This window comes from Salarias fasciatus, chromosome 19 (assembly GCF_902148845.1).
Source record: "Salarias fasciatus chromosome 19, fSalaFa1.1, whole genome shotgun sequence".
NCBI classification, from domain to species: domain Eukaryota; kingdom Metazoa; phylum Chordata; class Actinopteri; order Blenniiformes; family Blenniidae; genus Salarias; species Salarias fasciatus.
In genome coordinates, this window is record NC_043763.1 from 6,904,941 (window position 1) to 7,049,119 (window position 144,179).

At 43.0% G+C, this 144,179-nt stretch overlaps 4 protein-coding genes and 9 non-coding genes across 15 annotated transcripts in view; 2 read left to right on the forward strand and 11 right to left on the reverse strand.

Annotated features, from left to right (window-relative positions):
- Positions 1-15,620: 15,620 nt before the first annotated feature.
- On the reverse strand, positions 15,621-21,321 carry kbtbd11 (kelch repeat and BTB (POZ) domain containing 11). Of its 2 annotated transcripts, XM_030117017.1 has the most exons (3): positions 20,948-21,321; positions 18,463-20,421; positions 15,621-15,669 (listed from the first exon to the last, which is right to left on the reverse strand). In XM_030117017.1, exon 2 carries the CDS (start codon positions 20,343-20,345, stop codon positions 18,477-18,479), a length of 1,869 nt encoding a protein of 622 aa, XP_029972877.1. In that variant the 5' UTR covers positions 20,346-20,421; positions 20,948-21,321; the 3' UTR covers positions 15,621-15,669; positions 18,463-18,476. The 2 variants fall into 2 exon arrangements, with proteins under 2 accessions (XP_029972877.1, XP_029972876.1); XM_030117016.1 differs by lacking the exon at positions 15,621-15,669 and having other exon boundaries at positions 16,940-20,421; positions 20,948-21,320.
- Positions 21,322-23,355: 2,034 nt separating this feature from the next.
- On the reverse strand, positions 23,356-82,144 carry arhgef10 (Rho guanine nucleotide exchange factor (GEF) 10). 2 transcript variants are annotated; one of them, XM_030116989.1, is made up of 30 exons: positions 82,004-82,144; positions 73,887-73,996; positions 65,539-65,937; positions 64,251-64,598; positions 63,474-63,510; positions 62,177-62,265; positions 61,776-61,832; positions 61,271-61,458; positions 59,811-59,927; positions 59,092-59,203; positions 58,878-58,987; positions 58,704-58,781; positions 58,444-58,623; positions 55,884-56,000; positions 55,691-55,783; positions 55,073-55,243; positions 53,910-54,055; positions 53,222-53,406; positions 48,938-49,053; positions 46,659-46,786; positions 45,521-45,621; positions 45,266-45,387; positions 41,440-41,526; positions 40,566-40,792; positions 40,329-40,486; positions 35,368-35,510; positions 33,328-33,502; positions 26,512-26,634; positions 25,177-25,683; positions 23,356-24,204 (listed from the first exon to the last, which is right to left on the reverse strand). In XM_030116989.1, exons 2-29 carry the CDS (start codon positions 73,921-73,923, stop codon positions 25,184-25,186), a joined length of 4,344 nt encoding a protein of 1,447 aa, XP_029972849.1. In that variant the 5' UTR covers positions 73,924-73,996; positions 82,004-82,144; the 3' UTR covers positions 23,356-24,204; positions 25,177-25,183. The 2 variants fall into 2 exon arrangements, with proteins under 2 accessions (XP_029972849.1, XP_029972850.1); XM_030116990.1 differs by lacking the exon at positions 59,811-59,927.
- On the reverse strand, positions 25,080-25,153 carry trnai-aau (transfer RNA isoleucine (anticodon AAU)). The gene has a single exon. It is a non-coding gene; the product is annotated as a tRNA-Ile (tRNA).
- Positions 38,231-38,304, reverse strand: trnai-aau (transfer RNA isoleucine (anticodon AAU)). Its single transcript has one exon. It is a non-coding gene; the product is annotated as a tRNA-Ile (tRNA).
- Positions 41,777-41,850, reverse strand: trnai-aau (transfer RNA isoleucine (anticodon AAU)). Its single transcript has one exon. It is a non-coding gene; the product is annotated as a tRNA-Ile (tRNA).
- trnai-aau (transfer RNA isoleucine (anticodon AAU)) lies at positions 42,891-42,964 on the reverse strand. The gene has a single exon. It is a non-coding gene; the product is annotated as a tRNA-Ile (tRNA).
- On the reverse strand, positions 44,524-44,597 carry trnai-aau (transfer RNA isoleucine (anticodon AAU)). Its single transcript has one exon. It is a non-coding gene; the product is annotated as a tRNA-Ile (tRNA).
- Positions 63,091-63,164, forward strand: trnai-aau (transfer RNA isoleucine (anticodon AAU)). The gene has a single exon. It is a non-coding gene; the product is annotated as a tRNA-Ile (tRNA).
- trnas-gcu (transfer RNA serine (anticodon GCU)) lies at positions 69,855-69,936 on the reverse strand. The gene has a single exon. It is a non-coding gene; the product is annotated as a tRNA-Ser (tRNA).
- On the forward strand, positions 70,792-70,864 carry trnaf-gaa (transfer RNA phenylalanine (anticodon GAA)). The gene has a single exon. It is a non-coding gene; the product is annotated as a tRNA-Phe (tRNA).
- trnai-aau (transfer RNA isoleucine (anticodon AAU)) lies at positions 73,732-73,805 on the reverse strand. The gene has a single exon. It is a non-coding gene; the product is annotated as a tRNA-Ile (tRNA).
- A 1,735-nt stretch (positions 82,145-83,879) lies between the features above and the next one.
- cln8 (CLN8 transmembrane ER and ERGIC protein) lies at positions 83,880-87,740 on the reverse strand. The gene is made up of 3 exons (XM_030117660.1): positions 87,622-87,740; positions 86,207-86,827; positions 83,880-85,954 (listed from the first exon to the last, which is right to left on the reverse strand). The coding sequence occupies exons 2-3, from the start codon at positions 86,744-86,746 to the stop codon at positions 85,628-85,630; spliced, it is 867 nt and encodes a 288-aa protein (XP_029973520.1). The 5' UTR covers positions 86,747-86,827; positions 87,622-87,740; the 3' UTR covers positions 83,880-85,627.
- An 8,002-nt stretch (positions 87,741-95,742) lies between these two features.
- The window catches only part of dlgap2a (discs, large (Drosophila) homolog-associated protein 2a), a 184,742-nt gene continuing 136,305 nt past the window's right edge, over positions 95,743-144,179 (reverse strand). The window contains exons 6-16 of the mRNA XM_030116185.1: positions 140,546-140,760; positions 131,432-131,500; positions 129,540-129,699; positions 128,000-128,216; positions 120,339-120,398; positions 110,674-111,053; positions 101,712-101,800; positions 101,187-101,626; positions 101,017-101,108; positions 96,540-96,692; positions 95,743-96,389 (exon numbers count right to left, since the gene is read on the reverse strand). Coding sequence (XP_029972045.1) covers positions 96,183-96,389; positions 96,540-96,692; positions 101,017-101,108; positions 101,187-101,626; positions 101,712-101,800; positions 110,674-111,053; positions 120,339-120,398; positions 128,000-128,216; positions 129,540-129,699; positions 131,432-131,500; positions 140,546-140,760 — 2,082 coding nt within the window. The 3' untranslated portion in view covers positions 95,743-96,182. The remainder of the gene's footprint in view (positions 96,390-96,539; positions 96,693-101,016; positions 101,109-101,186; positions 101,627-101,711; positions 101,801-110,673; positions 111,054-120,338; positions 120,399-127,999; positions 128,217-129,539; positions 129,700-131,431; positions 131,501-140,545; positions 140,761-144,179) is intronic.

A 144,179-nucleotide genomic window follows, 5' to 3' on the forward strand; every position in this document is an offset into this window, starting at 1 on the left:
AGTGGACCAGACAGTACTTACAGGCCATTTATTTCCTCCTGCTGCTCACTTTGCTGCTTACTTTCATGTATATTACAGATAATTTTAACTTTTTTAAACATTTTTTTAAAGAAATTATACGCTTTTAATGTAAATGCTTAAAATCAGGAGTTTTGCGACACACATTTTTAAAGTGCTGACTCATCTAGTTTTTTTTTTTTTTACGACAAAAAAAAAAAATGTCATGCCCTTTAAAATGAAAAGGACTTCGTGAGCACCCATGAATCTTAGGCACCCCCTGGGTGGAACCTCCTCCTCTGTGAAGGGAAAGTTTTTCCAGTGTTCTTTGTCTCATGCCAGAAAAGAAGAGCTCTCCGTACTCCAAATGAGACGTATTTACGAGCCTCACAGATCATCCCTGTAGAAAATACTGTTTCAGATGTGTTCTTGCTCTCTAAAGGAACATTATTTAAATCACTTCAACAGTCGCCGTGTTGGTTGTTTTCAGTACGTTTGCGATTCCCTTCCGCACAGATCGTTCGGACGATCGCAGTCTTCCAGCCGTCCCCCGGCGGAGGCGTACAGGACTAGGAGGGAACGAAACACGGTATGAAACATCCACTTTCCTGTGAATGTCGAGCGTAAATGAGCCCTCACCGGCGGTTTGAGAGCAGGATCCGGTGGAGGTACGCTCATGTCTGCTCTCGGTGAAAAGGTGTCCTTTTGTAGAATATCGTACCCTTTACAGCCACATTAAGGGACCGCTGACAACCGCGACGCGGGGTCACTGCTAACCCCCCGCTCGTCTTCCTTTCATATTTATGTTGAGGCTGGGAGCTGAACCAGCAGGACTGAGTTACACGGAGCAGGTGGGCTCATCCTCCTTGACAAGCAGCCATTATCAACACAGGTCTTGGAGTGAGAGAGGGAAAACCACCAGGGAAGGGTGTAAAACCTCTTTCAAAGACCTTCAAAAATCCCACTTTCTACCCTCTCTCTCTCTCTCTCAATCCCTCCCTGTCATCATTTTATTCGCCCTCTCTCTGCTCCCTTCAGAGGGGGAAAGGGGGAGGAATGGTCTACTTGACCTTAATCTGCCCAGTAGTGAGCTTCAGAGAGATGACATGCAACCTCAGAGGTAAAGGGCAATTGTTTTTTCCTTTTTTTTTTTTTTTTGCCTCTTCTGAAAGCCAATTTACAGACCCGGGGGGCTTTTTCTCTAAAGCTGGGAACTATTCTTGTGTGTTTGATTTACTCATCCGAATGGAGCTAAAACAAAAAAATTAAATAAATAAAAAAAAACCCACCTGAACCTCTGGTTTAGCACCACTCACACCTGCTGGAACAGAGACCAGTGCACGGGGTGCTATTTGCATTTCAGTGACTGCTCTCCTGCATAACCTATAATGGAAAATGTTTTCTGCTTTCCGCAATGGCTATTACAACGAGCGCGCCGTAACATTCATCTGGTGGAAGCTCAACAACAATCGAGCATAAAGCGCTAATAAGTATATAAATCCACTTTGGTGATACTCCGCCTGGAGGAAAAAGAACGAAAGTGCCATCAGCAGCGGCGGACGTCGTCTGCAGTCTCCACAAGTCTGCATTTAAAACCCTGAAACTCAAAGACGCTTGGAAAGAGCAGAAACCAGATTTTTCAAGTGATTTTTGACGGGGAGATTTTCATGTTCCGTCGTTAAAAAAATATTGGATGTTCCTAAAAATGTAGTCTAAAAATGGAAAGAAGTTCGGAAAAAGGTTCAAAATACGTTTTGTTCTTTCTTCCTTTCCGGCAAGCAGGCTTTTTCAGCTTCTTCTTTTCTGAAACACAAATATTAATTTGGTTAAATGTAAACAGTACGTCCAAATTGATTGGGTTTCCTAACGAGCTTGACTCCACATTTTCAGACGGCCCTGCTCCAAATGTATTAGAAATGAAAACACTCGTTTTGCAGTGACATTCCGCCAAATCTCTCTCCAGCAGCAAAAAAAATATCCAAGACACACTTGCGAGGCACTGTTTTATGACAATAATTTTCTCCTTCACATTCAAGTGGCATGACTGATTAGTCTGTTGATAATTTCACATTCAGACAGTTAGCGCCTGGCGGGGGACTGATAGCGAAAAAAACACATCCCAAACACGATCCGTGATTGCTGGATTGATAGGTGCTCCAATCAGAACCAGCTCATTAGCTCCAACGTGAGTCAAATGAGGCCGACTACCTTCTCTAAAGTGATCCACCGTATGAGACGATGCCAGGCTACCAGTGTCATGTATAGAAATCCCCCTCCCCGCCGCAAACAAAAACGCCGACTAAAAGCGGAGCAAATCGTCATGTCAGCAGACAAAACTGTGCTTCTGGTTTTTTGCAGAAAGTCACGAAAGCTCTGACGGATTTGCTGGTGCAGAATAGCCGAGAAGCGATGCATATTTAACAATGTATCAAGGCGGAGAAATTAGCCACGAGACAAGTCTTTTGCTGAGCCAGTCTGAGTCATGAATTAATAATCGGGTGTGGAGTTATTAAGTTATTTGTTAACAGTAAATATTCTGTATGTGTCCCTGAGAGCATGACTTTTTAATAATTTCAAATTTTTAAACTTTAATGTTTGGCTCTATTCTGGAAACAGTGGTGCTTAGAAGTAATTGATTCTTCCGGCATCGGAGTAATTATGATGGCTGTGTTGAAGTGAGGCCTGATCCAAGTTGGCCTCGGGTGATCAGAGAGAGAGAGAGAGAGAGAGAGAGGGAGAGAGAGAGAGAACAGAGAGATGTAGAGACGAGGAGGAGACTCAGGTCTGGATAGATCTCCTGACAGACAGCCCGACTGAACACTACACAGCAGTGGGAATAGCCTCCAACCCCGAGCTATCCATCTTCTGATCCTCATCTTTTTTTTTTTTTTTCTTTTTTAAGGTCTATTCATTCCAGCGTGTCACGTCTGCTGCTCTTGTTTATCTAGATGATTTGGGACTGATAAACTCCCCTTGCGTTTCTATCCATTCGCCGCCGCTGCTGCTCACATCGCTCTCGGTGACACTCTTGTCATCGCTGGCCCTGAAAGTGTCTTGTCGCTTGCAGGTCACTATGCCAACAGCAGCAGACAGGGCGGATCTCAGCAGGGTGGTATTTAATCCATCAGGGCTCGGTGTTAATTACTCACACGTCCGCGGGGCTCTGAAGTGCGGCTGGGCTGACATGCCCTGGCAGCCGTCTTTAGAGGGAGTGAACCCGCAACCAGCGTCGTGGTCCCATTAAATTTGGTCCGAATTATCATGTGAGAGAGTCCCGGGATACCGGCTGCCACCGGCAGAGCGCACGGACACAATAAATTAGACATAAGAGAACTACAGAGGCCTAGATGGGTCAATGCAACTGCAAAAGCCACAGTGGTTGTGTTGCGGCTTTTGCAGTTGCATTGACCCTTCTGGGGAACCGTAGAAAACAGACCGCTGGTATTTACAACTCACCCCTGAGGGCTGGGTGAAGCTTATCATATTTACAATACCAACCAATACAGTACACGGATAAGACAGTTTCAATAAATTATGCATGCTGTGCATTCATGCTCTGCAAATTCAGCATGACCGAATGTAAAGTATGAAAGAAAAGCGTAATAAGTTCCATTTTAGTTCCTAAAAAAAATGGCAATTAATCCATGTTTGGAAGATCGGATTGTTTCATAGCTGGTGGCCACAGATGGAAAAACCAGAAGCACAAAAACTGAGGAAAAATCCAGAAACAGAATAAAGATAAATCAATCAAACTGATCTGAGGTTGTGAAGATCAAGACATCTGATTTACTCATTAAAAGAAGTGAAATTAAACTTTCAATAAGAAATATTTTCATGCAATTATATAATTTATGTATTTTTAGTTTTCTGTTTAGTCCTGTTTCAATTCTATTTCATTTGTTACATTTTATTGTGTTTCTAATTGATGCAAATTGTTTTGAACAATTTGCATAGAGAGATAAACTCCACCTGTATGTATCCTTCCTTGTGATATTTACCTTTGTCTTGTTTATACAGCTGGAGGAATAAAATGTGTCTTTCCTGTGGTCTAATAAGTCGTGGGCAGCAACTGTTTTGAGCGACAGATCGTGGAGTGTTTTGGTTTGTTTTGACTGTAAGCTAACAGCTGTGCCTCCGGTGCGATCGCTCTGATAAACCTCCTGGAACATCGGTGTCATTTCTGGACCTGTGTCCAATCAGAAAGTGAAGACTCCTGTTATGATTTATAGCCATTTTCCATCTCAACCAACATTAGTAACACCGATCGTCGCCATTTTGCTAACAACCGGAAGCAGTTTATCTGCCGTTTCCTGTCTTTTTACCAAAATAAAGCACAAAAAAGTGTTATGTGCATTTCGGTATGGGTTGATTTGTGCTCAAATGACCTTTTTTTGTAAATTGTTTGGAAACAGTTACCCGAGTGTGTGACAGACTTTATTGAATTGTTCAAACTTGTGAAGAAGAGTTGAAAGAACGTTATTCTGTTGTCAAAAGTCTTATCTCCTACTCTGCTGTATTTGTATATGATAAATTCTTTTAGTTTCAATTTTTGATTAATTTTTTGTTTCTCTTCAAGGTACAATTCAAACATTCAAGTGACACTCCTGCAGCTGACGCATCTCATATTCTGATAGACAAACTTGTCCTGAAAAAATAAACAAAGTCTAATACATGATTTTGCATCACGGAGTTCAGGTCTTTCATGTATTTATGTACAAAAAGTCCAGGTGTTGCAAAAACAGGAAAACATGGCTTAGACCTCAGAGGGAATATAGTGATTTAAAGTGATAAATAAAACACATATTGACAGTAAATGACATGCAATTAACTTTAAGCTAATGTTGTACATTGTTCGACTGCTTTGTAGCAGTAAATATTTATTTTTTTATTTATTTCCGGATCCCTGTTTCTTCCTGGGATCCATTCTTCATGATTTACATTCATGTTGGCAGTTTACAGCCAGCGTTCACATCTGGGGCATAAAAAGGTTTCGGGCACCAGAGGAGATTATATACAACAACTCTTGCAACAGGTTAACTAAATCAATACCATTTCTGTATTAATTTTGTGCAATGTCATTATTGATTGTTGCTTTCTTTAGGTAACTTTTAAAGACAGGATAGTTGGTTATCAGCATCGGTTCTCGAGGCAACAAATTCAGTAACAGAAAAAGCAGCATTTGAGGCTTGAGTATTAAAAATGAAAGAACGTCACTTTTCTGCACTTTCAAAAGACATTACAATAGCAAGTTTGTAGGCAATTTATATTTGTTGCTGGGTGTTAGATGATTTTACTGAATAAAAGTTATAAAAATGTCTCACACACAGGCAAGCTTTACTATAGTGTTGAAATTTCATTCTGTCCAAATCGGAGGTGTAAAACTCATTTTACTTCAGGGGCCACATACAGAGCAGTTTGACCAGTAAATAATTACATTATAATACAACCCTAAATCTCTGTCTTTGTTGCAGTGCAACACAATATTAATATACCATTGAGAAGTTCACAAATCATTTAACAACAGGACAAACCAAATTTGAATAAAATATTTTGTTTCAGTTCCACTGGGCAACGTACAGGTTACAGTGGATTTTCATGACACTATAATATACTGCAGTGTCATCTTACTGCCTATCTGGGCTCTCCAGGGGGCCGGTTCTGGTCCACAGGCCATACGTTTGACATCCCTGCTCTACATGTTATAATCATATTAACCACATCAACTGACAAAAGCACTGAGTTGCAAACTGTTGTGTTTTATTTTAACACCTTTTTATCTTGAATTTTTAAACTGTCAGTTCTAATTTCAATCACTTCTATACAGAAAAGCTAACCAACACATGCTCGTAGTCGCAAGGCCGGAGCAGAGCAGGATAAAACAAATGCAGAAAAGCCCCCGCAGGTACAGGTGCGTGGTCAAATCCCACCGAAGGGGTTTCCCAGAGGTCGGCGCCGCGCCCCGCTGCACGGGGAGCACCGGAAGAAAAATGCCAATTGTCTGTGAGGTTGAATTTCTACAGCCAATACACAATCACTCACACACACACATAAAAACACACACACACAGGTCCTGTCTGGAGTGGCGTGGCGGGCCCTGGTCACAGCTGCTCTCCCCCGCCTCGGGAGGAATTGCTTCCATTTGGCCTGTCACTTTGGCCAGGGCCACTGTGGCTTTTCTCATTTGTCAGCGAGCGGGGGCGATCCTCTGGCTCTCATGGCTAATCTGCAGCCGCAGGCCAGTGGAGGCACACACACACACACACACACACTCACACACACAGCTCTCTCCTATATAGCCTTTGGTTCACAAGGGTCTTTTTTACTCTTTCCATTCAGCAGGGGAGGAAATAAGAGCAACAAGGAAGAGACCGAAAGAGAGAGAGAGAGATGTCAACAGTACCAAGGTCAAGGATACAACGTCTTGTTTGTTGATGTAGAGGTTTTTATTTACTGGATGATGATGAGATTATTCTCTCAGAGGTACTGTCTGAGCCTTCTTTCTTTCTTTTTTTTTTTGCCACTGGCTTGAAGAAGTACAAACGGCGCACAAAGGTAATTGGACATGGTTTTAGTAATTATCCTCCCATGGAAGCTAAAAGCGTTGCTTTATCTGTGACACCGCAGAGTTGCTCGTTCTCTTACATGCATGAGCGCCCTGTTAGCATTTGATTAGGGAGAGAAATGATTCAGTAAGTCTCGCAAGAGGAGCGTCGAGGTCCAGATGAACATGAAATTGCCTCTATTCATATATAGATGTGCGGAGAACTCCTGGAGATCAACTCCATCTTGCCGGATTTTTTTTTTATGTTTTTTTTTTATTATTATTACGGCGTATAGCGGGGATAATTACACTACAACAGGCCCGGCGTTACCGACCGGTAACATGTCAGTGCACTGAGGGAACGGAGCGGTCCAATTAAAGAGCTGTCACACGCGGCTTTGAGGGAAACGCAGCCAACGTGCTGTGCCAAAACCGATCCTATCATTAGAGGCTGCCGTCGCTTTGAGGTGCGGGCGCTTTCAAGTCTTTCTTTCAGCGAGCTTCCGCCGCAGTCAACAGGTGATGGCTACACTTGATTATTAGTCTGCCTTAAATGCACTGGTATCAATATGCAGCTACCTGTGAGATCCATGTTAGAATGAAAATGTATTCCGATGATCAAAGGCCGCTAAGAGCCCGGTTTGTCTCTCGAGATGAAAACACAAGAAAGTCAAGACTCTCTTCAATCTTTTAATATCGAGGGACAAACAGAACAACTCCGCGGGCCGCCACCGTGAGCTGGAGGTTCAATCTTGAAAGAAAAGCTTTATTGGAGAGATGCAATCGAGAGAAGTGTGTTTGACTCCATCTTCTGTCTGTTAAAAAAAAAAAAAAAAGGGAAAGAAAAGAGCTGCTGGGGCCAAAAAAAACGATGCAAACCTGCAGAAAGCTCCTTTATTTCTGTCATCAGATACGATGTGATTTGCATTTGAGTCCTTATCTGTGAACAGACTCTTGGTCTTTGTCCATAAACTGGTCTAAACACACAAATGAACAGGAGCAGCTTGTGTTGCTGGATTGGAGTCGTTATGATGAAAGTTGACGCTCCACAAGAACACTTTTCCTCTGGAGATTCCTTGAGCATGTGGAAACCACGGGTGTCATGCGTCGATAACCGTTACAGTCCAGACTGTTGGAATAATCCTGGGTCGACAAAGTGGCAGTGAGGACTCACCCTGAACTCAATAATGGTGTTTGTGGTAAAACCAGGAAGCGACTAGTAAACGTAGTGGCAGGAAGTGGTTGTCCTGCACCGACCCTTTGTTCAGCCCCTGAGTTCATCCTGTCTGAAACAAGCCGGTTTAGCTCCTTTATATTTGACTCATTCCTGACAGCTCACTATCTTTAGACTTGTTTGCTCCCGAGGAAGGGTGGTAGTCTGGTATGAATGTTAGTTCACATTTTGAACATGTAGATCTCTACACTCCATGGATCTCAATATTTGTTTGAATTCAAGGCATCCTAATGTTTTTGTTCTCATCGGCCAAAATGCAGAAGAAAAAGACCAAGAAGCTCTTTTCTTCCTGCTGCCGTTACACCTTTAAATGGATGTGTGTGAGTCTGACAGGGGTCAGTAACCTTTTAACAGCTGTCAGCTTGTTAGTACCTTGTTAATGAGTGTGCTACAATCACCAGCAGGACAGAACTAAATGATATTATAGTAAAACCCACAAAAAAACAAAAAAAACAAAAAAAACAAAAAAAAAAAAACTATAATACATTTATCTCAATTAATTACTGGAAGAAAATACTAATATTTAATCTGAAACGCACCTGAAAAAGTTCCGGAGCTCTCTGAATTTACAACACACAGCAAATTTTCCAGTGTTGAATTAACTCTGAAAGTGTTAAAGAGTGGTCTCATATATACACTTTTGTAGTGTTAAAATCTCAACACTGTGCAGTGTTAATTTTCTAATGCTGACACTCTGTAGAGTTATATTAATATTCCTCTCTGTTGACCAGTGTTCCTATTTAACTCTGTACAGTGTTAATTCTTAGAATGAACACTTTAAAGTGTATATTTTAACACTTACATTTAACACTACAACAGTGTATATATAAGACCACTCTTAACACTTTCAGAGTTAATTCAACACTGGAACATTTGCTGTGTTTAATCAAGCGGCTGCTTCACATCTAACACAGGGAAGGATTTGCTACGATGACACTGTGTCTTGTTTTTCTTTATACTATGTGAATCGCTCGCTGCAAACCATTTGCCCTCCGTGGGAACATAAAGCATCTGAACAGCATGATGGGAACCAGAGGCAACATAAAGCTCCGTTTGAAATATGTGGCAAGAATTTATACATCATTCACAACTATCACAGGCGTGACACGAACTATAGTATTTTAACTTGTAGCATCAGTTCTGAAAATATGTTTAAGGCCCTGTTTACACAGTAATGTTTACACGTGAAAATGGGAAACTTTTGTTACGTTTTAGGTGTGTGTTTACATGGCAACGGTGATCAGAGTCACTGAATATGAAACTTTTTGAAAACATTCTAAGTCCATCTTAATAGAAACTGGGAAAACGTGGTTAATACAGTAGCTGTACTACACCTGCATGAGAAAATGTAAAATTCCAACAATGACACTCATGACATAGAGTTTAAAGTCATTATGAAACCAATCCAACTTATTCAACGTGTTTGTGTGTCCATAGCTGTATGTTTGGAGCTCTGTGCTTTCTTCTCTGTTTTTGGTGTATTTCTGCGGCTGAGCTACAGCGCCACTGCAGACCTGCTAAAAATACTGAACCTCTTTCAGTGTTTTCCACGGTTCTGCGTCGGGAGACACACTTATTGATGAAGTTTGGTGTTTACGGGAAATCTTGCGGTGAACAGAAACTCCTTGTGGACGGGGCCTGAAAGTCACCAATTTTACCTCAAGCACATGTTTTTCGGCCTGTAAGAGGAAACCGGAGAGCCTAAAGAAAACCGCACCGAGCTTGTGGTTTATTTTGATTTGAAATGTCAACTATCCAACTTCATTCATAAATCTGAATGTATTCATGAATATAAAGAAACATGGCAGAAAAAGTAATAAAGCCATTTATTTGAGAAATATTACCTTCGTTTTTTTTTGTTTATTCTGTGAAATATCACGCTCGGGGTATATTTGCCCTTTGTGTGGCTCTATTATTCGGTGTACGTATGAAATGTGCCGACATGTCTGCTAAAATACTGTTCTGGTAGCAAACGTCTCCCTGCACCGTCAGCCTGGACCTGCTGGGCGTCCTGCAGCTTTGGCAAGACGGAAGAAACTGAGAAGCGGAGAGGTGATGGCGACATGCCTCAAAAAAGTTGGGACAGGGTCGTGTTTGCCATCATGTCAGGAAAGTGAAGTAAAGCCATGACAACAAATGTAAAGGTGATTACAAATGCAGAAGCAAAAATAAAGGAGCAAATAAATCTGGAAATGAGCAAAAAGTCGATATACTTTAAAATAGGTTTATATCGTGAGCTAAAAAAAAAAATGGAATATGTGAAGAAACAAGCTGCACAAAACAGGTGAATAATTTAAAAGCAGCAACAAACACAAAAGGTCTTCAACCTGGTTTATAAAGGGGATGAGAGCCGAAGCCGTCCCGCAAGTTCACTGGGAGCTTGTTCCAAATAAAACCGAATGCAGCTTCTGCATGTTTAGTCCCGACTCAGGGGACAGAAATCAGATTTAATCCGGTTGACCTGAGAGCTCTGGACGGTTCACGAAGCAGCAGAAGATCAGAAATCTATTACGGGCCTAAAGCGTTTAGGGCTTTGTAAACCTGCAGTCAGATCTCTGGCCGCCGCTGTGAAGACCGATGTGGTCCAGTTTAGAGAAGTTTGAGCAGATTCAAGCACGAGTCTTAATGTCCGATAGGTAAAGACGATAAACTAGAACTAAAGAGTACAGATACACACATTTTTAATGTTAGTAGAAATGCTGAAATCGACTGGTGAAATGTGTAGAGGATCAGCTCTTTGCCTGTGAGCCACATCAGATCCAACAAGTCCTCCTCGCTGGAAACAATAACAGAATAAAGAATAAAGCTCATCTCTAACAAGCACCACACGAGCACTCTGTGTTTCTCCTCTTGTGTCTGCTTTCTGTCTCACTCAGTGGAGCGGTGGGCGGAGCTTCCGTATACATGATGAACAACAAAGAAAGAAAAATAACGGTTTGCGTTGAGGAGCCATTTGAAAGATTCTGAATGTTCTTGAATGCTGGGAAATCTGAGCAGCTTGACTTGTTAACGCGTCGAATGGTCCATATCAGGAGATGTGCTAAATAACTAACACAGCCGGTTCTTAGAATACAGAAGACTCCCGGGTCATGACTGCAGGTCTGTGAGCAGATGCTGAGTTCTGCCTATTTCAACGGTGTCAAGAGTCGATGCACTGGAGGTGAAGTGGGTCCTCATCCAAGATGGCCGACATTACACTTCAATGAAGTCAGAGTGCAGCATTATACTTACGTCAGCTGTAAGTACAAACTTTATAAACCGACTTAGATGCTTTATATCCTTCACCCTGTCCATTGGAAGTAAAGAATACTGCAGCAGTCTGTTCATTTTAACACAGTTGTTCAGATGCTTGTTTATCTTTGAGATTTAAAAAATAAAGTATTGTATCTACAAGTACTGATTCAAAACCTGCTCCATTTTCTGTACACATTGATCAAAAGTCCATCCTTTAATTTGCAAAATCAATGCCAAATATATCGTTGAAAACATGGTTTGAGTGATGGCCATAACTTCGGAGGTATTTCTGACAACCTTAATGTATTCCTGAGTTTAATTATTTCTTAATATTGACATTTCTAATTAAGCGGCATAATTGGAAAGCCGGCGCTCGGTGGCAATCATTCCAGCGGCCACTGAAAAATTCATGGAAAAATTATTAATGAATACTCCCGCTTTTAATTGCGGCGTACCGGTATTCATAATTGCTGCAGCGTCCTCCTTGAAATGACATGATGACAAATACAAGTGTCATGTCAGCGCTTTCCTGCTTCATCTCAATCAAAGCTAATCCGCTCCCACCTCGCTATGAACACTGAAACAAATTAAAGTCCCATTTCATTTTCCACCTTCATTAATGCATCTGGTTTCCAAGGTTACAATCATTTAGCAACTGTGGCGCAAAAAACAAATTCAAAGAAGCGTGCGCTTTGATATTTGGAGGAGGAAGGAGAGGAAGAAGAAGACAGGGGGGAAGCAGCTTAAAAAAAAAAAACAAATCAGAGTTTTAATCCTCCGGCTCCAAAGTGTTCTGCACATGTTTATCACAAAACAAAGCCTTTCTTTTTCTTTTTTTTTTCATCTGAGAAAACATTTTAATATTGGACTTGAGGAGCTTATGCACACAGAATTACGCTGCTGGTTTTTGACTTTGCTCATCCTGTGTTTAAACCTCCGCCGCTGCTGCTGCTGCTGCCGCTGCTGCTGCTGGTGTTTCCTTCCTGCAGTGTGATGATGTGACAGCGCCAGACACAATGACCCAATTTGGCTGAGTGGCTGCAGGAGGGGGCGCCACCATCAATACTGTACACCAAAAAGACACTCTTAGGTAACAATCCAATTTCCTGCAATGTGTGTGGAAAAAGGAGAAGAAGAAGAAGAAGTCATTTTCAGACTGTTTATATACTGAGTTCCCCCCCCCCCCTTCTCTCTGTTTGCTGCCACGCAAAATAAATGCAGGAGGCTGGAGGGTGGGGGTGGGGGTGGAGGGGGGGGGCAATGATGACTTCTCAGATGAGCCTCTTTCGCATGCAAATCATATCTGAATTTCTCATTAGCATAAATGCATGAGCAACTTTAAATGCTTTTAATTTTCAATCTCGCCCAGCACAGGAGTAATTTGTCACTGTCAAGATGGGAGACTAAAAGAGGAGGGGGGGTAGGGGGAGGAGGTGGGGGGGGGGGGGGGGGGGGGCAGAGGGAGCCAAGGACTCTACGCTAAACTGGAATCACTGAAAAATTTCTGATTTACTAATTGACTGATGTGCAGTTCAGTGGAGTTGCCTTGAAGGTGTAAATAATTCTGTGTATATATTCGAATGGATGTGGGGTGGATACGGAAAAGCGCATTACACCACGATTTCCAAACCCCCCCCCCCACCCCCCCGGACACGTACTTTTTCTCTGCTGATTCAAATTCCCAGCCCCTTTCACATTTCCTCCCTGCTTAGGGAAAAAAAAAAAAAAAAAAAAGAAGTGTGCAAGTTTGCCATTTTATCACATAATCAAAGATAATCAGCTGGAAATTAAAAACAAAATGTCACATTTCTTACATCTCGTCGCCGCTCAGAGCCATTCATCAGCGCGCCACAAAAACACTCCCGCAGCTTATCGTATAAGCAGTTGTAAGTCATTTTGAATTTCTTCTTTTTTTTCCCCCTTTATCTGCCTTCCTTCAAGATGTGAGATCAATTGACGCTGCACTCTGAAGTCTAAACCACTAATGCCTCGCTTTTCCAACAAAGCAGTTCACATTCAGACAGACCTTGTTAGCTAAATTTAGCTGTAGGTGAAAACAGGGGAGGAGGAGGGGGGAGTTTAACAATCTCCCCCCATTGAAATGACTAAAACCAATTATGCAAACATAATTAGTATTCTATAGGAGAAGTGAAGGCATCTGCAGTGAGGGGCGAGCCGCTCACCTCCACGTGACGGGAGCTGCCTCGCCGGACGTGAGCTGACCCCACGGGATCAGGGCCGAAGGCCTGCAGAGGATCTGCACACCAGCTCCTCATCCTCAACCAACTGCACGCTTCCTGTCATTGAGAGGGGGGGAAAAAAAAGCAGGAAACTGATGATTTAAATAAAGAATCTTTGGATGTTTCACCATCAAAAGGGTCTGTGGCCACAGTTCAGACGCTCAATTAATCAATCTAATCTACAGTAATGACTAAAAGGTTGGATCAAGAAGTTCACCGGAAGTTAGAAGCAAATGAAAAACGACCAGCAGAAGCTAGAAAAGGTTTACTCACCTTCTAAAACATCTACGAATCCACAAGAGTACTACTGAATGTTGTCACGTGCTTAGATACTGGGCACCTCTTAAAGCTCATACTAGAATCATCACACCAATATTTCATTTGCTAAACTTTATCACAACCATGATTTTGTTTGTTTTGGCCAGAATCCCATCAGCCACAATTAAAATATCATTTCATCTGACCCCTCCTGCACATATACAATAAAATGTCAATAAAATGTCTTATGCTTGAGGCACGTTGACCAAAAAGAAGATGAAAAATAAAAACATTTTGATTCTCATAATAATTATTTTCCTTCATCCGTAATGCTCTTCATTAAATCTAAATGTGAATACACACCTCAGGTTATGCTGCAGGGCAGTTCTGTATAGAACGCATAGCGTTTTGTTTACTTGATGACGACACACTGATGTAAAGTGTAAATACAGAAAGGTAAACTGCCTGAAAGGCTTGAATAAAACAACGTAACCATAACAAAGTAGAATTCACTAATAAGACTATTACATTTAATTGTATACTGACATTTTATCATAACCCATATGTTGACAAAGCTGAGTAAAAGATTTAGAAAAATAGTATTAACTTACAATATCACTAGCTCAATGGCAAGTCTGTGTGTGTGTGTGTGTGTGTGTGTGTGTGTTCTAAAATTACAGCTAGCTGTAATGATATTATAGAAGTCTAAAGAAAACTCACACAGGCGACAAAACGACTGCATATGAAATACAAGGAACAGTTGAAATATAAACACACAGAAGAAAAGATGAATAATGTCATCGCCGAGCACCAGGTTGTTTGCAACTATCATTTGTCAGTGACTGAGGCAAACAAACCAGCTCACTACAATAAATAAATTAAACGAGAGGAACCAGGAGCATCGTGAACATAACACCATGGAGAATGAAGGTGAGGAGCTGTCAGTCAAGATGACAGGATCATGTTCATCCTGACATTCATGATAAAAGCAGTCCTGAAATAACTTTATATGCTGTGTGTCTTTTTTTTTAAAGAATATCACATTGTGTGTCTATGTTTTTTTTTTAATCTAACTGCCACTTTAACCTTGACACGAGGGTTCAGGCAGTGCAGAGCAGCAGGGATGGAAGCCTTCAGAGGGAGAGCTGTCAGGCCTGTAGCACATGCTCACACTGCCATCAAGTGGTCACACAGTGAAATGAACACTCAGTCACCAAGTTTATTAGAAAAACTTGAGTTTTCTTACCAAAATTCAGTAAAAGTGAATCATCTGACACCCTTTCACTAATTACACAATGTTACCTGTTATCTGGACTATCAAACAATGAAGTAAATAAAAAATTCGAAAACAAATCTTGATATGAATGAAGAATGTTCTGGTAGAAAAATGTTTATTCTACTCAAAACGGTAAAATAATAATTTAAACTATGACGCAGGAGCTTCTTGTTTAAATTGTATTAAAGTTCTATTTAAATTATGAATTTTAAAAAGAGACATGTTGTTTGACCAGCAAACAGCTTCAGCAAGTTAGTGTTTTTTGTTTGTTTTTTTGAAAAAGCACTTGACATAACTATTTTAGTAAAGTTTCGAAGCAAAAATAAATAAATAAAATTAATCATTTAAATCCAGAGCGTCATTTTTTTTTTATATTACCTGTCTGTTACTGGCTGGCCGCTCTTGATGACGTCAGTAAAACAGAGGTTCATGGGAAATTACATTGAAAACGTAATATCCACACGTAACCACACGGGGGAACTATTTATCAACAAACATGAATGAAATATAATTTTTTTCCAAGAATATATTTTCACATCTTTTCTTCTGTTTATTTTCTAACTTTAATTTCGATCATAAACCAAAGTCCATCATTTTCACGATTTTAACCAATTAAATACCAGTTGTTGTTTTACACTGTTGTTTGTTTAATAAAGAATATCACCTGTAGTTCAGATAAAGCCGTCATTGGACTTTGTTTATCATATCACAATTTAAGGTTTCTTTTACCTTTCAGTAGCTTTTCACCTTATCTTGCTCCAGGATATAAAGCAAAAACATGAGTTTAATGTCTCGATGGACTGTGGGAGGAAACACACACACACACACACACACACACACACACACACACACACACACACACACACACACACACACACACACACACACAAACTCAAACTCAGCCAGTAGATGATCCCATAGCGATAAGAAAAGTATGAGTGTCAAAGAATACCCAAGAAAAAATAGAAGTACTGTTCTGACAAACTATAAAGCATCAGTTACTATTCAATCACGTTTAATTTGGATTTTATATACATATCTAAAGTATTTATGTGACGTAAACACATGTCTTTCTTTGATTTAAACCAAAAGGCTGCACATTAGAGCAGTGGTTAGTACTTTCACCTTGCAACCAGAAGGTTAGGGTTCAGGGAGGTACCACCCTTCTCCGTGAAGTTTGCATGTTCACGCCGTGTGCGCGTTGATTTCCAAACACATGCATGTGAGGATAGTTGCTCTGTAGTAACTGATTTCAAAAGCAGATAATATAAATACTCATAAGAGTATTATTGATTATTTTGACACACATTTTCTATACTGTAATGACAAAAGAATATATACAGGACGTCATATTAAACCTGAATTAAAAGGTTTCACTTAACCAAAAACATTGCTCCAATTAATAATAATCTGATATTATTGGCATAGATTTTCTTTGAGAAATAATAAGAAGGGCAGTAGATACAGTAAATTATTCATCAGGTAACTGCACTGTATTGTATTGTTAATAATGAATCACAGAATAGTGCAACTAAACAATGGAGTGTCACTGATCTAGATTTTTTTTTAATTATGTAACATTACTAAAATGTAATTTACTCCAAGTAATTAACTTGATTAATTTTAAAGTCGTTGTTACAAAGTGTCTGTGTGGGAATAGGCTGCTTAATAAATCAGAAACATCACTTTTACTTTTTGGGGCACAAAATTAATATTTAAACATTTTGTTCTGCATTCTTTAAAAAAAAAATATTCAATAGAGGGAGTCCTTGCTGTATTTACATTGAATGTATATCTTTTTTATTTATTTATACTTTATTGATTGAAGACAGTGTAAATTATGTTCGGGTGACTGCTATTTACTTTAAATATTTGGTTACAAAATAACTCCAACTTTCAGTAGTTTTTTAGAGAAAAGAACTTTTACCTCAGAATTTGCAGTACTTTTCCTTGTGACTGATCACAATTCAATCAGTCAATGCTAGCAGTTTTTGCGAGAGTATTTTCTTCTTCCAAGAATCTGGAAATTCGAGCGTCTGTGAACACGGAGCATTGGAAATCCATCTATCACTCCAGTAGAGGGCGCCATTGTTTTATCTACAACCCCTCCCAGCACTGAGCATCAGCTGGAGTCAGAGAGAGGACACCACATCACTTCCAGACACAAATGATTTTATTTCAAGCACTTAGTTTTGTCTGATGTACATTATTAGTTAGTCCACTCCGAACGCCACGGACAGGAAGCCAACGACCGCCTCGCGCTGCATTTACTGTCACCGTCCACCACAACAGCAGATCCCCAACCACCGAACAAGCCACACAAAGATACCACATCCCAGCTGTCTGCGTCACGTCCACTGCCCACACACACACGCACACACACACACACACACACACACATACACGCTTCTTACAAACATTATCAAAGCATCCGTAGAAAACTCTGTGTCTCTGCAGCAGGTGGAACCACTGAAGAAGGAAATTTAAAGTTAAGAACGTGGCTTATTGAGAGTTACTGGAGCAAGACTGAACTTGTGAGGGCGAAGGAGCATCTCTGACCTGAAATACCTATGTAGTGAAATAACCTGGAGTGTTTGTGTGTGTGTGTGTTTATCTTACTTTACAGTTGCATCTTGACTCGGAATTCCAAACTTAAAACACAGCAGAATAGACGCTTCCACTAAAACTGTCATTTCATTCATAAAAGGCGGAACTTCAGAAAACCGGACTAAAGGCTGCTGTTTTATCTAACTTAAGCTCCACAACACTCAGAATTTCAAGGTCGGAGGCAACTGGAAAGCAACATTACAATTCTGATCTGACCTATCCCTTGAGTTTCAAACATCTGACTGCTCTTAAGAGAAAAACAGTGATTGCTTCAGGAAAAAAAAATGCCATTTCTTCTCGAAGACATATTCATTCTGATAAGTTTAGCCTGACTAAAGTTATCTTTGGCAAATGTTCTCATCACCGTTAGAACCTGTGAGTATAAGGAAAATAGTTCTGAATCTAAAAATATACATATTATATATGCTGTTTAATCGTCTGATTTGTGATGTATATACTGTAAAGCTTTAGCTCGACTGAAACAATCCAGTAGACGACAAGCTCTCAGCTCCGGGGTCAGCTGAAGCTGTTCACAGCAGCCTGTTATGACTGACGATGGCGTCGCGAGCTGATAGCAGTTTGGGAAACATTCGACTCCTTCCTGTCCGATTCCCATCGACGCAGCGAATACACTCTGACCTATATGCATAGAACCTGCGTCACGTCGCTCGTAAAGCACACACCGACCGCTTCCACACAATCTTCTATAAAACACTCGTTTCTGTTACCAATCAGCTTGTTAATATATGATCTAAACACTGTCAATCCCACTTATAAAAGTGCACCAAAACAAAGCACAGAACACGCAAAAAAAGAGTCACTTTCATCGTGTCATGATCTACAGTCTGATACAAAAGAAGTTTTTCCTCTTAAGGCTGAACCTTGCAGATGCGTTAACTCGCCATGCAAACACACACACATTGCATCGGAAGCAGGCAAAGAGACACTGAGATAAAAAGCTGACACTGAAAAGTCTGGATAAGTCCCTCTGCTCAGGCAGTTTCGTTTTTTTTTTCTATGTCATGTTTATTGTGTTACTCTGATTCTCTCCCACTCATACACACACACTCTCACGCACACACACACACACTACGTCAGTTTATCAGGCTTCTCGGGCAGGGTGAGAACGAAAGGAAACAGGACGCCTTTGGCCTCCAGGGGGGCCTTCAGCGGCTCCTCCACGAAGTAGGCGTTCTCCTCCTCCACTACGAACTGCAGAGTCTGGCTCCTGTTGACGCAGTAGATGCAGTTCCCGATGACGGCGCACCTGAAGGGCAGGTGGCTGCCGAGCCGCTGGGACGCGCAGTCGTGCCACATCTTCACGATGGTGTTGTACTTGAAGACGTTGATGCCCTGCTCGCGGTTGACGTCGAAGCGGTAGATGAAGCTCTTGAGCGCCACCATGTCGCTGGACTTCTTCCGGCTGTTGTTGTAGGGGCACTCCTGCCACTCGTCCCGCTTGGGGTCGTACTTGAGGAGGCGGTAGAAGAGCGAGCCGCCGGAGACGTACAGCTCGCCGCTGCAGGTGGTCGCCTCGTGGGCCACGGCGAAGGCCCCCTTGGGTAACGGGGCCACCGTCGTCCAGCGGTCCATCCGGGGGTCGTACTTCTCCACCGTGAACAGACACTCGCCGCCGATGGCGTACAGGAAGCCGTCCATAGACACGAGCTTCAGCTGGGCACGGGCCTGGTTCAGCGGCCGGATTTCAGCCCAGCGGTTGGTGACGGGGTTGTAGTAGAAGACCTTTTCTGACACTTTGCCTTTGTCTCCGTAGCCCTTTATCCCCCCCGCCACAAACAGGTAGTTGTACATGGTGCAGATGCCGCAGCCTTTCGTGTTTATGTCGTCGGGCATCGCAGTCAACGGCCGCCAGTCATTCGCCGCTTCATTAAAATAGTAAATCATATGGTTCTCCTCTAAAGACCCCACTGACAGCGGACTCTGCGGCCGGCTGCCGCAGCGACTCGGCGGACGGCTCCCGACCCGATCGAATACGTCGTTGATCTCCGCCACCATGAGCGTCTTCCTCCCCTCCATTCTCTTCTTCAGGATCAGGTCCCGCTCGGAGCCGGTCAAACGGCCGTACACGGCCGGGTCCTTGAGGACCTGGAGGAAGTTGTCGCTCATGAAGCCGTAGGCCGTCTCCTTGAGTTCGCTCAACCTCTGCTTCTTGGCAATGGTCAGAATCTCGTAGCAGTTCTCGGCGGTGACTTGCGCGGACATGGAGTCCATGGCCGCCTGGACGGCACACGGGATCTGGAGGATTTTGGCGCCCGTGATGACATCCACGACATTGTCCTTGCTGACATTCATCTTGGAAGTGTAAACGTAGTCTATCAACGTGGATAAAGTCTTGTAGCTCATGCCTTTCACTTTTAGGATACTGCGAGACAGCCGTGCCTTGAAGTAGTCGCTCTTCTCGGCCAGGACGGACTTGTGAGCGTTGATGGTCTGCCCGCCAACTTCGATGACTAAATCTGGCTCTTTCTGAGGTTGTGTGTTTTGGGCTTCCTCGCCGCTGACGGACCGGTCGCTGTCCTCTCTGGCCTGGCTTGGAAAGCAGGTGGAGGAATCCGCACCGGAGGACACCTTGGCCTTGGCGCCGTTGTGCATTCGACCGCCCGCACAGTTTTGCTGCATGTTGTGGTTGGACAGAGAGACGTCCGGGCTGCCGCTCGATCGGCCGAACCGATCATCTCCCGAGATGTAGGAGCTGTTGCCCTGCTGACCGTGGTCGATGTGGTTGTTCTCCATCAGCCTCCCATCTAGCAGGTACTCCTTCTGGAACGCTGCGGGGGCGCTGAAGTCTTGGTCATCCTGCAGGAACCCCTGGACGAAGCCCGGGCATATATTCCTGTTTTTATCTGCGAGCGTGACGAGATCCGGTTTCCCGGCGTGGAGGATGGCGTCAGCCTCCACAGTGACGGCTCCTCCTCCCAGCCGGTGGCTCTCGTTCATCTCACTGTTGATCACTGGAGACCGTCCTCTCTGATCATGCTGAGCAGGAAGGGGAAAAAAAAGCTTCTGGATTCACCTGTGAGAGGAGAAAACAGGAAAAGAAGGGATTTAAAGCTGAATATTGACCCTGCAGCTGCTTTTTCAATCTCTGAGAGGCGCCCTTTCTCTTTTCTTGAAAACTCTGAGATGTGAAGGGAAAACACTCAGAGCTGCCAGCGGCTGTTAAACCCTTCCAAATGTGTCATTCTTTCATGAACACGGATTACAGTTGTCTTAATCTGTAGCAGTGATGAATAACAGGACGTGGCTGTAAAAACTGCCTGACCCACTGGAATAATCACCCAGCCTGTCCTTTATATGTGGTAATCTGGAGACATTCAGAGCGCATGCGCAAATAGTGTTGCTTTGATGGAGGAATTAATCTGTAATACAGAAGGGAAAAGGGCGTTCAGAATCACCCCAGAAACTCCCAGCAGCGCAGAAACGACCCATTCATTCAGAATCAAACGGATCTTAACATAGAAACGCAAACTGAGGACGTGTGTGTGTGTGTGTGTGTCTGTGTGTGTGTATGTGTGTGTGTACAGTAGAATGTGACCTACCTGCGTCTCCTCGCAGTGATCAAACGGCTCAGCAGCGGTTCCTCCTGCCAGTCCCGCTTCCACAAAGCTGCGTTACATAAGGAAGAGGCGCAGTCCGGATTACGCGTCGCTCCAGCGGCGCTCCTCCTGGAGGACTTCACTTTATTCCTGATGGGCTTTCCCATCCGAGCCGAGCCGAGCCGAGCCGAGACACACTCGGGAGGTCTCCGTTCATTCGCTCATGCTCTGAAATCTGCCGGAGGAGGAGGAGGAGGAGGAAGAGGAGGAGGAAGATCGAGCAGTCATTCCAGGTCGCACCTCCTTCGGGTCCCGGTCAGCTCTGGAGGAGCAGCAGTGATCGTGGCTTGCTGGAACCGTGGTTTTTCTCGATTTTCGTTTTTTTTTCTACACTTGACTGGAGTGAGGTGGTTATTATGGAGATAAACCACGCCCCCTTTCAGTCGGCATTAACCCTACACTCATCCATCCGCCGTGCGCTCAGATGCCACATTCCTTTACGCACCATCCCAGCCGCGGGTACCAGGGAGGCTGGAGGATCAGGGGATTAAAAAAACACTGGTTATCCCACCCTGCATCCCTGCTGACACACATCTGCATCAATCCCCAAGAAAAAAACAACAAAATCATACATAAAACATGACCCCCGTATGCGTTAAAGCGATATACGTTTCACTTTCTGATGCTCTGCAACAGTAAATTAATAGGAGACACTCGGAAACACTCCTTGGAGGTTTTAGATTGAGGTAATATAATTGAAAAATCAATAAATGCTCCATTACAGCACAACACCTGCTTGTGCCTGCAGGCAGTTTATCGCAGTGTCTTCAGTTCTGGCTGCTCTCCATAAGAACACAGCAGTTTATATTTAGCAGAGTTTAACAGGAAGAAATGTGTAAAACACTCTGGAAACATGGATTTGTCTCTGGTATTCATCTTCTATTAGTAAGAGATGAAGCATAAAGCAGAATTCAGAATGATGTGGATGTTTTAAAACATTCAGCTTATATAAGAAAAAGCTTCATATCTTAACATAAAACAAAAAATCCAGCCTTTTGTCCTTTATTGTTTTTAATTTGCTAAAAATATATATTAAGAACAGGCTCTCCAATACTGTTACTGAGATGGTTTTGCACTAAAGCTCATTCTAATCCATTATTTGTGATTTTTCGTCATTTTTTCTCAAAACACGTAAATGCCAGGGTAAAGCTTCTCTCTGACCTCTGACCCCAGATTTTTCGTGCCCTTCTGAAACTCTCTGCTGCCCCCTTGACGAATCGCACCTGATACTTTGAAAACCAGCTTTCAACCATTTTTTGTGATGTGCTGCATTTCCAGCCAATATTTAGTGTTGCGATAAAGATTTGCACCACAAGGTGGTGCATTGAGTCATTTATTTATTTAAGTAGTTTTACGACTTTTGCATTCCAGAATTTACAAACCTTAGTCTGAAAATGGCCACTGATGCATAAATATTCGTCAATGTTAGTGGATTGTCATTGCTAAGACATCAAGATAGAGAAACTTCCTATCAGACTGAAAAAGAACAAGACTATTTTATGCTAGTGACTCAACACTGCCACCAAATGGCCTGAATTCAGAGAAAAAAGGTTAACGTATAATATTTTATAACACAAGTTAGCATGAAAACAAGTAGCTCAGTTCAGAAAGCATGTGTGACAGACACACTCCTCATAAGAGAAGTTTTTTTTTTTATAATATCAAGCGTCCGCACACAGCCTCTCCTCCACGGGGATGGTTTGTAGCAACAACTGGAAATAAAAATAGGAGAGTGTCAAATATTCTGACAACAGAGACTCTCCAAGGACCCGGTGATCCCCTCTATGGTGACCTCGAGGTCAGAGGGAAAACAAAACACTTCCAGTAACAGAGCTGTCAAACACAGCTGATAACTGGGCTAGTTGGCTGACACAGTGAGAATAAAATATCTTTTGCTCATGGATAATAAATAAAAGCCGGTTTTCAGATAATGGTTAAATATTATCCAGGGGTTAAAGTCGACATTTCACTGAAAAGAAAGCAGTGATCAGATAATATTTGGGATCAGGTGTTGTGGACTGCAGCGTGGGAGCGGCTCCAACCTGAAATCCTCCTGCCTATTTTAGCTAGGAGCTGATAATACGGGAAGAAGCGTGGTTGTGCAACAGCAGTGGGAGTGGGCGTCGCGAGAAACAGAGAGCGAGTCTTGACCCTCTGTGTGCAGCAGCAGCAGAAGGGAAGGAGAAATCCCGGAAGAGCGGTATCGGGCTCAGTTCCTGCGGCCCCCCTCGGGCGCATTGCTAGTCCCGGCATGTACTGATGGCTGCACACAATCACAGAGGAGAACAAGGCTACGGCCGCCCGGTCTGCCATGACAGGAATCTTCAACCACACGTCATCTCCTTTGTTTTATTGGGTTTGTCTGGACATGAAACAGAAGCTTCCACAAGACGAAAAAGAGCCAGAATAAGTTAAAGTATGTGCTGAAATAAAGCCTGCATGCTTCCAAGAAGGTACAGAAGACTGCTTGATAAAACAACGTTTATGTATCTGTTAATATACATAAGTACATCGAAAGGGTGACAAAAGTATAAATCTGATTTTTTTCTTTTTTATATAAAATATCCTTAAGTGAGAAACAAATATGAATTAGGGCAAAAAAAAAAAGAAAAAAAAAATCCCTCTCCGAGCTCACAAATCTGTGTTCCCTTTACAAATAGAAACCTGGCCAGCCAGAGATTCCCACCAAACCTTCTCCAACAGTTTCAGTCATCATAACTTTTAAAAACTTTTTTTTTTTAAAAAACATCCCTTTTCTAAGTTAACAGTACTGGATAAGCTGGTTCAATAGTAAACTGACTCCATATAGACACTCTCTCTCTCTCTCTCTCTCTTTCCTCACACACATAATCCCGAGTTGTCCAGTTTACAACTCCGGCCTGGACAGAACAGTTCAGGTCCGTCCAGAAGCTTTACGAGACACTTTTATGTAACCGTGCGAAGCGGTCAAGATTTCCTGTCAACACTGATTTAAATACTGCAGTCACACCGCGAGGCACAAACACTGGAGATATATGAAATGTGTTAGACGTGTTACAGGAGACAGAGGAGAGGCCTTTCAGCTCTGCGGCTCCTTCTTCTTCTCATCACAGCCTCCTGGGAAAACTGCAAAATGCTTGACACACTTAAGACGTCGGGCTGTTCGAGCCCGAACGTTCGGCCGAGTGGAAACAGATCTCTGTGCAGCACTTCGGTTTCATCTGTAAAAGAAAAAAGAAAAAGAAGAATGACAATCGCTTGGAGCATTGATTTTCTGTCTATGACATTGACAAGAGGCCGATAACTTCATCATTTACAAGGGTGAACGTTTAAAGTGACATTTTATTCAACTTTGCTGTGAATGGAAGAAGTCGGTAAATTTGTGAAAACTGCAACAAACTTCTTCTCCAATGTTTTTAATGGTCGTTTCTTCTAAACGTGGTAACATTTAAAAAGTAAAATACTCAGTTTTTACATTGGTTAGATACCAAATAAATGATCAATCAAACAGATTTCATGACTTCTGCTGCTTAGTAAATATAAAATGTTGAAAGTGTTTTACTTTCTCAATAATTCAGAAACAACAGTTTCTCTCTTCTGCCTCTGATTGATTGATTAGGCTGAAGGATTACTAAAATCTGTAATAAAAATATGATCATATAAGCGATTAGAATGCCGCTGCTAACAGGCATGTTTATCGAAGCCTTGCTAACGTTTCTCAAACGAAAACGCAAAAAACTTTCATTGCGTTTTGGGCGTTTACACGACAACGGTGGTCAGAGCCACTGAAAATGCAACTCTCTGAAAAACTTTCAAAAATGTGAGTGGCTTCAATTCAACAACGAACAACAGCACCAACTAGTGGCCCAACAAATAGTTGCATTTTTACTGGAGATGCCTCGTAAACCTGACCAAGCGGTATTATCTGAATATGTATGACATATTGAAAGGAACTTCTAAGTTTTTCAAAGTGTGGTTTTAAAATGAGCTAAAAGTGTGTTTTACCGCGAAACCAGGAGAGTATTAATGTATTATTCTATCAGCTGTCAACGAAATGACACACAACAATCTCAATTACACACGTAACTGAAAACCATGGCCCGTACGGGGATCGAACCCGCGACCTTGGCGTTATTAGCACCACGCTCTAACCAACTGAGCTAACCGGCCCACATGTGTCACTTTAACCTCACCATGTGGTCACATGTTGAGTAGCGGGATCTGCCAGATCATGATGGTGGACGTGGCGTCCTCGTGCCGAGACGGTTTGGTCTTCCTGTTCACCCTGCGGTGGCCCGAGCCTCCGGACACCACCAGCAGAGAACCGACGTCCACCTTGCTGGAGCGCCGGCCCCTCTTGTGATGGGCGGGGTCGTGGAGCACATCGTACAGGGCGCCGTCCTCGGGGCCGTGCTCCAGGGAGCCCTGGGAGGGGGCCAGCGAGCCGCAGGACGAGGTCGACACGGAGTCCTGCAGCGCCATGCTGGTGCAGCCGGACTCCCCCAGCCACACGCCCCGGCCCCGGGGGGGGGAGGAGCCCGGGTCCGAGGGGGGCCGGCCGCTCTCCGCCTCCGGCGAGTCGGCGGGCTGGAGCGGAGCGCCGGAGGACGGGGGGCCGGAGGGCCGGTTACACACCGCTGCAGCCATGGTCAGGAACTTGACCGGTCCGATGTGGGCGTGGAGAGACACCATGCCTCGACCTGCGGACGGGACGGAAACACTCCTTACACCGCAGCAGATCACCGGCGTGTGTGTAAATAACAACATGACGTCCAGCATGAGTTTTCATGATATACATTATACTTTTTAGAGGAAATCAAATTGAAAATTGTGCTTAAAACTCATATTTCTTGAACCAAAACACATTTTTAAAACTAAATGTAAATATGTACATTCAGTAAAGACACTTTTAAAGAAGAAATATGTGGAGGTTTTCACTGTAGAATCTAAGCGGGCTTCATTCTATGAATGTTAATTCTGATTAATTCTCACATAATACTATTTTAATTCTAAAATTTAATTAATTTACTTGTTTCGATCTGGTCAGATGGGAAAACAGCTTTACTTAAATAACGTAGGAATACATTTCATCCCTTCTAAGTGAGCATAAGAGAGGAAATATGCATCAGATCCTGCTGATAAGACGCTCATATCCAGCAATTTATATTAAAATATGAAGATTTCAGCAGCTAAATTCAGATGTCTTGATGTTTTAACCAAATCTTTAAAAAAAATCCAGATTTTTACATAAAAACATAAAGGATATAAAAATGGAGACAGACTGCAACAAAATATGCATCAATAAATAAAAACACATTCTATAGCTTATAAGTTTTAGTCACATGGATGAAAATCTTAAAGTGGAAAAATCTCAAACAAGACATTATAGTTAGAGGACGGGCTTGTCCTCTACTGACAATGTTGATAACGCTGTGTTTTATTCTGTTAGAGAGTCTCTGGCTTTTGAGACGTGGATCCATTAGTAACTGGTCATCCTCCCTCCTGCTGCAGTGCTGACTGAGCGCTACCTGTCACTTTGGGGATGCCCTGCAGCCGGGGCACCGACAGCGCCACCGTCACCCCCAGGTTGGTGCCGACCAGCAGCAGGCCGTGGCAGACCAGCAGACTGCTCACTGACACTCTCTGGTTTCCTGCAGAGAAAAATCAGGAACGACACCGGTTCAGCTTTGCGTGAAATAAAGCCCTTGTTTTTTTTGTTTTTTTTTTTAACCTTCTTCTAGTGAATCCATTTATTGTTATGTCCATAAACACACACACACTCACACACACACACACACAGCCTGGCAAACAGCCTCCCACACCGGCTCCCTGCTGGAAAATTAGAAAAGTTCACAGTTAATGGATCACTTCACAACGCTTGAATACAGTGTGCTGAGAGAGAGCGAGAGAGAGAGAGAGAGAGAGAGAGAGGTGTGTCCTTTCAGTGTGTGGCAGCGTTTCTGCGGCTATGATGCTCATTTGTCTCCAGGGCAACGTAAAACGGAGCCTGCATGAAAGCAGCTCTTTTCAAGCGTCTGAACGGGGGGAAAAATGCGCCATTAAACCGTCCGCTTGGAGTCAAACAAACAAACACAAAAAGGCGTTACGCAATAGAATGAGTGGAGCGTAATGCCGCGATTAAAACGGGGAGCGCTGCCTCCATTCACGATGCAACAACGGGACAATCTGACCTGACCTTTTTCCCTTTTCCTCCGTGCTCAGGAGGAACGGCGGCGCCGTAAACGCCGGGATTGTTATGTTAACGGCACCTTTCGCACAGCAGGGCAGTAAAGTCAGGATCGCTGACTCTGTTAAGTGACTTATTGTGTGGAATTTGGCAAACAGGTGATCAGCAGCAAGAAACGTTGTCGAGTCAGACTTTAAGATTTTTATGATGGGGATAAGAATGTGGGATATTTTTTTTGTTCTTTTTGGAAATTTCGCAAAAACAGCCTAAGCAGTCCTGCTATGTGGGAGGCGAGACTGTCATGAGTCATTACTGCTGTAACAGCTTGACTTGAATTTCCTGCCTCAAAGTAATCCTCGTGAGCTTTGGGAAAAATGACTGCCAGTCCATCGGGCCGACGCCCCCTCCTCCCCGGGCAGGTACGGCGTGAGCCGGGGGCCCGCCGCCTTGCCCACATGTGCTTCTAATGAGGGCCCCGAGTGCGAGGGAACGCACGGACCGCCGGTCGGGGGCCTTGCCCAACTTCCTCCTTTCATAATATTTGGAGTTCCCCACCCAGAGGGTGAACTAAAATAAACCCCGAGCGAACGTCAACACGGCCTGCCTCCCGCCCCGACCCTGCAGCAGAGCGCCACTTTGATCCGCACTTTAGCCCTGACAACCAGCGGCAGGAGGGAGGAGAAAATCCTCCACGTTACTAAAATACACTATATGAGGCATTCGGTGCGTCTGGAAATAACTGCCATCAGCGCGTCGTGAGTGATTGAGGTGTCAGTCGGTGTGGCTGCAGGCTGCGCCCTCTTCCTGCGCTACTCCGAAGCTAATGGAGCGGCTCCAGGTCAGGAATCCACATCAGCGCCTGATAATTAGCACTTAATGCTGAAGAAATGCAGCTGAGGCTCATGGAGTTATCGGCAATATCGCATTTTGTAACATGTCCAGATGTGCTGCACTTTGCAATGAAATAGTTGAGTTTAGGCCTGAAGGTGTGACCTGATGGGCGAGTTTTGTGATGATAATATCAGTCTTTCCTAGGTGAGTCCCAAAGTGAACAATATAAACTGAAACATCTATTTAAGGAGCAAATCTTGAGTGATGCAACTAAGCTTTCTACATGTGGATTTGGGGGATTTTCTTCAATTCTTCTTTGTAAATCCTCTCAGCGTCGGTCAGATGTGATGGTGGCAGCTTGTTTCACGTCTCCTCAGATATATAAAAAGGTTCAAGTCAGGACTCCAGCTGGTCGAATGCAGGGAGCTGAACTTCTGGTCCAGTTTGAGGTCCTGACCCCACAGCAACACATTTTTCATTCAGGATCTCTCTGTGCTACTATTCAGATTCACAAATCACATCTCATGATCAGACTTTGTTTTTTTTTTTTTTCCTTTTCTTTTTAAAGGACATCCTGTGATTTCACCACGTGTATTCTAACTTCATCAAATGAACTTATGTGATTTTGAAAGGATGAGATTATCGGCAAAATGTCATTATGATAATAGGTGCTATTCCACTATGTATCATTTATTACCTTTTTGGCTTTATTACATTGAAAAAGGCCAAAATTCTAACATTACTGGTTGCTACAATAAATGATTGCAATATAATGGAATAAAGAAAAGTAAAGGAAGTAAAGGAAGAACTTTTTCAGTATTTATTTCAGACAGCAGCAGCAGTGATCGCCACTTAGCACAGAGTATAACCATCAATATCTTCTAATTTCAACATATTTCAACCATCTTTGGAAAGAACACTGAGCAGAAGCATCTTCGCACCACAGCTACAGTATATATATAGTGTGCAGCTACGTTGTCTCTACGAACAGCATGTTTGTTCATCGGGTCTTGTGTTATCCATGTTGGGAGGTGTGCGGTGCGATAACGGTGGTGCACAAACAAAGAAAGGCTGAAGGTGTTATTTACCGCCCCCCCCCTTGATGTTTGTCTCCCATCAGCTCATGCATGGCTGACTATTTAGGTCAGAGAGCAGCAGACAAAGCGGAGCGGCTCCCGTCCTCCGAGGCCTGATCGCGCTGCAGGCTGCGGAGGACCGTCTCCTCCGGTGCTGCAAGACTTGTGACGCAAAACAAGTGAGATTTCACTTCGCCACATGGAAAACATCACACAGAAAATGTACTGATGGGTCTGAACTGTTTGGAAACGACTGGCATTATGCCGCATTAGCGGGCGGCGTGTCGACTGCCTTTGAAAGAAACTCCTGTCTGCGGAGAGGAGACTTAGCAGAAACGCTCCAACATGCATGAACATGAGACGGCGAGCTCCACCTGGAGCCCCTCCTTTAGAGAGAAACACTGCACCACCGTCAGACAGTCACACTCCAGCCAACGCCTATTGTTCCCTGGATCAATCCTACCATTTATTACATTCTCTACAGACCGGTTGCTTCGCTTGTGATCCGAACGTCTCGGTAAAAAACAGTGATGGACGGCCGGTCTGGACACAGAAGGCCCACCTTGCGTTCTGCCCGGGTCCCTCCTGTCTGAACAGTTGGCCTGGCACTTCCAATTACACGGGAGTTTGTGCAGAAGCAGCACATTTTTCTGGGGTTGGCCGTGGCGGAGCCGCAGCGGGCAGAGATAAACGCCGCTGTGGAAAACGTCCAGAACAGACCTGGGCATTGTGCGGGTGGTCGGAGAGAAATGATGAATCAAACGAAAGCGTGCGACACACAACAGCACGACTGTACATCGACGCTGCTTTTGGTTTGGACTAAAGAACGACTTTTGATTTCCATGCAGAGCGAAACAATTTTCCGGGATGAAAGCGTTTTCTGTATGGTGGTCCGTCCCAGAAACAACTTCCTCCGGTGTCGCATGGCTTCTATTAGCGAGTCCGGCCGGCGGGGTCTCGCAACGAGCGGCTTTTATCGTTCACATCTGTCAGACGGAGAGTGCTTCCACGTGTGACTGGAGATCGCAGAGAGGTCCCCTCGCTCTGTCGGCCACAGGCAGACGGTCATCGCTCACATTTTTGTGCGCAATTAGGGATTTCCTCGAGGAAACCGGGGGCTTATAATTCACTCTTACTACTGTTCATAAATGTTTTCTCTGCGACGCGGCAGAAATGCAAGTGAGCGAGGAGCCTGTAGTCATGGAGATGAAAAAAAAAAAAAAAACAACTGCAAATCTTGAGTCCGATAGGAGGACACGTGCAGCTCGGAGAATTCACAACCAGTGTGAGTGGATACGGAAAGTGTCACTCAAATGTTGAACACTCTGCTCTTTGATTTGAGTGGGTTTTAATGGGAAATGGATAAATATGCTCAAACAAGGAATCGGTGTGGGTTTGTTCAATTCTGGCATCAATAAAATCACTTATAATGATAATTCAAATGACATATGTGCATTTAACTAACAAGATAACAGAATGATCAGAAGAATTTTTGAAAAGAAAGCTGCTAGGACAACGACAACTACTGTATTAATAATCAAACATCATTTCACGGTGTCTTGAAAGACGAAAAAAAAACTAGAAGAACTAGAACTACAAAGAATCTAATTTATATCACACTCACATTTTTATGCAGGAGTCTACAAAGCAAATATAATATGCAACGATTTAAACCCATTGAAGTGGAATAGCAGTACAGTTCATTTAAAAACGTGTGTTTTTGATTGAGATTTGAAAGAAGTGTCTGAAGTTAGTGTCGCGTTGCTCACTGTACAACTCTCACACATGTTTTCTGTCATATTTTGGCTCAAGACACATTTTCTGAATACTATTAGAAGCCTGACAAAAACATCGATCAGATTTAGTCTGGTGGGAGAACAGCCAGCGGGGCCGAAGATAATAAGCGGAGAGTTTCTCGTAAACTTCGATATACATAGAGATTCAGCCTCAAGCTGTCATGATCGCAACAAAAAAACTCTACAAAATCTTATTAAGGCAGCTAAAAGAAAAACATATATAACATCCGGTTTCTAAAACCTGGCAACAATCAGGATGCTTTGATCTAAAACTGCTCACAATGACTTTATGGGGAGGTGCATGCCAAACCACATAACTCAGCACGGAGGACAAAGAACCTGGACTTCATGCCAGCAAGACGGATCTGCAGTGAACGGCTCCGACGGCCATTCACAGCAGAACACAGCAGATTACAGGATGGGACACTGCAGGTCACACAGAGACTCGTTCAGCTTGATCTGAACATCTTCAGCAATCCTGTTCAGCTCCAACATGTCACCAACTGAACATAAAATGATTTATTGTAATGATGCTTAATAGACATAGACTACATTTACAAATGCTGCAAACTTGATGTAAGAGTTTTGCACAATGAGCACAAAACGTAAACTTTCCTTTTTGGGCATCCGTTTACATGACAGTGATGCTCAGAGTCACTGAAAACACAAGTTTTTGAAAATGCTGGAATACTGCGACTGCTTATGCGCGCCACAGTTGTAGAATCAGGTGTGACAACGGCGGCCTTGAAAGTGTCCATATTCTCCTGGACTTGCTAGTTAAATAGTTGGGAGTAACTATCTAACTTTGTCGTCTGTTTATGTGAATGTCCGTGTGCTTTCCATTTTTAATATGTGTGACATATTGTTCTCTGTTGTGTGTGTGGTTTCACTGCAAAAAAACAAAACAAACAACATCACCCACTACTGGCCTTACATGGAAACTACATCGTTACTGGCGTTTCCTCATAACTGGACATCATTTTCAAAACGTAGCCATGTAAACAGAAACTTTTCTGACATGAAAACATAAAAACGCTTCACTTGAAACGCTGTCACATAAACGGGGTCTCAGGTTGATAGTATACATGTCTACATTGTCCACTGAGGGATTTTTCCGTTACTTTTAAGTACTTCAGATTATTTAAATCCATAAAAATAACTCATCATCACTATCATGTCTATGAGGATCATTTAAGCATAAATCTGTGGCACAAAGCATTAGTTGAATCTGACACGGCACACTTTTATACGCCAAAGAAAGGGGACAGAAACAGGAAAACACTGCTTTCTGAGGTTTAGTTGAAAGGTGAAGGTGAGACTAAAGTGCCTGTGAAACATTGACGGGGTAAATGATTCTGTACATTTGAGAAAGAGGAGTCAGAGAAGACGCGAGAGATGTACCTTATGGTTTGTATGCAAATTGTTGGATGCAGAATCATTCACTGCTGTTTTACAGTAGGAAAGAACAACAACGTTTGATGTGAAAACACTGTGTTTTTGGGTTTGATATATACATTTGTTAATTTAGAGATAAATTAACATTTAGCTCAAAGACACCTGATAAAAACATGATTTTTGGTGCGTTTCACGAGGTCTGTCAGTTCTGTTCTGTTCTCCTCTTCAAAGCCCCAAACAAATATTTGCTCCCCGACAAAGAGACCCGTCTGTGAGTCACAGCTCGTTTGTCTTTTGTGTGTATGTGTGTGTGTGTCAGTGCAGATATCACAGCAGCTTAATGACAGGTTTATATCTGCAGGGACTTACACAATCAGGGACTAAAGGTGGGGTGATGTAAGAGAGGAAAATCCTCAGCAGACATTCGCATACATCAGGTTTAACGGGCCGGCTGATAAGGATAAGTACAGCCTGTTACTGCACATCACGGGACACAAATACCCTCCGACACACGTACAACATGTCCAATATGTGATCTGAATGTCTGTGGATGATGAGTTAACTGAAACGACAAGGAGTTTCTCACCAAACTGGAGTGGTTTTGCCACATTTTTCTGATCTTTATCACCTCTGACAGGTCTCGTTTCTGCGGCTCAGTTTCGTTTCAATGCAGAGTTATATTTTTGGATCAGTTCATAAAAGGGCGATCCATTATTTAGTTTTACAATTTATCAAGAGCTTTCTGTGTTTGACAGATCAGTTGGAGGGCGACACGATGAAAAGACACGGGATGAGGGGTTCCTGGTTCATTGTTTACGCTGAGGAGCTTTAGAAAAGAAGACGTGAGCGTGACAGCGTGCCATAACAAAAGCTGTGTGGATGAACACCTACACAGATGTCAGCTAATAACTAACAGGCTCGGAGACACGCAGCACTTTGGAAATGTGAAGGCGGCGCGAGGCGACGGGTGATGCTAGTAAAATCAGCTAACGAGCAGATTAAAAGCAAAAAGACAAACGCAGTCCAACAAAAAACCAGCAGTGGCATCTGTAAGCTCACCAGGTAAGATACTGTGGACCGGCGTGGCGATGTTGATGTCCTGCAGGTGCTCCAGGGTCTCGGTGTGGAAGAGGCGCAGCGAGGATCCGGAGCTGAAGGCGATCCAGATGCCCACGCCGGCCACCACCATGTGGGAGACCACCATGCCCTCCTCCTGGTGGGCCTCCAGCTGCCTCTGCATGGACGACACTTCATCAGCGTCTGCACTCTGATCGACAACGAAATCTCACATCTGATCACCGCAGAAGCATGACAGACTTCAGCACTGGTTGAAGACACTGTTAAACTTCGTCAGATTGACTACAGGTTTGCAGAAAGAGCAGTGAGGCCACAGAAATCTGCCCCAGTCTGTTTAGACTGCAGCAGCTCAGTAAACCGGGAGTGTTTGTTATGTCTGAGTCCTGATTATTCACCAGATTGAGAGAGAGAACTCACATGGGACCGCACTGGATATGCCACATTATTAGGTTTTTATCCATCTGCATTACGGAGGTTTATTAAGACAGATTTAGTTTATAAATCTCTAATTAAATATATTTTGTATGCAAACTTTTAAACTTTAGAGCTGTCGTTCTTTCACCTCGATGAGAAGAACGATTTCAAAACCTCTTAAGATGTGATATTGAATTTTCTGTGCACAGACGAGCTGCGATTGCGTAATTTCACCGAGCGTTGCCCAGCATGTAGGTGGAGTTATATTTGGCGAGGGAGAGTCCATTCAAGTGTTTCTAAACACAGCTCAGATAGAGAGTAGCGATAGGAGAACAAGAGATGTTCTGCATCCTGGAACACGGCAGTTTAAACTTCTGTCTTCCGCTCGCTTCGTCAAGACATCCCTGTGAGTGTGTGTGTGTGTGTGTGTGTGTGTGTGTGTGTGTGTGTGTGTGTGTGTGTCGGCCTCGCTTTCTAACTGACAGTCTCCGCTAACTGTGAGCCCTGGGCGAGGAAAGGAGAGCGAGACAGGCAGGTGGTCCGACATAATGAGCTTAATGAGCCTAAACAGATTATGAGTGAGTGCATGTCACAGGAACGTTTCTATTCCTGGACTCATGGCAGGTGCTTTCATTCCGCTAAACCGACACACACACACACACACACACACACACACACACAGACACACACACAGAATACCATCTATACTCCAGAATATGAAAAGCAGAGGAACTTTGGAAGGGACTTGAGGCACTTTAAGCTGCTGGCAGCTCCTTTTATGTCACACTAATTTTATTTCAGGGGCCACATTCGGCCTAATTCAATCTGTAGCGTTCCAGACGGGTAAAATAATACCTTACCTTTACAATAACACTGAAACTCGAAACTCTGTATGTTACTTTTAGGGCAAAGAAGTACATTATGAAAATGTCTTTTTACAAACTGTTTAAGGTAGAAACTTCTGGAAAAAAAACAAAAACTAAGTGCAACTTTATCATTGGAGCATATTTAACTGCTTGCTGATGCAAATACAGTAAACTGTCCAATATCTTCATGCATTTGCCCCTTTAATCTAATCTGCTGAAATGTCTGAAATCCGAACTGCCACGGCGTCTCCCTGCAGATAGATGTTGGCAGACGTCTCCGGGCGCGTCGTCACAAATTCACCCTCGCAGTAAAGCTACCACGCCAGAAATAAGGCTGCATTTCACTGCCGCATCACTGATCGCTGAGTGAATAACTCTGTAAGTAACTCAGAAACAGCAGCAGTTCGTATTAGAGATCACACATGTCCTCTCCTCACTTCGCTCTTTCACCCTGAGATAACGCGTCCCTCCCTGTCATTTGTCATCTTTGAAGATGTAACCTTTGTTTACTGAGCTGTGAATACTCAAGATGCCTCCTCCTTACTCACACATAATCAGAGGTTGGCTGGAAATTTAAACACGCAAAGCTGCTCTTCTTTACCCTTTTACAAGTAAAACGACTGATGCTGATGCTGAGCTGTCATTTTAGGATGGTATTGTTTTACTGCTCCGACCCAGGTGCGATTAAACTGCATTCCGTTTGTCGTGTGAAGCTTGCTGAGGCCTCCGTCACACCACGTACCTCCACACGGTGTGTGTGTGTGCTGATGATGAAGACCTGTCCCCCGGATGAAGCCCACAGGTGCTCCTCCACCGCCAGCATGGCTTTGACGGGGAGGACTCCCAGCTTCAGCAACTGGGGCTTGTCGCAGCTCCACAAACCGTCTGAAACAATAAAAGCAACACGGACGGATCAGCACAGTCAAGCACGACTGGAAATTTCAACCATGCACCAACAAAATGCCCTACAGTGGACCATAATCTGAACAAAGACTCCAATAAAAACACATATGATGAAAGACAATAAAGCACAGTAAAGCTGTCCACAGCTTCATAGCATCATATTACTTTTATTGCAGCATAAACTCGTTGCATTGTTTTATTTACCGGGTAGAAAAATTGTTTATCCCCCGCAGTAATGGGCAGTCCGTCATCATAAACGTCGCCTGTGAAGGTCATCTGCATTTATAACTCCGCTAATGCGGGAAGAGTGGCCATTGATGCTTTCCGCATCCTTCGCTATGAATATAGATGGGCTGAGGAGTATTAGTCAGAGCCGAGCTGCAGCCCACACACACCTCCTACACACTCCGTTCTACATGTGCCCGGGCACCTACAGAGAGCTCCTGCAATCACACACACACACACACACACACACACACACACACACACCCCCTGCAGTATCTTTAGAAAGCTCACACTCCTGCAGCCGGTGCAGCTCTGTGGTGAAAATGCAATTTTTGTGCTCGTAAAAGGAGGAAAAGTGTGGGTTTGTCATGCAGATACAGCCCAGAATGGATTCTGTGCGACAAAGAGGAGCGTGCACAATGAAATGACATGAAGAGCTGGAGTGTAAACGGAGACCAGAAAAAGAACAAGCGTATTCTTTTCATATTGATTTTATAAAGCACTGCACGGCCTGCCACCGAAATACCAGACAAAATACTCCAAGTTTATAAACCGGCTCACAAATACAAGGGCTGAGATGGAATGACGGTTTTATAACGTTCCTTTTCCAGTATGGAGTGAATTGTAGTATTTTTACAGATACTATCAACTTTATCAGTGTCTATAAATATGTCTTTTGAGTGAAATCTATGAGATCATAAGAAGCACGAAAACAGGGATGAGAAATATATTAAATCAAATATAACTGACAGGAAAAAAATAAAAAGTGAGAAAGGTAACATCAATGTATCTATTTACTGACAGCTGGAATTTTGGTGGTCAAATGGTTTGATTTTATTGTAGCTGGGTCTATTAGTGTCTTACTGCTATGTACTTATTACATTTTAAGACTAAATTCAAATCTCTCTGCACATATGCCAACTTCAAGAACTTATACAATTTTACAATTATGTTACGGTTTTACATATTTATACATTTCTGCTTGAGGATTTTCTTTTTTTGTAAGCATTTAATGCATTTTATTGTTTGATTAAAGACAGATTTATACATCATGTTGATGCGGGAGGTTAATATATGTAGGAAAAGCAAACTTCAAACGTTTCAATATGAATAAAAGCTACATCTGTTCACCTCTCCTCTTCTAATCCAGGCCGGGAAGTGAACGAGGAATCACCAATAAGGTTTGTTTAATGGAAAACACAACGGCGGCTTTGAGGGGCGAGATGTTTCTTTCAGAGGTACAGTAATGACCGAGGAAGTGAAGGTAATCTCACATTAAAGGAGCCAGGTGGAATTAGCATTCCTGCAGCAGCCTGTGTGTATTATTGCAGCGATCAGACTGTGAAGGTGAGTGTTCAAAAAAAAAAAAGGAAATGGAAAAAGGAAAAGAGCAGAAGAAGAAAAAGAAGAAAGACACGGGTGCCAACTTGCAGGCTTATGTAAGTCCTCTCTGCCCACATTTCTCACTCTGTAAACTGTTGCAGTCCAGCATGTCAGTGCCAGCTGCAGAAAGTGTGTGTGTGTGTGTTTATGTGTGTGTGTATGAGTAGTGAAGGCTGATTAAACCGACCAATCACGGGTCTGCTTTTGATAAGGTCGCAGCAAACAGCGGATGATGAGTCGGGACGGCTGAATGGATGAGAGCAGGGTTCACGCTCCCGCCGTGCGACTCTGACGTCTGACCTTTGCCGAATCATTGCCTTCGCCTTCCTCCATCTCACACACTCAGTCAAACGGGAAATAGCGAGCGTGGCAGAACTGGGCTCCAACTTCACCAACAACTGAGCCGTGGATTAATACAGCTTCAGAGAGTCTGCACTGAAGGCTCTTAAAGGGACATTATGTAGTGTTCTGATTCAGAACTTCACAGAACAAGCTGATATTAAAGGACGGTTCTGTCATATCGGTAATGCAAATACAAATAATCTGATTTTATGTCCAGTTTTAGTCACCCAGGAGGATGGAAAAACAAAAATAAATAAAAAAAGTGTTCAAACAAAAACGGATTTGTTAAATCAATTGACATTTTTGGAAAAAGCAAGCATTTTTGGTAATTTCTTGACACGTTTTTGGCTATGAAGACAGAGAAAAAGACACTGTATATATTAATATTGAAGTTAGCGAACTAACCAGCTCGCCCCACTCATCCTCATCTTGTAAATTCTGCATCAATTCGTCACCAAACAACAAGAGCAGGAGTGCATATTTGAAATCTCTCATTTTTTTTTAAATAACTCTCTTCAATGCGGAAGTTCTTCAATTTAAGGAGAAAATTAAACAGAAAATTGTATTCCTCCAAAAAGTGACGACTCCCCAGAGCAGTTTCTGTTCAACATGTTTTCCTGAATGTAAGGACGCATATGCTCCCTGCTTTCTGGAGGCTCCGCTGTGAAAGAGACTTTGCAACTTAATACAAACTATTTTTACAACGTGAAACCTACAAGGGTGACATGACCAGACACTCAGCTCAAAAGCTGTGGCCCGTACGGGGATCGAACCCGCGACCTTGGCGTTATTAGCACCACGCTCTAACCAACTGAGCTAACCGGCCTGACATGTGAAACTTCCACACATGCACACAACCCAGGTTAACGCATGTGTGCTTTATCACAGGTGTGCTGTACCGTATTTTCACTGAATTATGATACAATAGCAGCAAGTGAAGTTCATATCAGAACTGAGTCACACAGCATGTTTCCACTGGATCTCAGCTTCATTTGGACCTGCGTACAATAAAATAACAAAAAAAGCATTTTGCAAAACAGTCTTTTTAAACAGGACAGAGCACAGTTTTGTCTAAAGTGTGTATATCTGTCATCTGATGCCATCGTTGAATCAACTATATTGCAATTAACCAACACACAAAAAAAATCCCCAAATAATCATCAAACGGGGTCACAGAGAAAGAAGTTCCATGTTATACTTGTTTTTATTAAAAGACTCTGTACTTCACTGACTTTGCAAACTGAAAACAAACACAATAATTCTCGGAAATTGACCAAAAAACGAAAACAAATTGAAACGATTCGTGATAAATGAGAGTGAGTCGCTGCTGTCGCCTAAAACACAACAGTGACGAGACTTAAATTTTACATTCTACATCTTCAAAGTGTCTGTTCAGCTGTTGGTGTCATGTCAGACTCTCTTTTGATCATTCAACAGCCAAACATCAAAGTCTCGAAGCTGAGCGCTGCTCCCCGGCTGGCTGTTCCCTGGATAGAGAAGCACGGCTCTACTTTAAATGCTAATAGAGTACAGATAGAGCCAGTCACTGAGACGAGCGGCGCTACCAAACAAGCCGAGGGAACAGCGGCCCCGCCGATGTGCGCGGGATGATTCATCTATTCAGGGATGAGCACTTTCGCTGCAGTGACGCTGTCGGAGGAGTCGTTGACGGGCAGAAATCGCGCGAATCAAACCCGAGAGGCGACGCTCTCCCTTCTGGGACGACGTTTAACAGGCGAATGGTGACGAATGACAACAAACTGCTGGTACATCCAGTCACACCGAGAGCAACGGAAATGCTGCAACACGTGCAAACCCCCCCCCCCCCCCCCCCCCCCCCCCCCCCCCCCCCCAGATGAATGGCTCTCAGGATTCCTGAGCGATTACATACATTTTGCATGTTTCAAACTGTAGCATGACAGGGGGAGGAGTGGGTCGGCTTTTCCACCCTCAGGCTAGCATCCAGATTCTTTCTGTGTCGCCCAGGCAAACACAAACCCAACAGAACTGAAATGTAATTATGGCAAGAGAAAAAACAGAAAGAGTATCTGTGTCTGAGGATATATGACGTGCATGAGTAGTGCTGGCATTACAGCATCGTGATGCCCACACGTACATGTGTCAGACGGGGGAAAATTATAAGGAGTTTGTCCAGAAAGCGCACTTCCCCTCGCCCACAATGAGGGAGAGAAAAACAGGCAGAATGAGGACGAGACTCGTGTGTTTGCACAGCTCTGAAAGCCAATGAGAGACGGGACAAAACCCAGAATGTGACAAACTGTGGGAGCTCGGAGCGAGGCGTCCCTGCTGCTCGTCAGGGAGGAGGAGGAGGAGGAGGAGGACAGTAAATAGGGCAGCGCCAACAGATCGGCTTCTCCCGGACAACCGAGCAAACGGAAACAGGACCTCGACCTCTTGACCCCACGTTTACCTTCATTCAACTCAGAATCAAACCAAACTCCTCAATTTTGGGGTTTGGTTTTCCCTCCAACGTTTGGAAACACAGTCATTGGATCTCCGGCTGTTAAATCCAGCGACCACTTCACAGAGGCGGCTCCGGCTCTTATTCATAAACTCACCGCTGACTTGTTATGGTTTCAGTCACAGGATCCGGGGCCAGTGTAAGCTGAATATTCAAGTCGACGCAGTCAGGCAGCAAGTTTTAAAACCAAGTCCTCATTACCTGAATGAATGCATTTCTGTTTGACACAAGAACAGCGATTCAACCTCATAATTGCCCTAATTACAGCCGTTTAAGAGTACCAACAAACATAACGCAGGGAGTATTCTAAAAATACATCATTAGAGACACACTGGAAACTGAAAAGGCTTTGTAACACACACACACACCTTGTGATCTGGAGTAGACGGCCACAGAGCCGCTGACCAGGCCGGCGTACAGACAGTGCTTCCTGTAGACCAGGCTGGTGACGGTGGACTTCTCCGGAGTGAAGAAATGCTGCATGCGGACTTTCTTCGACCGCTGGCTGCTCCTATACACAATGATGCTGCGAAGGGAATCAGAAGAGAAGAAATAAATGATCTTATCCGCATTTAACTATGAACTCCGGCGTCATTTCAGTGTACCTGCCCTCCTCCATGCCCAGACAGACACTGGGGGTGTCGGCGGCCTTCGTAAGGGGAGTGTGGTTGTTCTCTGGGCCGTTCTCTCCGTTCTCCTGGAGCTGCTCGGCCGGGACGTAAGTCATGCACAGGATCCGGGACTCCACGTTGAAGCACTCGGTCACCTTGGGGCTGGAGCTCTGCATGGCCACGATCGCTATCTGCCCCATTTGGTTGGTGCAACTCGCAACCTGAACGAAGACAAAGGACCGGTAGAGTGGCAAGAAAAACTTAATTATCTGAGAAAATAATCGGGTCCAACGGCTTTCAGCGAGTCTCTGATCCGGGGGAGCCAGACAAATTAAAGAAAACAATCAGAGTCAATTACAGCTGAAGCTCTCCAGATGGTTTTCATGTGGAAACACCCTCCGCTTATTGATCTAAGCATGTGTACATTAAAGTCATGTCAGTAGAGATCCATTTAAAACAAATGTTATGAGTTCAAAGTTAGAAGTCTGACTCAGTCAGCTTTGTTAGAAACAACAAACCCCCCCAAAACCTCTTTGAGCAACAGTTTGTATATTACAAAATAAGCACTGAGAGTAGTGTTTATGTCTTCAATTGACCTGAAGCTTCAAAACCCAACATTAGCAGTGATTACGTTCGCTCTGAGGGAAAATGTTTATTTTCAGAAAATAAATTAAGTACTGAAACGATAACTTTCAAACCTAGATTACAAAAACAGTAAGAAATGTATCATCTGCTCCGAAAACACATTATGAAGATGACTAAAGCGGCTAAACTGAAATAGTTTCTACTACTGGAAAACAACACTTAACTTCAATGTGCTTTTCATGGAAAAGCAGAAAAAAAAACAACAAAAAAAAAAACAACTCACCCAGACACAGCCGTGGCCCACAACGGGAGTGTCTGCTGTGCTCTCGGTGTTGATGTGGGGCTCTGGATTATGAACGGCACACTCAACCTGCCACACCAGAGAAAAGATACATAAAGAAGTCACGTGAGTTAACATGAGAGGTGTTTGGACTGTATTACCTGCTGAGATTACTCAGTCGCCCATCAAAAAGCCTCAAACAGAAGTACAAAGACTTCCTGCTGGACATGTTTAGCTAACTAACAATGAAACAGTTCACAGAATTCTACACGAATTTGTGTCGAAAAGCCCCAGAACTCAGATTAGACAAGACGACGAAACTACTTAATCTTAAAATCCATGGCCCGTACGGGGATCGAACCCGCGACCTTGGCGTTATTAGCACCACGCTCTAACCAACTGAGCTAACCGGCCACAGAAACATAACAACCGGCTGTTTCTTTTTTAGTTGAGCAACTGCTACTAGAAAAGTATCTGTTTTCAAGTTTTAACAGGTACTGGAAAAGCCAAAAAAGGGGGCAGGTCGAGTCAAGTAGGTGATATGGAAAAAAGCCCCACGAGTTTCAAATATGGTTTTTGCCAAAGCCGTTTATCGATTGTCAAGGAGGCCGATAACAGATATTTACAGTCAATATTCATTTTGCAGTAGAAGTGAAAATATTGGTGTCAACATTTTTAAAAGTACAAAGCCTCTCGAGCTACTTCCTGTTTGTGTTCTGTAGGCTCACAGCAGAGCTTTCAGAGTTTTTGATTGTTCTTTTTCTGAGTTGAAAATATATACCTATTAGTATTAAAATAATCAGTGTTTGTGTTTTGCATTTCGCAGTTCAACAGCTTCACGATTGTTGTGCTGTTAGCATGTCAATGGGTTTTCCCATCCAAGTTAGCAATAAGCTAGTGGGACTTTTCTTTCATAATACGTGTTGTGATATACTGTGTTTTAAGAGGTCATGTCAGTGTGGAAACCACAATTCGACCTTTCCATGATTAATCTACCAGTAGCAAGACATATCTCTTCTCTCCAGAGCTTGTTTCCCTGACAAAGCTTCTTCTTTCTTCTACTTTATGCACTGGGCCAGCACTGGGCGCACAGCTTTACTGCTGACTGGCTGTGAGCCCTGCCGGCTATGAGTGTAACCAATCAGATGGTGCTGTGGGCGGGACAGTGCTGGAGGCAGAGTAGCGACTCCATTCAGAGACATGCTGCTGCATCTGAGTCAAAAATTTCATATTGATCTCTTATCGGGGGTCAGATTTAAAAAAAAGACAGATGCAAATATGCATCAAAATGCCCTCCGGGGCTCGGTCACTAGTTAAGGGATTTCATAGCAGAGCAGTTCGATTTGATGTTCTAGGCTAGTGCTTATGGCCCAACAGTGGAAAGTGTCATGTGACCTCATTTGCGAATAACCTAAAGCCTCCCGCCCAATGAAAATCACTGATCTAAAACACTGTGGCCCGTACGGGGATCGAACCCGCGACCTTGGCGTTATTAGCACCACGCTCTAACCAACTGAGCTAACCGGCCATAAACTTAATAGAAAATCGTCATTGAGAGGTGTGGCTTCATTGAGTACAATAAACCATGAAGTTCGTATCTTACCAGTGTGAAACGTGAACTTTTTGTGATGCTATAAACATGTGAAGCGTTCGCCAGGCTTGCACACACCGTGTGGGCACCGCTCTCCCGGCTGGCGTCCCGGTGTTGTGCTGACTACACAGGCCGGTCGGTCTCAGTTTGTGAGGCTCTGCACCGTCTGCCGGTGTTTCGGACTGACTGGTTTCTTGTAACTTGTGACTGACAGATGATAAAAACCAGACAGAAACTTTGTAGGTGTTCTGGCGAACGTCGGCTATCTACAGTTACAGTAAATTTCAAAGTTTAGTGCCTTTTATGAGCCTTATTTTAACATCTGCTGTTAGCAGCATGTGTTTACAGAAATCCGTCACCAGTTAACATGGGAACCAGCTAATCCAAAACACAGGCCCTCGCTCTGCCAGTTGCCGGTCCGCTTGTAGTTTACCACAGAGCTCTTTTAACAACTCAGTGTTGAGGGATTTGCGCCCATCTCGCATCTCCACCTCCACTCAGGTGTTTATATGACACATTTACAATCTGCTTCACCTGACAATCAGAATATAAGGTGGATTTTTTTGGCCACTATGTACTTTGGGTATTTCGTACTAACTCATAAACTCAACAAAAAGTATCATCTTACATAGTTTACATTCGCTCCTAAAACCTGCAGCAGATCTACTTGCAGGTAGAACTCGACACAACACCGGAGGTTGTCGCGTGTGAGAAAACATCTTGAGCGTGCTATAAATAAAGCGAGTAAAAAAACTTCAGGAATCTGAGTGTCTTCAAACTATGGTGAGTAAACTGCCCTGGTGTATCCAGACGTTAAAAGTAAATGTCCGTGAATGGAACCTCCAGCCACAATGAGTTGTCGTCAACCCATGATCCTGCCTTCAAACTGTATGGATTAGTGAAATACACATTTCTGACTGATACCTCAGTAACCCACTGGTTGTTTTTTCGAGCGACAAGGTCAATGACCTTAAGAAGAGTGTGTGGCAGGCTGTCAATGGCCTCATGGTGCTTATGGAATAAACTAATGCCGAATTAAGTAATTTTGAATTACAGTGATTAGCTTTGTGTTTACATGACCAAAGGTTTAAATCCTCTTTTACGCTGAGAGTTTAGAAGCATTCTGATTAGACAGGGGGCGGACGTGGCGTTGCTGGATGACCGGAAACTCTGGCAACGTCATTTGTTCTGCGACTTCCTGCGGGTCGCTCCGTCTCGGTCCTGGCTGGGTTGTGTCGTCGCCCAGCAGACAAATAAAAACGTCTGCACCTGGTTGTTGCTCTACGGGGCTGATTTCTGTATATCCATCTCTTAACATGATTGTTCTTGATCTGAATTTGTTTTGGAAATGGCGGAGTTGACCTTACAAGCAAAGCGTTCAACGGACATATCACAACATTGTGCCCGGGCCCTGGAGCTTCTAATGTTTGAATGAAGTCCTGCTCAGAGGTGTAAAGAACCACCTGGTAATTGAGAGACAATCTTCTAAAACACCATGGCCCGTACGGGGATCGAACCCGCGACCTTGGCGTTATTAGCACCACGCTCTAACCAACTGAGCTAACCGGCCATAAGTTCAACAAAATAGAGTCATTGAGAGGTGTGTCTTCATTGAGTACAATAAACCATGATGTTAGTATCTTACCAGTATGAAACGTGAACTTTTTGCGATACTTTTAACACATTTCAATAGTTTCTTCACTTTCTTGATCTGATAATATTCCACACATGTCAAGAAGGACACAAAACCAGCATCTGTTCAATGCTGTAAGTCAAAGCTCTCAATTCTCTCGTTTTACCCTCCAGCCATTCAATACTGGTTGTCTATCTGGACTAAAACAATTAAATATTGATGATGGGCTGTATTGAAATAAACCACCCATGTGCATATTTTCCACATATTTTCTGTTAGATGGAAGGAAACGCTGTCGCTATAAGAGTGACAGATGAGCGTGAAACTCATAAAACACAACAGGTGCATAACATGATCTGCTGTACTGAAATCTGTGAGCTCCTAGAGATTGCTGATACATTCATGTGGATCAAACCAGTGACATATTGAATCAGCCTTCACCAACTGAGACAACCAGCAGGAGAGAGAAAGCAATTTTTTGCTCCAGTTGCTCAGTCGATGCAAATTACAATAAACCCAAACATCTCTCCGAACCCAATTTGGCCCGAATGACAATCTGACCTTGGTGGTGCAAACCAACCGAGCTGATAATACAACAGCCTCACCTTGAACTCTTGCAGTTTTGACATGACGACGGGCATCTGTCGAAGCAGGAGAGGGTGTTTCTGTTTTTTGATCTGATTACCGTCGTCTTCTGCGAAGAACCAGCCCTGCAGGTTGTCCTCCTCTGAAACAAAACACAGATCCGACGTTAGCAGGAAGCTGGGAAACACTGGATGCAGTTCGATAGAAATGGATTTGATAATTGGAAATAAAAAGTAACACAACAAGATGGAGGATAAATAAGAAAAACCCAGTACCTAGAGCCAGCTTAGCCATCTGCAAGTTAGTGATCCATGACTGCTTGATGGCCGGGCTGAGCGTGTTGAACACTGCGCTGAAGTACGTGGGTTTACCCGTCCTGCCAGCAAACATAATGAAGCAATTACACAATTTCTTACTTTATGATCATCATAAATACAGAATCTATGCAACTAAAAACACATTTCACTCAGTCGAAAGAGAAAGAAGGCTGTGTCCAGCTGTAGCAAACCAGACCTATAAAATTACGATTTGCTTTTTTTTCTCTCAGCGGCCATGTCAATGGATACTCTTGGATTCAAACCAGTCTAGTAATTAGCATCCTTTACACCCAATAACATCAACAGAGAAAGCCCAGTTCTGGGCTGAATGGGAAATAAATCTGCCGAGTCAAAGCTGACTGAGGAAACAGACAGTGACAGGAAAGCGATTGGTCGTCAATGTCAATTAACACTTCCATAAGCAGCGAGCGCAGACAGGATGTGTGTGTGTGTGTGTGAGTGTCTGCAGGCCTCCTCTCACAGGCCGACGGTGAGAAGTGTTGTGTTTTGCAATTGAGGGATCATGGGGGAGAAATGCGCGAGGCACAGCTGTGTTTCCAAACATATACGTGGATTATCTCCCCGGCTAAATGCAGCAGGGAAGGAACGGACGGTGGGACGAGGAAGTGAAGGAAGGAGGGGGACAGATGGGCACGGATCATGTGGAAAAGTCAAAAGAAGGCGCACCCTTGAGAGACCATGTGCAGTCTATAAGAGAGCGTGTGACGCGAGCGCTCGCGGTCTGACTGTAAACAACACCCACATTTATATTCTTGTGATTAATGCCTCAGATTAGAGCTTCTACAGCCACTGAATATCTAAATGGGATGTAATACTCTTTCGTAAAGGGGGGGATCAGCAGGAGAAAGCAGGGTAAAAGGGGATCACGATGAACGTAGGATCAACATGACACTATAGGGGGTACAGACTGAAACAGCTGATTGGAAAACTAAAGCCTTGTTTACATGTTTTCATAGTAAAAAGGTGCATTTTGTGGTGTTTTCGTGTGTACGGCGATCACTGTGCACATCATTCTCATGTGAACACAGCATAAGCTGAAGAGGTATGTTTAAAATGTGTTGGAAAAATGACAGACTTGTCCTGTTTGCCAGGCAGCTGCAGCTGGATCCTACAGCGGTCAGCTGCCCTGATCTCCTCCTCCTTCTTCAGGATGAGCCTCTGGAGTCCTGATACCCAGTCCTGGGCCACTGTGGGATTTACATTCTGTACTCAGAAAAAAAGAGAGGGAGAGAGAGGAGGCCAGAGAGAGAACTGTCAGTATCATTTCAGATGTGAAATCTGCTGTTGAGGAAATTTTTGGCAGCGCGTGATTCACACATATCACTGGCGGCCTCTTTCTATCCCTTCCATTTGCCTCTGCATCAGTCACCATCCCTCCCTCTCTCATCCACACATGTCCCTGTGAGAGCGTCTCTGTTCCTCTGCCTCCGACAGACCGGCCAGCGCAGCACAAACACAGCCTCACACACTCACGCTGTGTTCTGCTGCGAGATGGACCTCCATCCCAACAGCACAGACGGGCTTGTGTGTGAGTGTGTGTGTGTGTGTGTGTGTGTGTGTGTGTGTGTGTGGCTGCATGATGTGACGAGCTCCTCAGAGGCTCCTCAAGACAAATTGCCAACGTGGGTGAATTCCTCTGCTTCACATTATCCGCCTACAAAACAGCCCTGCGCTCATCAACATGTGGCATGAATGTCATTTTAAAGTCTTCAGTTACACTGAAGAAATATTTGACCATCATCTCTGGCTGTGACTCGCTGTGTGTCTTGTGAGGCCAAGACTATTTCAGTCAGATTGACTAAAACCAGTGGGATCACATTACAGTTTAACTACCAGCTCAGGCTGCTGATTGATTGAGTGTTATATCTGAAGTCAGATCAGTAAAGTATGAATTTGGCCACATGATAAAGAAGAATGCTTAATTTTTGCTTTGTTTCGTGTGCTTGAATAGAGAACATGATTGAAATAATTGGAAGCATACAGAAAATAAATCTCCAGTACATCCTTCTATATAAATAAATACCAATTCTTTTTGTTTCTTGTTTTTTTTTTTTGGTCTTTTTTGTGATGATGTCTACCCACAAGTCCCTGTTCTAAATATATGAGGTGTATATTTGATGCGAAAAGTGAAATTTCTGTGGTTGTGAAAACAAATAGAGCACAGGCTCTGCATCGCTGAGACATTCTGGTCCCGTGGGGCTGAAGTCCTGCATGTTTTCAACGTCCCCCTGCTCTGCAGAAAACCTGATAACGAGCCGATCGTTACTATCTGCTGGCTTGAAGTGAGGGCATATTGAAACCGTGCAGGAATGCGGCGATCGAAGACCAGGATTCCTCACCACTTTAAAGGTATGTAGGTTTTTTTAATTTCAGCACTTTCATTCAAAATGTTGTCAGCTGTTCAATCACTGTTGAAATGGAACTTGAATAATTGTTAAATAGTCTGTTAAAATTAAAGCTAGGGTCGGCAATCTTGGAAAACTAGCATGTGGCACGAATGTGGCATCTCCCAAGGCTCCGCCGAGCTCTCACCCCACTGGAGGAGCTCCCGTTGCGAGCGAACGCACTGGACGCGGAAGCGCCGGGCGCGCGCGCGGAAGCGCCACACGCACAGAAGCGCCACGCGCTTCCCACGCGCACAGAAGCGCCACGCGCACAGAGTTTGTGATCGCCTCCAATGTTATTAACCTTTCTGACTGCCCGCACACAACGTGCACAGGAGCGCAGCGCGCCCGCTCCGCTTCGTTCTATTTTTCACGCGAGCCGCGAGCGCCGAGAGCTCCTTGGCAACGCGCGTGCGCACTGAACCAGGGCCAGTGCACGCCATTGAAATGTACGCGCAGGGGGCTGGTACAACGGCGAAGGGATTTGATTGGTTTCTTAAGAGCGGTCCGCGCCATTCGATTGGTCGGAGTTTTTACACTCCTGTGGCCGCTACAGTGGTCAGATTTTTTTCTGCACCTTTTTCCGTACACATAATGTATTGACTTCTCCCAGGGGGCAAGGAGCATTTCACTCAGTATGACAAAAAGTGCTTTTGGACAACATCGTCTACCCTAGCTTTAAGCTCAGTCATTATCCCTAGAGCTACAGCAACTGATTGTTTTGCATCCTGCTTTTTATTGAACTTTAATGTGAAAACTCTAAATGACAGACATTGAGTACCACAATTGTCCAACTCAACTCAGCTCAGTTTGCATGGGACTTGGACAATTTAGCTTGGTCGTTACCATGTTTTGAACAAGAAACAGAAAATTTGGCAGAAAAAAAACTGGGGATAAAAATCAGTGCAATTATTGAAATTATACAGTAATTACATTAAGATTCAGAACATGTAGAGCTGTCGTGCAGTACCTGATAGTTCCCTTTGAGGCTGCCGATCATGCTGGAGATCTGGTTGACCAGGCCCAGGTCGTGGATGAGGTTCTGCAGGTCCTGGTACAGCTGACCTGGGCCCATGTACAGTTTGCCTACACAGAGACAAGAGCATGTTAAAACTACAAAGGTCCGACAGGGTCATTTTGAAAAGTGTGAAGCCACTATTTCTTAACACTGGCAGTGACTATGATGACAAACTTTAGTATGTGAGACAGCAGAAATGCAAAAGCAGAAAGAAACAGAGTAAAAAGATTTAGGAAGTCACAAACTCAGCCAGTAATGAAAGAGGTCAGTGTGATGAGACGAGAGTTAAAAAAAAACAGAGCAAAGATCAATACAGGGCAATCGCTTGGTTTCCCACGGGGAGCGGTGACAGGTCTGCAAACTTGGCACAGACTCTCAATCTCAATATTAACTTTCTGAGGCCACACACCGGCTCTAGCTGTTTGTTTTTGCATGTCAGGTTACATTTTTGCTCTCGTGAACGTACTCAATGTATCGCTGCAGAGCGCTGACATGGAGGTGTTTGTCTCTCCATGAAAGAAAAGTAGTTTTGAACTGCAGGGAAACAACGGTTTGCTTTGTGCGCACACAAAATACGTTACACGGTGAAGGTCTGACGGACCGTGACGCTCTTTTTGTTTCATATGGACGTAAAGTCAAGCAGAGCAGCACACAGTGAGGACGCCTGTCATTCTGCCAAAGCTGCCAACTGAAAAAAAATGATTGAGGTCATCCTCCCAAATGGCCCAATTAACAAGAACAGGACGCGTTCGAATTGAAGATCTGGCACCGGCCGTCCCAGCGCATGAATCATCTTCATTACTGAAGACAACAGAAGAGCGTGTTGCGCCGGCAAACGGAGAGTTAAACTGCATCACAGCCTTTGGCATCCGACTGCCTTCAGCTCCATTTGCTGCTGCCATTCTTCTCGCTCCTCGCCCCTTCCCTCCTCCTCCTCCTCCTCCTCCTCCTCCTCTTCGTCTTTTTCTACAATAGCCACTAAAGTCTGACTGGGTGCTGCGGCTCCATGGTAACCCGGTCCGGTCCGGTCCGCCGCTGAAGGCCTCGCTGACTGGGCAGCAGAGGAAAACCTCAGCCCTGTTTTGTGCTCGTACGTCGCCGAATGTGGCGTTTGTAGGTGGTCTCGGGGAGAACCGCTCTGTCGACAAGAAGCTACTCCCCGACTGAGAAAGTCTTTGTCATCTTCACACATGCATGAGCACAAGTTCAGCGCCTCCCGCAGCGAACACGGCTATTGGCTTTCGCTGACGTCTTCATGCTGAGTGACCTCCGGCTGTATTTTATTATGGATCAGATTCAAGTAACCTCGCCCTTTGATTGGCTATTATTAACATCAAATACAAATATACCTGCTGCGTTTCTCACTGTTTCTTTTAAAGTTCAAACTCTCTCATGGCTGGTTCTGTCTCTCCGGAGGCCGGCGCACAGGGGGATAAAAGCAGGCCATGAATGACTCCTCTTGCTGGTTGTAGTAACATATCAGTGTCAATACAGCTTTAGGGGTGGTTTTTAAAAAAGTGGGGCAGACCTCTCCAGAGAGCATGAGAGTGGGCACAGCAGCAGGACAAAAAATCTGGGTTTCTCTTTCACTTTCCCACTTAGAGGAGCCTCGTTAACAAAAAGACGCTCTGAAAATCTTACGTCACAGAAACAGGGTCAAATATTTCCATACAAACTTATAACTACATCGTTTTCTGTAATTTATCTGTTCTCATCAATACAAAAAAACAACAAACAAGTAAATGAACGAATGACCATTCCCACACTGTGGAACTCGTTTCAAGCCGATTCCCAACAAATTGAAAGGCTCTTTGTGAGCGCGCCAAATGCCAAGAGCTTTTTAGCAAAACGGGCCTGGGAGCATCTTCAGAGGCTGACCAGTCATCCCGACGATTACACACTGCTGAAAGACACACAATGTATCTACAAATTACATGCTGGCTGTGAAAGCCACAGAAAAATTGACAAAACGACCGGCGTGCTGAGAGAAGGGACGAACGCAGCGGACATGTGGAGAGGTGACGTCTCAGGCTGGAAAGGCTTTTCAAGCATCCAGATCGCCAAGCTGGTTCTGGCTGAACGCCAAAGACTCTCGGAAACAATTGTTTACACTTATTAAATAAACACACACACACACACACACACACACACAAACACATGCACACACACACACACGCACACACAGAGTATTTTAACGTTAAAGTTAAACTTAAAGTTGGTTCATCAGTTAAAGAGAAGTGAAAGAAGGTCTTGTTGACGCTGCAGTAACTTGTTCCCATCAAAGAAACGAACTGTTCGTTTTGCGGCTGTGTGCAACACTTATGATCCCGACTCAACTCCTTGGCATCTAATAATAACCTCGAAACAGAGCGTCTGTTTAAAAGTGAGACCCATGTGGCTTTCCTCAGGCCTGTAAGCCGAGCGCAAACTGTATACACTTGTATCGTCGCAACAGGTTGAAAGGATGATGTGAGCGGTCAGCCGCCGCCCGGGGGAAACCCGACAGTCAGACCAGATGTTGCTCAGGTCTGCCTGTGCCATCTGTTAACTCCACTAAGGAAGAGAGGGGAGGGGCCGCCGGGCCACCGGGCCACCGGGCCGCTGTGCGACGGTGCCAAAGTGCGGAAAAAAATTCAGAGAGGTCGAGACAAGAAAAGGTTTGACAATTAAAATGAGCCCCGCAGGATTCATTAGGCTTCACACACGACCCCGCGACACCTGCCAGGCCAAGAGGTCGGCGACCTTTACCATCAGAAAGGCTATATTCGTCCGCCTCTCACCGGAGAGAGTTTCCCTGGAGCAGCAAAATATTTTTAGCCTTTAAAACTAATACAACACAACCTGAATACCGTCCACACTGTTTTACCAAAACTGTGGTTCGTGCAATATTTGAAATATTTGTCTGACTGTGCAACGAAATTCAAAATAGCGGTTTACTTCCTCATAAAGTGATGAAAGCTGCAAGTTGCAGTGTAAGAGCAATGTGTAATTTGGTGACCTCTGTCTGAATACGTCCATCCTTTGATATATAGACCAGAGATATAAAACAGTATGGAAGCACTCACCAGCTCAGCAGTGCTGCACACTGACATGAACTGAGCACCATCTTACACACAGGAATAAAAACTGCAGCGCTGCGGCCACAAAATCATACACTCTCTTCTTCTTAGTCTGATATGGGTCTTTCAAAGTGGATGAACAGCTGTGTGTTAGTGGGAAAACTCAATGGAAAAACTGAAATCATTGCATTCGGCAGCCAGCAGGCCAGAGGGCTGAAAAAAACACACACAATGAATGGTTGGCTTGTCTGAGCAAGATTAAAACAATTTAGTCATTTATTATTTATCTTCTTCAAAGAAAAAAATGATTATTTCTCAGTAATGTGCTTGAGGATGGAAGGTTGAGAAGGATCATGTTGGATATTTGTTCTGATTAAAAGGGGAAAGTTTGGATTTCTCTATAAAACGTCTGGTTTTTAACTTTGGAAGTGTTCATGGGGTCACAGTGAAGCTTTCATACCTTCACTCGAAATCAAGCTAAATATAATTATCACGATACAGCAGAGAAATCAATCAGTTAACACGTTCACCAGTTAGCCAATGCCCACTCTGTTTTTTAATACCACTTTCCCACCACAAGATGGTGCGGTGAGTCACTTTATCTGTATTCCTGAGTTCGGCTCCCAAAAGATAAGACACAGCAGATTCTAAGTAGAAACAAAACCAACGTGGGCTGAAAGTCTGAATCATGCTCACTACTGCCACCCTGTGCACCAAAGTGGCATCACACCACGCATACATTCCTTAACATTAAATCAATTGGAAAATACTTTTTGAAGCATCAAACAACTTCTCATATTGTATATATAGTATATTTATTGTATCTTTTTTAAGAACTGAGTACCTTTTTGTTGAGGAAAATCTTTTGCATGAATATTCACATGCTTTTGTTATGATACAAGGTCATTACATTTCAGTTTCTTCTGTTCCTCTGTCTTAATTCATTCTGATTGTTAAGTCCTAAATATGCAAAAGCATTATGTCATTATTATATATATCAGAAAAGAGGACAATATAACCACATACATATTAACTCAAAAGAAAACACAGTGATCAAACTCAGCATTGTCACCATGTTTGATAAGGTTTCAAGCTTCAATCAACTCAGTCTGATTAGAGACAAAATGCAGGTGCATCACAGATTTAAGAGAAATGAATGCGGCGGAGTGTCTCGTACTTGGTTTAGCGTTGATCACCACCTTCTCCCCTGAGTGTGGGGCGGGGTAGCGGCTGCTGTCCGCCATGTCCTCGCTGGATCCGAACTCCAGCACCTCCACGAAGCTCAAAGGCACGCTCCACTTCAGGAGGAACTTCTGGTCAGGTGGAGCGTTTCCGCTCCCACTCCCACTGCCGTCCTGACAGCTGCACAAGACACAAGAAGAGACGGAGAATATGTGACAATGTCTGCTTGATGCCGCTGGGCAATCAGGTTGACCTGTTTCATTTGCATTTCTCTTGGAGATTCCATTTTTGTACGGCAGCATGTTGAGGCCATCGCAGTACTATTACAATACAGAAGCTGAAAAGCTGAGATTCTCCTCACGTAGCGCGTCCGTACGGCAGCTCGACCGGCTGTGGTCACAGGTCATCCCAAGGGCACCACTTAGTGACAGTGTTTGCCGTCGTTCTCATGCAACGCTCGAGAGTTTCACTTCACTTTTGCTGACTTTCAGACCGAGTTTTCCTCACAGGCGGCAAAGTGATGCAAGCGAGACCTCCAGACAAAACGCACACGCAAAACAATTACTTTCTAAAATTGTACGAAAACTGGATGGAAGATTACAGGGTGTTTGTTCCGGGTGACAGGAGGAGGTGGAAATTAAAGAGAGCGAGGAAGAGCAGGTCTGGGATGTGGTGGTTCCTACCGGATGTTGGGCGTGGCGCACATGAGCACATCGTTGAGGAGGAAGAGGCGCCGCTCCTTGGTCTTGATGATTTCCCCGCGCTCGTTGTAGACCGTCTCCACCATGTCGTCGGAGCGGAGCAGGTAGCGGCTGCCGTTACTCAGGAGCTACGACATGAATGAGGGTAGTTTTGATCACTTCTCGCCTCCGAACCCCTGTGTCCTCTCTCTTTTTGGATCAGATGATAAAACACAAAACTACTAACAGAGCAATCAAAGTGAAAAAGGAACAAATTCATCTGCTCCATGTAGGCCATGTTGTAAACACTCATCAGCAGAGGCCAGAGTGGGTGGCTGCAGATAGACAAATAATTATACCTTGGGGGGGGGGGGGGGGGGGGGGGGGGGGGGGGGGGGGGGGTGCAGAGCTGGTGTTGTGTGCACATGTTGTGCCTTTCCACGCGCTAAAAATATGGCATTGAGTCAGGAGAGGACTTGGTAGAAATTGTGAAGCCCGAGTGCCTGATGGCCGCCCACGCCGGGACAAAAGAAACGCCGCAGCATATGCTGAGAACAACAGCCAAAAAAATTATACAGGGACTGAGAGATGACTAAAACCATCAACCTCACACCACGTTCTGAACCAGCATGGAGGAATGGTTCTCTCTTCGATAGTGGACGAAGTCTGAAGTTTAACACCGCAGAGTAGAAGTGTTACACAACATAAGATGAAGATAATTTACACGGAAAGATAAATTAAATATAAGTTTGGAGGTTATTTGTTGTGTTGATACTTCTTAACAATACAGCTTACACCACTGGAAAGCATAATTTGTAAGAAATATACAATCAGTTTGTTTTAATGTATTTTATAATGTGAAGATTCTTAATCACCGTGGTTTGATGTGTTTCCTTTATTTCCTACTTTATTTTCAAACTTTACTGCAGTGGTTTCAAACCTGGGGTCTGGGATCCCCATGAGGGACGGCCCAGAAATTACAGGGAGCGTTCGAAGCTTTGCTTGTTCTGAGGATGTCAAAATTAGATTTGCTCATGTCAAAGAAAGCCTGCGTTTGGCTTCACTACTGTTATGCTTTGGTAAATTACAGATCAGAGTCAGGAAAAAAAAAAAAAAAAAAGAGGGGGAACGCTCAGTGTTCGGGCACACAGGGGAAATAATCAGACCTTATTGAGGTAGCGCTCGTTCATGGCCTTCGCTATGTGACGGATCTCACAGCGCTGGTCGGCCTCCCTCTTCTTTTCATTGAGCTTCTCAGCCAGCGTCTCCAGTTCGGTCAGAGCCATCTGCAGCGGCAGACGGTCTGCATGACCCACCGGTGTGTTCTTCAGCATGTCCTGATGAGAAAGACGGGTCAATCATTTGTGCTCAAGAGGTTGAAAAACAAAAAGCAGCAGCTCCATATGGTATGCATGCAGAAATCATTCTGTTGTAACTTCAAACATTTCAAACACTGAAGTATTGTATAATTCCTGCCTATATCATGGATAATCTTGTTATTCTCACTGGACTGAATTACATTTTTCTTGTGTCAAGGAACTCAACACAAAGTCTCCAATTTTGGTAAAGATTGGCAGAGAAAAACTAAATATTTGAGAACAAAAAAGCAGGATTAAAAGCAGTGAGGAAACAATTTCCTCTCAGAGAATCTCCCTTCGCCTCCACTTGAGGTTAGCAGTTTTAATAAACAAAGGGCTGAGTTCACTGTGGGAGGCACGCCCTCTGCTGGTGGGAAAACAAACAGCACCGGCTTCCCTGTGCTGCAGGTTTAAATATTTCTTTACCTGAAGGAGCAGAATGAACTGTGGGAATCTCTGGATAGGTTTCATCATCAGGCCGTAGAGAGTCATCCGGTCGCTGCTGGTTTCCTGACGGTGCTGTGGACGACGAGATTGTAGAGTCACATTGTAATATCAGTACAGATTGCAGCTGTAAGAGGTTAAAATTAAATCAAAGACGCAGCTTTTTCTCTCTAACCTTGAGGAAATCCAGGAAGCCCGGTTTGGAGGCGCACGTCTTCCTCACTACGGCCATCGCCGTGCTGAAGTTGTTCACATACTCACTGTAGGCGTCCAGCACCATGGACTTGGAAAACTGCAGAGAAACACAGATTTATTTTGTTAATCTGCATGAGTGTCTGTTTCTGAAGCATTTAAAATGTTTGTAATTCAGTTTGGACAATAAAACTTTTACTTGTGAAGCTTTGGTTTTGAGTACAGATAAAGCGGTAAATCTATTTTAAGTCACCTATTTTAATAAAGTGGATGAGCAACTTAAATATGGTTTGTAACACAGAAAAGTAATTTCCACCTTCTATGATAACGTTTTTATGGTCTTTGTTATGGAGACCTAAAATAAATCAAATAAATCGGTAAGTGAATGTTATTCAGCAACACAGACCTGGGAAAGTGTTCAGTTATTTCAATTTGGGTTCTAATGTTTTCACATGTTGGCAAGCTTGTATTTGCAAATAGTTTCAGTCTAAATCTGACATTATACTACGGTATGTAAAGGCAGCTTGTTAATCAATTTCATGTAATTTAGTAAAAGTAATGTATCAATTCCTAAACAAATTTCTACAGCATAATGATTTCTGTAGTTACTTATTTATAAGATATGTTTGTATAGATCTGATTTTATTACGGTTGTGTTTTTCTTCATTGTAAATACCAATTACTTTTCAAATATAACAAACGAAAACAATTCTTTTCGTACATTTGCAGGTAATCTGAATTCCAGTTTTCCACTATTATAGTGAAGTCAGTTTCCAGATGGTCTATAAATGACAAAAAGGCTCAGAGGAAGCAGTCTGAAGTCCCATCAGTTCAAATCAAGCTGAAGCAAGTGTTACTGTTTCTTGAAATTGGCACCTAATCAGTGTTTGCTGGGTCTGTGTGGAAATCAGCAGTAGTTTGTGGCTCCATCATATCAGCAGGTAATTGCAGAAGACTCCCTCTGGGAGTACGTTTTCTCTAAAAGACTGACATTATGAGCTGCTGGAGGTACTAATGGCAGATATATTTTCCTTGGAAACTCCGTGGCATCATTTGGATTCAACACTTTCCATATTCTTGCTTTCTCTCGCTTGACGACTGGTTGAAAGCCCTGACCCACATAGCCGTAGATGCTGTTTAAATGATTCACAGCTGTGTGACAGCTTCATGGCTGTGAAGAGTCTGTTTCAGCTCCTCGTCTATTGAAAGAGCTGGGAGGAACGCAAAACTACTGGATATAGTGCATATTAAACAATACTCAATGTGTAGAATATTATGTTTGTATTTATTTCCACAGCAAGCAGTGTTAAGGTTTGTGAATGTGCTCATTTGTACCAGAGTTGTTAAAGATGAAATCATGACGTTTCCAGAACAAAACACTTCTCTCCTCATGTGATCAGCAGCATTAATGTCCAGCGGATGAGTTTGTGTATGTTGTGTACATTTGTGTACGCAGAGAGAATACATACAGTCACACCGACTGTGAACTGAGAAACAGTAATTTACTCAATGAGCATGCTTTTGGAATCTGAGAGGGTAGAGTTCCCTCAGAAACCTGAGGGAACCTGAACCTCGCAGACAGAATCAATTCAATGTGAGCTGAGTGTGCGAACCACAACATGAACACACAGAAATCCATGCTAACCTTTTAAATGTCAAGAAACTCACAGAAATAACGGTGCACAACTGCAGTGAAGACAGACGATAATAGAAACACTCGTCTGTATTTTGGGGCCAGGCTCAGTTTATTGTTGCCGACTATGAAAAGACAATAAAGTCTTATTCACTGCTGACTTTCTTCGTCTTCTCAGTTATTGAACATTGTTGCGTGGTCTCTCTGGTTATATGAAAAGTTGTTTATGAGGGTGTGCAGGGTGGAGTGAATGTAGCTCAGTCGGAAGAGTGGGTCGCTTTTCAAGCTGAAGGATGGAGGTTCTGTCAATCCACACTGACTGATAAAGTCATATCCACTGGAAAAGTGCAACACAAGTAGCTTCATCAGTTTTATATTCCACAAGGAACCTTTTTTTTCAGAACAAACTTTTACAGTGGATTTTTACAGTTCTACGAATCATATTGCCAGACAATATAGTGTCATGATACAAAGATATAAAGAGGGGATGTGAAATGTTTGCATTCATCACAACTTGTAAGATCTGTAACTTAAACTTAAAAAAAAAGGTACAAAGCAAATCTGTTTAGGCACCATAAAGCGCTCAAATCTATCTCACTTGAAAGCCAAAAACAACAACAAAACAAATCAGATTTGCAGTTGTCTGTGAGGATGATTTATCAAAAACAGAAGGTCCAATAAAACCATCCATAAAGAACTTGACTGGGTTGTTTGATTAATTGTTGCTAAGAAAAAAACCAAAACCAAAGGAGTGAGCACAAATAAGGGAACAGACTGCAGGAGTCTGTGTTTGTATGAGATTGGTTGTCTCTCATGTAAAGTGAGGAAGAAGTGAAGTTTTCTTTGATGCCTTCATGAATAAAATTCATCTCAAACGAATGAACTGCGGTGAAGACCATGTTTTACATACCGATGCCACAAAGACATCCCCAATCATCTCCAAGCCGTCCCACTCAGCCACTCGGCTCGCCAGCGCGATCTGGAAGAGGAAGTGACACTGCAGGATCTCTCGCACTCGATAGAAGGTCATCTTCAGCTTCCTGTCGCTGAGCAGTCGAGGCTCGATCTGGGACAGCGGCTTCTCATATTGCTGAGAAAGAAGACAATACCACTTCAGACAAACAACACGTAGATCTAAATGTAGTCGTGGCTGCAGCTGCTCTGGCATACCTCTAATATCCTCTTGAGTGCGTCGAGATAGTTCTTTTCACTTTCCAGAATAGAGTCCAGGATGCATCTTCTCACAAGCTGCGGAGGGAGACACAAACAAACCACATGTCTCCAGGGATTCTGCATTTTTACGTCTGTGGAATCAGCTACAGTGGACACATGTTAAACATCTACCTGCTGCTGCGAGAGACCTTCAGGTGCTGGACTTAATACCGGCTCAACATTGAAACAGTCCACCTCGATAAAGAGCTCAGACTCGTCCTCGAAACAGGCCGACTTCCGCTCTAGAGGAGCAAACAGACACAGAGAGGAGAAACACAGCAGCTTACTGACACAAACTCCAAGAGTTGTGTTAAAGTGTGTTTATTATCGTGGTCGTGCTGTTTACCCTGACAGAAGGACTTGGTCTTGATGAAAGAGCGGCCCTTCTTGACTGCAGCTTTGGTCTTCTCAAGTCCATCTTTGGTCCCTTCTTTAGCTGCCTTCACCAGCTTTTGCATCTTCGGTGAGAACAAACAAATACACAATTTGCCACATATTAATGGCAACACGGCGTAATTATTTATTTCATCATAGTTAATGGCTTTGAACCAGGATGAAATTTAGTTTTCTCGATCTAAACCTACAGCTAACAGACTGGTGTTAGAGTAAAGGTGAAATATATTATGAAATGGAAGACAACAGGAGAACAGAGCGATGGCAGTAACTGGGACATCAGCGATACTCATCAAAGTTAGCTTGTTTTTAGTCGCTGTTTAACACTCGTATAAAAAAAAAAAAAAAAAAAAAAAAACCCACTGCTGGTGTCTCAGTTAGCAGAGTGTTAAACAGAAGCTACTTAAAGAGACACCCTGGATTTAAAATCTTCCAAACCGCTGATGGATGAACATGTAACAAAGGCAGGTGAATGCAGCAGACAGCCAGGTCAATGAATACATGTTTTCCTCGCAAACCCATCACCAGAACCACCACCAGAGGTCATTCACATCAGAGCGGGATGCAGGTACCAAGTCAGCAGCAAGATGCCCAGAGTGGAGTTAGGGTGAAGGACTGGGACTACTTCATCTAGCACAGACGAACGAGGCGAGCCTCAGGTACGCAGTTTACCTTCTGCTCGTGTTTCTGTTTAATCTGCTGCAGCTCTACCGTTCCCACTGTATTTGCCATAAGATCTTTCATCTTTTTCTCATAGTGTTCTTTCAAGCGTGTCAGATCTTGAGAGAGCTAAACAAAAGCAAAGCAAGCGTTACTGGTTATGGTTTTGAAATGGGCTTGCACTTCCAAGACTGGACCAAAACTGTTCTAATTTTCTATTTATTCTGGTAAAGTCTTATTGAACAAGCCAAAATATGCATGCGTGTATGTAATAAGATTTGGATTTAGATATTTTTTTAAGCGCAAAATAACATGTATGGGTGTGTTATTAGATCGTTGTACATGTGTATAAGAACCTGCCAACGTGTCTCTCCTCTCGCCTTGAACATGCATCTCAGTCGACACCTTTTTTTTTTTGTTGCAGCTGTTCGACTCTCTTGTCATTTTATAATTTTATTTTACCTCCATGTAAACTTGCAGAGTCACTAGTTTTCATGAGATCGGATCTGGCGAGTACTGTCAGTTTACAAGCTTCAGTTCAAACAACTTTACTGGAGCAGAAAATAAAGCTGAGTCTGCAAGTCCGGAGTGAGGGAGAACTAAACCCAGGATTTCAGATAAACCAGATAAAACGTCTGAGACGTCTGTCTGAGGGGGGAGATAAAGACAGAGGCCTTGTCAGGTACTTGTAGGCACGCATAATGACAAGCAATAACACACCAGGGCTTTAACACACCCTTATACTGTATTGTGAAAGTCGTGCACAGAAATGTCTAATTACATACCCACAAAGTTTGTTATGCAAATACAAATCTGCTCAGACTCAACTCTGCGTCCGCACACCCACACAAATCAGTTTCTTTATTGGCTGCATAATATACTAATAATAAAATTTCTTTTGTTGATAGTGACTCTGAAAAATAACCAATTTATAGCTACAAAACAGCAGAAAACAGTTTATCCTATAATGCTGACTTCTTTGACAAATGAAGTCCAATAATAGTTGAAGCAAATTACTGAAACACTTTAATTTCACCTTATTTATTCATGTTTTTCCTATGTTGTATTTTGATGAATGTAAAAATATGAAACAAAAGGAACACAGTAAAATACTGCCATTCATTTAAAAAGCCTATTTTTTGGTGGACAAATGAAGCCCTTTATTTTCCTGACTGAAAGCGAACTGAAATTCTCAAAACCATAAGCCAAAACATTACAGAGTTCAGCAAGCTGACCATGAGGAGGACGGTCCCTTTAGGGTCCGCTGGAACAAATGAATCACATCAAACACACAAATGCACATCTCTGACTGACTCGACTGACAAATAAATAAAACCACAGGTTGAGAAGAGGAACAAAAATCTTCCAGTGCTACAGAGAAAAATGTGCAAGTACAGCAAAACATCCCAACACACGTCTTGTTACTGGCAGAAACTCAGAGAGATAAAACGTGAGGGTATGGTTATACATACATGGGTCTTCTTCTGAGGCGGTTTTCCTCTCATGAAAGCGTGCGGCAGGCCATTCTCGGGGCGACCTTCGCCGTCGCTGGCCTCGTCGTAGCTCTCAAACTCACTGGAGCTCCAGCCATTGTCGAGGGAGCTGTTGCAGCCTCCCTCCTCGCCCAGCTCCACGTCATCATAGATCATCTCATCCGGATCTGTGACATTAAAATATCATCAGAGATTACAGATTGTATTTTGGCCTCACAGACCAGAACAAATCACATGTGCATGGATGTTCCAGTCGTGAACGTGACAAATATACTTCAGAAAATGATCACTGTATCAAACTGTGAGCCAAAAGAGCTGAAGTGAAAATACTCAAACACAAATTTCGTTCCATAAAAGTTTGCTTTCATCAAAAACAATGAGTGGGCCAGAAGTGGAAGTGATGAGGGCTGACAGAGCGCAAACATGAAGGTTGAAACCAGAACTGTGCAATTTAACAAAAAAAGAGAAAAGAAAGTTCACGAACCTGTGTTGGAGTCGGAGTTTTCTCTGGGTACGTCATCGTAAATCACTTCATCTGGATCTGCAGCGCAGGAGAAACATTCAGAGCGACTCCTCTCATCATCAAACTGCACACAACAATCAGGATGTAGTGTGTGTGTGTTTCTGTAAGTGTGTGTGTGTGTGTGTGTGTGTGTGTGTGTGGGGGGGGGGGGTGTTGGTAAAAAGAAAGGCACACAAGGGTCTGCTTCCTCAAAAGAACAGGGAAGGAAGTGTCTGGGAATGCAGTGGTGTCAAAAGAAAACGAAAAGAGATAATAGTACTGTGTGTGTGGACACAAGTACCGAACCAACAGCAACACAGCGGTATCTGGTGGGAGGGGGTGGGTGAGGGTGGGGGTTACTCATTAAAATCATCAATTCTTACTCTCCATCCATGCGGTGTTGGCTGGGTCAGACGCCCACTTGGCCAAAGCGTCATCTTCTCTGATAGGTGGGAATTCTTCACTGAAAACACTTCAGACACAAAATCAGAGAATCAGCTGAACCTCATTTGTTTGCGTATCATTTCCATTGTCTTCGGCTACTTTTCAACAACAAAACAATTTCCTCGTACATCAGAAGCAGACTGAGACTGCTGCTTAAGTACCTTCACACAAACAGGCAATCTGCTTTCCTGCGAGGGGAAACCATGTAAATACAGAGAGTAATCAATAAAAAGCTTAACAATAACCACATTCCGTGCCACATAAACAAAGTTGTTTATATTTCTCAAACAAGAGACGATTGCAATGATGAAGCACCGAAAAATGAAAAGGTATAGAGGCTCTAACGAAAACTTTTATGATTTTTAGTATAAAAAGAACAATAAAACATCCAGACAGGGATAAAATAGGGTTTTAATGAATAAGAAAATTAATTAAATTATAAATTTTATTACTAATTACATGTTATTACTCAAGGTTGATATAAATTTGAATCCATGCAGGACAGTGGGGAAACAACAATCAAAGAAAATATTTGTGCCTCTGTAGGATCGGCTGGCTGTATATTGTATTCGTATGATCGGTTCATAGATCATTTATTTTGCAGATGTGACACTCACTGCTTTTACATGGGACTTTCTATTCCTCTCCAAATCCGAATAAAGCTGAATTCCACTCTAAAATGACCATTTAAACACCTGAAATCTCTGTTTGGAAAGAAGTTTGAATCTGAATAAACTGGCCAATTTATTCTCCTTCCGGAGCGGAATTACTTGTATATTAGGCGTGACTTTACCCCAGTCATTGTGCGCATGCTCGTCCGTTGCGAAGACGCAGCTAGGGAGCTAGCATGTCAGGCCGGTTAGCTCAGTTGGTTAGAGCGTGGTGCTAATAACGCCAAGGTCGCGGGTTCGATCCCCGTACGGGCCACAGGTTTTAGATCAGTGATTCTCAAAGGGTGGATGACTTTCGGAAATGTCAGCTGTTTACATTGTGTCACATGACACTTTCTGCTGGCAGGTAAGAAGCAGTGGAGTAACAATGTCCAGCACCAGCAAATCAAACCCCACTGCCGTGAATTTCCTGAACTGACATTATGCAAAGTCTACGCTCTCCGTCGTCACAGTTACTAGTCTGACAAGCTTCTTGAGGTCGATGGTGGGGAGCTAAACTTTTTTGGGATTTAAACAGGAATAAAAAGTCCCATGTAAACGTACTGAGTGTATTTACGTGACTCACCTATCAACGCAAGAGTTGGCACTCCCAACCACGGTCACTGAAAGAGAAAATAAAAGGTACGGCTTAAACATAATAAACCTACACCACTGTGCTTCATCTCGCCTCTGGGCAGGCTTTTAAAGTGCAAAGTACAAAAGCTGTATTTGCCAGAGTGAAGTTGTGAGAGGACAAACTGCATGCAATGTCAGGTTTTTGCCACTAGATGTCACTAACACTCCCATAAAATAAATATGATGAGAAGAACAATGATTTCACAGTACAAGGGCCTCTATAGACTATGTACAAAGCACTCATTCAAAAGTCTTGCAGTTTTGTTTAGCTGCGTGTCGTAGTTATACAAAAATCCCCATCAGAATGCCCTCTGAATGTGCAAATAAAACTTCACAACTTTCTAAATTTGGCTTCCTTTTATCTAAAACGGCTGAGCATTTCAACATGGTGTGACCTGGGTGAGATAATTGCAGTGTAATCAGGCAGCTGAGGCTGCCAGGCCACAGACTTTCAGCTGGCCGCTGCAGGATTTCAGGGAAACCGGAAAATCCTCACAGCCAACACAGATCTTTGGGGAGGGCTAAATTTAGTCCCTACTTCCTCGTGGCAAGGCTTTAGGAAAAACAAGGGAAAGAAGAAAAGACAGTGGAGAGAAACCACTGAGGCAGTGTTTGTGCGCCACAGGTTTGTGTCTGCAGGTGTGAGTTCAGGGGAAAAAAAGAAAGAATTTAATTTCAACTGGGACCTAAAAAAACAAAAGTAATCTCCAAATGTCTTGATTTTTACCATCTTCATCAACAGAGAGATGCCGGATGATGACGGGTGTTGTGTAAGTCGGTGTGATGAGCGGTACACCCGACGGGGTGGCGTAGCCGCACGGCACCGGGACAGAATACCCCGACGTGATGCCGTGAGAACTGCCGTGGCCGTCCTGGCCTTCTGCCTTTCTCTCTTTGGGCTCCACCGGTGAGGAGGCCGAGGAGGAGGTGAGACCGTGCTGCTGCTGCTGCTGCTCAGGCTGGAGAGGGGAGATGTCAATTACAGAGTATGGGTTGACTTTGCCCTGGGAGGAGGTCCTGGAGACAGCCTGTGGAGGGTCCGGCTCACTGAGAGGTGCAGTCTGGCCTTCAGCGGCTGATGATGGGAAAGAAAAAAAAATGTTTGCAAAGATCACTGATGAACTTTAAAAGTCTTACTACTAATGATAGAATAACTGCATTCATTTAGAATTTAAGTTTAAGAAACCAGTAAAAAAATCTGTAAAAGAAGCAGTTTTTTTGGCAGTTGTGAACTTTGATTAAGGGAGTTATGAACTTGCACAGTCGCTCAAATTGAAAGTATCTAAGCAGAGTTAAGCTTCACACTGCCTGACAATCATGATGTTACAATGAATCTTCACAGTAAACCACAAATTACTCTACAATGTATAACAAATCTAATGCTGGCATAGTGTTACAATTTATATGAACCTAAGACGGGCCTGTTATCCACCACAAACTGTTATGCACTGATATTCCGATACAGTGCATCTCAAAATGTTTCCTTTTGTGCAGCTTTCAGGAAAGATACAGATACTCCTTTAGATACAGCACATTGCCTAATCTGCAACAAAAATAACTGTTGGATGGCATGTGATTTGATCACGCATCCCTCATGAGGACAAAAGCTGAAAAGTGGTGCTGTGCGGATGTCTCCTCAGTGCGTTACTACTGACTGTGTGTGAGTGTGTGAGTGAGGGTAAACAGAGCTAAACGCTGCCTAATGCTGCTGTCAGGACTCTCAGTGATAAAAGCCAGACGATCTCCAGGCAGTTGCACATCCAAGGTGTCACGAGAGGCAGACTGCCCCACTTTACAACCTCACTTCAACCCGAGTGGCAGCAGTTTGATGAGAGACAGATATAATGAGCACGCATGGGACATACCGGGTAAACGTAAAGAATCTGTGATCACTGTTTAAAAAAAAATACTTTTCAGCAAAGCTAATTTGAATGGGACGACATCCTGAGATGCTGGAATGGGTTCAAATGCTGTCACTCGCCTGGAGCTACCATAAACAGCTACGAAATACAAACCTGGTGTTCCAGGACTTTCTGTGTCATCGTCAAGAGGAGGAGGTGGAGGAGGCAAAGGTGAGGGTAAATCTGTCTCCCTGTCATCAGCGCCCTCGGGAACAGATGTCTCCTTGGCCTCTGCTGCTGCTCCATCTGCCGTGGAGGGAATGCTCATGCTGACTGCTGCGTCCACCGATGATGGAGCCGCGCTGGAAGTGGAGGCAGGGGCCCGGGGGTCCGAGGTGGGGACACGGCTCTCTGTGTGACCGGCCACAGCGCCGTCCTGGCTTTGATCCTCCATCGGGGCAGCTGGAGGAGAAGGCGGTGCAGGCGGTGGGATGGCGGCCGGAAGGATGTCGTCAGCGCTGTCGTCGAAGTCGAAGGCTTCTCCCTCGTCTTCTTCTGCGCCGTCGGCCAACACTGGAAACAGTTTGAGGAAAGTCTGAATTACACACATGATCCAGAGTATAGCAGTTGATAATGTCAGCTGGAAAAAAACAATTTTTTAATGGAGATGACATCAAGACTGTTTTTTTGTTTTTTTTTTTTGCCAGTTCAGCTTATTTGTTTTTTTATGTTGCATTTGTTACATTAAATCACAAAAAAGTCCTTCAAGGGGCATCTTTAATCCTTTAATTTACCAAATAATTCACATGAGATCTCTTTTTAGGAGTCTTAATCCGGACAGTAGCAAAAGCAGAGAACAGTACTATTAAAGTAAGAGACGAGCAAGATTAACCTAACTGTAAAGCACTTCATACTAAATGTGATCTTTTGAAACATATAAAATAGATTTTATGGGTGTTTTAAACTCACTTAAAGAAGCAGATGTTGTAAGATGACTTTATAGAGGACTAAAAAGAACAGACTGTCTTTTTTTCCTTCAGCGATCACTCTGCAAAACATTTCATTTTAGCATGTTCTTGTGAAAAAGTCCGTTTTTATAGTTTCTCATCTATCAAAAAAATATCATTTTTCACTTTTTGTACTAATTCACTTGTCTAATTCTAAAAGGATCTACTTATAGTATGCTTTCTATAGTAGTATGTGTTTTTGATGGTTCATTAGTTTCTTTTTTCCAGATTTGGCTGGAGATCAATTTGTCAGAGACAAATTAAAGCTTCTCCATGGCATTTCCTGACTGAAGATTATTTGGGAAATTGCTTAAAAAATTTATTGCCACGTGCTTGAAAGGTTCAACCCTCCTGTTATCCTTGGGGTCAATTTGACTCCATTCAATGTTTATCATTCAAAAAATAATAGTTGACTTTTTCTTTGCTTTATATTTCATGACTTTTCCTAATTGAATAAGTAAAATAGATAAATTAAGTGTAAAATTTTTATGATATTTTTACTATTTTACAAACCCTAACCCTAACCCCAGTACACATGCACCAACCCTAACCCTAACCCTAACTAGGGGTTTTTGTTAACCGTAACCCTCACTGCAAGCCATTCAAAGACGACAGATTTAATTATCATAGACCAACAGAATGCATCAGAAGAAAGGATGTAGGCCAAAAATAGTTTTGTCAGAGAATAAAGTGAATGAAATGGCAAACATGTCAATTTATTATAGCGTTCCCTCGCTTTAGTATAGCGAGGTAACGATTTATTTATCCCGTTCCCTCGCTTTATTATAGCGAGTTGCCTAGTTTGGCAACCTTGGTAAGTCACATGTGATTGGCTCAGGACCAGGAAGCAGCCCCTCAAGGCTCAGAGATGGCCTCCTCTGTGGGGTCATCAGTCACCCAAGGTAACTGGGCAGCCCTCCACTGAGCCTGACCCCACTGTGAGCGGAGCGCAGCGGCTGCATGAAGGCTACCCAGACCTGCTAACGGCTAACAAAGAGGAGGCCTCAGATCAAGGCCCTGACCAGACTACAGAGGCTAGCACCCAGCATCTTGCCTCATAACCTGGGAAGAACAGGCCCTGTATTCCCTGAGACCCAAATCAGGGAAGCCATCTACACCTCTCCCTTCAGCTCTCCCTCCAGCAAGCAAGACCACAAAGAAGTCTTTCTGGAGCACTGGAGTACAGGTAATGGTCTTAGGGTTATTTAGCTAATCTGTAAATTAACATCAGCCCTGCCTCACCTAAACAAATGTTAGTATGCTAATCTTTGCGTTACTAATTTAACTCATGATCCTACACAAATCATATCCCAGACAACATCACACAATTTTGAGAGCAAATTCACCCCAGGAGGTAATTCCACAGGAAGTGGAGTGTAAATCAACTGATCAAGTTCCATTCTGCCTAAAAACTGACGGATAGTATTACAGTATGGTTCTTATCACAGCCATATGACTAGAGCTGCAACTTTATGACATGATTGTTGTTGTTGACTAATCTGTTGACTATCAATTATTTTTTCGATTAGTCGTTTAATCATTTTCTTCTTTCTTTTCAAACATTTCTGTGGTTTGTGATGACACAACATCTCTGGCGTGTCAACATTTAAAGGGATACTTCAGCATTTTGGCAAATTGGCCCATTTAGTGCAATTCCTTAGTCATTTCGAACAGCATACTTACTTTTTTGTGAGGGAGAGCTTTTGTTTATCCAGAGGTGAGTCGGGGAAGGTTTTCGGGATGGACACAATGGAAGTGAATGGTATTTTTGGTTCCCCTCGTCAAATTCATCAAATACAAAATCCAACAACCCCAAAAACACTTTGGTGGACACGTTATAATCCACATATTCACTACGCTGTGAAATAATAATGCAAAATTACGAGATTGAGTTGTTTATGCGAAGATTGCTAAGACGGAACTACTTACTAAACATGGCGTCTGGGCGTAGTGATTTCAAAAGAAAAAGCAGTTCCCAGTATTTGCTTCAGTGTCGTAACGCTACAATATTATTTGTTGGTGTTCCACAGCGCAGTGAATGTGCGGATTATAACGTGTCCACCAAAGTGTTTTGGGGTTGTTGGATTGTGTATTTGATGAGTTTGGCGAGGGGGAACAAAAATACCATTCACTTCCATTGTGTCCGTCCCAAAAACCTTCCCCGACTCACCTCTGGATAAACAACAGCTTGCCCTCACAAAAAAGTAAGTATGCTGTTCGAAATGACTAAGGAATTGCACTAAATGGGCCAATTTGCCAAAATGTTGAAGTATACCTTTTAGCTTTTCATGCGTGGCTGCAGAGCTACCATGGAATGAGAGCTTCAGAGTTTTTTTCGCTAGTTTATTTACAGTGAAATCTTCCCAATCTTTGGAAACTCATACCCCTTTCCCACTGCAACTAGCGGGTCGAACTGTGTTTTCGACCTGCTAATAATCGGCTTTTGACTCCTTTCCCACTGCCTGCAGACCCGGGTCTAACCGCCTGCTGGCGCACCGAGTCGCTGCGTTTTCCCGTGCTGATGGTGTCCCACGTTGATGACATCATCAGCACAACGGAGCAAAGCGAAAGTAAACAATGGACTAGAGCTCAGTCCCCGTTAACTGTCGACAAATCTCCTCTTCCCCACGGATCAAGAGAAGTTCCTTGATCTTGCTATCTCGATATCTCACGCTGTGTCTAAAAACAACAAGTGTGCTAACGTAGCCATGCTACGTCGACGTCATCACGTAAACAGGAAGTGCATCGTCAATAAGCCTGAACACGGTCCGATCTGGGTCAGACTTTACACACTGCATCAAAGTCTGGATCTGATCACAGTCATATGATGATTACCTCCATCAGCCATAGCGCCACCTGCTGGTGACAGGAAGTGGTGTGTACATGCTCCGATTTGGCTGAAACTTTACACACTGCATCATAGTCAGCGTCTGATCACAATGTGATGATGATAACTACCACCAGTATTCATCACAGTCATGGCAAAAATGTCCATCAGTGATAGCGCCACCCCCTGGAAACAGGAAGTGTGGTCTACGTGCTCATATTGGCTTTAAACTTCACACATCTGATCACACTCTGGCCCCGATGACATCCATGACATCCGAGTCCTGCAAGGAGCAAGGACCTGTTCAAGGTTGCTTGCATGTTTTTAATCCATTAGAGTTGATTCCCAGCACATACGAAGAAATAACTACCGCTGGCACTGCACTGGTTTCCTGTCTGTATCTGAATTGATCCTAAAATTGTATTACTTGATTTGAACGAAATAGTGAAGCTCCTCCTTATTATCAAGAACCTTCAACTCAGCCTGAGTCTGTCTGCTGTCTGGTGAATAAGGGATCAGGGGCGTTTACTGTTCATGCTCTTCTTCCGGGGATCTCATTACATGAGAATGTCAATCCGGTAAAGTCAGTTTGGTCTTTGCGCCGTCTGTAACCGTGGTTTTCAAAACTGCTGCGTAAAGCCGTTTTCATAAAGAACCGACGAGGATGGGATTCGAACCCACGCGTGCAGAGCACAATGGATTAGCAGTCCATCGCCTTAACCACTCGGCCACCTCGTCACATGCACCCTCCCCCACTGCACACTGAAGACGTACGCTCAGCTGAAAGGAGCGCTCTGGGTGGTACTTTCAGTCCCTGGGTTGTTAAAACACAGAACCAAACACAGACTTATGATGAAAGGAGATGTTTCCTACATGTGTAGAGATTTTTTTTCTTCCACATCTGACAGCACAACTGCACATCAGCTGGTTGGTTTTAATTCAGAAACAACTGAAAGTAACGACTTCAAGATACAGCCAGGCGTTCAAGGCGTCACATCCACATCTGAGTGCTCACTCGGCAGCAGACAGGAAGGGAGCAACAAATATCTTTACAGTTTCCACTCTGTAATTAGGCCAGCAGGAAAGAGCTGCTACTCCCTTCAGCATGGAGTACAGATGGAGTTCATGCTGATTGAGTCAGTTAATCTGGACGAGACAGAGGAATGCACTAGCTTAGCTCTGACATTTTTACGTCATGGTTTGACCATAAAATGTGTAACAGGGTTTTGGTTTTATTCATGGGTGCAATTAAAGAAAAGATGACTAAACTAGAGAGACAATTCAAACAGACAGAGGCAAAATTCTATGCTGTCGGAAAAAACTCTGTAATGGTATTTCAACCTGAAGTGAACCCATAAGGAACTCCACAACTCCTGAGAACGATATTCTATCTTTGTCACTGTGCTGCACAGAAATACCACAGATTCTTTGTCAGTGCTTTCACCAGTAGCCACAGCTTGACTGTATTAGCATTCAGTCTTATCTTAACTTCTCTCATATCCTGACTGTATTCCCAAAGAAAACAGAAAATTCCAGGATCGCATGACTTCATTTCCACAATTACTCCAGGGGGTTGCCCCCAGCTACCCACCTGCCGAAATAGCTCAGTTGGGAGAGCGTTAGACTGAAGATCTAAAGGTCCCTGGTTCGATCCCGGGTTTCGGCATTTTGACCCCTCTCTAATCCCCCCGGAGAGTTTTTACCCTTCCCCTGACACATAGTTAATCAATAGCCAGGTAAACACAGAGATTCCACAACAGCACAGTAACAAAGACGGCTCTCTCTACCATCCATTTATACAGAGTCCAGTAAAAGTGACATGAGGCACTCCAGTCTGTGAGTATGTTATACAACTTCCCACAGAGAGGGAGGGATATAGACAGGACGCACAAGTCATTATTGTGGACTCCCACTGTGCTCGTCCACTCGTACCAGACACCAGTTGACCTCAGTTTTGCTTCTGTTGCGAGGTTCTGATGTCAACACAGATACAAAGCAGGAGTAGATCGACATCGACCCCCGGCAACCACTCACCCAGCCCCCGATTCATCATGCATACCACCCAAACAAGCAGCAGAGAAATTAAAGGCACAAATATTTAAATTCAATGCTTTTTTCAAACCCTACACACGCCTTACCAACATCTATGAAACACTGTTTTCTATGGTCTCTTACTCCAGTCTCATTCATTTACTTCCCAAGTATTACGTTCTAAATACAGGTCTTTCTTTAACCATTCAAGGCTTGCTGGTATCCCCGCTCTTCACTTGTATTTTACATCAAATCAAGTACATTTACTGTTGCAACACGTTGTTGTGCTAGACCTCCAGGCCATTGTGGCCCAGTAATAGAGACTATGTAAATCTTAACCCCTAGGAAACCCCCTATAGCAGCACACAATGCCTTTGAAGTCTTTCACAGCAGTGTACACGGCTCTAAATCACCGAGAAAACCCCCTTAAGCTCAACAGGTAGTCATTCGACTGAGTCTGTGAGTGACAGAACAGCGTAAAACTAATCCTCCAGGTCAGCGATGTGACTCCGTGTCCATCTGCTGAAGGTGCATGAACAAAGAGGTGCAAAGAAACAAACCTGGAAACAGCTGAGCTCTCACTGTAATAATTAAAGGCCTCAGTGGTCATGCATATTTAACCTGCTAACAGTATACAGGACTGTGGAACAACAGGTATTTTCATATGCTAATAATCAACTCTGGTCCTCTCTTTATGATGCCTCTAGGAAACACTTGACTGCACCAGAATGCAGAACACTTGATTTGATTGGTTTCTGTCAACTGTGAGTTACCACTGACCATTCAATAGTGCATCTGCAGCTGTGGCAAGAGGAGGTCATTGATAGCTGGCAGTGTGAGTTTGCATGACTGCAGCCTAATTACAGATTGTGCTGGATGTTTGCAGTGGTAACCCACACACGTGTAACAGTGGAAACACACTGAATCACTTGCCTTCACGTGCAGTAATGTTAACACGAATAATTTCTGATGAGATCTTCTTGTCTTTGTAATCTACTTTAGCACACTGAACTAAAACTGTAATTCAGACATATCTTCACTCGAAAGAATTTCTCTCAGCGTTCAGTGTTTGGTGAGAAACCAAAGAGAATTTCAGTTGACTGTGGCCACGGTGCACATGTGCACATGTGCAGTCGCAGCTTTCAGTTTGCGGAATGGCATGCTAACGGCATCATTTTCAGTGTTTGTTTGTTTCAGTGACACAACATTCCACGATGGCGGCCCGTGCCAAGCGTTCCACTCGTATTGAGGTGATTTATTTCATGGGAGCCTTCAAAGAAATGGATATCATAAAAAGGGCGGATGGATAACACTGCAGACCGTTTTAAATTTGCTCAAGAAAAAACGCCGGCACTAGGGTCTGTTTACTTCTGGTAGACGTAAGTACGTCACATCCACCCCTTGTCCAATCAGAACACTTCGCAAACTCCAGCATGAACTCAGACTGAATCCTTCATGTTTTTCGAATGTAAACACAAAGCTAATAAATGTTATTACTTGCAGAATGAAGTAATTACAGAATTACTTCATTTGGAACAAGCTAACTCCGAATTAAAAACGCCATGTGACCGTGACCAATGTGGACCAAGCAGAAATATACAGTATGCAAATATGTCCCTCACAGACTGGCTGAAGTGTCCTTTGTCAATTCATCATGACAATATGGATTCTGTTCTGAGGACGTATCTCCACTCTGCTATATAATGGTCTGCTGAAATGAGTCACCGGGTTACAATCCGCTCCTGAATTGCCCTGGCAACAAAGCAAGTGACTGGCCAGCTGGACACGGAGCATTTCTTTGGCCTGTATCTATCCCCGGAGGCTGTGTGTTTGTGTGTGTGTGTATGTGTATGTGTGTGTGGTGCAGCAGCATTCAGTGTAATACTGAGGCACATTGTCTGGCATTCACAGTAGCACAGCACATTTTCCCCTCCTTACTCCCGCGCTCCTCTGCCCACACTCTCAGCAGCGACAGAGGAGAGGAATCTGTTGTTTGTTCAGACTGTCCCAGTCATCCAACCACCAGCTGACCTACAGAAGCAAGCAGGTGAACTTGCTGGCCTGACACTGTAGTTTCTAGAAATCCAAAACCCAAGCACAGAGAGGGCAATATTGTTCTTGTCGGGCGAAAACACAACTTTTTCTGAGAACGCTAATTCGTGTTTCCGTGTAGATGGCAGAAATGCTGCTACTGCTACTGCGCACCACAGTCATAGTAAATAGTTTTTCTGCACATGTACGAGAATAACAATAACAGCACAGGCTGCCTCCAGAGCTTCATGACTCTCAGTCCATATTCTACTTGGACTTGGTGGTTTTATAGTTGATTCGCTCATAACAGCAATCAAACTTTTACATCTGTCTCTTCGAATATCCGTTTACTTGCCATTGCCATATTTGTTTTTCTGCTGGTGGTTGTAAGACTGAGCATACTGTAATGTCAACAAAGCATTAATGAGTAATCTAACAACAATCTCAGTTATGCACTTAGCTCAAAAGCTGTGGCCCGTACGGGGATCGAACCCGCGACCTTGGCGTTATTAGCACCACGCTCTAACCAACTGAGCTAACCGGCCGACGTGCACTGTGCACATGTGCAACGGCTACACCTAATAGGGTGGATATGTCATATGTTGATGAAGGTTTGTTGACTTTACTTTCAGGAGGCGGGGGAGGGAATTCTTCCACGTCCATGCTTGCTGCTCCTCTCCTGCAGAAGCTCTTCAGTCAGCGGCAGGCACTTGATCAGCTACGCCGACACACATACCTAAATGGAAAAGACAAATGTTGTAAAAACAACAACATTGATCAACACAGACTGACCATATTTCAGCAAAAAAACTTATTTTTTCATTAATCACTCACATATTGGCAGCTCAGTTTACAAAAGCCCAGCTAGAGGTTACTCTGTGATTCTTCATTAAAGTGAGTGAGTTGGAGTGCGGCTATGTTGGTCACGGTCTTGTACTTTTTGTGTCAACAACAGAATCTGAAGCAGAGCTAATTCAGACAAATGGAGGGGTGAATACAAACAAAAGAGGCTTTAATAGTTCTCCCAGGGTCTGTTGTTTGCTAAATGGGTACAATATTCACGCATGCTAAATGAAGGCGTGTGCATCGTCATGGCTATAAATACATTTGGATATTATTGTTCTGGAAAAACAGGTTCAATTCAGTCAGGTTGGACAAATTCATTTAAAATTCCAAGATTAAAAAAAAGAAATAAAAGGAAAATGTTCAACAAAACTAGGTAAGATGTGAAGAAATATCTTATTTCTGCAAGTCCAATTGTTGCCAACTGCACCCTGGTTTGCACTGATCAAGCAGACTGAGTCCACTCGAGGAGCAGATCTGGGTACACATTAGAAATACCTGTGAGTAGCTGGCTAAATGAGTCAACGTCCGCACCCTCGCAAGTCTGAACCAGAAATATTTCTTTTCACACTCCCATTCGTCCAGGTGCCAAATCCACTGAGATGTATTTAAATATGGAGGTTAGAGGGTCAGTGTGGTCTTTTGTCTTTATTAGCACACACAGGAAAATGTCATTAGCATGCCGAGGCAGGAGAGACCTTTGGACCTGCATGGGCATGAGAGACCTTGCATTCCTGAGCAACAGATGCTTTCTTTGCTAATATACAATTTGGATCCAGGAGTGACAGTTTCTGTCAAAACGCCTGGTAAAAAAATACCAACTACCTTATTTGCAGACGTCCTTAATATCCAGCTGAGATGCTGACAGAGCCGTGACACCATGCTGTGGCATAAAGAAGCTATTGTTGAGGTATGCATGTCCTATATCCTGCAACTTCCATCAGTTTAGACAAGCTACAACCTACTTGTCACTTAAAAAAAAAACTGATTGCAAATCTGAAAACATGTTTTGTCTACAAATAATGGAAATTCATCTTCCTCACTGTTCTCTTTCTTTTCACAAGGCCTGAACAGAGGACGTGTACGCACGGTGTCTGTGTCTGCTGGAAACAGACCGAACAACAGATAAAAAACAGACAGGCAGGGTTTACATCGCCCGAGGAGATCTTATCTTCACCACAAGAGAGAAAACCAAAGAGACAAAGATGGAGAGCTCTGGAGATACATGCTATAACTGACGGTGGAGCTGTCTTTGGGATATAGACTGAACGTTCTGAGAAATCCGAGTATGAAACAGGTAGACAGAGTTGTGAATTAGCTGACACGTTTGGAAGTACGAAGTAACAGCAGAGCTCTGACAGGAGCTTCAAAGGGTGACTCATCTCACCCATCTCATGCATTGTTTGAGGCTTGGGGGGGGGAAAGGAAGGAAGGCGAGGAAATGAAAGAAGGTATTCAGCCGTGTGCTTCATGACGGAGAGGCACCAAAGACAAGAAGTGTATTGATAAAATCATTTCTGTTCGACTGAAGTAAATCCTGATATTGTCCTTCATTCACAATATGCATCAAGCCAGTGGTTTCCATTCTGCAGATCAGAAATCGCAGTGGGGATCTGAGGCTTTGGTTCCTCTCGGGGTGCCAAAATTTATCAAAGAAAACCATGATAAGACATGTTCCAGAATCAAGCGCAAACCTCGAAGACAGTCTGTTGCTTTAATTTAGGCTTCCATGCTGCAATGTTCTGGCAAGGCACAAATCAAAAAATGGATCCAAAGTCTTTCTGCAAAGAAATCTGAGGGGAATCCATGGGAAGGTATTTGGAAATCAGCATGCAAAGTATTATTTATTTGTTTCAAAGAAAATTACATATAACTACTAGTTAAAACATCCTGAAAGTTTTTTGTACCACCCCATATGTAAAAACAACACAGAGAGAAGATAGATTCCAAGCCATGCAGCTATCATGAGAGACAAAACAGGTGGGCTGCAGGTAAACAGAGTTCGGACCAAAAACATCAGAAAAATCGCCCCGTTTCAGTGCATGACTGCAAATGAAGTTTAGAATCAGACAATCTTTTCAACTGCTGCTTTAAAGCCAGTTACAGACTAACTTTTTCTGCAGTCCTGCTATGACCAAGCTGTTTGAATTTGTACGTGCTGTCGAACGAAAACTGAAAAGAAATCTTTCCACAAATTGCATGTTGTAACACCTGCGGTTTGGTGTGACTTCATGTGCAGAGTCCACCGAGCACGAACCCGCCTCACCTTCCAAGGATCACCAACTCATTCTGTACCCCTACAACCTCAGCAAAACCAGGAAGTTGATATAAATTTAGCTTTCAAAATTTTTCTAAGCAGGCTAAATTATGCCAAAGAACTCATTCATAACTGGCAGCAATGACTGAGGCCAGAGCGGAAGACACGAGGAAGGTAAAAGCAACGCAGGAGTTGATGACAGACTCAGCTGAGCATGTCATTACATGCTGGGAAAGCTGAGCTGTGCTCTGCACACAGGAAAACAGTCATCTGGTTCGCAGGCGTAATGCAAACAATTTGCTCACCTGTGTATTCCTAATAACCTACACATGCAGGAGAAGAGAAAATAGACATGTAGCGTATGGGATGCGCTACAACGTAATCCCTCCTGTGAATGACACAAGCAACCTTTATTGTTGTCATGAATATCACAAACGCCGGTCAGGGAGCAGGAGGAAGGAGGAGTCCAACACATTGTTAAGATGAGCTGCGTTTTTGTTCACTCCTTATCAAGAATGGATAATGAGATCCCTATTCAGCTGTTTCCGTCACCGGTTTCTTGTAGACAGTGACCATCCACAGGAGATCTGTCAAAACTGTGCAACGTCGTGTAAAGCTGAGAGCAACTCATCGCCACACAGCCTGGCATGGTGCTTCTGCTGAGTTTTCAGGAACACTCTTACAGACAAGTGGCATTCCACACACGAGCTGAAAGTCATAAACAAAAGCCTGGAGGAGAACGAGGGAGGAAGGGAGGGAGGGAGGGAGGGAGGGAGAGACTTGTAGTCTGCTGCGAGTGTCTGTCTTTGGCTTTGCAGTTCTTTAGGTGGTTGTTTTATTGTACTGCGTGTCTTTCTGCCAGGATTACAGTAATCGGGCTTGGAACGAAAACAGAAGACCCTGGGCCTACAAAGAGTGGATGAACAGGCTTAACAGAGTACTGTAATGTATTTGTGGGGAGGTTCAGTGGAGGACAGGACACAGTTGAGCAGCATATTAAAAAGGAGGAGAGGAGCCTCTTTCTAGTCTCCTCACTATTAAAAAGAGCTCAACAGAAACATCATTGCTGAAAAAAATTGGGTTTTGTTGGCTTGTGATATTTATGACAGACTATAAACGCATTCACTGTGTTTACATGGCACCTATAAAATGGAAATACCGCGTTTGTAATGCGATTGAAAGTGACTTTGCTGCTGTATTTAAACAGACCAGAATGGATGAGCTGTGCACTAAATCCTGACCCACAAGTCAAACAGAGAAGATGAATTGAAAAAAAGTATTATGTACACGTTTGTAATGTTTTCTACTGCTGTGCCTCAGAGATGCTCCATTGCTAGATATCTAGCAACTATATCTGTGATCTGTTCCGTCGTGATTCAAGCTGAAATAGCTCAATACTGACAAGTCCAACTATCGCTGTGGAGGCTCCAATAAATCGATCACACTCCTGTGTAGTGTTGTAGTACTTGAGATTACGTTTTCAAGGTTTTGACTCCGTCTCGGCCCCTTTAAACTCCTGGCTTTGTCTTGGTCTTGGGATTCTCTGGTTTTGGTCTTTGCTACAACGCCCTTTTTTTTCATTGATTATAGCTTATCCTGACTCAGAAGCATGCAAAATGTGTACTCAAGGACTACTGTTACACTGCTTGAACTGCACTCAATGAAGAGCAAAAGTATTAGCTACTTTCTAACCACAACTGACAACTGTCAACAGCAATTCAGTTAACCTCAACAGAACATGTACATTAAAAATAGGCACAATACATAATATACATACAACAATATAATGCTGAGTATTTCATTTCTTTCATTTAACACATCTGCATCTCCAGTTTCCATTATAGAGGTACATTACAGAGGTGGAACAGTTTGTCGATAGTTACTTTTCCTTTATTTTTTTCTGTTGTCACCAGCTCTAACATAATGTTAAAATAATGAAGTGAAATATGATCAATTCTCAACTACATCCGCTGCAGTAGGGGCCAGCTGATTGGTCTAATATATTATAATCTTTTGGAATGTGTGTATTGTGAATTTTAACAGGACAATGATAAATTTATGACTGTACATCGAGCAACTTCATTATAAAACATATCTCGAACAAATAAAATACATAATAATGACACTATGGTAAAACTAATGTAGATACAAAGCAGATTTTTTTTCATCAGAAGAATAATACAATAGAATTACATAACTATACTTAAGTGGGAGTAAAACTACATGCTAAAGAAAATACTCAGCAAATACAAATATCCAGAAATACGAGTTGATTCTGTTTTTGTCATTTATTACTTCCATTCCTGCTTCTGACGGCTAAGCTGGCCAGCTGTCACACTCCGGTGGTTTTCTTTCTTAGTTGTGAGCAGCTTGGTAACAAACCGGTGTGCATCTCTTGGCTGTTTACTGTGCCATGGAGCACAGCCTGTTCCCCTAAATCTCAACTCAAAAGCTCCGGAGGCTCAAACAGCATCAGCAACCGTCACAGTGCGCAGTCTCCAAGCCAACTAGCCTTGACAGATACACCACACTCCACCACACACACACCCTGACCTCAGCTCGGGCGGGGAAGCACACAAACTCACACAAGATAACTGACTTGGAAAAATGAGCACTTTCACTCTTTGAAATATGTACCTCAAGGGCTGCATCAACAGATGGCAAAAAGAAAAGCTATTTCTAGATACAATTACGGTTATAAATCACAAATAAGAAAGAAATATTCCTGCTCCTTCAGGAACACACGTCTCATCGTGCACGGTTCACTGTTCCCCCACCAGCTGTAATATAACCTCCAAAACACTGAACAATCACTCAGAAGCACAGAGGGTAAGTATCATATTTCCCCTCAGCTACAAGTTATAGTTCCTGCAACGAATGTATGATATTTTGAAAGCATGAGAGGACACCTGAAAGCCTTCAAAGTGAATGTGGTACCTGCTAAGCTAAGCTAAACTGACACACTGTCATCTCTTACATTGCAGCCTGCAGTAAAACCATTATTTCTATATGTTCATATACCAGCGGTTTTCTCTATATTGGACTTAACTAAATTCTTAGCAGTGTGTCCTTCAGTACTAATTTCTAGACAAACTGAATGAATACTGCTGCGTAATATTTCAAACATGGAGTCCATGTGAAAGCAGACGCCTGGCAGTCTTGGCTGTCACCCCTAAACGATCTCCACCCACCCAGTCAGCCACACCAAAGCTTTTCAAACTACTCATGTCACCAGAAGAAGACTATTTAGTACGTGGCGATCAGCGGATAAGCAGCTGCTCCAAAGGGCTTTTGTTGACTGGCTGGATTTGAGCTCTGCAGGAATTTTAATATGAATAGAGCAACTCAATCAGATTACAAAGAATGACCACAGGAAACCGTAAAACTCTTGCTCATCAGAGTACAGTTTTTGCATTTAGTTCAAAAGGGGAGAGACGGTTTCTGAAGCCAGGATTGCCGTTGACCTCCGAGCTTTACTCATCCTCAGACAGCCAGGAATGTGGTCTGCACAGTGCTCATCTGCAGCTCAATCCAAAGAACTAAATCACAGCACGGGCGTCTGAATGAAAGGATCCGGCACTGCGATGTTTGCCTGATCTAACAGTGATGTTTGGTGGATTCTGACTCTACGTTTACACATGTTTTCTCAATGCTGAACAAGTGTGTGGTTTGTGATTTATCACACCCACCTGCAGACGAGCAGCGGCCCTTCTTTCCCAGCTGTTGCTTAACTATGCCGCAAATCCATGTCTTATCTGACTGGATCATTGGCCGGGTGGTGGGTGGACACTCACTCCATAACTATCTTTCTAAAAATGAACGGTATGCTCCTCTGCTCTGCCACTGTGTGCTCTGGCACGCTGAGCTCAGTCATGGTAAACAAACGGCATTTCCAGGAGCTGTTATGGGCAGAGATGGGAAAAGTAGCGAACATCTGCACTGAAATACAGACACTGTTGTGTTTCCTGAATTGTACTCAGCTGCAAGTACTGCTATTTGCAATGCAGTCAACAACTACTCCATGCATTAAACACAAACTTCGAATTTGTTATAGAAGGGCTTTGATTCAAGTTTCATGTGTAAAATATTTACAATCCAAGCACATTCCTCAGACAAACAATAAAGAATATTATAATGTAGAACAAATGAAAACATAGAGCAGGAATTTTCACAGTAAGACTAATAACTATATTATACACAAAAATGCAACTAAAAAAGGTTTGAATGTTGGGTGAAATCAGTAGTTGCTCATGATTCCAAAGTTAGCCCAACAAATTACACAGTGTGAATTGTATTGAAGTATGGGTAAAATAACAGGCTGGCGTAGTACCCAAAAATACCACTTAATCGGCAGAACATGAGTATTTGTAATCTGTGACTTCCACCTCAGCTTATGTGGGGTATTACTTCTGAAATGAGTTGATTTTAACCAATGAGTCCACAGAATACGATGGCCATTAAAAAGGGCAAGACATTTTAGCTGTATTTATGAAGACGATAAACTCCAGAGCATGTACAGCAGAGAGCAGAGTAACACATTAGAGTGCCAACATGACCTTTATATACACTTGCATTAATTAACTGCAGCAGACCTGAGTAAGGAAAAATGATGTTTGCTCCTGGCACAGCCTTTACTAAGAGCTATTGCAGCGGGGGAGGTATCAGGCAATTGTATTTGCAGACAGGCCACCCTGGCTATTTGCTAAACAAATTACCAGTGGAAACCTTTGTATACATCCGTGTGTGTGGGTGTGTGTGTGTGTGACCCCGAAATGTTCCACCTCACCCTTGTATGGCTGAGTGAAGTGGACATGCAGGGCACTGGACAATACTGATTCACATCAAAGAGCTCTTTGTGTCTAAACCATCTTCTGGAGGCATAACAAAGCTCAACAGTTTCTTTAAGGGCACTTGAGCCTTTTCTGTTCCGAAATACAACCAGGAAAAAGAAACAGTTTCATTAAATTATGGCTTTACAACCTGTTTAGACTGATCTTCCAGTTGACTGAAGCTTTATAGTGCTCTCACTGAGGAATGCTATGCATGACTACTTGAATTTGTGGTTGACTCCTGCAGCTCAGACTGATGCTTTCAAGCAAGCATCCAGCGCACATGGAATTTAATTTCAAGCTGACAGTAAGACATTAAGTTGAAATGTATCTTAAAAAGCAAAATACTGTGTTGTAGTGAGCAAGTGCTTCTTTGAAGATACACTGAATGCCAGAAATATTGTGAAATAACCATCAGTAGAGATGTAGAGTGACATGCAAACAAATTTTTGTAAGCCGTTTAAATAATATGCCAAAAAAGAACAGATTCAACTGAGAAACAGTCCTAATTATAGAAGCTTTGTCTCCATAAGCAGTAATGAGCATAAATACATGTAAACCATGAGTGAGTGAGCTGGAGCAGGTAGTTGACAAACTTGAAAACAAGTTCACTCAAGCACCACGTTATTGGAAAAACTCTCACCACACTGTCTCAAAAATATAAATACACCCTTAATTGACGAGTGTAAGTAACATTTCACATGTTTACGTGTCCACTGTTTAGCATAATGCTACAGCAGGAGGAGAAACTGAAGTTTTTAGGGATATCAAGAACTTTGTCGGAAATGTGAGGGAAAAAAAATCCTCAACTCACCATAAGTGAAGTAGCTAATCCTTTCACCGCTGAAACAACGAGAGTGTTAAAGGTGACACATTCCTTTCTTTTAAAACGTAAACTTTGAAGACATGCAGTTTTTCGTCCGTCTCCTCTGAACTCTCCTCGATGCAAGCCGACTCCATCCATGGAAAACCCTCTGCCTCCACTCACACGCTGATTGGCTGAGGCGCGCTCGATGCTGGGCTCTGATTGGTCAATTGGCACGTCAATCAAAATTCCCGGTGGAACCGGAGGACGGAGGAGTTCCAGCAGCTGGCCACGTGACGGGTGAGGTGGCTGTGGTGGACACAGCTGGAGGGAGGTGATGGAGGGACATGGACTTACTTTCTACTCATAACTTCTGTTTAAAACTCTGGATGACTTTACTTTTCACTTTGTCAAGTTAAAGTTTATACTGACAGAGAGAGTTTTTATCATTTATCCAGTCTTCACAGCAGCCCCACATTGCACAGAAATAATATCAAATAATAATGCATGTTAAAATATTAATGGTCATACTGAGAGACAGTTATGAGAATGAAATATTAATCTTTATACACAGTAAAAGATAAATAAACATTGACAAAACTAAATGAGCCAATTATGTTATACATAGCAAGGTGGTGCAGTGTTGGGAGGTCATGGGTTCAAATCCTGGCCTTTCTCTGTAGTATTTGCATGTTCTCCCTGTGTGCGCATGGCTTTCCACCAGACATTCTGGCTTAATCTGACAATCCAAACACATGTACAGGTATGTGAGAGACCCTAAATCTGACCCAACGTGTGAGTGTGAGTGTGCATGGTTGCTTCTCTCTCTCTCTCTCTCTCTCTCTCTCTCTCTCTCTCTCTCTCTCTCTCTCTCTCTCTGTTTCCCTTGTGATGGACTGAGGACCTGTCCAGAGTGTATCCTGTCCTCACCCATGGTTAGCTGGGACTGGCTCCAGTTCCCCATGGCCCTGAACAGGATATGAGCAGTGTAGAAGATGTATGAATGTCAAACCTACAATGCAAAGCATCTTGTAAATTGTAGGAGAATTTCTAAAATGTAACTACAAAAATAAATGTGATTTGGTTTTCATGTATCTTCTAATTTAATATTTCCATTTTTCCCTCTTTTATATGATTCATCTCCTGAAATGTAAACATGCTGAACACAAAATAATGACTCTATTATGTAGACCTAACAGCACATAGTTTCAATTAAATAATGCACAAATAAGCATCATTTAATATAAATCATTCCATTCCATCGCTTCTGTTAGGCATCTTTAAAAAAAAAAATACAAGAATAATTTTGGATATTTTTGACTTTTTTAACTTTTTAAAGTTGCAGAGATTTAGAAAAAAAGAAACTCCTCAAAAATCAAAGCTGTTACAAACCACACAAAACAAAAACATCTTTTAGAAGTGGAAAATTGTGTTAAACTGTATAATATACAGCAGACAAGGTGAACTGGTGACCTGTGGGCCACATGGGCTCTGTGTTGCTTTAATTTGTCCTGTATGTAAAACAGTAAGTAATAGGACTATGAAGGTCATTATGAACACATAGCACATGTAAATAGTATGTAACCACTGCTTTATTAACGGAATTTTCATGAAAAAAAGGCCTGAATGTCTATTTCCTCATATTACCTCAAATCAAAATAAAGTGTATTCTTATTGTTAAATCATACAAAAGGCTGTTATCTTTGAATATCCATGTTGTAAAAGTGCTTAGTCACAATGATGCACACTTTAGTCATACAGATTAGATTTTAATGGCCCTCATAAGGATTCAAACTGATCTCGAGATACAGTAAATATTCATGTTCTGCCATCTGCAGGCAGATCCTTGATGGTACAATCGGAAGTGGAAAAACAGAAACCCATGAAGCATCAGAGAAAGTTTATTTTACACACCAGGCATACTTGTTTTCCAGTACACATTTGAAATATGGCACTGCAATTACAAGTAATACTCCACACATCCCATAATATTAGTTTATAATTCCAATGCAATGACAATCGTCCTAAAAAAAAATCACACAATTTATGAAAGCAATTTATTTGTAGAGGTCAAGAGTGTTACAAGAAGAATAAATTATCGCTAGATGTTTAATACTGTTCTGAGAAAACCACCGTTACAAAGACATTTCCTCCTGTATCACCCGAAGCTGTTCATCTACATAAAATACTGAACTGGGAAAACTTGCTGCACTTGTATCTGAGCTTATCCAACAAAATTAACAGGGAAGACTCTGAAACTTGCAGCAACGCAAGTCTGCGACTTGGACAATATCATTCACGAACTGGACTGTGAAAAAGTACAGATTATTCAAGCTCAATAAGAGAATGAAGAAACGGTAAAGCCTATACAGAAAAATGTCAGCAGTTGTTTTCACTTGGTAATATTGTTATGGCTGATGGGGGTGTGTGACACAATGTGGCCATTGTGTTCAAAATACAGAACATTACAGTATTCTCCGTTGCATGGTCAAATAAAGCTCTATTCTCGTGAAATTCTCTTGCTTTGAGCTGCTTCTCTTAAATTAAACTACATTACGGTCAGAATGCACCTCGGTTGTTCTGTGTACGCAGCGCTGCTGCAGTTTTCAGAAATCACATTAGCATTTAAGACAACAAGGCCTTTGTGGAGCGGCCCATTCCAGAGCTCTCCACCACCAATCAGAGAAAATGGCGTTTTCTGTCATGATGCAATAAAGGTTTTCCTCGTTATTCGACGTTAAGTCAGGGTTTCAGGTCCACTTATCCAATACTGGATCTAATGCGGAACCTTCTTCTTCAGACTTTATACAGTTATGCAGCGTTTCTGAGCCAATCAGAGCTGAATGACCACGACTGTTCCGAAAGCAAGCATGAAAGACACCCAAAAAGGGTAAATGTTCTCTCTCATCCACCTCATTGCAAATATACATGACCTCCACATGCCAACAGATTTTGTTTTTAAACTTCTTAGATGAGTGTTCTTTATAGATGTTGGACTTCTTCATGTTTTTCACATGTAAATTATTATTAAAAACCGTTGGCAACAGCATGCAACAAAAACCACAGCTTCTCCTGTAGGCTGAGTGCTTAAAATTTAAATATTCTCTTCAGCAACGCTAATTTTAAGATGGTATAACTGAACTTTGAAAATAAAATCAATGAACAGAGCCCAGCAGATAAAGGAAAAACACTCCTCAAACATGGTGGAATGTAAATGTTTGAATACTGTCAGGTTTTGTGTTCCTAACCCAGTGATACTGACTTGATTTCCTAATTCTCTCACACTCTTCTTTTTGTGCAAGGCCGTTCATTTCACAAGTGTCCCAAGGGCAGTGTAAACAGGGCAGGCGTCATTCCACTCTCATAAAACATCACTTCCTCTTATAAAAGCTAATCAAATAGAAAAACTGATGAGAATGTAGAAGAAGGAAAAAAAATGCTTCAAATGACAGATCTTGTGATTAATTCACATGATCAAAATGAGCTTCTTCAAGGCAAAATCCAGTCAGGTTGCAGGTACGAGAAGTGCTGATGTGTAAATCAGTGTTAATAAAATAATATAAAAAAATCCATCCTTTAATCTTAACAGGTTTCTTTTGCAGTTCAGATCAGAATCGACCTTCTCAGAACCCCTCAGCTGCTGTGTGGTTTCACAGAAACCCCAGACTGACCCTTTGCGACGCCGTTCAGGGGCACCGGCTTGTTGCCGAAGTTCCAGTCCACCGGGTTGAGCAGCTGCATGGTCTTCTTGTGCGTCCAGATGGGGTTGATGACCAGTGTGAGCAGAGCGAGGCCGGAGAAGAAGAGTAAGCGCTGGGGCAGGGCCACGTGGACGTTGATCTCCCCCCAGTGCGTCAGAGTCACCCACCACATGTAGTAGGTGAGGACCATGCGGCAGTGGAACATGTGGATCATCACCCACTGGTTGGCTCTCCAGAAGAGAGAGCGCGCCCAGCCGGCCTGTCGGAAACACAGTGAGACATAGTTATTAAAATGTCATATGTATGTACTCATGTCAGGTAATCTGTTAGTTGATGGAAAAGTTTTTAGGTTCGAATTAACTTCCTCTTTCTAAGAACCCTTATCGGATCATGTGCAAAACACAACAAGGAACTGAAACCTGGAGACGTGTGTGCACTGATGTTAACAATAGATCTGAAGAAGAGGATCTAGCTACAAGGCTTTCACATGAGGAACGGCCTGCTGCCTAACCTTCAGTAACATCCAGGATATGCAGGTGAACGGAGTACTCATTTCCAGCAGGAGTGTAATCATCGGTAAGAAGTGTCCCAGTGAATCCCACACCACCGACCCCACGTAGCCCGACAGGGCGAAGAAATGGTGCGTCGCCAGGGGAAGGTCGAACGACCAAAACACCACGTTGGAGGCATGAAGCGCCACATTCTCGAACAAGAAGAAGCCCGTGGCTGTGAGGATATTGAACCACGACCAGTCCTCTTGGCCCCTCACTCTGTCTCTGAACAACGCAGAGTCCTCGGTCAGAGCCCGGAGTCCAGCGACGGAACTCTGGATCCCGAACGCAGCCCGAGTGGCTGCCAGGTTCCAGAAAACCTTCTCCTTAGCGAGCAGGGAGCGGTACGTCCGGCACAGGGCCGCAGACAGGAGGTGGGAGAGGAGGAACACGGCGGTGTAGAAGCCGAACCCCAGCCCGATCAGCTGGAAGCGATAGTCCCAGGAGAAGTAGTCCGAAGAGGGCTGGTGCACAGCAGACGCCTGCTGCTCAGACGCCATGATGTTGGAGGGGCACGGCGGCTTCAGTGGGGGAGGATCACCTCCAGGTGGGACCACGCAAAAACATCATGTGTGGGTCGCCTGCAAAACAACAAACAGCATTCATACATAATGTTCACTGCAATAAAACTGTAACTGATCTACTATTACAACTTTTACAGGCTTGCAACTTCCATTACAGTCAGGATCAGGAGGTTATTTTTATGATAGCAAATCATAATCCAGAGACTTAAGTAAGGCGTGCCAAATACATTTTATTTCCTGGGCCACTTGCAGTCAAATGTTATCTTGAGTGGGCCGGGTTAGTCAAATAACAACCTTTAAAATTATTGTTTTTATTTATGTCATTTGCTTGGTGATTTGATGGACCAGAATAAAACCTCCTGAGGGCTGTATATGACCCGCGGCCCATATGTTTGGTACCCCTGATATCAGGGAATGATAAAAAACAATAATATTCGTCTTACAAAAAGAAACGGTATCAAAAGCTAATTGCACAAAAAGCCGGCAGACGATGACTTGTGCTTTAAATTGACAATAAATGTGAACAGATGTTCACCAAAATATGTGGAAAGTCAAATATTTTACCAAATATTACAATGTAAAGTGAGAGTAAACATGTGTGATGTTCACATGAATACTCCTCCTCTCACCTACTACACTTTTCAAAACGACTTCAACTTGAGGATTATGGTTTTATCGACTTGCTTGGATTGAAAAGAGGAAGTAGTTTTACTGTAAATAAAGTACAATTTGTACCGTCAAGGTCTCTAAAACACGATGAGTCAGTGAAGCTACACCCCAAACAGCGCACACAAAAACAGCCGCTGCGCACACAAGCCCATAAAATCCGCTCTTAAAAGCAGTTTGCTCACCTTTTCTCTCCATAAACCAGAGATCTGGACTCTTTTGGAGAACATACCGCCTGATGTTTGAAAAGAGGACACGATGTCTCCAAAACTGAGGCCACCAAACTCATCACACGACTTTAATTTGGTCATATGACAAAAAGACAAGAAGTCCCGCCTACTCTCAGTTTCCAGGTATCTCATTGGCTAAACTTCAGAAATGCTGGAATTTTATTGGTTGCTTGTTTGTCAATCATCAGTCAGCTGTGCATTGTGGATTTAACCCTTTCCTGTCGTAAATTAATGTTATATTTAGCTTCAGTCTTCTACATGTCTGAGTCACAATTAAAAACATTTCTTTAGATTTACCTGATTTGCATTTCTTTAAGAGACTGAACTTCAACAACCTGATGCAATACATGAAATGTATGATACGAAGTTTCCCGTGTTTATCAAACTACTGTCTTCACTTACCAGCAAAATTTAGAGCTATTCTATTCTATTCTATTCTATTCTTAATTTCCGTAAGAAGGCTTCAAAAATATCAAATTGATGGAACAAACATATACAATAATTGAAATGTAAAAGTACTTTGATGAAAATATGATTTGATTTAAAAAAATACATAAGCAAGTTACAGGATGGGGTCACATCGGATAATCACTCAAATTAAATCCTGACTTAAGCACAAAATATTTACAAAGAGCAGCAAAGGAGAACTGACATGAATTTCCGTGCTTGGCCACCAGAGGGCAACATTGCATTGTATATTTGTAATCGCTTCATCCAGCACTCAGTATATTTACAGCAGAGGAATCTGGGGTAAAAATGATTCATCTGTAGGCTAAGAATAAGAATGCATGCATATTTATTTCTTTATTTTTAGATTTATGAAATATGCAGCATTCAGATCTAATTTGAAGTTCAAAAAGAAAATATTTCTTATCCATCCAACCTTATGTTTTTTTTTCTCTCACAACTTCATCAGTACACGTTTCATAAAGTCATATTTTCACTAAAGTGTCCATCAAAGAGTTTCTTGGTCATTTGGATTCTGAAAACTTGAAGTTTTTACTTGTACTCCTGAATCATTGTCAGAGAAATCATATTATTGCAAACATCCAATGGAGTCAGTATTGTGTTGAAATGGAAAGAGCACAGTCGTACGCCACTTCAACTATTGTGGTTCTGCTTGAATTGAAGTTAATTACAGATAATGAAAATAGCATAAGACTCAATTCAACAGTTTAAAATAGAGGAATAATACATTTTAGTAAAATGGCAAAACCAACACCAGTTTTAGATATGAATTGAGACGTTTCTATTTTGAAATAATAAATATAGAAATAATAGCAACAAAAAGCCAATCAGAGAGTTAGAATATCAACTCCAATGTGCAGCTGTTGGTTGCCAACATTTCCACAGGATTCACATTCACAACCAGGCAACCAAACAAAAGAGACTGTTATTAATGCTCCTGCTTCAAAACCTGAAAACACTTGAATCTAAATAATTGGTGAATCATGAGGCATTGTTTAGGTTTGCTTCACAGCGTCTCCTCATAACAAAGGTGAGATGACTAAAATCGTCTTCTGGTTGCTTTGAAAAATCCTCCAGCACACTGTATCATATTATTTTATCTGGGAATTAAATGCCAAGTCGTTGGTGACCTTTCTGGAACGCTTAGCCATGAATGGTGAAAATAAATGCAGCTGTTTCTTTGACATATGATTCAGAGCTGCACTTCATCTTTATCTCACTGCATCTTTTTTCTTTTTTCTTTTTTTTTTTTGCTTAGCAGACATTGCACAGGCATAAAATGCATGAAATGTCAAGAATATTTTGATGAATTTGTTGCGTTTGTCTTGTGTGAGCAAAGCTCTACCAGCGTGAGGAGACACAACAAATGGCTGTAATTTTGCTTTAATCCTCCGACTGAAACAACCAGAGGCCGCGCTTCAATAAGGTGGAATGTGTATGGCCATCCGTGTCAGTGATCTACCTCACATGCATGCGTTTGGACTGTGGGCAGACACTCACTCACACGTGGGTAGAACATGCAAACTCCACACCGAAAGGCCCGACTGGTATTTGAACTGGCAACCTTTTTACTCCAAGGTGAGAGCACTAACCACTGTGCCTGCAAGTGTAGTCGGTGACCTTAAATGACCTACAGGTGAGAGTGTGTTTGCCTGATGGACTGGCGAAGAAGATAGAGGGAATTAAAATATATATTTAAAAACACACATACACACTAAAAAAATATTAGTGTGGACTGCATCCAAACAACACTATAGAGTTGAAGAAGAGGAAGAGGACCAGTTGGTTGGACGTCAGCTGAACGGATGAAAGGACTGAACACAGTTTGGGGCACGTGCATGGACTGATAAATTGAACTGATGCATCTTCTAATCAAGGAAATAAACTGTGTCATCATTTGAGTGGAATCCAAAAAACTGTTCAGGATTCCGTTGAATAGTTTTTCCACTGATGCTTAAGAAGAGATATTAATATAGACAGGTGGAAATGAAGGATTTCTGTGCAATCTTCATACAAAAAATAGACATTATTCCAGTATTATTCCAATTTTTTCCACATAGTTATCCAAATATTAAAGCGTGGTATAAGAGGTAGTCATTCTTAACAATAGTTTTTGGTTAGCTCCCCAAGTTGAAAATTATTAACTTTTTATTGAAACGGTGTCACAGCAGCAGTTTGTCTATTCCCGAGTTTTACCTTTTTTCTTTCAAGCAAACAAGCAGCACACAGAGAAAACCTTTTCTCCAAAAAATTTAATTGCAGAAGTATTTACATCAGATGACCGAAGCAGTGATCAAACTACTCAAAGAGGCAAAAATCTTTCAGCTGGGAAAGAACGGCGGGAGATGCATATGTTTTTCCAAACGACTGAAATCATACAAAAAGAACCCGTTGAAACAGGAAACAGCACAGTCTGGGGAAAAATGCATGTGCGAACAAACAAAATAAACACAAAACAACAACTTTGTGACAATGTCAGAGTTTTTTTTTTTTTAACTAAGAGAAAAAAAAGTGTGAATAAGCCTACATTCAGAATCAGTGTTTCATCGCATGCCATCATATCAGCTCAGAAAACAACCATAACAGATTAAAAAAAGAAAAAAAAACCCAAAAACAAATAGACAAGAAAACATGAGCAGAAAATAGTCGTGTTTCAATGAAGCATATATTATATATTTATATATCTATATATATTTCTTTACAAATAATGATTATTTGGCATTATATTAATCCTCACTATAGATATGATATACAAGAGATGAAAATAGTTTTAGCTAAACAACTACCTTTTTCATTTTATCTAGTAATTAATAGAGTTGTTTCACATTCCAAGTTCGAGGAAGTGTTTTCGTATCAGTCTGATGATCTTTCCACGGCATGGTTTACAAAAAAGGACGTCTCCCTTGAAATATTTCACATCGTGGGGGGGGAGTTTTCTTGAGTTAAACAGACAGTCGCACCAGAAGTGAGGCCACGGAATGTGGAGACGCAGGCGGGAGCGAAAGAAAATGGGAGGCGATGGTTTTGGATCATAGAAAACCGATGGAGTTGATGGTTTTACAGTCGGCTGGAGAAGTCAAAAAAAGATGGCACTTGTAGTTCATTGCTGCCGTCGTGATGTTTTGAAGAGTTCACAAGGTTTTGGAGGGTCAATTAAAATTATTTAGGAGAAAAAAAAGTAAAACGCTATCGCTCCTCATTCCTCTGTTACTCACAATTTCAACACAGCAATGTACGGCTGCCTCTAAAAATGGAATATAGAAGAGAAAAGCAGTGCTTTATTGATCTACGAGGGAAATTCTTGAAATATCATTGAAAAGTTAAGTGGTTTGTCAATTATTTCTCAACTCTGTCTTTACACATAAACTTAGAAAAATGTGACAGTCATAATTTCTGGTTAAGAAAAATGGAAAAGCAGCGTTTCATGAAACAATGTGATACTATGAGATACTGCATTCTTGATTCTCACGTCTTCAGAAAGAAGAAAAAAAAATAAAAGTGTCAGTTTGCAAGTAATAAATGTGAAATAATTGGGAAATTCACTTTTTGAACAGAAATAGAATATAATGCAAACATTTTCTTTTAACTTTTGAGATGCACGAGTGTAAAATAAGGAAATGCTTGTTTCAGAACATCTTCAGATCTAATCTGAACTCAACCATTACAACAAAAAATGGCTGAAAATGAAACTACCACATCTCTAAAATCTTTTAGATTCTATACCAATTGATGATTTTTAAGTTTAAGCTGCATATTTACTTTAACCGCCTCCTTTGTGTCTTTCACCCGACCATTTTCTACCACATCAGAAGGCAGTCTAAAAGGATTCACCCATAATCTAACTAGAAATGGCTCAGTTTGCATACAGGTTGCTTCACTGTTCTGCAGCGGTTTACGACTAGTTCGAGGTCAAATTGGATTTTAGGATACTGTGCATACTTGATCATATGACTCTGAGGTCCGTTTCTTTTCCAGCAACGACTTTTCCCAGACTGACATGCTGGAGGCTTATTTGTCATTGTTCACGCTTCCCACAGCAGCTCCGCTGTGCCGGAGGCGGCTCTGAGAAACACCCATGACAACATTCAAGCAACATGTTTTGCGAGGCCAACATTGTGGCGGCCCGGGCGAGAGGCGGGGGCCTCGGCGGCAAGCCGTCGAGCGAAGCTGGCACAGCAGAGACTGACGGAGGCAAATAAGAGGCAGTGCTGATGCTCGAGTTCTCCGGCGCAGGCCACTATTCAGCAACACATCCATCAACACGGGCTTCAGACGAGGCCTGAGAGGCTGTTTGCTTGATCTCACCAAGGACCCCGAATCTTGCATAAGCCGCTTTTGCTCTAGTCAAAGGCAGGCTGAAAAATTACCATCCTCGCAAGAACAGCCTTCCGGCGACGCTGCTGCAGCATCCAGCGATGCGAGTTTCGGGGGCTCGGCTCTCGTCTCCCCTTCTAAGCCAGCATATGTCAGGCCGGGTCTGTCTCTCCCCCCGTCCGCCCCGCCGCTGTGGCGACAGCAGGGGAACGTCTCGGCTCTGCCAACCGCCTGGCATCGCACACGCCCGGACGCTCTCCAGAAAAAGGCTGCTGCCTCCGTGGGATTTATTTTTTTCTTGAATATATGCCCTCTCAACACAACCGCTGGCTATAAAAAGCTCAATCTGTAGAAAACACAGTCACTGTACGGCAGGCTTTGGTTTGATGGACTGAAACACTTGTTTGTTAGAAAAGCTGCATTAATGACATTCAGGAACTTTTCTAGCTGTTTAAGCTCTTTAAATCTTCCCTGTTTGCTCATTTTTCTGCATGTACACTCAAGTATGTCCACATTTGAACTTTCTATTGTTGTCTTGAACTTTTCTCCGTCAGTGTGGCTTTTCTGGCTGCGAGCCTTTTAAAGTTTGTAAGAAAATTTGATTTTATGCAATGGAGATGGAGATCCGAGCCGCAGGTTAGCGATCGATCTGGAATACGCTGATGGCACGCGGACGGCGTTCGCCTTCCCGTGTGACGGAGGGACGCAGGTCAGGCCACATGTGGGTAATAAGAGGGAAATCAAGCCGGCTGACCTTAAGCTCACTGTCTGTTTTCCGAGTGTCAGCACTGTGCTGCCAAAACGAGCCGCGAGCACACAGATCGATGGAGCACACACACACACACACACACACACACACGCCAAAACGCTCGGATCCGGAAAGATGTTTTCACTCATGATGAAGCCGGGCACTCCGCACTATTCAACCCAAATACTTCAAAGTCGTAAAAATAGATTATTAAGTGGCGCACTGATCGGAGAAGAGTGCATCATGTCGACTCGATTGTTTTCCTCTTGCATTTTACTAATTGAATAAAAAGCAGCACCGTTTAGCAGGTTGATCCAAATGTTTTTTTACGAATAGATTTTAGTTATTAGTGGAGACGAACATCCCAAGTTACTGCCACGATAAAGATTGTAGCTTTTGTTCAGAATACATTAAACCTCATCGTTTATAATAGCATGTCTGCCTTTCTCGTTTTGTAAACAGGCTCGGGTTTCAAAGCGGTAATCTTCCTAACAATTAAAGAAAATGCCACTTAAAAAAAATAACTTTTTCAGGGCGCTTGATTTTTTTTGTTTTTTTGTTGTCAGTTTTACACTTTCCGAACAGATTTTAACTGAATATGAACGACATTCAAGAGTTTTCCAAGACTGATTCTACAAAACTATGTCCTGAAATATTCAGATTTTTTTGAAATTCTCTTTCCAAATATCTTAAATGAGTGCTCTGTTCAGAATTACGTGTTTTCAAAATCCATTTTTCAATGATTCGAAGGGTAAATTAAAAAAAGAAAAGAGTCACATGGGGGAGGAAAGCACATCACGACAGTTAAGACACCTTAAAATCCATCAGATGTTCCAGATCAGATGCTGATGACTACAATCTGCTCAGCATGTCAGTCGGCATGGCAGGGGATTCAAAAACGCCTCTAAGAAGATTTGTGATGAAGTATTTCACCGTGAGGAAAAAAAAAAAAAGCTTGGCTTGTTTTGTAGGCTGTCCCTACAATTGGAGGCACTGCAGTGGTTTGCACTCTCGCCTCACAGCCTGGAGATCCCTGGTTCGATTCCAGTACTTCATTGCAGTAAACTGCAGTTACACATGACTGTATAGTGGCTAAAGTTGCGAATACATTTTAAATTCTATATAAATTTCATGAGATCAAAGATCAAGTCAAATATTTATCGTGCTGACACTTAAAGCAATCACCTTCTCAGGATGTGTGATCTGGAAATGAGCTCCTGTGGTTAACTTTGCAGCGTGGGAGTCGGGCACCGCCGTCGAGTGGATAAAACCTGTGAAGAGCTGCAGAGTTCTGCCGAGTGCCTCTCAGCGTCGCGCTGGATCTGGTCTCACCGCTTCACAGCTTCACACATGGCTCTGCATCTACCACCCTGTTTCTAATGCGTCTCCGTTCAGCAGGATGCTGGCGAAGTTTTCCTGATTTGAGACCGGCTGCTCGGATCCCTCTGGAACGCCTTTGACCCAATTTCGTTTCATTATTTCACATCTTTTTTTTTTTTTTTTTTTTTTTTTCCTGGAGGGAGGCAGCTATGATATCGCTCCGGGAGACTTTCAACCGCACAGAAACTTTTCAAGAAACACGAAAATTATGAAGCGCTGCTCAGATTAAAGGAGAGCGTGTGTGTGTTGATATTTTGCTCATGTTTTGACGATTTCTTTTTTTTTTTAATCACTCCTCGTTAACTGTGGTTGAGTTCATGACATGAAAGCGCCTGAGAGCAGCGTAGTACATGAAAACACGTGTGTGTGTTTACTCGGTCCTCATTACGGTACATGTACAAGAATGTGTGTGTGTGTGTGTGTGTGTGTGTGTGCTTGATCAAGCCACTGCATCCAAAACACATCCAGATTTGTTTAAAAAAAAAAAAGCAAGAGGGATGAGCAAGCAGGCAAACAAAAGAGACGACAAATAAATATGTGATGAATATTCTTCCCACTCACAATTCAAAAATACAACAGTACTATTGTGAACATGGGTTTGTACATTTCCCTTGGAAATAGAGAGAATTGTAATAAGTGCATAAGTGCATTTGTCTACACATTTTGATCTAAAGAGTTTCACAAACCTTCATATATACTTTTAAGTTTTCTACTGCATTGACGGGATGGAAATGTTGGCACGAGACTTGCATGTTTTTCGGCTTCAAGTAAATGTCAACATGTTGGCAACAGGAACATGAGATTCAGAAGAAGGTTGGCTGAGATGTGCACGTTGGATGAGCTGTCAGGACGTCTTCCACCAATCCAGACCACTAAAGAAAGTTTGGCGACAACCAGGTCGGGTAGAAAGCCGTGTTCCCCTCCCAAACGCTGACCAGTCCAGAGCTTATTGAGGGCTGCCTGAATAACCTTGGATGGATGACCGGTGCCACATGCACGTAAGTTGAGGTATTTCAAGCATTGGCACTTTTTAGAGTTTTCGAACTTACAACAATTTAGGAGATATTTCGTAATTAACATATATTCCGCCCAAAAACAACATAGAAACACAAACAGTTCTAAATCAGTGGAAAAATACCGAAATGTTACCGACTTTAACCGTTTTCGAACAACTGGAAATAAATATATTTTGCGCTCATTTACTCGGTTTTGATAGCTCAAAGGCCTGGTTGCTGGTAGGTATCCAAAGCTGCACTTTTTAAATGGCACTTTGCAAATGCTGAAAAAACTCCATACGTACCCAAACAGCACACTGGATGAGGGCTGGACGCTGTGGCCACCAGCGAATCGAGAAAACAAACCAAAAACAACAAAACAGACCAACCCGTGTCAGACGGACGTTTTTGCTAACGATGGGAGAAGAGCCATGGCACATCCTACAGTCCGATGGGGTTGGCGATGGGCGCTGAGGATGGCGATCGAGATCGGACGACGGATGGAGAGAGGAAGAGTAGAGAGGGAGGAGCAGTCTAGAAAAAAGGCTAGTTTTAAAGTTGCTTAAACGAGGGAGTGGTGGGGGACGAGGCGGCCCCCCGACCCTATCTTCTCAAAGTCTAGTCTGAGCCTCTGGAATATAGATCTCAATGCTGTCCGCTCTGTCCGAGGTGGAGTTCTGCCGGAAGGAGGCTGCCCGCTTGGCCGCCATGAGCCGGCGGCGGGCTTCCTGCCGGTGCCTGTCGGGGAGGTCCAGGGACTTCTCCCTGGTGATCGCACTCTTCTGTCGAACCGTCTTCTTTGGTACCGGAGCTGGTGGCTTTGAGGGGGACAGAGAAGAACTGAAATGTGATCATACTGTCGTTTACAATAGTAGTTCCCAAACTGAGGACCCAGAGAGTACTGGAAGAACCAGAGACTGAAACCAGGAGGGAACACTGACCTGCCCTGACCTGTCCTGACCCCTCACCTTCTTCTCGGGGCTGTCGACGGGCCTCCAGTTGTTGTTCTTGATCTGCTGCAGCTGGTCAAACTTCATGGTGACGTCGTCGATGGAGAGCTGCAGCAGGTCCCAGAACCCAGCCAGGTCCTGAGAGGTGGGTCGCGGCATGGCGCTGGGGTCCTGCGGCGGGCAGACAGGCCACACACACTGACCACAGGTCCCGAAGAACGATCATTTAAAGAACACGCTGCCTTGATCCAGATTTGCCGAATTTGCCGCTTCATTCGCGGAAAGAAAAGGACACCTGATTGAGACGCTCTGCTTTGTCCTGCAGTTGCTGTGGGTTTGAATGAGTCACGATGAAATCTAATTATCTGTGTGAATTTATGACGTCGCGTTCAGCCGCTCCTGACTGAAATGTTCATGTGTGTTTCTAATGGTGGAGGCGGCGCTGCGGTCCATTAAACTCACCGTATGTACGAGTGAAGAAAAACACTTTGGAGTCACAACATGAAAACACACAGACGTACGCTCAAAGGGAAGTGATGTTTAGGGACAAAATGGTCCTTAATCTAAGAAAAAGAACAAAGATTTGTTTGATTTATGACTCCCACACTATTTTCTAAGTATATTTTCACAAATTGAATATTAATTCGTGCAGAACACAAAGTCTGAGATCCACAATTTGCGTCGAGTTGAAGAGGCAACAGTCATTATTAGCTCGGTATTAAATATTAAAACTGCAATCTTTGCTTACTTTTTAATCTGTGTGGCAAAAAGACGTGGCGATCTCTAAGTAATTCCAGGAAATTAAACTGAGCTGAATTCGTACATCTCAGTAACCTTTCTTCATAACTTATTTACAGGTGCTGAAACTCCGGCAGGACTTTATGACGAGTTAGAATATTCACTTCTTGTGTCACAATAATTTCTGGAAATATGATATAAATGCAAATTAATGCAGCGAAAATAATGCAGGTAACTTTATAGATGTCTCTAACAAATGCAATTTATTCTTCTCAGGAAGTAATTTTGATCTGAAGCCAATAAAAACATACAGAAGGAACAGAAAGAGCAGAAGAATCTATTCTAATCTCTACCAAGGCGACATTCCCAGACTGGATAAATTGCGGCGTTCACCTATGCTAAAAATCTCTTGTGACGGTTCAGCTCAATAACCCCGAAGCTTCATGTGGTTTGAACCTGGTGACATTTAGACTTCGTGCCTGTTGAAAGCTCCTGCTGCTGTCTGATGGTCCACCAGAATAACACCGCGCTTCTCTGCGTTTTTTTTATGGAAGAATCAAGAGTGAGTTATACCATTAGTTTTTTTTTTCAATTTCACTCTATTTAAAGTCAGTATTTGTTCTGCAGTACAATGTGACATTCTGCTCTGCCAACTCTTCCTATTTTAAGAACATCAAGGAGACGCCAGATGAGCTCAAACTGGAATTTAACTTTAAACATTCACGAACCCATTTATTCACAATACAAAAGACTTGCATTTAGGTGACGGTGTCTTTCAAATGGCTGCTTTCAAATTTCCTTTCACCTGTCCTGAGAATCCCATTAAAAATGTAATTATGTTTTTCTGTTCCTCTCTTGTCAAACCACTTTCGTGGTTCAAACCGTTTTTTTTGAAGACGTGCTCCATAAATAAAGTCAGAATACTTTACTTTATCGAATTTGGGTTTTATTTTTCTGTCTACGTATTACTCTGAATGGTTTTATACACTATCAAGAGAGGATGCTATAAATCACATAAATGTGCTCTGTTGAGTTACAGCACCTAATGGTTGTCAAGCCAAAGAAAACCAAACCATTTAAAGGCATTGTCTTTTAAAAACCAGAAGATATACTGAAGAAGGTTTTGCGTTTGATTCCTCATCTCCATGTTGAGGTCCTCTTGAGCAGGACATTGAGATACAAATTACCCCCAGTGAAGGTTGCATGGCAGCAGCTATTCTTAATGTGTGTGTGTGTTTGTGTTACATGGTTGGTTGTAACTTCCATCCATCTGATTGCCAGTGTTGTATCCAAATGCCTTATGGGTAGAATAAATTTTAGCAGAGCTCAGCAGCAGGAGAACTTCCTGGTTGTCTGCACTGCCTTCAGACTGGCCTTAAACGGATCGGCTCCGGACCCCACAGTCCTCATATAAAACAGGTGAAGAATATAAACGGATGAAGAAAGTCTGTGTGATACTAGATTAGTACTTTTCTCTTTTGTGCAGAGGAGGATTTGATCAAAATTACCCAGGATTTTAAATATCATAGTAGCCATCATGTAAAGCACGCCAGAAACAGAATACGCAGCCGTTATCTCTAATTACAGTGGGAACAGACTCAGCACTCCATCGGCTTTATTCCGACCCCTGAACTCCCACTTTGAATGTTCTGTAAACTGTCTCCAAAGTATTACGGTTTCAAACATCCAGAGCTGATGGATTTAGCGGGAGTCGGCAGGTTTTAAGCCCCGGCGGCTGCGTCAGTGTGCGCTGTAAATCCTCCCGGAGACGCTCGCCTATCCCGCGGTTTGTCTGTTTTTTTTTTGGAGCATTTTTAACTCGGGCTTTCTGTAAATTGACTCAAGTGAGAGGCCGGCTGACAAAACAAGATCTGGCATCTTTCTAAGCTTCTAATTTGCCGGCATCTCAGGAAGCCAGTGTTTAAGTTAATATTGTTCCATATGCATTCATAAAACTGGAAGGTATGAGATTCTTCTTCGTCTTTTCTTTTTTTAATAAGAAAGTTGGCTAAACTTGCTTAATGCCACTTCCCTCGGAGGGGAAACAGCATCTGACTGGCTCTATGAGGCCAGCTCGCTGGATCTAATCCCCAATTCTCCCCGAATGAGCAGTTTTCTGCAGCACGTTGCAAAAAACAGCAACACTATCTCTCATAACCTGCACAACAGCTTCATTTGAAATATTGGGTACTTGGCTGGAATCAATAAAACGAGTCTTGAAAAATCGGAGGCAGGAGTCCCTGACCCTGCGCGTGTGTTCCCGCACCGGAGCGGCGATGCGGCGCCCTGCGTCCGCGCGCTCACGTCTGATCTCTGGATAAATTGACCCACTGAAAAACACCCACACCGCCACGATAATGTATTGTTCTCTTCAAAAAATGTTCAGGTCACATAAAAATGTGCTGGATGGCAATCTATCGATCCTTGATGTTGATGCTTTCAACAATCAATGACATATCCAGGGAGTTTTGATTCACTTTGTTAGCGCCGGCTAAAGCATTAAATGTGTATTGAAGGTTAGAGAACAAAGCGGTTGAGGATGTATAAAGGGCGGCGGAACTGCCTCAAAGTTTATTTCACAGCAAAGGCAATGCGTTGTGAGCCTTTCACAGTCATGCCGATCTCTGCTGCAGCGCCGCGATGTGATGTGGATTGTTTTGACTGTGCAGAAGGACGCTGCTGGAATCCTAATGCGCTTCCTAATTATAGTTTTATAACTCAATGTGACCTAAATGCAAGCTTGAAAGCGAGTTAGGATGTCTTGCACTGCTGGATGGATGACTATATCACAGTGTTTTGAACAATAAAAAAAATCAACTCTTGTTTTTAATGCTATCAAATGTATATATTGCATCCATCAGTTCATCGATCGTCTTTAACTAATTTTCATACTGATGGGCAATTGAGAACCACCAAATGACCTTAAATGCATGTCGATGGAGGGACGGTTTTCTCGGCCATACTCTGTTCAATTCTTTTGTTTCAAGCAGAATCATTTCCCAGTGAGGTTTGATTTTTAAAACCTCTTCATGAACGTAGCCTGTCTGGACGGCTGTGATAACCGAAAACTGAATGGAACAAAGTTCCTCCTGCGAAAAGACTGCTTCTATTTATTGCCGTTTTAAAATGAGCAATATGTTTCCTTGATAAAACCGACTTCACCAACTTATATTACAAATTTACAGCATTATTTTGGATTCTTTTTTTTTTTTTCAAGCTGAACTCACTTTGACAGAAATCATATGGTGAACAGGAAGGAGATCTATAGCACAGCACAGGCTACAGAATCAATATCATTGATGAAATCCAGAAAAGACATGACATTTATCTACAACACATTAAACTTATCGATGTGCAGCAGTGGCCTAGAGGTTAGAGGAGCCAGCTTTCAGAGGGTTGCAGGTTCAAATTCCACTGCTGACAGGTTTCCATGGTGGGGGAAGCATGACTCTCGATCCCGGCGGCTGTTTGGGCGCCACACTGCAGCAGCATGGTCAATGTTTACCATGAAAAGAAGGGGCTAAAAGAAGAGAAATAGTTTCCTAGATGGAATCAGTGAAGTAGGAGTTCTTCCCTTTCCTGTGCTGGGATTACCGGCTCAGTTACTGGTAATTTCAGCTCATTAACATCACAGTAAATGCTTCAAATCAGAGTCCGTTTCTCGAGAGAAATTTGCTCGTCCTGAAAAATCCCAGAAAAAGAGATTCGTGACTTTTTTTTTTTTTAAATGTCTTTTTCCAGTGTAATCATCTCTTACCAGGTTTTGCTGACACAGCCAGTAGAATTGCTGGAATTTCTGGGACATGAGCAGCTGAGCGCTTCCCACTGCGCTTCGGATTTTACCTAAGACTAAAACACACACACAGAGTGTATCAAACAGAATGCACACACTGCCCTATATTTGGAAGATTCCAGGGGGTCACTCACTGTCCTCCGACAGGTCGTTCTCCTCCGCCTCCGTCTCCATCTCCTTGCACCAGCCCTCCATCCTCTTGGTCTCGTTGTGGAGCAGCTGCATGAACCAGCTCCCGTCCCTCCGCAGGGACGGCGACACCCGGCCGGACTCCCCCGGCGAGGCGGCGCTCTCCCGGGGCGAGGGGGGCTCCAGCTGCCAGGCCGTCTCGCTGGCGGTCTCCCTGGGGCTGGGGGGCTCGGCGGGGGTGCGGTAGTCCTCCCGGTAGCTGAAGAGGCCCTGGGTGCGCACGGTGCGCACCGCCCCGTACTGGGTGGGCGTGCTGGGCTCGGAGTGGCGCTGGAAGCCGCCGCCGAACTGCAGGCCCTTGTCCTCCATGGTGGGGAAGCCCTCCAGCTCCAGGTCGGCCTGCACGGCCGCCGTCACGCTGTTGGAGCGCTTGAACCTGCCCTGCCTGGGAGCCGCGCGGACAAAAGACACATAATGAGAAGAAAGCGAACCTCTGCTCTGAGGCTGAAATCCCAGAGTCATTAGCTCACCCTTTCTTATCGTCCTCCACCTGGATCCCCACTGAATGGTACTCCCGAGAGCCCTTGCTTTCCGACTCAGAGTCCGTGGCCGCCTCCACCTAATGCGAAGAAACCATACAAAGCAGAAGAACTTCTCATTATATGAGCAGCAGCTCGCTCCCCGGTGTCTCTGGGATTATTGGGCTGGGACCGGACAAAACAACTTAACTGTACGCCGCGCAGTTTAAAACCGGATGATTTATAGAAGCTGCAAAGGCGGCAAGAGTGAGGAGGCTTCCCGAGCTGCAGTTTTAGACTGTAGAGAAATGACCACAGTTCGTTAAGCGAGAAAGAAAAGGAGGGTTATGGGGGATGCATTTTCCCTGCAAGATGAAAACGGTAAAAAAATAAAAAAGTAAATGGATTGTAAAAAAAAAAAAAAAAAAAAAAACTCAACTGTAAGAGTTAGTAACTTTGGGAAGTAACTTCAAAGTGAAACCAGGTTTAATGAACTGAAAGGGATCTAAGAATTACCTCAATGCTTTCCCATCTTTGCTTGATGAATAAATTTCAAATTTCTTGAAATTGCAATAAAAAGGAATGAAAGGGGGAAATTAGTTTGGGATTCCTCACAGCAATAAATCTACAATTCTTGGGGCCGACTTTTTGCTCGGAAAAAAACAAATGATGGCTCAATAATCAGAAGCCAGACGGGACGACACGGCGCTGCAGATTATTGTGGAGCTTCTGAATAAATGGCCGACAATAAAAACAGCACAGAAGAGCTTGATGGAGAGAAAAGTACGCATAGACACAATCAGAACTACAAATCTCAAATGTGAAATCCTTTGATCAAAGTTCAGACTTTCAAAGTCTCAGCAGTGTTTTTTTTTTTCTTTTCTTCTTCTACTTTCTCTCAGAAGAAGTTTCTTTGCAGTAATTTGAGCGCAAAGGCTGATTCACACATTGTGAGAGTTGAGACGCATCTGCCACAGAAGCCTCTTATGTTTTAGTCTGGACTGCGATTACTTGTTGATTTTTGTGGCTGGTTCCTCTTAAGAGCATCTCCTCTGCAGCAGTGAGAATTTATTTTTCTTTTCAAAGTTCTGAAAAGTTTCCAGAACAGCTAACTTTCATATCCTCAAGCCATGACGGGCTGCAGTGTGGATCTGATCTACTAAAAGTTTACATGCATTAAAATGGGCTCAAACTGATAAATGTAAAGCAGTATTGATGATCAGCAAAGTAAATCCTCTTATTTACCAACTGCTTCATCCTGTTTAGATACTTAAACCAACTTCAGATAATCACTTCATCAATGTCCTGGATAATGCTAGCAAATTACCATACTCTGTGAACTATATAACACACTCTTTTTTAGGTGTTTAGCTCCTAATTCAACTTATATTAAGACGCGACTTACGCCATATATCAAAGTGTTTCTGTACATACCATCCGTAACCACTAGATGTCACTGCATGACAACAGAAAGCTGCTACAGCGCCGCAGAAAAACAGGATTTCACTGACGGCAAAAGCAAAATGTCACCAAAATGGAAAACGCTTCACAGTTTGAACTTGAAACTTGCGAGGGACACAAGAAAAGCAGAGAAACACCATTATGACACCATTTCTAAAATCAGGTGCAACATACAGTCCAAAACATGCTGTAAATTAGAAACAAAGTGTCATGGTTATTAAATAGATGATTTGTAGGCACGAATTACCAGTAGATTTAATATTGTCTCATTTATATACAAAAATCCTTACATAATATCAGCCAGTGCTGTTTTAACAATCCTTGAATAAGTCAAATTACTTGGAAAAACACATCAGAACATGTCTCACTTGAGGTGAGTAGGAACTGGAGTTACAGTATTGACAGCTGAAAGAGCAGCTCAGCGCCAGATGAGGAAACAGGAGTGAATTTCATGAGATTGGAAATTCAGAGTGACTGATGAGGATCCAGCCTGCGTCTGCCCGACCCGGGAGACGAGGCTCAGAGTTTCTGGAGTGCTGCTCAGTTCCCGGGAGCCTCGTGTCAAATTCTTTGAGGAAACCCTTTTAACGCTCCCTACTGGCAATGCTTTCCTGTCTGCACGATTTTTTTTTCCTTTCTTCTTCCTTCATTTGCTCATCTCTTCATTGTTTAATTTCTTTCTTTTGCTCGTCTCTTTGTCTCGTTTTTAGTTCCCCTGCTGGCTCACTGTCAGCTCTTTCTTTCCCTATCTTTGCTGATTGAAGCGTTTTTCTTCTTCTTCTTTCTCTTTTTGTAGCTTTTTATGTTTTCCTACCTTGACAGGTTTCAGCCTGTAAGATTCATCTCAGAGTGTGGTTGAAAACATAGTAACAGATCAAAGAAAACTATAAATTGGAACTATAATTATAGGCCAGAAACAACAACTCACACAGTGGCTTGTAAAGAAGGATGCTGCAGATTTTTTCCAGGTTTTGTAAAAAGATTCTCCGTTGAAGAAAAGATGACTGAAGTCATTTTGCGTTGTTGCAATTTGTCACCTCACTGTGGGGGAAACTATTAAATCCTGCAGACTGCGTCTTTAAGACCTTCCACTGTAAACAGCGGTCTGGAAATAAAGAGTCCAATGCAGAGGTTTGCAATTAATTTTCCCGAAGGGCCACATGAAAAACCGGGACTGCTGCTCAGAATGAATCTATCTTAATGGAAAGCAGCGTGTTCCGATAAGCTGCTGCATCCGTCTTGTATTTCCCAGCGTGCTTTGCATGCTAATGGTGATTCAGAATGGACTCCATGAGCACAGCGATGTGTTCTCGACAAACTAAGCACAAGGCCTTTTCCCTTGGACTTTGATATAGAAGCACTTACACGTGCAGATCTCAGTAGAAAGCACACTGATTCCTGGAACCTCTGAACGCCAAAGTGACCAAAAGCACAAACTTCAGTTGACATTTTTAAACAAAGCAGCTGGATTGCCTGAATCATACACTCATTTTACGTTTCAGCCATTGTTTCTTATCCTATGACCCTAAATTTAACAAAGCGATGCAGAAGATGGATGGACGAGTGAATGAATTAATGGATGGTTTCCCATTGAAGTGTTTAGTCCACACACAGCCGAAAGGTCGATGCCCAGGTCTTTTTTTAGTGATAAAGAATGAGTTAAACATTGTGCTAGGACAGAACGCATCATTTATTTAGTCTGCTTCTCTCACTTTACCCTTTCCATTTCTGTTGGCTGAGTCTCTCATTGTGTGCAGTTGCTGAAATATTAAACCTATTTCAAGATCATCCAAACCTTCAGTTCTCTGAGGTATTATGAGGATGAGATGGACTCTGGTTGGGAGTGGGATGTGGCTAAATGTCAATCCCACCTGGGGTGTGGAGGAGACAGCGTTAAAGGCAGGGAGCTCACTTTTTTTTATCCTGTCAAGCTGTTTGAGAGAAGCGTTGCATGTAAACACAAAACTTTTGTGAAAAAAAAAAGGGCAAAAATGACGGAGGACGAAGGATGGTGTCCAACAGAACGTCTGACTGGTTCTGAAGGTGTTTTGGAGACATCTGCATGTCGACACACGGGCTGCATCAGTAATCAGAGTCACGGCGCCGGCGCAGGTGTGGAAACTGTGAGCATCAGCATAAAGTCGAGCAGAGCCACTTGTACCTTTCATCCAAAACACACAAACACCACCTGGCGACTTTTCCCAGCCACTGACTGTGTTTAAGGTTAAAAGCTTCGACTTTTCTTCTCCTACGACCTCGTTGCGGCTTTAATTAAAAACTTTTTGCCGGGAATAAATCTTGCAACCTTTCAGAATGTGAGCACATCTCAGAGGCGAGGCGCTGAAAGGACAGTGACGGCGGTAATAAAACCGCTCCCGGGAGAAACCGGGACACAAAGCCAAGGCAACGCCAAGGCCACGGGGTCAAAGAGCGGAAATATGTTGACCTCCTCAAAGATAGTGATGTGGAATCAATAGAAGGGAAGGTTAATTCGGGTTAATTATTCTTCTAGGAGAGGGCAGAGCAGCCCGATTGTTCATGAGATATGACGAGAGGGTCCCAGGAGCTATCAGCACTAAATCAATATTTACAATGTCCAAAGAGTTGCCTGCTGCAACAGATTACAGTTCAGAAACTGGAATGACGGCTTTCAACAAAGACATCAATGTGACCTTGTGATTATACAGAGCAGATCCCTGCTTCACGAGATAATGTATGGTATTTAGTACAACGCACTATATCTGCTGGAATATATACATGTAGATATTTATACAGAAGTGTTGTATTTGTGATTATTGTAGTTGCACAGATTGAGGTCATATGAGGTTTTTTTTTTAATTGCATTTTAATAAAAACAACAAGCTCCACAAAAATAAAACAAAATAAGATTTGATCGCTGGTCAAGCATTAATTCTAGAACGGAGGAGCAGATTCTCATTTACCAGACTCCTGGTGAGTAATCAAAAGCTGCCTAGGGCAGAGGTCTGCAACTTTTATGAGACTCTCCCAAATACTGTTCTAAACAGTCTTCATCTACAATAAAGAACGGCTGATATTTCACATTCTATGTAACTGTTTTACCATTACTTTATGTTATTGTGTGAAATGTTAAGGTCTGAGTACTATTTTGATTTGTGCAGCTATAACTCAGTTAGTAGTTGCCGGTTCCATCAGGTCTGTTCACATGTTCAACTGTCTTTGAGCAAGGCACTGAATCTCAAGCTTCTCCAGATGGATGGATGGATTGAGAGTCTTGCATGGCAGCCGCTTCTGCTGGTGTGTGTGTGTGAGTGTGTATGTGTGTGTGAACAGGATGGGTGACTGTGACGGACACTGTTAACGGCTCTGGAGGCTGTTCAGTCAATAGAAAAGCACCATATAAGTGAACTCCATTTACCATTAATTTACAAACTACCGAACCATTCCTTCATTCGAGAGGCACATTTGTCTGCTCATGATTATAATGTTTAATTGAACATAACTTTCTCACGGCGACAGGGAGCCGCTGAGGAAGAGCCAGAGAGGCTCCGTCGCCTCAGGTTACAGACCCCTGGTCCAGAGAATCAATCCAGGATATCTGAGGTTTTAATTGTCCTTAGTTGGTTTACTTTATGATGTCTTGGGAGATTGGTACAAACACGTAAAGAAGGAAGTAAAAATCACAGAGCAGGGAGCAGGGCTGTGTTTGCCGGAGGTTGTAAAAATTATACTTGCATAAATCAAAGGAAGCCATAATAAGACTTGATTTTACAGGCTCCTGCTTCTGCTACTACAATCTACCAAGACATTGATAAAATACTGGATCATGTACCTTTTTACACACTGATTTGACATCTTTTCAGCCCGAGTTAAAGATTAAAGCTGCACATTTAAAGTCCAACTTATATCTACAAGAGGCTCGTTGATCCCCAGCAGCTTTGAAGCCCCTTCAGCAGTCTTTTAAAATGCTTTCGGAAACCGTAAACGTCACTGAAGACATACGTTACGCTTAACTAATCGTCTTGGAATTATATTTTAAGGAGTCATCTAGCAAATCACCCGGTCTTGTAATACCACTTTGTACCACAAGATGGTGTTGTGAGTCACGCTAGTGCCTCTAAAGACAAGCAGGAAACAATAAAGAAGTGTCTCAACTCTGCCTCAAAGCACAAAATTAGCATTACTTAAAGGTGCTGTAGGCAGGATTCAGCATCTCCGCCATCTTGCTTAGGTTTACCTAAGCAAGATGGCGATTTGAAACCCAGCACAGCCAATCCTGTCCTGTTTTCTCTGACATCACGCCCTTACGCAAGTTAAGCCCCTCCCACAAGAACGTGTGACGAACGCCCCTCGACCAATCATGGTTAGAGCCTCAGGGGCTCTTCTGATTGTTCAAAGATACCTGGAGCTGTCGAGATTCCTTTTCAGCTCAGAACAGAGACAGATGGAAACGCTGCGCCCTCGCGGTAGTGCAATTATGCTACACTCCTAAAGGATTATCAATGGATACTCTAACATTTAATCCAAAGAAAACACAGAAAAATTAGCATTGACTAGCAAAATCCTGCCTACAGCACCTTTAAATATCCTATGAACCTTTAGCCTCGGCATGAATTCTTACACGACCAATATGCAGGCTGACATCTGCATTAAGCGCCGTGAAACAACTCAACTGTGAACACACACCTTTCTTTTCACACTTGGGCCAAATTCACCTTCATCTCCTCGAATAGACAAGAACAACGTTGTTGTGCTTTATGTTTGACCCGATGTGTCTGATCCGCACATCCCTCCAATGGTCAAGAACGAATCAAACCAGCGGCGCCGATTTGAAGAAGCGGCACCTCGACTGTGTTTTGCTGGCTGTCGGGCTCGGCGAGGCATGACAACGAGGCGTCGATGTTGCACTTCCGTTGTTTAAAATTAGATCTCATTAGTGCGGTGCGGTGGCCTGATCAGATGACTGACTGTGTCCTCGCCAAACAGGAAGCACAAACTCTGAGGGCTGCGAGGTACCGAAAGGGGAGAGAGTAATCTTCACAGTGAGATGAAAGCGGCGAGAGAGCGAACCAGGATGTTTGGATGACGTTGGAGTAGATAATTGCGCGGATCAGCCGGGGAGGGAACACTTCGGGGAAAGAGTGAGACGAACAAACGTACAAAGAGTGGAGTATTTTTCATGAGAGCGACTGAATTAGGATTTCTTCGTAAGGCGGGGAATTAATGTAGCCTGCTGTGAAACCTTTATTTACTTTGAACCAGTCACTTCTCTCAAGTAAAGCATATTTTTCATATATGGCTGGCATCTTACTCGCCTGACTGATGACTGCAGATGGCTCAGAGATGAATGTATTACTGACACTGACTGGGAAAACCGCATCTTTGCCCAGTCGGCTATTCAGCAGAGACAACAAGCCAATCTCAATTACACTTTTAATTTTTACTACACAGACTTCGGTCTCATTGGAGGCATTCAACGCTTTTTCTGTTGCACAGCAGTCCGAGCACCTCATTTTAGCAAAGATTTACATAAACATTCCTCTTTTTCACAAGAACTGAAGCCAGTCTTTATGATTCTTCCCACTGAAAAATCCAGTGAAAGTCCAAAAAGCATGCCTTTAAGTTCACACGCATACTTTCTTTTCGGATTTTGCTGAAAAGGATTGCAACAAATGACATGAGTTTGGCCTTCATTTGCCAGATCTGCAGGATGATCTGAAATCCTTCTCTGTCACACTGTTTCTCCTCTGACTGATGTTGGCGAAAGCCTGCCATTTTCAGAACAAAGGATTTCTGCAGCCTAAAGCATGCGAGTTTTCACAAATGCAGCCTTTGTGGAGTTTGCATTTTAGAATAGAAAATAAGTCTTTTTTAATATTTTAAAATATATAATGACATTGGAGAGCTGCTCCTCAATGCTCTTGTGCAAAATAAAATATAACACAAAAAAAATTGCAATTTCAGAAATAATATTGCAATATGCAGTTTCACAGTTGCTCACGGTATATGGTTGAGTTGCTGTGGGGTGCAGAATGTGTGTGAATCAGTGAATGTGGAATGTTCTCCCTGTGATTGCCTGTTACCCGGTATCAGCTGTGAATTGTTCCAGATCCCTGCGAACGTTACAGCGATTTCACATCCGCCGCACTGAGGTCGACCTACTTGATTTATCAGACCAAAACTGAAGTGGCATGAAGCAGTGGGCTGCAGTCGAAACCTGGTGTGGCCTGAACGCCACGTGAAACAGCAAAACAACAACAGTGATCTGGACAAGTTCCGTCATGGAAACATGACCTCCGCCATGTTACTGTTACATTGGGACCACAAAGAAAAATGGAACGACTGTGGCTCACATACATCAAATGAACTAACTGGTGTGAGAGCACATTAATTTGGATGAAGCAGTAAAACAAGATGGATGGATGGAAAAAAGAACTTATCATGTAACCATAAATAGTTTATGTTGGCGCAATCAAAGCACCCAACTGGGACTGAGCGCGAGGCGGCGTTGATGAACAGGGGACCAGTGTGTCTCTGCCTTGTGATTAAAAATAATAAAGCATCTCAGGGGTGAAAAAGCAATCAGACCACATGTCGTCCCCATTTTGAGCTTGACTTGAAATATGGAACTTTTATGTTCTGTACTTTCAGCCCAACAACACGTGCCAATGTCTTCTTGCACTGTTAGAAATAATCATTCAGTCATTCAGAATGTTATTTTACTTGTATTTCAAGGCACAACGACACATTTGAAATAACCTCTTTACCTCATAATGAGAACATTCCTGGTTCGATTCTGAGCGTGAGGGTTTCTCTGGCTTCTCAGCTGTTTTGGTATCGACTTGATGTTAAACCCTGCACGGTTTTTCCATGAAGGTGAATTTGTGTTATTGTGTATTTGTGCTCAGCTGGTGACCTATTCTGAGTGTCGTTTCATCCGATCTCCTCCATCTCCGCCCAAACCTGGATGGAGTAGGCATATAGATGGATGCTCCTTTCACACTAAGCCAAACTGTTAAACTTTGATATTCGGCTTTGAGGTCCCGCAACGTTGGCGTAAGCTGCCACAGACTGCCTCGCGCTTTGTTCTGCAACAGACGTGCAACCTTTCGATTGCGGCGCTGCACGAACGGCATCAGACCCTCAGCGGGGAACCAGAGAACGAGAGAGAGACAAATCCAGGGAAAGATCACACAGAGCCGGAGGTGGAATGGGGAGGGAAGACCGAGGCGCCGATAGGGTCGGACAGAAAGAGAAAAAGTTCGCGTAGGTAAAGAGTGCGTGAATGGACTGAGGAGTGGACTGCCATTCACTAAAACCTGCTCTGGCATGAGTTGAATCTTAATTAATGGGTTGCAGTAAGATGACTCACTCTGGCTATTTTTAGCTGCTGAAAGGAGAGCGCCGTTTCTCAGCTGAATGGATGCGTGTGTGACAGTATCCTGTATTATAACGTACCTACGCACAGGTCTGAGGGGAAGTAGTATTTGAGCTTTTTGAGTGTTTTTTTTTTTTTTTTCATCTCACGACTGACCTGTATCCCTATTGACGAGCGGGGCGTTTTCAGGTACTCCTCGGCCTTGGACACCAGGATGGCCTTGTCGCAGGTGAGCACCGAGCTGTGGGAGTCCGTGGACGGGTGCCTCTTCCCAGACATGGCCCCGGCCGCCTCCATGGCGATGGTCACGGCCTTGGCGCTGTCCAGGCTGTCGGTGGAGTTGTAGAGGGCCCGGCCCGGGCTCAGCCCCAGGGTGAGGCCGTCGGAGGCCCACATGGCGTGCCGGCCCTCGTGGTAGGCGTCCTGGGTGGACTCGGTGCTGCTCTGGGCCGTGATGGAGATGAGCGGTTTGGAGGTGGTGCGAGGCGGGACCGGAGGAGGGGGGTTCTTCTTGTAGCTCGGGGTGTAGGTGATGGCTGGAAAAGGTGGGAAAACGTCTTAGTTTTTGGAAGATTCACATTTTATATGAATGAAGAAGAACAAACAATCAAATTAGCATTTTGTATAAGGATTTCATAACAGATGCAATCATTTTTTTTACAAATTTATGATTCAAGCTTAGTGTAACAGCTCCAGGATCGATGTATTGATCTATTCTGGATGTGTTTATTTGAGACTTACTGTTTCCTAGCAGAGGAAATTGTTTTCTTTCTCGTCATTACTTAAAGGTGCATTAAGGAGATTTTCAACTTTAAAAATACTTATTTTCCACCATATATATGTTACACATTTTTAATGATGTGTACAGTGTGCCCTGACATATTCATTGCAAGTACCTCTAACAGCGCTAAATTGTCACTTGAAAGTTGCAGTGCCGGTCCGGCACCAGAATTTTTTGGGGGAGAATTTGAAAGGATGACGTACTGCACGCTCCAGCTGGACTGATGGAGTTAAGTTTCGTTTTGTCCGCCATTACTCCGCCAGTTGCTTAGTGAGCAACAACTGAGCAGGAGCTTCCAGAAAGTAAGAAGCACAGACTCCACCAGGTAAAAGAAACTTAAATCTTACTCGAGCGCTACTAAAAGAGCGAGGAAGGAGTTCCTGTCTTCCGTGCACGCGAGCCACAGGCACGAGTTTTTCACTAAGCTGCATTATGCCCAAGGCCTGCAGGGGGCGCTGTTTCGCATAAAACGTGCAAACTCCTTAATGCACCTTTAAATATGTACTTTTTGGTAACTTAGATGTTTGAACCGAATGTTTTTGAACCTAATTTGGTTAAACTGTCTTCGTTTCTGTAAATTGAAATTCAACGTGTCCCGTTTACACATTTTATGAATAATATTGTAAATATTTCTTCATTTTCAATTAATATTTATTATTAATTTTTCTTAGTTTTCCACTAAAAGTTCTTCTGTTATGGTTTTGCTATTTCTCTGTTACTTTTTTATACTTCATATTTTCTATATGTGGTGGTGGGGCGTGGCCAAGTGTGGCGTGTGGGGGGGACAACTGCTATCAGCTGTGAGTAGTTACTCATCTCCCCCTCCAGACTACTTGGAAATTAAGACTGTATCAGCAGACTGGCAAATAATCATTAACAAAACCTGGAATATATACTGGGAAAAAAAAAAAAAAAACCTACAAAAGTTTTCCAAAATCAAACATTAAAATATTACTACCTCTTTCTCAACAGCCTCCCACACACACGGCTTATAATCTACTTTAAAGCCCCTTTCATTACTGCGTTTTAAAAGCCAAAAGCAACAAAGCTCTAATCCATCTGTTAAAATTCTTTTTGTGCCGTCCATCTGCTCATTCACATCTACAAAACAATCTGACAAACATAAATAGTTTCAGCTCAAAATAATCACTGACATTCTCCGGATAACTTCCAGAAAAATGTCAATTAAATTAGGAAAAAAAAAATATGCAGACTTTTTGAGAAACTATTTTCAACTCTGCGTGAATACATTATTAAACCTCAGCATGCTATTATAATGATTCAAAAATAAATGATGCCACACAGGTGTTGGGCACGAGAGATTGTTAGGTGCAATGTGATCTACACCTTTAAAGAATTAGCTTATTAAAATGCAAAGAGGTGCTCGTACCAGTGCAGGACTGATTTCAGACTGATGCAGTTGTGATTTTCTCATCCGGCATGAAAACTGTTGGAGAGGCTCCTCTGGACTAGTGTCAATACCTGCAGGGGTGTTGGTCCAACGAGGGGGTGTCGCCGGGTGCATTAGTGGCACATTACAGTAATTCAGCCCTGAAAGGTTTCTGTGCTGTAGACCTCCTGAATAGATGATTTGAGGAGATAAGAGCTATTTTTCTCCTCTTATTTGTAATTTGGAGGGCACTTACATTGTTCACAACATGAGGAGACTCCTCTTTTAAAAGATGCAGCTTTTTTTTTTTTTTCCAAAACATAGTGAAGAACTGGATTCATGCTCGATGCTGAGCTCTGATTAAATCGCCAAAGCAGAACAGTGGGTATTTGATTTTTCTATTTACTAATGAGTGGGATAGGAAGACACAAAGGTCACAAGTGAACAGCAGATGATATTTTGCTCTTTTATTGCCTTCAAGCATGGATTTGTTACACAGAAGCGATCCTCAGCACTGACCTAAAGCCCTTTTCTGCTGCTTTGCAATTCTCCTTTCGAACAGCAACGTGCTGCAGTAGAAATGCAACTGGCTCTTTAAGTTCATGTGATACAGAGTCCTGATATAAATAACTCTGTTCCACAACTTTTTCCATGGATAATTAAGATAATCGTTGATGAAATCAGCATAAACCACTTGAATTATGTTTGGTTGAAGTTGCAAAATTGGCCTTGAACTCATCAAAATGCACAATCACACTGGGACCATTCAAATGTGTATGTAACAATCAACCTCATTTGATTTCTATTCAAATCACAGCACAGACAGTCTCTCACTCCTCGTCATTTTATGATCATTTCCCATCAGATTTCTTATGGACAGCCTTATGTGAGAACAACCCATAATTTATTTTCTTTAATCTTACCCTTCATTTAGACAAGACAGAGTTCAAACACATAATCATCTGTGTGACACTGTCAGCGTTAAACACGGTGTTCCACAGGGCTCAGTGTTAGGTCCTCTCCCTTTCAGTCTGACCTTCTCCTCGTTGTTAATATCTTTTTGCAATAATTTCACTGCTACGCTGATGATATGCGATTCTGTGTGTCCAGCAAACTTTACTCTGCTCTGCTCCTCAGAACGCTCACCTTTTCAATGGAAGAAGTAAATTCACAAATGGCATCAAAATACTCTCAGCTCAACACAAATGAAACAGAAGATATTAAAACCTGAAGTCATGGATTGAGCTGCGAGAGCACTCTCTTCAGTCGCATTTACCAATCGATGCTCACCCAGCTTTAACACGTGGTCACATTAACTCTAACTCAGTGAGTTAACCGATCAACAACTTCTAAACATTTAAAGCTCTGATCTCTATTGATATGCTTCCAAATTGTCACACTATTGGAAAAAGTAATAATCTGTGCACTGAAAGACAAACTTTCGATTGTGAAAGGTTAATGTATGAGGAGTGCGAACAGTATATGTGAGGAATAAGACGAGGTTAATACAGTGAGGGAACTCATCAAAGCTTTTGTGGCATGAGACCCGTCCAACATGGATGAGAAGTAATCAACGGTACTCGTGTGTGGAGGATCCTGCTCGAGGAAGGCTGACAACTCTCATCTTCTTATTCTGTCCATTCCATGACAGAAAGAAGGGGGATTATTTTCTTTCAAGTGCAAATGAGAATGTGGACTTAATCCACTGAGAGATGGACTCGGGAGCGGGTCACGAGAAGCTCCGATACGTCTTTATTTTCAAGCAAGGCTTTGAGGAAAGGAGGAAAAAAAACCTCGCTGAGTGCAATTACGACCTGAAACATCTGAAGCGCGAGCTGCGTTTCATGCGTTTTTGATCAAAGCTTGGAGTGCGGCAGGTAGCTCTGAGCCCAGAGCCGAGCGGAGGAAGGAGGCAAAGAGGAAGAACACTGAGTCACGCTGCAGGTCAAGTTATGGGTTATCGTTTTCCCTGACAAAGACCAGGCCTGTGCTGACCCCGCTGTTATTGTCTCAGTCTTACAAATGCTTACATCACACAAAGCAATTTAAAAAGTCCCTGTGAGACCAAAATTGGAGGTATTTTGAGGTCTAATGAGCTGCAGCCGCTATGCGGGCCTCGGAAACCTGCAGAGTGGAATTTATACCATTTTAGATCAGTGCAGTGCAGCTTATTAATGAACAAACAATGAAACAATACGCGTGTGTCTGCATAGCTTTTAAAATGATAAGGGGGTGCCAGAGAGGATGCAGTGGACGATTTGGGACTTTCTGAAAAGAAATCATAATTGTGAGGACGTATGTTAAAGTTGGACTGTTATTCCCTTTGACTAAAATTAAAAGCATCTAACTACCAGCACAACCACTGTTCTGCTTCTTATGGATCCCGGCTTTCATCAGCAATAACTTCTCCTCCAACATTCAACCCAAAACACTGAAAATCCACCTTTCTGGCCTGGTTCTCACCCATATTTGGCAAATGCTTATAAATAGCTACAGACGTCTGGTCTATGAATGTTTCTGCTCGGAGGGGCCTAATGAGTCAGACTGCTGTCCATTCACAAAAAAGAACGGCACATGGATGTAGGGATGCGCACGTGAAGGATGAGGAAGGATGAAGGGAGGGGAAAATAGAGACGCGGCGGCAAGAGAAGGAGAGAGGAAAGAGGGGGAGGAGGCGGTGTGTGTGTGTGTGTGTGTGTGTGTGTGATGGAGAGCAAGGATAAATCAGGGAGTGCAGGGAGATCAAGGGAGGAAAGAGATGACCCATTCAGGGGGCATGATTCAGCAGGAGGACCAAAAATAGAGCCATTATTAGCCAGCCAGTCGTGCAAAGGGGAGTCATAATTCTTCCCCCCATCTTGGCAGTGGCAGCATTACTCAGCATTTAGATGAACACGGCCTGGCACACACACACACTCGCTCTCTCATTTCAAACAAAGCACTCGTCCCTGATCCCAACCCCCCCGCCCCAAATAAAGCCGCTCTACTATGTGAAGTGGGCGGGCAACAATTTCATCAATAATAATAACAATTATGTGTGCGAATCTAGCAGCGTTGTTAAGTTTATTGGAGAATGGCGGATAATTGGCAACACAGGAAAAGAGCATCTTTCAGAGATTATTATTATGTGATTATTGCTGCTTTTATTGGTTGATTTACAAGTGTTATCGAGCAATCCGATCCACAAATGCTTTTTCTTTCTCTAAACAGATTCTCTATTTCCAAAGCTTCAATATCTTCATGATCTGAGTCAATGCCGTGAGTTCAGAACTGATGAAGCGCTTTGTTAGAATAGTGTTTTTCTACTTATTTCTACAAATTAGCAAAGCTACAACTGTACTTTTAGCATTGATTAGCAGACATTGTGTCTGCCATCTGTTTTTTCAAGCTTCTGGTTGGATTTTTTGACTTATTTATGCTTCATATACATAAACAGATGCAAGCAAGTGGCGATCTAAATGAAGGAAGTTTAATTTGAGACTATTTTTCAACTAATGCCGAAATTAAGAAGCGATCTTTGAGGCAGCGTTGTCGGTGGCGGTGATCAATGAGGCAGATAAACATCTCAAGGTGTCACACAGATGCTCTTCATCACTGTTTATTCATCACTGGCCCACTGTTACTGTAAGCTTCCAGGAGGTGAAGATAAATACAGATGCAGAATATAGACCGAGGATTCTGTCGTTCTGCAGGAAACACGGAGCATAAATGAGCTTTTAACAGTTGGTTGTCAGCCGGTTTGGGAGAGAAGCTAATGAAACATAACATCTTTGTGCTGCTTAGTGGAAACGCTATTTGTGTTGACGGAAACAAAACCGATGATTAAAGAAATAAATGGTGGTTTTTAATATTTAACCACTATTACCCAATAAACAGATAACTGTTGCATGAAAGCGATGTCACACTTTAGAGGTCATGAAGTTGTGTTGTTGTGATTATCTAGCTGAGAAAATGCTACGCAGACATTAAGACAACTTAATGGTGTTTAATAAGTAGTCGCATCGGTATCAACAAGTAGCGAAAGGTTAATGCTCGTCCTTCAAAAAAGTGGCATCAGTGCATCTCGATTTATGAGCACTAAAAAAATCAGACTGCACACAGCTCAACTCACACACTCAGGTTTTTCACATCTCTTTAAAGGAGTGTTCCTTGGTTTGCCGTGTTAGCTTTGTGTGCAAGATAAGCAAGCCGTTTTGTACCATTCAAAAAAGAAACACAAATGGCTTTTTCAAATAAAGTGACACTGCACGGACGTCCTTGACACGATCGGCTAAAAAGCGTCCGCGCATACAGATGAAGCTCGGTTCACGGAGTACAATGTAACGGAGGAGGTAATATATTCAACGTGAATCTCCACCGGCGAATCTCTCGCTCGCAAACAAACAACCACAACTGAGCCGGGGCAGGCTGATTAACGTTAGACACAAAGACAGTGATTCAACCACTCTGTCTCTGTTAGGACCGCTCCATCTATCAGGGCCGGTGTGTACGCTAACATAGACGTTCGGTTCGGGGTGGGGGGTTCTTGAGTGACACGTCGTTAAGAGTCTTTCACCCAGATTGGATTTATCACGGTAACGGAAATGCAGCGGTTTGTTTTTTTTTTTTTGCAGGAAGGCTTTTAAGGATATGTAAATGACGTGCAGTTGGGTGGGGGGGGGAAGACGGATCGGTGGACTCCATTACGGGCGCTATCACAAGCAAGGCAGACAGAAACAATAAAGAAATGAATAGAAAAACAGCCAATGACAGAGTGGAGCCGGGGAGTCGTTACTCAAAGTTACTAAACCGCCGCTTGATGGTTTGTGAGAGTTCAGAAAGTGTCCAGGGTCCAACGTGATGGATGGCTGGAGCGGAAGCAGCATTAGCAACAAATAAAACAGCCCCGTAATGGAAGAATTGTGGTCATTTTATCCCCAACTGCTCCTCATCTCTGGATCAAGGGCATTCTCAACGACGCTTCTAATGGTCGACTCTTCGTGAAAGTCACACCGTCCGCTTAAATGATGGCCCGTGCGCTCGGTAATGGAGGCTCCCCTCTGCTTCGGCTCCTGGAGGCACGCTGAAAAACATCTGCACGTCACCCCGCTCTTAACCTCACCCTTCACCGCAACAAATTAGCTTCCTGTCGGCGAGATCGATCACTGGCCTACGCAACGAAAGCTAACGATAGCGACGGCGGGCGGCGCGGGCGTCCGTGGACTGCAACCTTCTGGACGGAGGGGGGGACGTCGGGCAGGAGGTCTGAGAAAGCGGCGCAGTCGTAAATTAGCGAGCGAGGGCGGGGAAAGCACTCTCAACAATGAGGTGCGTCAGCAGCGTGGCCTCTCTCAATCAGAGGAGTGTGTTGGTGGAGGTGGAGAAACTCCATCCATTGTTATTGAATCTGGGGGAGCTCCAGCGCCCCTAGTGTTCCCTTTGGATATTACAAGGTGATGCCATTGGGCACGGTGGTGTCTCAGATGGGTTTTCACTCAGTCCAAAAACACGTGATTGAAGGAGAGACTGTGAGCGCTGGGAGCATCAACCAGGACCAAACAAAGCTATGGCAGTAGAAAATATTTCCTGTGCAATAAAGCTAAAATTTTTGCTGGTATACGACTCGGAACACCCAATAAGAAAAGCGCTTTATTGCAACGTCTCAGTTTTTATCCATCAGATTAATGTGTGCAGTCTGGACCTGTTGACTTCAAATTCACTCAGGAGCATTTTGGACATTCTGAACAGTTTGACAGAACAGGAATAGTCTACATCTTACTTTATATTTTCCTTGAACAAAAGTAGTGTAAGTTTTGTGAGAAGAAACCAACTTCAGTTCTGGTCCGAGAGGCCTGTTTGTGTTGAGTTTTGCATGTTCTCTCTGCATGCGTGTCTTTCAGTGTTTGTCCTGTGGTTAGTCCAGGGTGTAACCTGTCTTTTGAAAAATAACTGATACAAAAAGATGAATGGATGGATGGGAATGTCGCATTTAAAAGAAAATCACTACACTTTAATCAGTGCAACAACAACTCAAATAAAGTATTGTAAGCCAAAGTTTTTTAAGTTATCCTTATTTCCAATGCAGTCATTACAGACTAACTGAGCTGATGAAGCTCACTGAGTGCAATCATTAAAACAAGCACCCAAGTGAGAGGAACTTCAATCGGTATATTAAAGTTAACATGTGATAAAATCAGTTTGCTATTGTTATGAGGAGCTGAATCAGTAGTTATTGTAGTGAGAGTGCAGAGACAGAAAGAGACAGACAGACAGAGCCACAAGGTGAAGGCAGCCTTTCTTTTTTCCTTCTTATCGCTCCATCAGGTCTGGAGTTTCGGTGGTGGTGAGAGTGGAGGGGCACGCCACAGTGTGCAGCAGGTCTCAGTAGAGTTACCGGCTGTCATTGTTTTATAAAAATGGAAATAAAACCCAAATCTGAACCTAACTTCAACAGCAAGTGGAGGATTTTTATGGCAATAAAATAACTGACAATGCTACAATGGCATTGTGGTTTCGCACTAATTTGTTGTGTTCAGTTAAGCTTGTTACTGCAAATTGTCATTCGTCTTCACCACCCATTCCATTATCTTCCATTATCATCTTGAGAGTATCTACGTCCTGCAGCTGGCAGGTTCCACCTTTCTATTTTGGTCATCATATATGAAATGAAAAATAAGACTCCCTCATCTTTGTTGCAACACTTTTTTTTTCTGTTGTTTTGTTGATTTGAAGTTATTCAGTCGAAGAAATAATCATCACAGTCAATGTTTTCAAGAATCCTTAAGAAGATTACTTCCTTCCAAATGATGTTTGGGAGATCCATCAAGAAGAAACTTGACTAGGTGGCAAATGAATGAAAGAATTGATTGGAGGAACAGATTAAAAAACTGTTTTTTTTTCCCCAAGAGCACCAGGTGCATCACATATTGGAACAAAATGTAAAAAAATAAAATCCGAGTTGCACGTTTTTGATTGATTGCACAAACTGTAATGTTTCAAAATGTTCTGATAAATTGTTAAAGATTTTAAATGAGTCAAGACATTCTAAATGTTATATTATTTCATAAGATCAGTTTATATTTTGGTATTGTAAAAAAGCAAAAACTAAAAACTGAGGAAAAAGTTACATTTTTAATGATATTTGTTATTTAGAAGCTCCTTTATGTGATTTCTGAAAAGAAACCATGAACAGTATTGAAATAAATACTGAAATAAAAACAGAGTCCTATGATACTTATCGCTCAAATGTGACTTTCACTTACTGTACATTTGGGCCCAGTTTACACAACAATGTTTTGAGCGAAAATGCATCGTTCTTGTATTGTTTCAGAAAGGTTTTCAAAAAGTTTTCAAAAGTTGCATTTTCTGAGGCTCTGGCCACCATTATTATGTAAACAGGGCTACTTATACAACCACTTTCCCCAATATCATCAATGTAATTGCTGTGGCGAATGCCACATAAATGAAAAACAGAAGGTCCTGAAAACTGGTCAATATTCATTATCTCTGCTCTAAACTCACTGCTCGCTTCATTCATAAACTGACCTTTAACCAAGTTCATACTTGGTCATTTTTTTTGGGTTTCCAATAGGTGAGTAATTGCTCATTACTGAAAGGCCCCGGACAACTGCGAGCCGCCTCGGGACAGCTTGTATTCGTCATTCACGTTACCTGGGGTCTGCTGGGGAGTCCAGTCAATGCTGCAGGTGGAGGGGAGGCAGAACTGGATCCCTGAAAACATAGGGGGAGTTGGGGGGGAGCATTCAGAAGAGCGGGCACAGTCGCCCAGACACACAGTCCAATCTGTTCACATTACAGAAGAAACACTGGATCCAGGGAGGCACTGCAGACTAGAGGAACCATCGGGAACGGCGAGATCTCAAACTTCTTTCTTTGGAATTTTTTTTTTTTTTTTTTTTTTAAATTGGCACATTTAGTCAGTTTCACAGAGCTGAGATTGGTTAATTGAGAAGTTTCCTGAAATGCTCAATTTTCAGGTTTGTCTTTGAAATGCACAACCTGACACAGCTGTTCCAAAATGACTTAAAGGTACATATAATATCGTCAACACCAGTAAATAAAGAGGTAAACAACTGAAACTCTTGACAAAGGTAAACAAACACTGGAAGCACTTCAGTGTCACGTGTTGTCCCTTCAAGCAACTCTACAGGAAATGAGAAGTCTTGAACGATATTGCATTTTAACATTCACTTTTAAAAGCAGATGTGAACATCTGTATCTGTGAATAAATGAATCTGACCTGTTTCAGCACCATTAGTGGTCTGAGCAGTGTGCTCACGACACGACTCCTAACTGATCAGATCGATGCTTGATCTCTCTGTCTGTTAGTCATTCAGCGGTTCTCAACTGGTGGTTCATAACCCACTTTTGGAACTCGGGCCTTTGCCTGTGATAGTGCCTCATAATGCGAGTTGACAACAACCATTTCACACTATAGAAGACCCAGACAATGTTTTAACATGTGCTAATTTAGCATGTAGACACACAGGTATGATACATTTGCTATTTATTATTACATGGAGGACAAAGGAGGAAAAGAAGGTGTGTGTTTGTGCAGCAGAGTACCGCCACATGAAAGGATGGAGCCATCAAAACTGAAGCTGGCTTTTGAAACTACATTGATAGAGATCAGGTTGATGTTATATTTGAGGGATCTGTTGAAAAAACGCATTTTTTACTGAGGTAATAAGGTCAGATTTTAATTAAAATCCAGCTAATTATGTATAAAATAGTTTATTTCACTCACTCCAACATCATTTGCTGCTCATTTTGATGTTTATCAACCATCTTTTTTTTTTTCAGATTGGATCTTACTTTAATTCAATAAATTTTGTAAGCTGAGCACTTTTCACAAAGTCAGACCAGTTCAGAACCACCGTCTTAAATTAAGTGTAAAAGACAAAGCAGAAGCATGAGCACCTCCTCTAATGTGTGTTTTAAAGTGCTGCTGGCCGACGAGAACCATAATGATCACCACAGTCACAGTCGTTGCGGAAAATGTTTCAGCACTTTTTCCAACTGGCCTCATTCGGGCTTCATTTTAATAATAATAAAAAAAAAAATGAATAAAGAAAATCTTAAGCAGTCTGTGTGAATAAATGTAAGGTTTTTTTTTTGTTACACAGGCAAATGTAATGTAAAAATATATGACAGTTGGGTAATTCATCATATTTATCAGCATCTCTCCTTCCCATTATGAGACACTATGGAATTATATGTCATGAATATACACAATAAAATCAATACAAAAGGTTAAACTGTGTGCTACTTGAAGATAACAGCTCTGCAAAGTTAAACATGGCGGACGCTCTGAGAATAACAGAGTTGTGGATTCTTACGTCGGTAAAATGAGCAAAATGAAAACCACAATGCAGCCTAATTAACTTCCCAAGCCTCTGAAAACCTTTCAGATTCAGCTAATTTAGCAAACTTTCAGAAAGTGCTCTGCACATATTCCATTCAAGACAACACACGGGGAAAATCTTTTTCTGGCAGCTCATTGATGTTCGGCTGAAAGACTCTTTTTGTTCCAGTGCACTTTATTAGAGCACAGACTTGTGCGGGCGAATCCATATAGAGCCCGTTAATTGGACAGATAGCACAGATATAACTTGCGATTCGCCGGCCTTTTTAGCCTCTTACTGCTGGTAACAGAATTCTGCGTCTCCGGTGGGTTGTAGGATGTCTCTGATTGCACTGAATATCAAAATGAAAACCATGAACAGAACCAAATACATACATACAGGGAGGCACGGTATATGAAATGCACAAAATATTCCATCTGTCATGCACTGTTACAACAGTATTGTCATCATTCAATGTCACATATATTGAAAAAATATCCACACTTTGATGTACATTTCTTTTTCTTTCTTTTTTTTTTATATACTATAGGGACACAATTCAACATGTCACTTGTGTCCCAGTGGAGTACATTCTCAGTCTTTGATTCCTGAGCGTTAACATGATCTCTGACAGTAAAAAATACAGTATCATCCCTCATCACAGGCTGTTCTCTTCACAGTCAGTTTATCAGACACATTTTATATTTCTTTATATTCATATTCTTAGATATATTTACCAGCAAAGATGTGTGTGTGTGTGTGGGTATGTGTGCTAGTGTGTTTGACAGATATGTGGATAACAGGTTGTAGTTTGTTCGAACAGGCTACATACGGTAAATGTCCTGCTTGGTAATCATATTTTTTCAGTGTGTGCAAATAATGAGTTGCTTTTCCGACAAATTACAGTTGTATGCAAAAGTTACACGAGGAAAGTATTTGTTCCTATCGATTTGCTACGATGTGAATTAAACTTTTGCTATAGTTACTGCTTAATTTTTTTTGTTTATTTAGGTTAAAATGGTTTAAATACGTTCAAATCTGAAAGTAACTTTTAGTTGCCCAAACTTTTACACACAACTGCAACGCTACAATATTCAAGCTCCATCGAAGATTGTGCAAACATCATTCCACAGTATCACGTCCATAGTCTTTTAAACAGTCCTTGCAACAGCTCACATAGTAAACAGTATATGTCTTTATAGTTATATGATAACTGCCAAGATTTACTTCACTCTTCTTTCAGAGTGACGAATCATAGAGTTCAAATACGAGACACGAAACAGAAAGTTCGCCAGCAACGATTGTCGAGGCTTTGTACGCATTAGACCGTCTTGTCCAGTTCTTTACCAGTGAGTTCAATGATTTATGCCAGCACACTGAAATAAGTAGATATTGTCCTGGAAGATAATTCACATCAGTGGTGGCAGCGATTTCAGAGAAGTTCACTCTGCTTTCAGTCGCTGTTTATTTAAGCACTTTAGTTCGGAGTGTTCATTACATTCCCGCTGTGTTTTCCCGTCCATAAAACAAGGTTGTGCTGCTATAGATGCAGTCTGTCTTCGTGGAATAGTGCTGCCGTGTGTGCAGAGGGAAGTCCTTGCTCAAATGCCAACGACCACATGACATTTAGATCTGCACGTTTTCTCTACAGTGAACTGGCAGCTACAAACCGAGAGTTCTGAATATATTTTGGGCTACATTTTGTCTGCTGAGGATGAGGTATGATCTCACAGAGTGAGAGACACATATGTGATTTCTGCACTGTTGTACTCGTATCTACCGCTCCACAGTTCCACACTGGCACTTCTGCGGACTGAGTACCGCCTGTGGCCCCTCTTCTGCCACCTGTACCACAGGAAGGCCTCCTCGCTCGATGATCTGTCCAGACTACTTCTGGTGTCGTCGTCGTCGGGTCCCACTGTGTCCTGGGACGCATCGATGCACTCCAGTGTCTCTACGATTATGTCCTGTGACTCCATGTGTGCCAGTTCCACTGAAGGCAGACTTTGGAGGTCAGGGGGTGGTGATGGATCTGGACTTGGAAGAGGAGAATCTGGGGCTGGACTTGTGGGTTCAACATCTATTTCCAAGGAGGTATCAGGGGATACTGAACTCGGTGGAGATATTGTGACGGTCACCTGCGGGAACGTGGCTTCATGTAAATCTGGCGTTGCGGTTCGAGGCATGTGGGCCAAGCGATATTCCATTGCTGGATCCAAACAGACCAACTCTGGTGACTGTGAAGGGTCCAATGGGTTCATAGAGGCAGGGTCAACAGTAGGCAGGGGTGAACTCTGACCTTCTGGTTGGTACATTGGTGGGTCTAAATCCTCAGCATTCGATGAGGAATCAACACTCAGGTCAAAAGGCTCGGGCTCCGGATCCATGAAAACCGAGTCCAGGTCATCTTGATCAAGAGAGGTCAACATGACTAAGTCAAAGTGGACAAGGTCAGCATGGTATATAGGGGTGGTATCGAGTGGTTCTGGTAACGGTGGCCACTCGGACTCCTGAGACTCTGGTTCAGTGTTTGGCTGGGTTTCATGTGAAGTGGAAGCAAAGGTGGCGGCCGTGTTTTCTTCAAGGGGAGGGTCTGAATGATTATCGGGAAAGGTGACAATGGGATCTGGACTCGTGTCGCTGTCGGCTGGACTAGCAGGAGAATCTGTGTCAAAATACTCTGATACTACAATTGATGGACACACAATATCAGTCACTTGATTAGGCGGTGTAACACTATCAAGTTCAGTTATGGGTTCCTCGCAGACTGACACTGGGCTTTGGCTGTTGGGACTGGGCTGAGACTCTACAGGTAATTCTGAGGGCTCCGGATCTACATCCGTTGGGTCTGAGGGCGCTTTATCCTCCGTTGCTGAATATGGCAAAGATACAGGATCAGAACTTTTGGGGGATGTCTCTGGATTTTCCACAGTGAGAGGATCATTGGACTCTGAATCTGACTGTTCGTCATCCTGTTCCTCTGGTGGAGAGACAGTCAGTACAGGGACTGGAAACGGGAGCTGTATCTTATCTCTTTCAATTCGTTCGGAGTCTGGGGATTTGATGTCATCAGGGTGAAATGGTTCAGCATGTGAATGGGATTCATTAGCTTGGCCTGTATTTATTAGCTGTGGAACAATTTCTCGTTCCATCGTTGATGAATCCCGAGAGCTCTCAACAGCTATGTCTGATGAAAGTGGCAATGTACTTTCAGTGGTGGTGGCTGGTTCATTAGAGCCACTCTCAGAGGTGCTGGCAATTTCATGGTCTGGCAGGTCTGGATCTGGTTCAGGTTTGGATTTTGGGTCAGGTTTAATTGCGGCAGGAACATCACTGGTGTCAAGCAGCTCCGGTTGGGTGACTCTAACAGTACCAGGAAGTATTGGATCTAAAGAAAGTGGTATGGCACTCTCCACATACATTGACTGCGGACAAGCAAGAATGCTCGGATCCATTGAGAGCTGTTTGGGCAGACTTCGACGAGCCCCTTTCTTTTCATCCTTCTCTTCTGGACAATTAACAGCTGCATCAGCTGTGCTTTGCCTGACCAAGACTTTGCTTCTGGCCTGAGTGCCCACAGACACTTTGGATACCTGGGGTTTCTTCTCTCTCGCTCCCCCAGTACCTCTATCGATTGTCGAGGTTCCAGAAGTTCCTGCCCCTGGACCTGCTCCTTCCCCGGGGGGCCCTGGTTTTGTTCCTGTTCCTGTCTCAACCCCTCCACCTAAACCCAACCCAGCTCCGGTTGCCGTGCTCCCAGCCTGGGGAGACCAAGTGTTGTAATGCTGTGTGAAAGTGTTGAAGTTACTGTTGAAAGCACGGAGCTCTTTACAGAGATCCCTCCTGAGTTCGGCCAGCTCTCGACGCATGGCCGAAACCTCTTCTTTCCACTGCATGCTGATGGCTGCAGCCAGCGTGGCCGACTCTTTGATACTGGCCTGGATGGCTTTTGGGGACGGGCGTTCTGCAGCACTAGATCTCGGAGATCTGAACAGGCTCGGAGAAACAGGTGGTCCAGACAAAGGCTTGGCTGTAGCCCCCATGGCCTCCTGGTGGTAAAGCCTGTCTCTTCTTATGGGACAGCCTAGATCGTCATGAGTCAAAGGGGCCGTGTCTGCCAGATCCTCACTTATACTGGTCTGGTCGGGTAAACAAGAGTCTTCCTGCACATAATTTCTGTCTGGAAGACAAATGTAAATATGTATCTGTGATAAGGCCACAGGTGTGAGCAGCTGGAGAGAATGTGCTTTTTATTGCCACAAAGCAGTAACATCAAGTCATGCATTGAATGCCATGAGTCAAAAAGAGATAATAGCTGAAAACTACAGCAGTTGACTGCTAACCTTATGATTATTGTTCAATTAGCACAAAAGCGTACCATCGATTATTATTGGATGAAATCATTCTGGAGGTTCAATCTCTGTAATGACGTTACAATTGGCAAATTGGCTCAGTAGTGAGAAAATACTCCCATTTTGACTCATTTCCATGAATGGTTTACACTGCCTTCTCGCCCTTAATTTTTTTTTAGCATGCATTCTTCACATCTTTTCAATGCACAAAGCTGAAATTGCTTGCTTTCCAAACACATCACAGGGAATAGACAATGTATCTCATAAATGAGGTGTTGGTAGCAGTCCCAGCATGCCCTTCTGCTTTCAGCTGAGGTAAGGAAATGTGAACTTTGTGCAGTGAAAAGAGGCAAAGATGAGCAAAGCTTTGGAACCTTCTCCCATCAATCAGGAAGTACAGTATGAACCCTATTGAAAAATGTGAGGTCCAGTACGACCGTTTGAGTCACAGCACGACAAAATCCATCACACACCAACCTCTGCATCCTAGAAATGCAAAGACACTTGGGTTTACAGAGAAAGCAGTGTAAGCAAACATTTACGGGTATGACAAATTGATCATAAGCACATCTCCAGATGTCCACACCTCTAACTCTCCCTATTATCCTCCAACTGATGCTGTTGGTTCGTGTATCTGTGTGGGAGGAGGTGGAATCCACTCAGACTTCTTGTCCGGGCGGTTTTTCTTCTTTTCTTCCCACATTTCTTCATCTGCACAAAGAGGTTATCCTTTCCTCCGTGAATCCAGCAATGACGGGAATTGTTGAAACCAGCAGCAGCTCACAATTCTTATAGGTATCAAGGCTCAGTGTCATAAATAAATGCACGTGTCGTCGGCTGAGTAGCTTTAGATTTATTGTAGCACAGACGCATATTGGCTGTGTCTGACTAACCAGTGTGACAGTTCAGTTATCAGTGTCATTGTTGCCAGATTTACATTATTTATTACCAAAGTCACAACACAATTGTCTCCAACTCTGTAACAGGATCTCATTGTGTGTAAACTTGAACTTCGCGATGCGGCAAGAATAATTTAGGGAAGATATTTGTTCAGCAAACAAATCTTCAATCTGTGACATTTCAGCTGGACAGAACATACTCTGCATACGCTCACTGTGCAATTCTTTGCTTGATTTGACATCAGGCTGTATGCTCATTGTGGCACCGTAAAGAAAGTCAGTTTTCCAAAATGTAGTGGAGAGGAAAAAAAAAAAAAGAAGCCGGGTACTCGTTCTGAACTGATTTGTGTTTTCGGACATTATCTGTGAGTGATTTTCAATAGGGTTCATAGCTTTACTCTCTGATGCATCCAGTGGATGAGCAGATGAAGCACTGTATCCAGAATACAGTCGGATGAACTGGCACAGCTCACAAGTGTACAGTAATCATACCTCCATCAAAAATGGAAACATACAGGAGTGATTCATGCAGATACGAAGCTGTCTCACAGCAAAACCACTTTAAAGGACTTGTCCTCTTTTTTAACTTTTAACAGACATCAATGCCAAATGTAATCTTTGGGTGTGAGTTTTTCAGGACTCATAACAATAAAACCAACACTCAGGATGTGATGTGCTGTAATGTTGTGATGAGCTCTGAGTCTGGCTGTCCTTACCTGTGGTGGACCTGATGGTGGAGGTGACGGTGGAGGCCAGGGGGGGGATGCACTCGTCATCCTGCGAGTAGCCGGCCTGGATGGCTCGCAGGTAGCTGTGGCTCCGGGTCCTGAAGCAGCCGGGCAGGTCCAGCGCCTCCATGGCCTGGGATTCCACCTCGCTGAACACCGACTCGCAGACGGACTCGAACTGGCCGTTTATTTCTGTTTCGCTCACCTGCGGGGACACAAGCAATCAGAGGAACTTCAGCTTTTTTTGTTTTTTTTTTTTAACCTAATTCATTCGCTTTGTAAAGAACATGTAGATGTCTTCTTTTTCAGCAGCTCTTCAAGTTCGGCTATTTCAGAGCAGCTTTTGAGCTATTCAAATATCGTTAACGGTTTTATTTGTTAAATCATTGCCAGTTATCACATAGTGTAAAATTTAATTGCAGTGATTTGAATTAAAAGCATCAAAAGTGAAATCACACACTCACTATTCTTATTCACATTCACATAATTCAGGTTTAAATCTTATGTCCCTTTTGTAATGACAGGTGACACTTGGGACCATATAGAGCCAGCCATATGGGCCAGCCAATCGTATCGCACAGGAGTGATTTTCTCCCAGTGAAGTTATTTCTTCATTTTTTTCTGGAAAAAGCATTTAGTTAGTTTATTAGAATGTTCCCTGCTTTCTGTCTGTTGTATCCACTTCAAATAAAAACACAGCTGGCTGCTGAAACCTAAGAGTCCATGTTTTAAAAGCTAAAACAACAGAGCAATCAATAAAGAAAATGTTTTCTTTTTCTTTTTTTTAAATTTATCACTAGCTATTTTTGTATTATAGTGTTGCCTCGGTATTGTTTCCACGCCAGTTGATAACCTGTGAGCTGGCTGCCTTTACTTTTATTGCATTGCCTCAAGCTCTCTGCAAATGCCACAGAAACATGACCAACATGTTCATGAAGTCTCGGTCGTCAGAGCAGGTTTTACACAAGATTTTCTCTGCATGTGCATAATTCGTGGATTCTTGTTGCACATGGCTGTTTACAGACTAGAAATATTTTGATGGTTATCCGTCTGCTCTCATTTGGCAAAAATCAGGAATAAGAGATAAACATCTTGTTTTATTGGGATTTGGAATTAGTCGGAGTTTAGTTGAGCTTTTAAGACTTCAAACAAATCGATACGCCCCTTCTTTTTCAGAGAGGAGATGAATATCTCAACAACCCCTGCTGGTGTCCTTTAATCCGTCCAGACAAATAACCTGTAATGAGGTGTCATGTGAAACAAGGAACACTTAAATAAAGCTATGAAATTTAAAAAAAAAAAAACATCGCTGACAAATTGAAGGCTGCAATGAGAAAGAAACAAGGACATTTCAGCTCATTAACTGAGGAACTCAATAAAAAATTCAGCTGTGAGTTCATTAGATTTCTGCTGGAGGGAGCCAGGGAAATCCCCCGGGCCCTCCAGCAGTCCCCCGTGTGCCGGGCGCTGCTCACAAATCCGAGGCTGCGCTGGAAACTTCGTCCAAATTGAGAGGTTTCAGACTCACCTGGCTCACTTGGCTAACGCAGCTGGCCTGGCTGAGGGTGCTGACGGCTCGCATATAGCTCTGGTTCCTGGAGCGAAACTTGGGCGAGTTGTAGTTGGCAGAGGGATCCAGGGCAATGCTCGGGTGCATGTCCCTGGTGGCCTGCAGGTGGTAGCTCTGACTGAACCGAGAGAGACAGAGAGAAACAGGCGAGGAGTGGGATGACAGCCGCGGTCATGGCTTCTTAAGCAAGTCAATTAGCTATAATTCAACTTATAAACAAGCCGCTGGAGTCGGGGCTACAGGTGTAACCTGATGACAAAAACAATTAAGCGCTATTAAAACCGTCTTCCTCTGGGTGGAGGGACTGGCGAGGGAAGCTGGTTATGACACTCTGTCCCTCCAGTGCGGGAAAATCTCTCTCTTTCTGCTTCTCGCTACTTGTTGTTGCAGAAACGTCCAATCAATGCTTGGAAATGAAGGAAATGCAAATCAGGAGCTAGTTAGTGAGCGAGCACTGCGGAGAGCGGCCCCGGTGTCAGCCGGGTCAATTAAATGTGCTACTCCAGCACTGCAAGGGAGACGCTCGGAAGCCCGCGCCTGGTTAGGAGATGGACAGAAACACTCAGAGGGAGAAAATGTGCTTTAAGTAAACGAGAAAATTCTCAGTGAGCCACTTTCCAAACAGCAAATGGAGGTGAGCTTCCCTCTGGATCTATTTCTAATAGCAGGTGTGGATGAGTAGGCAGTTTCTCAGCTTTTTATAGAGATAAAGGCGGCTGTTTGGCAAAAAGAAAATGGCAGCGTGATTAAAAATCCTCCCCGATCCATCTTGTGCGGCGAGGCCCTCAGCATTTGCAAAGTAATAGCAACCTCATGAATGTCCCAGAGACATCCCAGGGCAGGAGCACCTACAGATTAAGACGGCGAAGGGGCAGAAGTGAAGGAGCTGTAAACGAGAACATCACAATTATTGTGATAAATGTTTTATACAGGATGCAGTTTTGCTTGGGAGGAGGAATGGGTCATCCAGCCGCATCTTTCTGTTTAATGCATCTCAGCTTCATGTGAAGTAAAGTGTGTAAAATCTATTCTCCTTTCACGGTGATTAAAGCTCCTTCAACAGCAAACTGGATGAAACCCATAAAAAAAAAAAAAAAAAAGTTATGAATTATTTTAAAAGCAAGTGAAAGCAGGATGCCAACTTTCATGCATCGGAAGGGTAACTCCTGCTATTGATGATCACGACCTGCAGAATGAATAATCCATTCTTGATGCATTTAGAGGATTTGTAAAACCGGGTTATCAATAAACAGAAAAAAAACACTTTAAATCTTTTGCTAACCAGCAGTTTAGAGTCATGCCAGACTCACAGAGCAGCTTCCCATTAAACAACACTGTGCACCACTATTTTCTAATCTTTTAAACCCTTATGTGCTTCCGTGTGCTTTTCCTTCTCAGGATTGTGTCATTTCAAATGTCCTCACTTCAATCCCTAACTTAATGGAAGAGCTAACCTGTGCGTATCAGACAGGCATATTCTGTGTTCAAGGCCGCACTCTCAGCTCATTCGATTGTCAAACTGTGAACATCTGGAGAGAACATCCTTCCCCGTGGCTTCTTCAGAAATCGCACCCTGACTGTTTGAGAGAACTCTGTGGCGGTGAGTGGGCTCATACAATTGTGTTCGACGTTGCCCGACGCTCCGCCAGCGTGAGCAGTTTGCCCCAGGTGACCTCTCATTGACTGGTCTTGAGTGTTTGCTCTGCGAGGCGTCCATATTGAGTGTGTCAGCGGGGCGGCGAGCCAGCTGGCTCCAGCATCTGACCACTGCAACATGGCAGCGACGGCGGGAGGGGGTGGGCGTGTGTGTGTGTGGCGGGGGGGAGGATAGGCATAGAGACTGTATTCACCTTAAGTCTGCAGCAAAATTGGTGATGTAGTTACGCATGTCACTGTTGATTTTATCCAGGCGGTAAGAGCTGTGGGGCAGAAGAGAAAACACAGTTACTGGGTCCCACGAAAGGGGAGGGGAGGGGGGGGGGGGGGGGGGAGGGGGGGGGGGGGGGGGGGGGGTGGGTGGGATGGATGGGACGTCACTGAGTCCAGTGGAAACAGTGCTGTATGGAACCGGCGGCACGCTGAATGTTTGCTTGGGAGTTATTTCACCAAAGTGCTGCAAACATTAGGGTGATACAATATGACCGAGATGGCCTTTATGTGATGAGGAAAACAGGGAGGATGTTACATTTATATTTCGTTGGCAGTGGGGAAAAAAAAAAAAAAACAATAACTGCCTGATCAAGATGATGTTCTTGAAATGAAATGTACAAAAACACGAGTGTCGCAATGAGGAGTGTATCACACAATTTGTCTACACACACACAAACACGGCCACGACCACTAGATCAGATGGAGCACACAACAAAAACATTATAATCCACAGACTTTTCCCCTGTGTGCCTAATTAGATTTTGTTAATTGAGCCAAATGAGGATTTAGGAAAAAAAAAAAAATAAAACAGAATTCTGTCCTTCCTTAGGCAAAGCTTTTAGCTGACAAGATCAGAGAGAGGAGCACTCGCTTTGGCTCAAAAAAATGTGTTTTACCCCATCGCCCATGCCTGCCTGTAGAGAGGCTGAGATGGAGGGAGGCTGTTTTGAGATCGTGTCGTCCTTCATCAGATCACGCCACAGCAAATTTCCTCTAATGCTTCTGATTGGTGCTAATGCACTTCCATTGTCGGCCAATATCAAGGCAAGGGATGATGGGAAACTTGCGCTTCCTGCTTTTTATGCAACCAAAGGAAAAAGAGGAAGTACTCTTTTAATGCGCAAAGAAAGGCTGTAATTTGATGAGGAACAGGATCTACAGCCTGATGTGGGCAGATAAAGGAACCATTGGTCTAATTTATGGGGCGCGACGTTCAAAAAATCCTTTACACAAAAACTAGGAGCAATTAACTAAGGGTTTGCCCTATTCTAAGGCAGCAACAAGTGAGGATTATTATCAGTCAGTATGTATTTATGTCACCATTAATTATATTTAGTACCATTAATGCACATACACTGACAAATAATCATCGTGTGAGCTTGAGGACATGCAGTCTAATTAAATCAAAATGTGGGAATCAGAAGTTAATTTCAATTTTGATGAAAAAATAACACTTCAGTGCCTTGTTCAGAGTAGATAAATGTTCTCTGGGGCATTTGTCAGTAGATTGCAGAAAATCAACTGAGAGTGAATCTTGATGACGGTGCCTCTAAAACTTGAGTAGTTAAAAATGGAGTTTCTAACCATTTCCTTTCAAGCGCTTGTGTGTTTTGTTCGAGCCATGTGCCAAAAACTTCAAGAGGGTTGCAATCATTTGACGCGCGGAATCAGATAGCGGGAGACAATTGACACATTTTCCATTGTGTTCAGCGTTACTGTCATAATTGAGGCTGTGTGAAAAGACTCGCGAACTGAAAGGCAGCCTAACTATTCATGACACGTCCCACGGCGCCGCACAATCAATGGCTTGGAATCCCGCTCTGACCTTGGGATCTGAGGGAGAAACGCTCTTCCACAACGTTATCTAAATGAGTAATTACATTATGTTGAATCAGGAATTATTGACTGCTTTGCCAGTGTTAACGCTGATTAATTATAGCCTCTCAAAAAGCTAATCATGGATGGGGGGGCAAACAAATGTGAACTATTTTGGAACCTGCCAAAAACAGGGATGAATGGTCGACTCCCGTCATTGGACACTGGGCCGGACTCATTCAAAGAAACGCATGTTAATGGATGATGTTCTTCTGTGCATGCGTGTGAATGTGTGCCAGTGCAGTTATGGAAAGTGACAAACCATTACTGATTGGCTCATTATGCTAATGACTAATGGCGAAATTTACCACGTTATTGAATTTATCATCATTAATGTGTCTTTTAAATATCTCTGGTATGTTCGACCATGACAGAAAAAGCTGGTTCAGATTCAGTTTATCACAGCGGTCAGCTGGAGGGGATAAAGGGACGTAGTCGCCATTCTCTGGTCCACACATCCCATATTCAACTGCTGGAGAGAATACAATGCATCCCTCATGGACATGAACTGAAGCTATTTCACTGAAAACCCCAACGAATAACACAAAAAAACCCCACAAAACTGAAAGAGTATTTTATGAGCAGATTTAACCTGTATTACAATCACATTTTTGGTGTAACACATATTAAAATAACTTTGTATAACTCATCAAACAGCTGAAGTAATTTCAACATACTTTTTACAATCAGTCACATTGACTCAGACTCGTACGATAACCATCGACTGGAAATGACTCACGTTCAGAATTCAGTGTTTAAAGCGACTGCTGTACACGCAGACATGCTGGCATTGTGTTCTTTTTAAATACAACTCCCCCACATACTCCAATCAGAAGAGTACGGTGTAAACATCCAAGCTCCTTGAAAATATCTCTCTTTGTCATGTGGGCCCACTCGGTATTTGCTGTGTATCACATATGCGGATGATGGTGTAGTGTACAGCTCTTTGTTGGGAAATCGAAAAGAGTGAACAATGCAAACACTCTGGTGCTGTATATTGTTACTGTTGTCATTCAACTCAACCACTACTGTCAGCAACTGCAATGCCCATGTGCAGCGTAATACAAGAGAGAGAAGTTGAGAGGGTGGTATGGTTGAAAAAGCTCAGTGACTTGTAATGTTTCATGTAAACGAGTTGCATAAATGCAAAGAAAGTCTGCCATTTTCACGTCAAAAATAACCTAAGAGTCTTGGCCAAGAACGCTTCCAAACATTCCCAAATGAGGGATCAAACAGCCAATCTTGCTATTTGAAGACAACTCAATCCCTCAACAGACACTGAGCTGTGAAATAGCATAAATGAAACAATACGAGTTTTAAACTCCACTTATTCCCTTCTTCACATGGATCTAGGCATGCTGAGGAAAGTCGAACTCTGGCTGTCAGCTCAGTTGCTCATTTAAAGGCACAGGAGCCATTCAGAAGCGGGGCGAGGCAAGGCAAGTGATTATTAATTAAAACAATCACTGATGTCTTTACTTTGAGTGCATCGTGAGCTCCTCCAGCTCAGCAGGCCCGTCTGCGACTCTGATGTGTTCTTTATTGGTGGTATGAACAAAGAGGCGACCCTGTCATCCACCGGAGCGGCGGAGAAGACGGAAGGAGGCGACGCAACGTGACAGCCTGTTCTCGCTTCGACGCGATTTGCTTCAGGGAGCCGCCGCTGTCAAATTTGGGCCTGGCCGATCTGAACGCTCCCGGGGGGACGTCAAATTGAGACAAGAGCAGAGGAAATCCACCCAACGCCGTCTTCATCCCGAATTCAATCCAATTCCATCCCAACAAGCTCAATGAGCCGTGGTAGCATAAGGCTTTTGTGTCAGGTGGCGCTCGCCACATGCCTCTGGTGTGTGGACTCAGCATGAGGAGGTCCACAAAAAGTGGAGGATGACTGGAATAAAAATAAACTTGAAATGGTCAAAGTTTTCCAATCAGCTCCTAAAGCGACTGTTAACTGTTGGTCATCAGTGTGCTGCTAAGTTATCGAACTTTCCTTCGATAACTTAAGATGAAACTTCAATACTTCAAATGAGCAGCAAGTAAATGCATCAAGGAATGATTTTTCAGTGATTTACACAACAGACCTAAGAAAAAATGGCTCCTCCTGTACTCCTATTCATCTTCACACTGTGTCTAAGTCTAAATATTCCTTCCATTGCTGTTGAGTCACTGTATATATTGAGAGGTTTTGTGTTTTATCATCCTGTGTCTCTGCCTCATGATTTATGCACGCTGTTTATTTGGGAGGAGGAGAAAATATTCCTACTTCGGTTGCTGCTTAATTAGAGATCCAGAATAATCTCAGGTTGATGCAGCATGACAGCAACTCTCAACACTGAACTAGATCTGCAGCAGATGAAATGATTAGGAGAGAGACGGGCTTACCTTATGTAAGACAATGCCATTGATTACATAAGAAAGGCTTGCTGTATTCAAAGTGGGACAACATAATACCACATTGCAATAAATCAGAAGTTTTAATGCTACTCTCCTGCGTTTTGTTAACATTTGCTAATATCAGTCCAGCTGGCCAAAGGATGTAATAGCTGCACCAGATCAATCCCAAATTATAGCGATCAGGAAGATATGAGGCCACATTACAGCTTGCTTAGAGAGAGTTCAGGGGAGTATCAGGACTCCTCAGTAATGACACCCTCGGGGACACTCCTGGCGTTTGAAATGAATGCACCAAACAATCCTCTCCTGCAGACTCAATAACGCTGCCGCTGCTGTCAATGGAGCGAGAGGCCGGCTGCACAGCCTGATCCATGCTGGTCAATAACTGGCTTTCAGCAGAGCCCGGCAGACTGGGTCTCACCGCTGAGCGCGCCATTATTCAGAGGGGCCTCGGAGTACAATAACTGCAACTGATAGTCCTTCCTGTTGCATCCTCATAAATCATTCACTGCTTCCAGCTTTTCGGGATGGATGGTGAGTGGAAGCTTTGGAAGATGTGGGAAAGAAATCTCATGCCTCATTGTGGCAGGCCCATAAATTACATCATAATCTAGAGGAGCTGTTAAAGAGGCCAAACGACGGCATCCTCTTTGATAGATATCATTATCGTCCCCCCTGATGGCAATCCATAGCATTCAATTTGTCATTATATATCCACGGGATGGATATTTGGCCCATTATGTTGACTTCAGAGGGGCCGATCTGACAGTAAAAGCTGGTTTGTGGATCTCTGCTGCCCCTGCATCCTTCTCCTGTCACAATGCACACAGACATCACAAACACTCTGCCACAAACCCTCGACAATAATCCAGCTCGTGTGCATGCGTGTTGTCATGGATGTCAGGTTAGGAGCACCGATGTGTATTAGCAGGTTGTGTGGGTGTTGCCCACAGCGGTTTCCATGTTTCAACAGAAAAAGGCATTCGGTGTGACAACGTAGTGATTCGAAACCCTCCGCTGTATGGAAATGGGGGTCAGCGGTGTGAGAAGCGAGAGACGAGGAGACGACAAAAGGAGCGAGGCGATCATCAGTGTGAGTCACTGTGTGTTTTCTGTCTCTTAGCCGTGCCCGGCTGAGATCGCACGCCGCAGCTCCGAGCCTGTCACAAGCCACACTCCACGCCGAGGTCGGACACAAGGTCGTCTTTGCATAATGTCTACAGCTGATGACAGATTATGGGCCTTTTGGCTTCTGCAGACCGGAGGCTGTGCATGCACACTGAGAGATTTATGCAGAAGTTGCAGGAGTCCGTCCAAAGTAAAGAGGCTGCACAGTCAGAAAATTAATCACAACAGGGGATTTAAAAGTGTGGGAGAAGGAGCCCCGCCCCGACTTTCATGATATACATGATTTGTTTCATGCCAAGTGGTAATTTTTGGTTTAGTGCCAGATTTTCCAATGCTTTTCAATCTTCCAGAGAGAACCAAGAAACTTCAGGAAGAAGCCAAAAGTAAGTAAGATGAAGGTTGGTATATAGATAAAAACCGGTAGAAATAGACTTTTTAATTGTTGAGCTTGTCTATTTATGTCGCTGTTACTTCAGCTCCGCCCTGACTTTCACCTTCCCTCCCAGCTCGGAGTGCTTCACCAGACACAGATGAGGTGTGATCAGACAGATGCGTGACTTGTGACTGTCCCTGAGCTGTGTGAACAGTGAGCCGGCGATCACATGGAGGCAGCAGGAACAAACTGGAAGAGTCACAAGTCACTGACTTATGAAAGTCGGAATCACAAATTTGCTCCTCAACTTTTTGGAGACAACATACATACATGCACATTTCGCATTTCAAGGAAAATAGATTACATGTGGTCTTTATTTAGTATGAGTAAGATGTCATACTTAAATAATACATTCAGAAAATATTCCAAAATTCGAACTGTGTGTGCATTTGTGATTCTTTGTCAATGCCACTACTTTATTTTCATTTATTGCTGAAAGATCTGAAGCTGAAACGTTCTCCCAAGTTTGGCATCGAACCAAAAATGAGAACCAAAGTGATCTGATGAGGATAAAATGAGACCGACAAAGGATTTCCCCAAAAAGTGCTGCACCCAAATCAAAGCCTGGGTGGAAAATTACCTCAGTGTTTTCTGCAGATTGCAGAGTGATTACAAAGCATTTGTCTTTCATCTCTTTGTCCTCCGATGAAAAGAAACACGACGTCTGTGTGAAACGAGGCCGTCGGCCTCGGACCTTTATAGGAGACCCGCACTCTCAAATCCGACCTCAGCGAGGGCAGATAAAAACAGTGTTTTAAAGAGCAGGTCCAGGATCCCTTCTAAATCATCGTATTATTAAAAAAAAAACAAAAAGGAAGGGGCCTGTGGATCTGGGCTGTAATTACTGTTTTCAAAATCAGCTCGATCAAAGAAGACCAGAATTATTCTGGAGCCTGTAACCTGCCACACAGTAGAATAAATGGGATGTAGTACAACAGAGCAATTCCAATTCCCAGGAGCAAGTACATTAAGAAGATAAATTAAATTTGAATAGTTTCATTTATAGAGTTAAAAAAAAAAGAAAATCTAACAAGAAGGCTGGAAACATTGAGCAGAAAACACAATTTAACAAACTCTAAGTGCCATGAAATATGATTAGTGTGTGGTCTTTGTTTATCAGTCACAATGTTTGGGAAATGAGAACAGAAAAACATCGTGAAGGAATGTTAAAACAGAAGCGAAGAGATGTCTTATAGCCGAAACAGCTCAAGTGTTTAATATTTCTAGTGTATCACTGCTCTGCTTTATTATGATTGGTCTTGTACATATAAAAACATTAAGGCGGATGATTTCAATATTCATGTTGATAACACAACCCAAGCAGAAGGCTCTGGGGAGCAGAGCTAGCCATTACTGAATGATTCCCCTGCTCTTGTGTTCGTGGAGGTGAAGCTATTTCAGCTTTATTCTCCCACTCTGAAGGCTGTTATCTCGTTCCTCTCTGATCTAATGGATCTGTTAATGCCATCATCATTGTAACTCCTCTTGCATCTCTCCATCACACAGATGTTTGTTTTCTTTTCCGTGTGACATTGTCTTTAGATTGCCTCGTCATGTAATCCTCTTACGGGCGTTTGCTCCCAACGCTGACTTCCCAAAACAAAAGCCCCTCTATTTCCTGCTCATCCGACGGCGCGGATCCCAGAAGAACGCTGGGAAATCTTTTCCTGCAGCTGATCCCAACACCCATTAAGGAATTCTAAAGAATACAAGGCTTATTTATTGAATGATGTAGTGATGGGGTTATTATACAAAATGAAACATGAAAAGACTTAACGGGGATTCCACAGGAACAAATACGAATTATGGTTTAAAACATATCTAAAGAAAGTAGACTTGACACTTAAATCAAAAGGAACATGTATATGGATATAAAAAGGTGATTTAAAATTACCTACAAGTACACTAATGAATCTAATTCTTCTGAGATTTTTGAAAGTAGTTTTGGAAATTATTTAGGGGTCCCAGGTTCGATCCCAGGGGAGTCCCTTCATCGGGCCCTGTTTATGTAACAATGTTTTCAAGTGAAAATGAAAAAAATTTTGTCACTTTTGAATGTATGTTTCGTGGTCAGAGCTACTGAAAATGGCTCCCATGGTGCAACTTTTCAAAAATGCTCTAGCTCTGTCTCCATGGAAACGGGGGGAAAAATGCAACTTTTTGGAAATCTCCAACTCCATCTGCTGCGTTAACAGACACTGTTCTCAAAGTGTTGATGTGTAAATGTGAAACTTTTCTGAAATGAAAATGCAAAATCGATGCGTTTTCACTTGAGACGCTGTCGTGGAAACGGAGGCGGGAGTTCAAAGAAACAGACAAAACAATTCGGCTCCAGGAGGAGGTTGGGGTTTGCTTGCTGTGCGATTGAAGTCAGACTGATGTGTGAATCCAACGCGGACCAAAGGCCTGTCAGCGGGCCGAGCCCAGGAATTTCAAAGCATGTACGCTCGCGGTTCATCATGATAGAAGTGGGAGATGAGGAGTTCCTGCAACTGTTTGACTCCTTCATACATTTCACAGACTGTTCTCCAGACTTTCCAGCTCTGGGCTGCAGCAGCGGATCCTTTTAAAAGGTCCTCTCCATGGGCGCATCGCCATCACCCTTCCTACAGACATGTCTCTGAACCATCTCCACCTTATTTTCCTCATTTTAACAGTCTGGCTGTCTCACTTTAACATTCACACACACGTATTCTGTTTATTTTCTCCTGCTCAACTTCATTCATTCCTCTTACCTGTAAGTCAAACCTCTGCCACCTTATTACTGTCAGAATTCTCTCATAACGTATTTTCTGGATAACATTTCACATCTGAATATAGCTTGAATCTTTAAAAAAACATATGTGATACAGGAGTAAAACACTCGTTTATTATTTACATCTAGATGTAATCCTTATCCAGCAGCTGTACTCTTCCAGAACCTTCTGTGAATTTGTTCCTCTGTCAAGATTCTTTTTTTTTTTCTATCATCACAGTAACAGCTTTTTCTGCTTTTCTCTACTCCTTCACATGACTCTCACACACTCTGAACTCTTTCTGCTGCTCTGTTTGTTTGTTTGCTGCATTAAAAAAAAACTTTTAATGTAAATTCTACTGTGCAGCTTTTTCTTTTGACATTTTTCCTTTGCTGTCAGTCAAAACTCGGTAGTAATGGAGTTTATTGCGGTATTTTAGCAGCATTCTGCAGGATTTTGTGGCCCCAGATGGTATTTACAAGTACATTTTTATATATCAAAGTTTTAGTTGATTGTTAATGTAGGTTGCATAATGAGACAACTAAAAGAGTGTGACTTATAGTCCGGACAATATGGTAAAAACAAAAATCCAACATGCCGTGTGTTGGATTTACACAATAGCTTTCAAATCAAATAATAAAAAAAAGATATTCACTTGAATATCTACTTAGCTTGAATACATAAAGAGAAAACATGCTGAAACCAAAATGAGAGCGTAGTATGAGCAGGCTTGTTTTGCGTCCTACCTCTGGGAGTCCAGCAGGTCCCTGGGTCTGATGATGGCCTTGACGAGCGCGTCCGGCCGCACGGCCTTCTGGGGCGACGTCTTGGGGCTGGAGTCCGACTCGCCGCTCTCCTCGTCCCCCATGGCTTTGACGTAGCTGCTGCTCCGCATCCGGCGGCAGGGGATCTCATCGTCCTTCCCCCCGCCGGGATAGCCCCCCCACTCGTCCTGGGGCACCTGATCGGAGGGACAGGGCGGTAAAACGGGCAAAATGCACGACTTTACAAGCTCATTTACTCAGCAGCAATATTAGATTCTATTTTTCAACTGAATTTTTATACATTAAGCTGTAAATGCAGCTGTGGGAGACCTTTAATGATCGAAGAGAACTTCATACCTGACAGACACCTATTTATATATATAAAAGAGGACTGAAGTGGTTTTTCCTGACCACTTGATGGTGAGAACAGCCGTTCTCCATCACCTCTACTGAGAAAAAACATCCTTTCAGCTGCAACACCTCGCTAAGCTGTGTGAAAGTTGCTCTAATACAAGCCGTTACAGGTAGATTTAAAGGACACATTATATTTGGTGTTAAAAGTGACACTTGACCGTTATCCGTGCCTATATATGATATTTCATTTGATACCAGGCAGAGATGCACTGCATTTCCATTTTTGCCAAATGTTCAGATTATTTCTAGTAGAAGTCAATGACAGGAGAAGGAGCTCACTTGTTCTTTACAAAATGAACTATATGTGATATTTTCTCATGTTAAGTGAGATTCAAAATTGTCGAGAGCAAGAAGGGGGACTGTGCAGGACACTGGGAAGAAGAAAACAGCACTACATGACTTTATAACAATCTGAGAAGTGAGAAAAACCATCAGTTTCACAGTCAGTATCGATAGAGCGATATTACTCTATGGCTGCATTTATCCAACAATATATTGAAGCAAAAAAACAACTTCCAGAGCAACAATATTTTGAAAACTCAATGGCCTCTATCTCCATACAAACAGGGAAATCAAACCTTTAAGGAAACATGGAGGACTGCACATCATTTTATTTAGTTTTTTATTCATGTGTGAGTCGACTGAATTGAACAGATCTTCGTAAAATCCCAATGTAGATGTGGTCTGTTGGCCAACAATATCTCACACAAGGTTTAAGGAAAGCACGTAGGATGGATCACAAAGTGTAAATACTAACAAATCAAGCATTTACTGCAAATTACTGGCATTTCGAGTAATCTGAGATATCTAGTTATCTGTTGACTGATTTTCATTGAGCTCAACTGATTGAGGCGACAGACAAAACTCAATGTGCTGTGCTTAAAATCTCTGAACTCATCGAGAGTTTGTATATCGAGGGTTAAATTCCTGCATTTGCTACATAAATGCTTTGAATGTATTCAAGTTCCATCTTACATGTGTTTTTTTACAATATAGTATATGTGCTCTGCACATATTCCCTTAAAAAAAATCTCAAATCTCAAAAAAAATCTCTGCAATTATCTAAAAGGGCCCTTAAAAAATTTTTTTTGACCCAAAGCTTTGACACCAACACCACACACATGCAACTTCTCTTGATGATAAAACACTGATATTTTTTCCCATCGTGCCAAGAAGCCAGATCCATAAAAACCTGTGTTTTTTTTCACGTTTCCTGGCACGAGCAGCAACGCGCCGTTTGACAGACACTTGAATGGAGCCCCCCCACCTCTGCCGCAGTTCGTTCCGTCCATTGAGCCCCGCAGAACCACTTTCTTGATGAGTCAACACACATTAAAGCCTTCACACAGCTTCCACAGCTGCTCGCCTTTCTCTGCTTTGGCCGGGTTACAGACGGCTAAAAAGCTTGATTGAAAGGCTGCTGTGAATTTGCCCGGGCTGTTAATCATAATTACGGGCAGAAGAAAAGCTCGGGACTGGAGGAAAAAAAGAGGCGAGCTATCTTTGGTCGCCCTGGTGTCGGAGCCATCGCAGGTGGAAAGCTGCCATCCAGACCAGCCAGGCACTGGCATGTTGTAACCCCCCCCTCGCCCCCCCAAACTCGTTAAAGCAGGTAATTGAGTATCTGGACGTCAGCGTGGCCATTATCCCATTCCCAGTGAGAACAGGGTGTCTCACTTTGCGCTAGCTGTCTGTCTTTGTTGCGTATGGAGTGAATAGTTCTCCCCCCCCCCCGAAACAGGAAACACTGAGAGGCGGTCTTCGATGCTGAATGTGGGACGAGCAGGAAGACAAACGCAGCGTCCTGCGGCGAAGGTTCACGCGCTTTGGTCTTATAGGCTCTGATCTGACATGCGGCGCTGATGTTGGAATGAAATGAAATCATCTACTGTGCCGCTAAAGATCTTTTGTGACTCGCGACCACACTGCCGCCATTATGGAGCACATGCCATTACACAACACACACTCCGGGGTTATTATATGATTGTAATCGGTTCCTGTGTTAAAAGATGGTGATGGCGCTTATTAAACTCTGCCGGGGTAACTTCACCCACTCATGTAACATAATGGTGATGATTGTTCACAAGCTCATTACACACAATGGCACACTTTTTCTTTCTACTGTGTATTAGAGCTGCACGGTATCCTGTTTAAGCATCGATATCGCAGTGTGTGCGTGTGTAATACTCACATAGATTCCTGTAATGTTGGAGTTTTTTTTTTTTTTTTTTACAATACATGACACAAATGTGTGAAACACTGTCTTGTGAGCCACTGCAATGACTAAAATATGGAAACAAAGATCAGTGAAATCTGACGCTTTAGTTCAGCTCAAACCATTTCATTGTTGTTATTGACTCGATCTTAGCACAGGGAACTTTAACATCTGTGATCAGAACTCCTTTTTTTTCTTTTTTCTCTGTGATCACAACTCCAGGAGATCAAGTCCATCCATCCAGCCATCAGGGTCGCCAGAGCACTGAAGTCAATTACAGTTTAATTTGGGCGACAGCGGGACACACCCTGTACAGGTCACCCACGCAACCACATTTTTAACATATAAACCTATTCTCTTTAACTGAGACATAATGGGTTTTATAGTGTTATATTCATGAATAGGAATGATAAATAAAGTTGGTTTTATACAGTAATGGTTGAAATTTAACAGAACCATTGATTTAACCTCCAGTCAGAAAATATCACATTTACAGTTTTGCAGTGAGACTGATTGATTGACCAATTTATGATTTTGTTGACAAATATAAGAATAAAAAAAAATAAGAAGTTATAAGTTTTTGTGTTTCAGATGTGTTTTAATACTGACTCAAACCTTTTTAAATGTGTTTTCTATTGAGATTTTATCTTCACACTGGACAAATAATCACATATTAGTAAATAGAAACACATTACTTGAGTCACAAACAGCATTGTTTTTTTTTTTTTTTTGGTTAACCAGGGTCTCCGACGATCTTGTGACCAAACACACAGAAGCAGAATATCCTCAACAGTCGAAAATCTCGCCTAATTTCTCTTTTTACCTGTTTCAAACTGACCCTGTTGCTCTCTGTGGACCTTCTCCTTTAGCTTTCGCCATAAATCTCCACAGTCCAAGATCTCCACTCGTAAAACAGGTGGCTGTCAGTGATCATGACATTTCCTGCGGTAGATGACGACTCTCACTGAAGCGATATCCATCTGTCAT

What these genes read in the sequence shown, in the direction of transcription:
- kbtbd11 (XM_030117017.1), bottom strand. Translation starts at nt 20,345, where the DNA reads ATGAACGAGAGCCACCGGCTGGGAGGAGGAGCCGTCACTGTGGAGGCT.
- arhgef10 (XM_030116989.1), bottom strand. Translation starts at nt 73,923, where the DNA reads ATGGACGTGGAAGAATTCCCTCCCCCGCCTCCTGAAA. An exon ending in CGCCTCAGAAGAAGACCCAT is followed by an intron (nt 59,928 to 61,270) that starts GTATGTATAACC and finishes GCTTTTGTTTAG; the next exon opens with CTCTCTCAAGATCTGACACG. An exon ending in GCTTCCTGGATTTCCTCAAG is followed by an intron (nt 55,784 to 55,883) that starts GTTAGAGAGAAA and finishes CGTCGTCCACAG; the next exon opens with CACCGTCAGGAAACCAGCAG.
- cln8 (XM_030117660.1), bottom strand. Translation starts at nt 86,746, where the DNA reads ATGGCGTCTGAGCAGCAGGCGTCTGCTGTGCACCAGCCCTCTTCGGAC. An exon ending in TATCCTGGATGTTACTGAAG is followed by an intron (nt 85,955 to 86,206) that starts GTTAGGCAGCAG and finishes TGTTTCCGACAG; the next exon opens with GCCGGCTGGGCGCGCTCTCT.